Source organism: Panthera tigris, chromosome A3, assembly GCF_018350195.1.
Source record: "Panthera tigris isolate Pti1 chromosome A3, P.tigris_Pti1_mat1.1, whole genome shotgun sequence".
Taxonomy (NCBI): Eukaryota; Metazoa; Chordata; class Mammalia; order Carnivora; family Felidae; genus Panthera; species Panthera tigris.
Window position 1 is genome coordinate 12,348,746 of NC_056662.1, and position 126,922 is coordinate 12,475,667.

Consider the following 126,922-nt stretch of genomic DNA (forward strand, 5'->3'; position numbering starts at 1 on the left):
GAGAGAGAGCAAGAGAATCCCAAGCAGGCTCCACACTGCCAGCGTGGAGCCCGATGAGGGGCTCAAACTCATAAACCATGAGATCATGACCTGAGCTGAAATCTATAGTCGGATGTTTAAGCAACTGAGCCACCCTGGCGTCCCATCTTTCCTTCCTGTAGTCATCACAGTTGCATTTGGAGTTCTTTGACCAGGGTCTGTCTTTCTGACAAATGTTCAGCTCCACAGGCCAGCATTCAGTCCATACTGTTACGGTAGGCCAGGCATTGCAAACTTAAATGTCCACAGGAACAGGAAAATAACATAAATGAGAGACATGGGCAGGGTGGGGACTGCAGTGAGATGAAAAGAATGTGCCCATGTATAGAGTGCAGTTGCCACTCTGCAGGCTGTGTGCAGCCAAATCTGCTTCATTTTTAAAGAGATGATACAAAAAAAAGAAAAAGAAAGAAAGAATAAAGAGACGATACAAACCCATATTATTATGTATTAGAATGATAGCAACTAATTAAAACTAAAAACACAGAAGAAAGAAAAACAACAGGCTGAAGATTTAATACTCATTGGTTTTTTTGGGGGGAGGGGAGGCTGTTTTTGTTTTTCCATCAGGTCAGCAAAGAGCAAGCATGGGGCTAGAGATTGGTCAGATAATACACATGACATGACCCTTTCAGGTTTGGTTGGTCCCCAGCCACCTGACCATAGGAGTGTTCTTAATACTCCTTGTTTTTTGAGAATGACTCTGAACTCATTTTGTGTAATCAAGGAATTTTATTTAACTGAGGCATAGGTTAGCTGTGGGGCTGGCTGGCTTCAGGGGTGGGTCATTTAGATTTGTTTTCTCTCTTTGCACTTGGAGACTGTGAGTCAAATTCTCTTCCAAGGGCCTGCAGACTTCTTGACTCTTGCCAAACAATAAAAGAATTATTTACTTTTCTTTAAGATAACACTGGAAATAAGAAATTGTGACCATTAAGTAAATTACATTAAATTCTGTGTGTTCCTTCCTAGAAGATAAATTATAGGTATTTGTAATAAGGAATGGGAACAGGTAAATCTCATAATTAACTGTGAGAAGTTGATTTTTATTTAAAAATTATACTTTGTGTTATTTATGATCTATCAAAAAATAGAAAAAGAAGGGGTACCTGGGTAGCTCAATTGGTTAAGCACCCAACTCCTGATTTTTGGCTCAGGTTATGATCTCACAGTCATGGGATTGGGCTCCATGCTGATCATGGAGCCTGCTTGACAGTCCTCTCCCTATTCTCCTCTCCTCTTCTCTCTCAAGAAAGAAAGAAAGAAAGAAAGAAAGAAAGAAAGAAAGAAAGAAGGAAAGAGAAAGAAAAGAGGTATCAATCCATGAAAAAAACATAGAGGAAACTTGGCATATTACTAAGTGAAAGAAGCCAATCTGAAAAGGCTACAGAATGCATGATTCCAACTATATGACATTTCTGGAAAAGGCAGAACTATAGGGATAGGACAAAGATAAGTGATTGCAAGGGGTTAAGAGGAGGAAAAGGGAGGCAGTACCCTAAGAACACGTGACCCCCAGAATGACACGTGATCAGTCACTGGCAAGAGCAGATAGTAGCCTAGGCTGCTCAGTGCGGCACACCTAGAATTTCACAACGCTAAAGAGAGTCCTATCATTCTTAAGATGGGAAGATGAGACAGCGTATCAAGCTCTCTACCAATTCTTATGTCCACTGGTTAAGTCAGGAAATTGTTCCTACTTAACTAAGAGGGAAACTGAGGTCCAGCTGTATTACGGTCCAAGTTGTGGAATAAAACCCAAAGTCTGGATTAGAAAAAAAAAATAGCGGGATCTCCCTCTCAATATATGGAAGAAGGGAAATAAACTGAGACTGGAAGTCATTCGCCCATCACTTAGGTCCCCATGGGTGATAGTAAAATGGGTAAGAACATCCTCTTCTACCTTTACATCTTTGAAGAGATTGATTGTGCAGGGACCTCAGCTTTGAGTTCAGAGAAACACTTCTGTGTCTGCTCCTTTATCCAAGTGAGCTATACTTAGGAGACTGCTTAAGGGTTAGAGAAAACAATTCTCCTCTAGCAGAGGACTGGACAAGATCTAAATGTTGCTTATCAATGTTTTGGACCGGCACTATATGGACAGTGAAAGTATTTTGATTGTTTGGTGTCCTGAAATTCAATCTTATTGCATTTTACAAGAAGCAGAATAAGGAGGCCTGGTCCAGAGAAAGGAGTCCTCTGTGGTGAGGGCAAGGTCCCAAAGCCATGTTTGGAGAAGCCCCTTTAGCCAGAGAACCTCATATCATGAATTTATGCAAACTAAACTCTATTGCCTTGGCTAGAAGGATTGAGCAGTAGTTAGATTGAAAGATACTGAGAAGACAGGCAGAGAGAGAAAATAAACTATTTTTAAATAGTGGGGAAGCAGTCCAGAGTGAGGAGAGAGGAGGCCTGGGCATCTGCAGTTCTTTCCCTGTTTCCTGGCCCTCTCACAATGAGTGCATTATTCTTTGCTGAGTGTGATTGTAGATATCCAAAATTTCCCACCATTAACCCTCACCCCCAGCCCCCATATGAGCGTGATGAGAAAAGCCACTTAGTTTATCCAGAGCTGGGTAAAAGAAGTTACAATCTGGCACTCACTACAAGTTACTCATTGTTATTTATTATGTGCTTCACCCTCATAGAACGTAAGCTCCATGAGGGTAGGGATTTTTGTGTGTTCACCTCTATATTCTCAACTCTTGGAGCAGTACCTTGCACAGCAGTAGGCGTTTAATAAACATTTACGGAAGGAGGAACTAAGAGAAGGAGAGAAACAAGGAACGGAGGCTGGCGAAAAAGGACGCAGAGGAAAACGGGAAGAACGAAGCGGGGCGGAGTTAAGTAGGACGGCCCAGCCTCGCTGCGGGTCCAGTGAGCAGCCCTCAATTCCCAGACTACAACTCCCAGCAGGCCCCGGGAGCCAGGGCCGGCCGCCGCGACGCAGGCCCGACCAGGCCTCAGCCCACCAGGCTCCCGAAGTGCCTTGCGATGGCAGGCGCCGGCGCAGCGCCAGCCGGGACTTGTGGTTCGAACTTCGGGGCGGGGGGGGGGGGGGGGGGGCCGGGCATGGAGGCGGGCGGGGGCCGGGGGCGGGCGCAGGCCCCTCCCCCGTCACTTCCTGCCGGGCTGCGGGCGCCGGAGCGGCTCTTCAGCGTTTGCGCCGGCGGCCGCCGCGTCTGGCTCGGCTCCCCCTTTCCTCTGACCCCCGGCCCGGCGGCGCCCGCCTTCTCCGCGGCCACTCCGCCTCTTCCCTCCTGCCGTTCCCTTCCTCCTCTCCCTTCTTCCTTCCTCCTTCCCCTCCTCGCCGCCCCCGTCGCCGCCGCCGCCGCCCAGGACCGCCGGCCGGGGGACGAGCTCGGGGCAGCAGCCAGGTGAGGCGGCCGGGCCTGGCGGGGCCCGCGCGGGCGCCGCGGCTACGGAGGGAGGCGGCGGGTGGGGCCTAGGCCTCGGCGGGCCCGCGCGCTTGGCTTCTTCCCCGGGCCTCTGTCCCGCCCGCGGGGCCTTCCTGGAGGAGGCGGGTCCTCCCGCGCCCCCCGCGTCGGGGCGCCCCGCGGCCTGGACCCAAGGCGCCCCAGCTCCTCCACCCCTTGCTGGGGCCAGAAACAGGTGCCACGCCGCCTTTCCCCATTCTTCCTCGCGCGCGGGGATGCCGAAGTTATTCCTGGGGCGGGGGGTGGTAGGGTCGGGGGGAGCTCCCCGCTTCAAGTCCCTGAGCGTCTAAATCTCCCCAGCCAGATCCGGAGCATAGTGGATACGAGCACAGCCCGGGTGTCCTGACACGGGTACAAATCCCAGCGCTACTGCTTTCAGCAAGTCACTTAAACTCTTTGTGTCTTGGTTGGAAAAGGGGCTAATGCGGTTCCTGCCTCGTAACGCTCGCTGTTAAGGTTCCGTGAAATGGGGCGTGTGAAGCGCTTATCAGAGTGCCAGACCCACAGCGTGTCCCAATAAACCGTCTGCATAATTTATTAGCGTGACATTAAGGTATAACTTAATGGGTAAAGTGGAAATAAGTTGACCTACCTAGGTTTTCCTTGAGGCAGAAAGCTTGAGCGTGCCCACCGCCTGCGCCGGGGCTTTGTTTTGGGTTGTTAACATCTGAAAGGGGCGTACGTTTAATTGGGACACTCTGTAAGCAGGCAGTCTGTAAAAGATGCTGTTATTTCCATCTCCTCCGCTGAGCCAACTACAAGATTTCATCAGTTCCTTCAGTGTGAGCAACCTGTCCATTTTTCCTGCCATCCTCCGGCTTCTTGTTGTCATTTCATTTCTGGGAAAGTTGCTGGCCGAAGCTTTCCTTGAGTTCAGGAACCCTTTCCGGATCATTTGCTCGGTGTCAGGCCCTGGAGGGGGCGGTGTATGAAGCTGGAAAAAAATATGTCTGTCTTTTCTTGCGCTGCATCTCTAACTTGTAACTTTTTTTTCACTGCAGCTTCGCTTTTATTCCCTCCGTCCCTGTTGGCCGACTTTCCTTTTAAGCCCTTGCCCCATCTCCGTGTCGCAGTATTGCTTGTGTGGAAGTTTTCTTCTGTTCCTGCGAAGATATGTGCTTCAGTCTGTTCTGCCTCTGTTCTCTGGCTGTGGGGACGTTTTTAAGGTCACTCTTCCCTTCTGCTTGTAGCTTTAATTGTTCAGAGGGTGGTGGAAAGAGAGTTAATCGGGCTTTTTGATTGATTTTGGCCTTTCAGGAGTCTGTGTGCTTACCAAATATAAATTACATTGCCGCTTGTTGAAGTAAAAACTAAAAATACAGTTGGATTGTAGAGGGAGCATGTCCTTCTGGTGACAGGTGGGATTTTTAAACCAGCAACTTTAAAGATACCGAGTTTGTTTTAATTCTTTATGTAGTTGTAATGTGTACCTTTCATTAAAGGAAATGTAACTCATAGTGGTTCAAATTTACAAAAAAGCAGAGAGTGTGTGTTTGCTCTACTGAATGATCTCCTGTATCATAGGATTGTTTTAGGTAGTAAATTTCCTTACTGAATTCAAAATTGTTTTGATTTACACCTGTCTCTTAATAACATGTGATGCAAAGTGGCCTCTCTGACGTTGACATTTTCCTATAATTTTCTGACAGAGTCATTTCTGGTGTAAAATATTTGTTTGGATGACTCTTTAAAAACACCTAAGAAACAGCTGTACCAGAGTGCCTGGGTGGCTCAGTCAGCTAAGCATCGGACTCTTGATTTCAGCTCAGGTCTTGATCTCAGCGTTGTAAATCCAAGGCCCACGACGGGCTCTGTGCTGGACATGAAGCCTACCTAAAAGAGAGAGAGAGAGAAAGAGAGGGAAAGGAAGGAAGGAAGCAAGAAAAAAAAGAAAAAGAGAAAGAGAGAAATCTGTGCGACAAGCATGCCTCTGCCACATCTGAATTGTAGTTTTGGGAAAATGGTATTTTAATATTGCAGTTGATAACTTTATGTTTATTTTATTTTTGAGAGAGAGAGCCAGAGTTCTGGGGTGGGGGGTGGGGGGGGGCGGAGGAGAGGGAGGGGCAGAGAGGTAGAGAGAGAGGGAGACACAGAATCCAAAGCAGGCTCCAGGGTCCGAGCTGTCAGCACAGAACCCGATGCGGGGCTCCAACTCGTGAACTGTGAGATCATGACCTGAGCTGAAGTCGGACGCTGAACCGACTGAGCCACCCAGGCGCCCCATAACTTTTTTTAAACAACTTTTTATTACGGAAAACATGCAAAAGTTGGATAACTATAGAGAATCCCCATGTATTGGTCACTTAGCTTTGACAATAATTAACTTGTAGCCAAGGTCATATTGTTTCATGTAGTACCTCCTCCCCCAAACTAGGTTATTTTGAAACAAATCCTAAACATCATATAATTTTACCAGATTGCCCCAGACTGTTAATCTGTCACAAAATTTACTTTCAGTGAAATCCTGGTTCTCATTTTGTTTATTGGACTTCTCATCTTTGTTTATACATGATTATCATACAGCAGAAAAAGAATGAGCTGCCACATCAGCTCTTGGTTCAGTGCTTTTCCCACTCAAAGTCATGTCCAAAATGTTGCCTTGCTTCTTTGTGTACAAAAGCAACAGTTCTTGAGCTATTAATGGCTATAATTGAAAAGCCATTTTCGTTTTCGTGGAGACCTATCTGTTAAACCACTTCTAATGGAGAATAACTTTGTGTCATAGTTAAACTATAGTTAATAATTCATAATGAAACTTTCAAAGTTTCTTTACCGTGGTATAAATATGCTGCTGTCACCTCAGGTTAAGAATTAAGCAAAGGGTATTTGCTTTCCAAACTCTGTTGTAGAATTATTTTTAGTAAGTATGAATGAATTTCACAGCATAGATGCTCATGTTTTTTCTTTCCTGTCTGAAAAGAGATTTTTTTCCTAGAATGGAGGTTGACAGGAATATTGCGTAAGTAAGGAATCATTACTTAATTTTCAAGTTTCTGGGGTCATGGACACTTCACAGTTTTTAGACCTGTAACGTAATTTCAATTGTGTATGTTTACTTTTGAGCTTGATCAGGTGTAGTGAAAATGGATGTTAGGTTTTACTTGTTACAGTCTGAGAGATGGAGAGGGATATGAATAGCTCTTAAAATTAACTTAGGAAAAAATAATTTGGTATCTAAGAAAGGGCACAAAACGTACTTTATTTTTAAAAAAATGCTTAGTGCTTCCCAGGAGGCTTAAAGTAAAACTTTTAAGTATTTGGAATTGTTACCATAAATACAGTTCAGACTTAAATTGCTCTCTTTTAAGATTCAGCCAGAAAACCCATTTATATACAGATTATTTTAAGTTTGGAAATGAGCATGACTCATAGAACTCCCCCCCCCCCCCCACCTCTGAAGTCTAACCCATTAACATTATTCTGAGTGTAATCTTCAAACGGTGGCCTATACTGTGCTGCTGTATCCAGTCTCCTCTCAGTAAGACAACGAAGATACTTACTATAGGAGTCCGAGTGGGTCTCCGCTTATTGAGCAACTTTCTCTTGCTCTTAGGGGATGGAGTGAAAGTGAAATTCACCAGCATAAAAATGAAACTTTCGTGAAAAAGACATCTTTTTGTTGGATGTCATAAGTCAGTTCCAGGGACCTTGTTTTTATGGTTCTGCAAACTGGATCATCTTATTTGCTGTTACACTTAGTGACCCAGACTTGTTCGGTTTGTGGAAATGTGAATTCTTCCCCCTCAAACAAGAGCTTTTGGCGTTGCTTTCTTTCTCTCGGAATGGGATTCTGGGGCCTTCAGAAGTGTTTAAAGAAGTTTATGACAGATTTTGTTTCACACTAGACCTTTTGCGTCACACTAAACCTATAAAAGCTTGTTTTAAATTTTCAACTTTTGGTGACCGAGACCTTTGTGGCTAAAATGCTTCTGGTGTAATTTTCTAAATGAGCTTTTCCTTAAATAAAACCTCATTAAAATCAAGGCTTAACATTTATGCTGTTTCAAAAAGTGTAATTTACAAGTTAGAGATTGAACTAGAAGACATGTTATTCACTATCCTTATTTTTCCCCAACATTCTATTATGAACATTTTCAAACATACAACAGCATTTAAAGAATTGCGGCGTCTCTTTGAATTCGTTAATTCATTTTATTTTTCTTTTTTAAAAGTTTTTGTTTTTGAATTTTTTAAAGTTTTATTTGTTTAAGTAATCTCTGCACCCAGCGTGGGGCTCAAACTCATGACCCCGAGAACAAGAGTTACATGCTCTTCTGACTCAGCCAGCCAAGTGCCCCCCATTTTATTTTTCAGTACATTTCTTTTTTTTTTTTTTAATTCATTTTTGAGAGAGAGAGAGAGAGTGAGAGAGTGAGCAGGGGAGGGGCAGAGAGAGAGGGAGAGAGAGAATCCTAAGCAGGCTTCGTGCCGTCAGCAGAGCCTGACATGACATGGGGCTCAGTCTTAAGACCGTGAGATCTTGACCTGAGCTGAAATCCAGAGGGTGGATGCTTTGCTGACTGAGCCAGCCAGGTGCCCCCACCACAGTTAATTTTACATCGAGGCAGCTCTATAAGGTGTTCCTAGGACTTTAAAAGCTTTGTTGATATTTGTTTCCAGTTTTGCTTTGACTCTAGAACTTTTTGCTTTCTTGAAGAAATGTTTAATGAATTTTTGCACCAATGTGTGCTTATCTATAAATCAAGTATTACAAAGTTTGAATAATGTTGGCCAGATCCTTTGTTCTCACCTACTAAAGGGAGAATAGGATTACAAATATATAGCTGTGTTAATTGTAACAAATGCCAATAGATGGATGGCTTGGATATCTGTTGCTCTAAACTAGAAAATCTTACCAAAGGAAATTATTTATTATTAAAAAAAACGGTAAAGTGGGGGAAATAACTGCAAAGAGCTTAATTTTTAAAATATTTACATTCCCATAGTAGTGAATAAGGTTGATGTAAAAGTAATTTATGTCACTGGATAAGAGAAGGTAGAGACAAATTCTCCACAGACTTTATTATAGTTTCTGGAATTACACATGTTCATTTATTTGTCAAAGGAGTATATTCAGGGGGTTCCTCCAAAGTAAGTATATTTACTGAAAGCAAAAGTGGGAAAATCTATCGAAGAAAGTACTTGCTTTCGATTAAAAATTAGTCTTCTAAATATTAAATTTGTAGCCCATCTGCTTCTGTTTAATCTGGAATCTAATTTGGGGAAGAAGTGTGATGATTTTGTGAGTTTATAACAGTAATGGAACCAAACGAGGCTATTTTTTTATAATGTAATACAGAGGTCATAATTGTTCTAGAAGATTTTTGTTATGTCTACCAGACTACAAAGTCTAAAAAAAATTTACTTAAGTGCCCTGGGGTCTTTGCCTTAAATGAAAATGATTGTTCATTAGATTGTCTCTATATTTGATGTAGCTTTAGAACTGGTTGCCCAGTGAGTGGGTTGATTTTAGTCAGCATGTTCTCTGTTCCCATTTAAAATGTTTTTTACAAGTGGTGTGTAGCTATAAGCTTATATTTATAGATGTTTATGTGGCTGAGGACAGGATTAGTAAATTTGCTGGATAATAATACTTGCTACTATTTATTGAGCTCTTAACCATGTGCTAGGTAGGTTAGAATTACAGGATGAGGGTTACTTGATGCAGGAAAGGAATCTGAAGGGTCAGATTGAATTTATCTAATAATATAAAAAGCTGCTGTTCATCAGGCTCTTCCTTTGTGCTAAGAGTTGAAGTAGGCGCTTTATGTTATATTTCTGATACTCGAAAACGTCTTTGCAGACGTAGGTTCATAGTGGCTGAGGATACTGAGGCCTGTCTAGGAGGCCAAGTAACTGTAGTGGGGTCCTGAGCTCTATCCATTGAACCATCCCTCGTCTCTAATTATGCTCAGGTGCTTTTTGTTTAGGGTAATTTTTTCTGTGTGTCACCAGTGCTTTACCATAGGTAGGATGATTTTTGTTTACCAGAATATCAGACCCAATTTGAAAAAAAAGTCTGTATCAGTAATACTCAATTTTTAAAATGAACCCTATTCATCATTCCCTTGAAATAGTTTGAAGACTTACGGTTTCCTGGTTTGCTGTGATGGGTTGATACAGTCAAACTAAATAAAACTTTTAAGGTGATTCAGAGTTTGTGGAGTTGGGGGAACTACTTAGAAGTAAACGGGGAGAAGGAGGTTTCATGAACCTGTAGGAGGCTCTCCCCTAAATTATTGCTATAATCATTCATGAAGTTTGCTAAAAATGATTTATGAACTGTAAATAAGGTTGTTGTTAAGAAAATCAGTTTCATTATTTTTTTTTCATGTTTATTTATTTTGAGAGAGAGAGAGAGAGCAGGGGAGGGGCAGAGAGGGAGAGAGAATCCCATGCAAGCTGTATGGCGTTCCATCTCATAAACTGAACTGTGAGATCATGACCTGAGCCAAAATGAAGAGTTCGGATGCTTAACAGACTGAGCCACTCAGGCACCCTGAACATGATTATCTTTAAAATTACAATATTCTACTTTATTGGATATGAGTTAACTAAACTTCCAATTAACTTTATAGGGCGAGGTGGCTGTTGCCCTTTTTGCCTCCTAGCCATTTCTAACATCCATTTCCTCACTGATGGTATTGGGAATATTTCATGTAACTTTCTGTTTGGTATTGAACTGCCTCCCGAACAGTTTCTTTTTTATTTTCTTTGAATTGCTGATCTCCTTGAATAGGAAGCCTCTTTGGTTCTCCACCCTGGCGGTAGTCCTCTCTTAGGGTTAGTTTTTAAAAGGCTACATCAGTGAAATGAAACCTGTTGTTTGGATTGGGGTTTTTATGAGTTGGTGTGTGAGTTTCCATTGTGTGTTTTAACCTCAACTGAGGTGACCGTGTAGTCTGTAATGACATACGTGTGTCTCATTAATCATGAAAAGGTGTTGGAAATGGGTCTTCTCTGGGGATGAAGTGAGCACATGCTCCTTCTTAAATTATCTATATCGGCTCCCCTCAGGCACAAACTTTTTGATTTAACTAGATCTTGTCTGATTTTCTCACAGTTTTACTTTTTGAAGTCCGTGCTTTCTATAGATTAAAATTAACTGAGGCATGAATTTTCTACTCTTGCAGATTCCACCCTGATACAAACAGGGCCATTGTCTGCTGATGGCATTGTGATTTCGTACAGAATGCTAGGCAGTCCTTTCCTCGGTCAGAAAGAAGATAATTTATATGTAGTGATAAGTCTGATTATGCCTGGAGGCTTATGTTCTTTGTTGCACAATTTAACCAACTTGCTCATTGAAGCTCTGTGACCCTTCACCTAGATGACAAATAGAGTTAGGTAAATAGTTTCCTTTTGGTTTCTAGTATAGTGAACCTTTACAGTCTGGAACATTCAGAGTATGACTACTGGGTACTGATTTTCCTGTTAACAGACTTTACCTGTTTAAGCACCAAACATAAAAAAAGAATAAATTTTTTTTGGAGGGAGGTATAAAGTTCTTTCTAATTTTGCTTTTTTTTTTTCTTAATTTTTTTTCTTTTTTAAAATATTTTTTTAAATGTTTTATTTGGAGAGAGAGTGCATGTGCTAGAGAGAGAGTGGGGGAAGGGCAGAAAAAGAGGGGGATAGGGGACTCGAAGTGGCACAGAGCTGCTGTCAGCACAGAGCCCAGTGTGGGGCTTGATCTCGCAGTTGAGAGGTCATGACCTGAGCCACAGTTGGATGCCTAACCCACTGAGCCACCCAGGTGCCTCAATAATGTGTTTTGACTGTGACTTAACATCATTTTATAATATCAGTTGCAGTGTACCCTAAGAAAGTGATGTTTAACAGCTAACTCTGGCATGGAATATCATACTTTACAAGCATTTCACCTACATTACCAGTTAATCCACCCAAGAAGCACACAGTTATTATTTTACTATCATATGAAATTGGTGGTGGTAACCCCATTTAATATATTAAAAGGTTGAAGCCTCTTGCCCTATTAAATGAAGCATTTATCATCCAACTGAGCACCAGAGTTGGGACCCAAACTCAGATTTCCAGCCAGGAGTTTCCTTCCACCATACCAAACAACACTGTGCTTAGCTGGTTTGCCCTTATCCTAAATCAGCATTTTGCAGCTAAGGGGTCTTTGTGTTCTTATGTATCTTCTTTAGTTATGATGTGATGTGTGATCATAAATGATTTGTTACTACAAGTTAAAATGCCACTGTGAATTCTTAATTTAAGTTTGTATTAGGTTCAAGGTTGTTCCTGTACAAATGTGAATTCCACAAGGACAGGGACTGTATCTTATTTGTGCCTAGGACACTGCCTGCAAATAGGTGTTCAGTAATTGTTGAATGAATAAAGCAATGAATGTAATTCACTGTTTTGCATTCTAGTGTGTGTGCTTGAGTGGGAAAGAAAGAGATTTGGGCTTAACCCCCCAGTCTGTCTTCTCTACCACTGCTTAGAGAGAGTAAGTGCTGTGTAGATACACTGGAAACAATCATGGTGGCTTGGGATTATCATTTGAAAATGGTTGAGGGATTTCAAAAACTGAGTTTGCTCACAGGAGTGTGAATGTGTATGAGTGCCAGCTATCCTTGTATTGTGTAAATATGTCTGAAATCCAAATGGTTGCACGCTGCTATATTTCTCTCCCCTCCTCCTTTTTTCTTTGTTGCAAAGTTGTTGGTGATTGTTTCTTACTGTTGTCATGATGTCTGATTCTAGCAGCTCCCTTTTTCCAGTCTTATTTATTTATTTCATTCTAATTTTTTAAATTTCTGGGTTGGGCTAGAAAACTTAGATACCCAAACCTAACCATAATGGTTCATTCAGCACAGATAGGCTTGAACTAAGGCAAAGGCCCCAGGAGTAAAAGGCATGAGCTCTCCAGGGTGGTCTTAGCTATCTCTTTGGGCTGCTCAGAGGCCTTTTTCAGTTTCCACTAATGCTAGTCTTGTGAATGGGTGAGATTATGGAGCAACAGGATTCTAGATTGTTAAATTGTTAGCATAGTATACTATTTACAGAAGGAACTTTAATTGTTAAAATACTGTAAAACAAAGGAGAATTTATTTTATTTCTGAAATTTTGGACAGTGAACAGCTATTTCTATCCTCTGTTAAGCCCCAATAGCAGTGAGGAATTGAAATGAATGAAATTACTTAATGTTGTAAAAATGCAAAAGGCATCTCAAGGTAAGGAGTTTTCTTTGTTACTGACTGCAACCCGGGTTTGAGCTGTGTATGTCCATTTATATGAGGATTTTTTTGAAAATACAATACAGTATTGTATATGTATTTTCTCTTTATGATTTTATTAATATTTTCTTTTCTGTAGCTTGGTTGGAAGAATACTGTATAGAATACATATAACGTACAAAATATGTGTTACTCAACTGTTTATGTTGTCGGTAAAGCTTCTGGTCAACAGTTAGGCTATTAGTGAGTAAGTCTTCGGGGAGTGAAAAGTTAAAGCCTGAATTTTCCACTCTGTGGGGTGGGGGATTGGCACTCCTAACCCTCTTGTTGTTCAAGGGACACCTGTACTACCCTTTAAAAAGGAAGATACCTGTAGCTAAATCAGACCTGAGAATTTGAGAATTAAACTCTTATGTCTCCTGAAATCCAGTTCTAAAGAACGATTATGGTTTGGATTTACTAGAGGTAATGTGCTTTTTTGTATTGTGCAGTTTAATATAAGAATATTTATGTACAAAGTGCCTTTTTGTAAAGTTTCCCATGCAATTGTATTTGCATCATCAAGCATATGGTAATATTTATGAACAGAATATTTAGCCAGTAGTTTAAAAAAATCCATAAGTTTAAAAATCAGGCTTGTGTGATCAGACAGTATATGATGTCCAGTTTCTTTCTTTAAAATTGGTTTCGAGGTATTCACAGCTCTCTTGTGGTCATGTCTCCACAAAGTACTCTTTACCCGGTTGGCAGTTGTATCTTTCCTGAATTCTGCATTGTGCTGCTTTAAGCCATGACATCATGCTTTCAGACACTTCCCTACTTGTAAATTTTAGGTTTCCCCAAAACTTGAATAGTATATATCTTCATTTTCAGAAATGATCTACTCTAATAAATTATTATTGTTTCTTATTTTCTAGGAGTTTCCTAACCACATAACCTCTCAGAACTGAACCAAAACAACATTATTCCTGGAGCACCTCTTTTTAAGGTACACGTAATTTGGTGCTATAATTTCAGGCCTGTTCATAATCTAATATTTTTTGAACTCTTGAATGACTTGTGTGGAAAATGACTTTTACTTCTGGCTGTAATATTAGAGAAACAGAATAAATTGTATGCAGTTTGAATTTCTTCTCATTCTGGAGATTTAATTAGAAAGTAAATACAGGGAAGGTTGATGACTAGAGTGGAAAGCCCTTTAGCCTGTACTGCCATATACTTTAAATGTTGAGACATGAAAGTTGACCACCAAAACTGTCCTTTTTTTTTCTTTTTTTTGAGATTATTTATTTTGAGAGAGAGAGAGAGAGAGTAAGCACACGCACGCCAGCAGGGAAGGGACAGAGAGAGATGGAGAGAGAGAGAACCCCAAGCAGGGTCTATGCTGTCAGCACAGAGCCCAGTGCAGGGTTAGAACTCACGAACCACGAGATCATGACCTGAGTCAAAGTCAAGAGTCAGATGCTCAATTGACTGAGCCCTCCAGGTGCCCCTGAAGTTGTCATTAAACATAACTTGGTTGGTGAGCATCCTGATTATAGTGGCTTTTGTCGTTTGCCTTTGAATTTTCAGATTGTTAATGTAAAACTTGGTTTTCAAACTTGTGGAACTAATCCAACATTGTTTTCTGTCATGAGACAGGGTTATGAACCAAGTTCCATTTACCACTGGCTGCTTGTGATGATCTGGACCAAAAAGATTTTACAGTTTTATGTCAGGGCACTGTGAAATACACTGCACCTGTCATACTGCCTTTTGTTTTTAGCACTTTACCTCAGAGCTGAAAGCATATCATTATACCGTATCCCCGAGGTAGTGATTAGTGGACAAGTTAAACCCAGCTTTCTTTGGGAATGAGGAAATTGAAGCATAAGGAAATTAGAGGAGTTGTACCAGGCTCAGTGAATGGATTTACACTGCGTTTATTGAATGCTTTTCTTTTCAAAAAACTGAATAACTGTTACAATGCCTCAGGATTTTTCATTGTTTCAGCTCTCAGATTGCGACAGCTGAAGCTTTGTCAGATATCCTACTACAAAGTGTCTGGGGAAACTGAGGCACCAGGCAGTGGATTGCCAAGAATTAGGTGGATAATTGCTATTTTGTTTGGGAGTAGAACTGAAAGCCACAACTCAGAAGTTTGATCTGATTTAACATTGTTGGTTGCTACTTAGCAGCAAGGCTGGTTTCTTAGAAACTGGGTCTTGACTCTGGTCTGTTTTGCATGAAGATGATGGTAAATGCAGTCGTGTTTCTAGGTAGATGGCACATAGTTACAGGGTACAATTTCCCTTTTCTGAAAGGAAAAGCCAGTTAACTTTATATTAAACTAAGCCCCTTCTTATTTAAGAGTAGGTCACACAGTACTACTCTTAAAAATCTCCAGCAAATCATGAATAGTTATTCATTTTGGTTGGTTTAAAACATTTTTGTATGTTTTTATAAGTTTAGATTTTAAAAAACACTTCTGTGTTTACGAGAAATAATGTGTTTGACTTTAGTAATTTTTAAGAATTCCTCCTAGGGAATGGGAGAGAGGAGGTTGATAAGGTTTCAAAGCTAGGAAAAAAGTAAGGTTTGCAGCTTATTGGGCTGTAGAGGTAGTTTTTTTCATCTTAGTATACAGTTTGGTGTGATGGTTTTTATAGGATGAACAACTGAGAATGAATTCTCTTTTAGGAAGTGTTTCTTTAAACGGACCACCCAGTGGTTACATTTGTGTGGAAAGAAAATCCTCTGCTTCCCACTTGGCACTGAGCCACGTGTGAGACAGGGGCCACATTCAGTCACTTGGATGCAAAGATCTTAACAGCCTGAGCTTCCAGGCATTATTTTTGGCTGATTTTATTGTTTTGCAAGTGATTATGCCTCCTTGGGGCTACTTGTCCCGTCTTTCTTTTGAGCACCAAGTACCTAGTGGTCTGTTTTGTTTTTCCCTCTGTCTTAAGTAGTTGGGTCATATTTCTTTTAAAGAACCTTTTAATTATTGGGTAATTTGATATATGGGCCTGCTGTGGGATATTATTTGCTTGATAATGCTGTTATCTTTTTAGAATTGATTATGTAGGAGTACAGTGATTGCTGTGTTTCTGTTTTTGCAGCTGCCCTGCCTACAGGTGTTTGGATGATGTTTGGAGTCAATGAATTGCTATTCTGGGAATCAGAGTGGGGATGGTGGGTGCTGGTAGGGGTGAAGATAGGGAGATAGGGTGAGTTTATTTGTAGAAAACATATGACTGCATTGCAATTTCTAAGGTGTGTCGACAGAGGATCTTGGAAATAACTGTTGAATTTAAAGGAATGATGTGGGCATTTTAGATGTATTTTAAGGCTGTTGTAGTACTCTTGTATTTGTGTACCCATGCCATGTAAGATTTGAGGGAGGACTTGGAAGGAAGAGGTGTTTACTAAAATGTCTGTGGCTGTCGTAAAAGCTTGCCCAGAATTGGGATGACTTTTTCTTTTCCTTTTTTCTTTCACACACCTTGTTTGGAAACATCGCTGATGGCAAAGGGGAGTGATGTGTTGAATACAAAAGTAAAGTCATATATTACGGTAGCTACAAATTGGATATTAAAAACGATGTTCTTCCATAATTGCTGAAGTAGTTGTTTCATATGACAACATTTAACAACCTGGTAGTTGAAAGTAAGACTAAGCACCCTTATAGATACTTCTGTAAACTATTTCTGGAAGGATCAGCCTTCTTTGGTATTAAACAGATCACTCATTGCATTCACTATGGCCTAGACTTGGTAAATCACTGCTGAGTGAGGAATTTGCATTTGTGCCTCATCACTTTTTAACACATTACTTGTAATCTCTTTCTTTCTTTATTTTGAAAGAGAGAGTGAGAGTGTGCGTGTGAGCAGGGGAGGCGCAGAGAGAAAACGAGAAAGAATCTCAAGCAGGATCTGCACGGTCAGCATAGAGCCCCATGTGGGGCTCGATCTCACGGTTGGTGCGATCACGACCTGAGCCAAAATCAAGAGTCAGATGCTCAACCGACTGAGCCACCCAGGCACCCCACGTAGATATAATTTCTTAAAAACGCTTTTGTAGTATTCATGTGCCCATATTCCCCTTCCCTACTACCCATTAAAAAGTATTTGACACTTGTAAAAAGGAAGCTGCCAGCCAAAGTGAGACTCTTTGTTTTTATAAGAAGACTTTTGTATCACCAAGCCAAATTTAGGACTTGGGGGAGTTGGAATTAGGAATCTTTTAAAAAAGATGGTACCCCTAACTCTGCTCTATCACTCCTCTGTGTTATAGTGCTGATTATTTGTGCTAGATAAATATAAGGATTTGAGAATAAGATGAACATATTATCCTGAGTTGGTGTCTAAAGCTCTTCAAATAAGAGAAACCAGGAGATTAAAGGCCCTCATCTGTGCTGGAGGCAGGGAAAGAGCAAAGCAACACAGGCTTAACAGTTAAAGGTGTTTCCAGAGCTGGGGAAAACTGAAGTCTTTGTGTTTTCAATTTTCAACCTAATTTTACTGTGTGTAAAATATTGTTCTTTTATAAGAAGACTAACAAATCATTTTAATCTCTTTTGAGTCCCTAATGTGTCTGGTGGAAAGTAATCCTTAAAGATAGGCTCAAAAGAAAAGACAAGTTTTCATTTAAGGTTTTAATCTTCGGAACAGAGTACTGAACAGCAACAGATTCTACATTTATACAGAAGTAGTATCTCCAGAATTCCATGATTCCACTAAATGCTGCTGTGAACTGTATAATTAGCAGTAGTGAAAAGCTTTATTTGTTCAAATTATGTGGGTAAATAGTATATTTTACCCTATTTGTAAACTACGTTAGCTGCCTGGCTTCTCTTTGGGAGAGGAACATCTGTTTGGGTAAAATATTAGCCTCAAAATTTTTTTTAGAGCCTTTTGAAATGAAAAGGAGATTTTCTTTTCCTAAAAATATAAGCTATTTATTAAATTAGTGATATTTTATTTTGTTGGTTGGTATATGTATACTCAAAATAGCATCCCTGGTCCCTCTATCCACTAGATCCCAGTAGGTCATCCCATCCTCCAGTTGTGACAAACAATATCTCCAGACATTGTAAGATGTCTTTGGGGACGAAAATTGTCACCTCTTTAGAACCACTGCGTTAGCTTCTCTTTTCAGGCTTAAAGACACATAGAAGTGTTCATGTGCTAATGAGTACTGTTTGTTGAATTTTACTATTGGTCATGGTGGAAATTAAAAATTTGTAAAGTACACAGTCTTACTAGGGTTTTAGGAAATTTCTATTTGCAGTTTTGAACTACTTGTTTCAACCAGTTGTTATAAAGATACAATGCCAGGTGAAGATGAGGTTAACATTTTGGGGGCAGTCTTAATTAAAGGCCATTTGTTCCCTTTTTCAACTTCTAGAAAATCTGTGTATTTATGTCTGTGACTGGAGATGCTGGTTGTGGGCCTGCTGTAGACAGCATTAGCCAAAACAGATCCCCTGGGGCCCTACCCTTTCTAAATTTAGTTCATTCATTCAGTCTCCTCCTCTGAGAGCCACCCAGGTCAGGGTTGGGTTGCTGCTTATGGGATGCAGGTAGGCTCTGGAGCAGACGCTTTGCTTTTGACTTATTTTTTGACCTGTAACCAGCGGTTGGTGTTGTGCAGTTGTGAGTGCACTATAGATGATTTGGGGAAGGGGTGGGGGGAAATGCCATTGAGGCAAAGTGTAGAAGGAGTGCAGGTGGGTGGGGGGGCATTGAGAGAAATATTTCTATTTTGACAGCTGAAGGAAATCAGAATAATGACACAGGGTCCTAGCTAATTTCTGGGTGGTTTTGGACTTGTTTCTTGACATTGGCAACGTGTCTGCCAGAACAGTTATCTAGTCTTCAGTGGACCTCGTCTGTCACTTTGTTCTGACTCCAAAAGTAAACAAAGGAATAACTGCAGTATGGGGGATTTTGATGAACAAGGTGGTGCTTAGGTCTGTATATCCAAAGTCATGTTTCAGCTGAGGTATTTGAGTTGTTGTTTTTAGTTTTGCAGTTCTTTTTGCTCTCAGCAAGAGAGAATGTGCCAGAACTTCTCAAGTAACTTAATTGTGGTCCTTCATCTCTTTCTAAGGATCCAGCTTTAATTAAAAATCATCTTGAGACTGTTAAAAAAAATTAAAGTAACACTCTGTAATAGAACTTTTGGTTTGTTTGCTGGTTTCTGTTTTGATTGCCTTTTTCTACTCTTTGTTGCTACTGGTTATTTTTGAGTACTTTTGACTTGCTTAAACATTTTCAGCTTTTTGAAGGATGGCCATGAACGTAAGCAGAACTGCCCTTATTTTTGACTTAGGAGGAAATTTAAATGTAATAGAAGCAATGCGTTTGGAACTTATAAGATGAAGTAAACCATCTCCTCCGCTTCCTGGGTCCCACTGCCCAGCCACACCAATGAAATGGCCAGTCTGAAATCTGTTCCTCTCTTCTTCCTCTTTGCCACTTTTGCTTTTAATAGTACAAAGGCTATAGAATGTTCTTTACTATTCAGATGATTTCTCAGGATCTTGCATATTAATGTAGATGCAGCAGTTTTATTTGTGGTCTGTAACTAAATGAGACCGTCTAGACAAACCTCATAGGAAAAAAAAATGGATCTTTTGTCATCACGAGGAAAAAGCAGCAGCAAAAGTGAGAAACTCTTCTCTTTCTTCGGTGAGCTTAAAGGAAAACTGTAAGGGTACCAGTCAGCACATGGCCCTTCCATGGAAGCAGTGTTTACAAATTCCGCATTAAAGGGTCTTATGAACCCATTTTGCTTTCAGCTTCTTACAATTTTGAGGCCAGAAATCTTTACCATATCCTATATGGTATGGAAAGCCTCTCCGTATTTTTTAATTTGCCATTTTGGATATAAACTATAGTTCATAGTTCTTAATATTCAATAATGAATGTCATTTCACCCTACTGGATTCTCTTTATAGAATGAACACGCAGAGCATATGGGTATTGTAAGTCCTCTAAAAGCACTGTGAGAAAGTCACAAGGCCAGGAACCTCACTGTATACCAAGGAGAGAAACACTTCTAATACATCAACATAGCTACAGGCCTAACGGGACTAATTTCATTCTTGAGTAGGTGACACCAGCTTTGACTGAATATTGGTGATTACATATCTCCTCTATAATTTACCTCTTTATTTTCTTTCCCTTACAACTTTTAGGTAGAACTTTAGACTTCATAGCACTGAATTAACCTGCACTGAAAGCCGTTTACCTGCAGTTGTTCACTTTTGTTGAAAGTGACCATGTCTCAAGTTCAAGTGCAAGTTCAGAACCCATCTGCTGCTCTCTCAGGGAGCCAAATACTGAACAAGAACCAGTCTCTTCTCTCACAGCCTTTGATGAGTATTCCTTCTACTGCTAGCTCTCTGCCCTCTGAAAATGCAGGTAGACCTATTCAAAACTCTGCTTTACCCTCTGCATCTGTCACACCCACCAGTGCAGCTGCAGGTAAGCGTATGAATCCAAGTGTCTTCTTTTTCAAATGTTTTCTTAGCCTGTTTTCTGATCTGATAAATAGACTGCAGATGTAGGGAACTCTCACATTACCTTCAAGAAGCAGAAGAAAGTATTAACATCCATGCTGCTTTTTTCCAGATATAAAACACTGGTTGTGTATTGGGTTGATGGAGGCCTGAGTTGACAGACCACTTCAGAGTGTAAGAAAGAGAATTGAAAAGTAAACTATAAAACCTAGTTGGTTATAAAGTGGTGTCTAGCAGAAAGAATTGAACAGTAAATACCACTCTGGATATTTGTTGTTTTATGGGAAAATTCTGCTTTAAAAACTATTTCCCAGAACTGACCACGAATTCTTGTATGTGTGAGCCTCCATTTTATATGCCTCTGAGATTACATCCCAGGCAAGGGGGCAGCCACATTTACTGGAAAGCCAGAGAGTATTGGCATTTGTTAGTTTTTAGTTTGAACAAGTGAGTTTAAGTTGAGGTTCCAGAGGTAGTTCAGAAATCACAGTGAGGACCCATTAGAAATTGAACACTGAAGCAGAGAGTTTTAGAGAGGGAGTAAGTTCGGAAGCATTTAAATCTGATTATTAAGAAAATAAAAAAGGACTAAATGTGCTTGTTGATGGGGCGCCTGGCCGGCTCAGTCAGTAGAGCATGTGACCCTTGATCTTGGTCATGAGTTCAAGCCCTGCATTGGGTGTAGAGATTACTTAAAAACAAAACTAAAAAAGGAAATAATAGCAAATAAATGTGCTCATCGGTGAGAAAAGACTTGAAACACCTGAAAAATAAACAGACCTGAAAACAAATGTTCTGCTTCCCAACCCTCCCCCAAAGTGGTAAAACCAATTAAATGGGGTGTCAGCATGGGTGTCTCCATTACCAGAGTCACCTTCTAACACATCTCTCAACTCCTTGTGTTTGACAATTTCCCTTGCATTTCCTCTTTCATTTCTCATTTCCTTTACTTTATAAATCTGTTCTTAGAGTGTTGGCTCACCCCACTCTCAGCTGCATGGCATCTGTCACCCTACCTCTAGACTTCCGTGGCTTGGCTCACCGGGTAGCAGTCTTGACTGGTCATAATACCCTAAGAATTCAGTTTTCCCCAAATTTGCCGTCACAGACCATCTTAAAAGGAAATGTTATAGACTGTTTCAGTCCTCTGGGATTTACCGCCTTTTCTTCTAATGTGTTCTTATATCCACATCCTATTACTCCTGCCCACCACGGACATTTTATTTTACTTGTAGAATTCTCTGAAGTAGGTAAGGTCTGAGGATGGCAATGAGACACTAGCTGTGTAGAAGACGACAGTCATTGTTTGAGAGATGGTATTGGCACATTGAGTTTTGCGAAATAACGAACCGGGTACAGCTCACAGCTGTTGTGGGAACCAGTGTGTCTGTGCTCAAAAGACCTCCTTGTTATCCCCTTGGTTGGTTATAATACCAGGGCTGCCTCTGATTTAAATCTTGCTTGCCTGCCACGGTTTAGTTACTCCCCTGCCTTCTGTTCTCTCTTTGGAAGACCTGCCCTCTCCTAGGTTACCTGGCTTCAGCTGGTCCGGAGAAGACCCCAGCTGTGTCTTCAGGCAGGTGCCCCCTTGTGGTTTGCAGTTGTGCGTCACTGCTGCTCTGAATCCTTAAGACCTTCCGTTTTCCCCTCTTTTTTCGTGTCCCTGGGAGAGCAGCAGTCCTGTATACTGCTAGTTGACTTCATTGCTCTTACGTTATTTTTCAGTTCCTTCTAGCATGGCACACCCCAAAGAGAAAACCCCAATGTGTCTTGTGAATGAGTTAGCCCGTTTCAACAAGATTCAGCCTGAGTATAAGCTTTTGCGTGAGCAAGGTCCAGCTCACTGTAAGGTAAATATTGTCCATACTGCTTGTGCATTTATAACCCACCAGGAATGTTTTCTGTTTTTATACTGCTCCACGTGGTGCTGTGGTTCAGAATACATATTTTCAAACCACTGAGGCTGTCTTCAGGAGATGCCAAAGTATAGATTTTTGGCAAGTCGCTTCTCTTGACCCTTGCAGAATGGGTCAAAGAAAAGATATGCTTCTTTTTGGGAACTCCAGTTAGTATGTGGTTGTGTTTAGGATTCTGAGTAGAGACCATTCCCAGGCCCCTGTGAATGATTTCCCGTGAATTTTCCAGGCTCTGGGTCTCCTGGCTGCAGCCTGCCTCTGGCTCCTTTCCCGCTTGTTTTCACGTGTACCTTAGGCTGGGCTGGGAAAGGAGGGGAACAGGAAATCCATTTTCCCACTTGTTAGCCATTCAGGTAAAAGGTTTGAAAATGAGAGGTAGAAATTTGTTTCAAAGTGAGTCAGTCCTTTGGACTGTCTCTGACTTCACTTATCTTTGTCCTTCCCCTTATCTTAGAGAATGGAAGACTGTAACTTAAATTTTTTACTATTTGCCATTTAGGAATTCGGTCTTTGAAGCTTGTTTGATAATGTAAATCTTGGAACTTAAATGTGTGCATATCTGGCTTTATCTTTGCAGCTGCAGTATGAGAGAGGGTGTGGTATGAGAGAAGGAATCCGGCCTCCTATTTCTGATCCTAGCCTTGCAGTAAACATAATTAAGGATGAATTATTGGTCTCTTTATGCCTCATTTTTCTTGACGTGCAAACCTCAGGCCTTGAATGATATCAAGTTTCTCTTTTAATTTGACTAAAAGTAACATCAGCCACAATCCTAAATAGGTACCTTAGTGTGGTGAGGTGAGTCACCTTTGGTGTCAGGCAAATCTGGGTTTAAATCTCAGCTCCTTACTGGCTATGTGACCTTGGGCAAGCTACTGCTGTTTTTTGAACCTCAGTTTCCTCATCTGTAAAATGGGGATAATACCTACCCAAATGGGTCTACTGTGACAATTAAACCAGAGAATATATGTTAAAGTGTGGAGCACAATGCCTGACAGTTAGTAAATGCTTGAGAGATGGTAGCTATTACTATTATGCATTTCAGAAACACAAATTTCTACTCACATGAAGCTAGTTTTCACATTTTTCTAAAGCATAGTGATATTTGAAAGGTTTCTTTACTTTTGGAAGGCAATTAGTGATTTCCTATAACTTCTGTTTCTTCTACAGGACTTTTTTTGCAGACCTTAACTTTGGGATTCCCTATTATTAACTGTTCTTGGTATTTTTTGAAATATGTACTTTCTCACCTAACCTTTAGTGGTGCGTTAGGTAATTTGGCTGTGTGTTCAATCTGTAACTGCACTTTTATTTACAAGTTGTTCAAAGACAAGAAGTTATTCCCTCCTCGGTGACTATTACACTATTTATTTAAAAATCAGTGGTCTGGTGTACTTTTAATTCTATTAAAACCAAGATTCTAACCTTGTTACCAACCCTCTACACAGAAAGGCAGCAGAGTGGCAACAGCGCTGACGGGGAAAAGTCCTGGAGAAAGGCAAAACTGTTAATGGAATTAACTCTTTTTTGTTTTTTAGCTTTTTCCCTTTAAATGTCTTTCCACGAATGGATCATGAAAATGCCCCAGGGATTCCACAGCGTAGACTTCTGCTGTTTGGCTGTTAGGCCAGCCAGGATTTTCAGTCCATGCTAGTGGTGCCTAAATGAGTAACCTTGTGAACTGCAGCAGAAATACAGGGGACCCCTAGTGTTTCCACTGGGGTGAAGGATTCTTTAATTTTCCCGCTTTAGTGGAAGCTGTGTACTGAGGGAATCCTGAAGTTAAGACCTACAAGAAAAATCAGCTGTGAAGGCACATCGCGCCTATCCCTTTAGGCACCAAATTTAAATGATCTGGACATGTTCAGAGGAGCACATTTGACATTAAATTATTCACAGTAAATTATTTGCAAATGAAACAGTGATATCCAGTGATAAAGAAAAGCAGAAAAACAAAAGCTCCAGTTGGTTTTGCTAAATTCCTAAGTAGTGAGTCTCAAACTTTGCAGTGCATCAGAATCACTAGGGGAGCTTTTTAAAGAACACTTGCCTAGGGTCTCCGCTCTTGCTTCTCGGTTGAAGTCCCTGGACATGTATATTTTACTAAGCTTCCTAAGATAAGCACCAAAGTTAAAGAATCACTGTGCTATGATGGGTCATAGTTTTTGACAGAATATTCACTTCTGATAGGATTAACATAACCTAATTTCAAGAACAGAGTGTGTATTTGGGTAACCTTTATACTTAAAAAGGAATAAAGAGGCTTGCCATAGTCAGCGTTTGCTGAGGGCAAAATCAGCTGTTTTGGATGCCTCCTTGAGTTCAGAAACGTTTCTAGATCTTTGCTTGCTACAGATTGGATTTTCTTCCCCAAATGGAGGCAGTGTCTGAATAGTATAGTCTTAGGAAAATAGAAGGCAACTTTTTAGAACCTGGCTCACATTCCCAAATTCATTCACGTTTTTGTCCTGCTAGGGTTGTTTTCAGACAAGAGACCACAAACACAAGAACATCAAAACAAATGTCTTAATTTGCTTGAGATACTACTTTGTGTCTAAATCAAGTTTGCTGAATTTCTTCCCTGAGAAGTAATTGGAAGACAATTTCTGTTTGGCTGACTTCCAAATCAGCATCTAATATTTTAATATAGGGGAAAACATTTTTTTTTAATCTCTGTACTTACCTCCATTTTTCAAAGCATAGTTTTGTCATAGAGTGTTGTTCAATGCCAGTCAACGAGACATGTATCTTTTTGTGTTTATAAAAATAACAAAAAATGGGAGTGAGGGAGTAATTTGCCAAGGTAATGACCAGGCCTTTTAAACCATGACCATAAACAATGTTCCAGGTCCAAGCGACATATTACAGTCAACCTCAGGTATCGTGAATTGAGAGCTCACAATTTTCATTTGTAGGTGTTTACAGTACAGCTAACACTTGGAGATCAGCACTGGGAAGCTGAAGGAACTAGTGTTAAAAAAGCCCAGCACACAGCTGCTGCCAAAGCTTTGGAAGGAACAAAATTTCCTAAACCCATAGTCCGCCCTTTTCGTAGCGAAGGAAGGAATCCAGGTATTATGCGTGGGCCAAGACAGGTTCCTTTCAGAAGTGTGTCTAGAGGTACCCATTTAGTATGTATATGCATTCTTTCATAACTAACTTACTGACTTTGCAAGCACGGTTTCTACACTACCAGTGGCAAACGCTTACCTTTTTAGAATCCTTAACCATACTCCAAAGCATTGGTTCCCAGTCTCTGGTCCCTTGACTCTTGAGGATCTGGAAAGAAGGTCCTGAGAGGTAGTGGTGTCACCAAACAATTGTTAAGATTGCAGAGAAGCCTAGTGAAAAAATTGCCAAGAATGTAGGCCTTAGCTGGAATCACTTCAACCCAGTGTGGAAATACCAATTATAACATGTTGATCAGAAACGCAGATTGTCATTTACACGTCTCCTGATCATCAAAAAGAATGAGAAAATGACTTAAACATGTATTACTTAAATACTATTAGTAGATAACACCTCTTCAAACAAGGGACCGAAGGAGAGAGAAGACTAATAAAGAAGAGCTTCTGGTAAAAGCTTGGGGACCATTGACCTGTTGCTGTGGATGGAAGTGGCTGAGCCACGTTACCATCAGGCATACGAAGCCATCCCAGTCCCTTTGTACGTAGGAAGGAATCCGGGAGATTTCAGCCACACCTTCCTTGTTGCTTTTGATTTCTTTGTGGTATTTCAGATTCATTCTCCACTGCAGGTAAATTTTATGGGTCAGAACTGTTCTTGAGATGATTCAGGTTATGCTTAGTAAGAACCTGTATGAATCCTATAAAAAATATAATTCTGAAAGTAAGAAGAGAGAGGCTGGTTACTTCTGTGACCTTTTGATTTTGCAAATCCAAAAATATTCTTATAAATTTGATTCATGCACTAAATTTAGTTGAACCAGTTCCTAGTACAGAATCAAGTCTTTTTTGTTGCTGTTGTTTTCTTCTACATACCTCCTAAAGAGGCATTTTAAAGTGGCTTTTTGTGTGCATTTAAGTTGAACTTTGCCATTGCTAGTGTTGTTCTGTGTTTGATGTGAAAGTGTTGTTCTTAGATGTGATTGTGCGCTCACACTACTCTTTCCAGCCTGGTTTTTCTTTTAAATGTTTTTAAAAGTTTATGAATTGGATGAACTGAGAGAAAAAAAAAAATTGGGAAACGAACAGTGTGTGTTTTCTACAGTTGATGATTGTGAGATAACCCCAATTATACTTGCTCTTATTTATATGGAAACAGAACTCCTTTTCCTAACAAGTATTCTCACAGGTCAAATCCCATCGTAAATACTGAGATTGGAAATATCTGAATGTTTTGTGACCCTCATCTGACTTCTCCAGATAGAATTTACTTGCCTCCTCCTTCTTAATTCCACACCTTTCCTTATAGCACACCTCCTGTTGGTCCTCTGGGGGTAAGAATTGTGTCCCTTAGCACAGTGCTTTCCATCCAGTTACTGCTTAGTAAGTGCATTGTTCGATGAAGTAGTGTGCAATAAACATACTTCTAAGTGTAAGCCAATAACCCAGCAAGTCAGTACAACCAGAGTTCTATCGGCTAAGGATTCCCAAACAGTAAAATGACTTGGACAGTCACATGGGATTTTTGTTTAATCGTGGAATTCGATGTGTATTGGAACTGATATCTAATAACTGGAATGAGTGACTTTCTCTGGTAATGTCTTATGCTAGTTGCTGCCCCTCTAATAGCTCTTACACTGTATTTTGTGCTGTTGACTGTGTATTAATATCTAGAAATCACAGCAGATTCTTGGATTTCCTGACCTGATGCCTAGCAGTGAAGTACTTAGATACTTTCCTGAAATGCATTATGAATCCAGTTAGTAGAAAGCATGCTGTTCTTTCTGATTTTAGTAACTGCCATTCTCATGTCAGAAAATAACCAGTTCTCTGTGTTGATTCTGTGTTGCAGAAAGCATAACCCCTACTGTAGAGCTAAATGCACTGTGCATGAAACTTGGAAAAAAACCAATGTATAAGCCTGTCGACCCTTACTCTCGGATGCAGTCCACCTATAACTACAACATGAGAGGAGGTGCTTATCCCCCAAGGTATGTGCCTATTTTACTTATTTATAGGGCAAGAGAGAACGGAGGAGGGGCAGAGAGAGGAGGAGAGAATCCCAAGCAGGCTCCACACCTGGCACGGAGCCCAACGTGGGGCTGCGTCTCACAACCGTGAGACCGTGACATGAGCCGAACCCAAGAGTTGGACGCTCAACCGACTGAGCCACCCAGGTGCCGCTGTTTGTTTTAAGTACAGGTGAAGATGTATCTCATTCCTGACATGGAAGAAGAAAATCTGTAGATTGTGGAGCGCACAACGATTCGGTCATCTTTGGGCTTGCCAAATGCTGAAGTCCTCTTAATCGTGGTGCCTTTGGAACTGTGTCTTGATGCTTGCTCCTTTACCTTCTGTCACTGGCAAGAGCCTGAGTGTGCTCCTCACTAGCAGTATGGCTGTGCCCTGAAACCATCTGGTTAAAGATCACCTTTGTAACTGCTTCTTGTAACTGAGTCATATTTGAGTGTGATTCCCACAAACACCAAGATTCTCAGCATTCATAGATTTGTTGAGTATTGTTTACTGGGTACTTTTTGGCTTCGAATTTATGTGGTTTGTAACAGCTTTGGAGTACAGGTCCAGCAAAATACTAATCGAAACCCGAAACTGTGTAAAAAGCCTCCTGTTGGGCAATCATAAGACGTTAGCGGATAGGTTGATGATGGGAATGGAAGTCTTCCTTTCCCTGCCTGACTTGAATGGAGGCAAAGCCACTTAAAAAATGTAAGCTCTGGGGGCGCCTGGGTGGCTCATTCAGTTAAGCAGCCGACTCTTGATTCCAGCTCAGGTCGTGATCTCACAATCTGTGAGTTTCGAGCCCTGCATTGGGCTCTGCGCTGTCAGATTCTTGGGATTCTTCTCTCCCCCCCCTCCCTCCACCCCTCCCCTGTTCGTTTTCTCTCCGTCTCTCTAAATAAACTTCAAAAAATGTAAGCTCTGACATGTAGAGGCCAGGTTCTGCCAGGCTGTAGGCTGTTGGGATTTCTAGAAATGAGGGTCCTTCCAAAAAAATTTCTGTTAAAAAATTCCCAGGGGTACCTGGGTGGCTCATTCAGTTAGGCATTAGACTCTTGATTCCGGCTCAGCTCATAATCTCGTGGTTTGTGGGTTTGAGCCCCACACCGGGGTCTGCGCTGTGTGGAGCCTCCTTAGGAGTGTCTCTCTCTCTTTCCCTCTCTCTCAAAATAAATACGTAAAGCATTAAAAAAAAATTCCCAGGCTTTTCTGGAGACAGGCAAGGGTGTCTCTCAGATAGGAGAAAATAGAGCAAGTTTTCTACCTTAAGCCAAAGTCTAATTTTGTAAATTTGGGTTACATTATAAATTGAACTCATGTAGTCTATAAGGTGTTTTTGTGGAACATAAGTTTGCTTGCTAGACAGTATTTGCCTATTCTGTGTGCCAGTTCTAATCCAGTGTAAGCTTGTGAAGTCTCTGGATATACCGATGAGGAGTCATTATTGGCAAGCAGGTCCTGATGTGATTAGGACCCGTGATGAAGGAAAGACCTGGGATTTGCCAGGGAGCGTATGGGTGACTTACTGATCTGAGATTGTAATTCTGCTAAAACCCCCTTTTTACTTTCAGGTACTTTTACCCATTTCCAGTACCGCCTTTACTTTATCAAGTTGAGCTTTCTGTGGGAGGACAGCAGTTCAGTGGGAAAGGAAAGACAAGACAGGCTGCAAAACACGATGCTGCTGCGAAAGCCTTGCGGACCCTGCAAAGCGAGCCCCCACCGGAGAGGCTGGAGGTGAGGCGGGCGGGCGAGCAGGTGAGTGGTAAAGGTGTCCTCTCCAGTGGCTTTTTCTGAGAAGCACTGAGAGCTGTCCGGAATTTTTGTGATTTGGCAGCTTGCATGATTTTGTACTCCATGGCCTTTTGGCCTTTCTTCCCCACCCCCCCTTAAAAAAATGTCTTAGCAAGAAAGTCAGATGCCTTCTTTTTCACTCTATGGCATAGTTTTGAGTGAACATGGTAGAAAGATTGTGACTCAATTGAATTGTGAAGCACACGCGTGGAGGAATTCTTTGGTGGTAAAGGTTACTCTTGTCAGAACCTACTGCGGTTTGTGGCACCAGCTTAGAGAGTTTTCTGAAGCCATTTTTGACCAGCTACTCTGACATATCAGAGTGCCGGTTATCTGTTGCTGCGTAATAAGCCATTACAAACTTTAGTGGCTTAACCACCTGTAGGCATTTATTTTGCTCACAAATCTGCCATTTAGGCAGGGCTTGGCACCCAGCTGGTCTCTCCTCTACACAGCTCTGGCTAAGGTGGCTCCACAGGGGCCAGAGGATCACTTCCAAGATGGCTCCCTCACAAGGCTGGTAAGTTGATGCTGGCTGTCTGCTGAGACTGAAGCAGGGGCTGTGGTCCTGAGAGGACCTCAGTTCCTCTCTTAACTACCCTGTGCAGAGACTGCTGACCCACGGGATGGGATGGTGCCGGGTTCCAAGTATCCTAGAAGACAGGAAATGGAAGCAGCTTCCAGTTTTTAAGGCCTGGGCCCAGAAATCCCCCACAGCATTGCTTCTGCTGTATTCTATAGGTCAAGCAGGCACAGAGCCCAGATTCAAAAGGGGGAGATACAGAAACTCACTTTTTATAATAAAGCAAAATTCACATAACATAAATTCACAGTTTTAACCAGTTTAAGCGTACGGCTCAGTCGCTTTTATTTGGTACATTGACAATGTTAAGAACCTCACTTCTGGATGAGAAGAGTGTCAGAGAATTTGGGGGCCAGGTTTTAAAAATCCCACAGTAAGAATAGGTTTTTAACTCCTTGTGGCTAAATGGGAATCGAGGTCTTAGGAAATCAATGACTGTTTTTCGTTATGGTGTGTTTGCCTTTTCCAGTGTAATCACACATTTTACAATAGAGATAATCTGTTTCCAGGGTCCACTGAGGACCAAATAGAAGAGACTGTCACTTAGAAGAGGGGATTTCATGAAGTTAAAGGGATAAGCTTCTCACTGGTGAGATTTGTCAGAAGCAGTAGGTAGTGTAATTTGAGTCATCTTGGAGGCTTTTCGTTTTTTGACTTCGCCGCGGTGCTGATCTAATTGGAGTCAGATGGGCTGGTTGTTTCTCAGCTGCTTCTCGCCAGCGGTTGTTAAACGATCGCTGAGCCCTGGCATGTGGGTTGTCTGCTTCACAACCACTTGAGAAGTTTAAAAAAAAATTCCTTGGTCCAACCCACACGATTTCTAATAGGAGTCTGTCTTTTGCCTTTTTTTTTTTTTTTTTTAAATGTGCTCTTGCAGTAGCTCTAAAGCTTGGTCACGGTTTGGGAACCATAGGTCCTAAGTATTATCGGTGCTTCCCCCTCAGGCAGCCACCCCACTTTGAATGCTGCCTGGAAGTACCCACCCTTTTGCTGAAAAGGGAAGGTACCTGATTGGTGTCCCCGGTCTGACCCCGTTACCCTGGAGCAGCGAGGTTGGCTCTGGCCTGAGGGCAGAGGCTGGCGCAGATGCACACTCTCCTGGGCTGGGTTCCACTGGCTCCTCTGCCGTCTGTATGGAGCTTTGCTGAGAGTAATGTTAAACCTCCTTGTGCCCCTGTTCTCGTTCTGTATGGTTTGAAGGAGAGACATTGCCCTTCAGAAACGGCTCAAAGACTGGGCTCACCCAGTGCTTCAGAAACAAGAGTCATTGAGTCAGATGAGACTTGCTTTGAGATAATAAAGGAAACACTTGGCCTCCCACCTCAACCAGGCCTCCTGATAGCTGGGTGGTAGGGCGTAAAGAGACATTTTTAGAAGGGATCTTTAATTTTTTTCTTACAATGAATGCATGTAAACTATAAAAATTTTTAAATTAAAAAACAAAAATCGGGGGCGCCTGGGTGGCACAGTCGGTTAAGCGTCCGACTTCAGCCAGGTCACGATCTCGCGGTCCGTGAGTTCGAGCCCCGCGTCAGGCTCTGGGCTGATGGCTCGGAGCCTGGAGCCTGTTTCCGATTCTGTGTCTCCCTCTCTCTCTGCCCCTCCCCCGTTCATGCTCTGTCTCTCTCTGTCCCAAAAATAAATAAAAAAACGTTGAAAAAAAAAAAACAAAAATCGTTTATAGATTTGCTGCTTAATGGATGGATGATCACTATTAACATTTTGGTGGGTGTCAGTGCATACGTAAGTAAATACGTGTACCTGTCTAATGACAAAAGTGGGATGATATTGTATGGTAACCACTTTTTTTCACGGAACTGCTTATCATGAATCTGTTGTCATGCCATTTACTTCGAATTCCTTGGAGGACTCAAATTCAACTTGCATCTAAACACTTTTTAATAGCTACAGTGTGTTTCATTGTGTAAACGTACCAGTTTATGTTTTCAACAGAGGCTTGGTTATTTAGATTGTTTGCAGTGTTCCCTTTTAGAAAATAGGTAGTGAGGAACGTTGTTGTAGTAAATCTTTGTGCATGTCTATGACATTTTTATGAGCCCAGACACGGAAGTAAATAGCCACTTGCATGGCAGTAAATATGACCAAGTTCTCAGAAGCATGGTGCCGCTAAGAAGTCTGCCACCAGGGTGAGAGCAGCCTTTCTGCCTGTGGTCTGCCAGTATTGGAAATTGCGATTGTTTTTAGAGTTTCTTTATCTTGAGAGAGAGGGAGAGAGAGGATCCTAAGCAGGCTCTGCACTGCTGACATGGGGCTCAGACTCATGAACTGTAAGATCATGACCTGAGCCAAAACCAATAGTCGGACGCTTAACCAACTGAAACACACAGGCACCCCAGAAATTACAATTTTAAACAAATTGTTGATTTTGCTTTTGAAAGTATGTAGAGCATGTGATTGTGTGATAGATCAAGTTGTCTTCTCTAGAACATGGCCAATAAAAAGCCAGCAATTTATATCTATAAAGCAGGGGTTGTCTGGTTCCTTGACAACAGGCATCATGCTAGGCTTTGAGGAAAAATCTGCCCCTTCCATGTTGGGGCTTCATGGAACAGAGCTGACAGATGTTAACATTAGAATCATCAAAGAGTGCGGCGAGTACTAAGGTAGAAAGTAGCAAGTATTAGAAGGGCATCAGATGTCTCATTTAGATTGGAGTAACAGCGATGCATTCAAGGAAGTTCTTTCTGAGGAAGCATCATTGAAGCAGAGACTAAAGATAAGCAGAAGAACAGCAGGAGCAGCTTGTGCAAAGGTCCTGCATTGGAAAAATGCCTTTCTTTGGGGTGCCCGGGTGGCTCAGTAGGTTGGGCTTCCGACTTTGGCTCGGGTCATGATCTCATGGTTCACCAGTTCGGGCACCGACCGCATCGGGCTCTGTGCTGACGGTTCAGAGCCCGCAGCCTGCTTCAAATTCCGTGTCTCCCTCTTTCTCTCTGCCCCTCCACCACCTGTTCTCTCTCTCTCAAAAATAAATAAGACATTTAAAAAATTAAAAAAAAAAAATGCCTTTTTTTTTTTTCCTTTCCTTTCCTTTCCTTTCCTTTCTTTTTTTTTTTTTTTTTTTTTTTAAATCCAAGGCTGTGGTAATAAACAATGACTTACTCAGTGTCTGAGCTGTTAGGAGCAAGATGGCCAATAGCTACAGTATATGTAATAGACAAAACAGAGCTGACCTAATGTCCACTAGTAGGGAAGTGGTTAAATAAACAGATACATTAGTCAGAGGGAGTCCCGAGTGTGGTACGTCTGTACACATAGGCTTGAAAGGAGGCCCCTAATGTACTGAGAAGGACGAGTCAAGAACCAGAGCTGTAATTTTGTAGATAGTGTGATCCTGTTTGTGTTTAATTAAAGTGCCAGCTACGTGTGTGTGTGTAGGTATGTGTATATCTGTGTGTGGTTGTGCGGTTTCTGTCTTGAAGATTGTATCAAGCTTTAAAAGTTTTCTCTTGGTGGTAGTGGTAGAAGGCCGACTTGAGAAAAAACATTATACTCTTTGAGGGCCTTTCTGGTACTACTTTTGTGAAAATAAATTAGCTCTTCTGGTCTTGTTGTTTTCACTTGGGCCAGGGACGTATTTAGCTGGGGCTTAAACTGAAATTGATTTTCATTATTCTGTCAGGATCCATGGGACCCAGTTTTCATGTCTGAGCTTCTTTTTCAAGCCTTGTAAGGATTGATATTGCAGGACTCGTATTCTGTTCTGGGGATCTTACAAAGAACAAAGGGAAAACGATTTTTTTTTTTTAATATTTTCTTTAAAATTTTTTTTTTAACGTTTATTTTTGAGACAGAGAGAGACAAAGCATGAACGGGGGAGAGTCAGGGAGTGGGAGACACAGAATCTGAAACAGGCTCCAGGCTCTGAGCTGTCAGCACAGAGCCCGACGCGGGGCTCGAACTCACAGACTGCGAGATCATGACCTGAGCCGAAGTCAGCTGCTTAGCTGAATGAGCCACCCAGGCGCCCCAAGATTTATTTTTTAAGATAGAATAAAACTCCTTCTGTCTGGCAGTGATCATGTAGGTCCTTTGGACCCTTTTGTAAATCTTCACATTATGGAATCTAAATTTTCCTTTGTCTTGAAACATTTTGCTGTTTGTCATCCATTCCTAAATACACTAAGCAAGACTGAAATAAAAGGAGATGGAATTATGGTGACTCCCCAGGTGGATCATACAGTCGTGAAATAACTCACTACTGCCCCAGCCTTTGCTGTGCTTAATGCATCGCCTGGCACGCCGCCTCCTTCTTTCAGGAAGATGCAGAAGACAGGGGACACCGTCTTTTCCCTCTGCTGTTAGCTTTCTTTGAACTCAGGTGAGAATTTAGAACTTTTCTTTGTGTGCCTCTAATGGCCAAAAGAAGACTGTTGGCAGAGGAAGACCTGCCCACTCTTAGATGAGTGAGAAGGTGAACATGGAGGGACAAGCAGGGCCCGGGACTCGGCGATGGCTGTGGGATTGAGAGTTTCGGCGAATCTCAGCCTGCCCGTCTTCACGTGGGATCGATGGTAGGTTAGCTTCCCCAGACTCGGGAATCGGCGAGTGAACAGTATGTTTCTCTGGGGTCTGAAAAGGAAATGTGTACACTCTTCTGGCCATTCTACAGGAAGGGCTTCATCACACAGGGTTTTATGACAAGAACCTGGAACATCCTGTTTTGATGTTTTAAAAAAGTATATGTGACAACATTTCTTTCATTTTTGTTGTGTGTGATGTTTGGTCACCAGAATTTATTTTTTACCACCTACTGTTCACAAAATAAGTGGGCAAATGCAGAAGGAGGTATGTGTGCAAAGGTGATTGGGAGGATACAGATGATAAAACAATGAAAAAAACTCATTAGATCCTTTTTTGGGGGGGTTTATAAATCTAAAAATGAAAGCATGTTGGTAGTTATGGAGCAAAGAAGATGGCTGTTCTCCAATAAAATTGTGTCAGTTTCACAAGTAGTGTGTTTTGATGAAACCAGTCCAAGAAGAATCAGAAGTCATGATAAGCTGGAATCCACTGGAGATGGGTTTGAAAAATGACATTGTTACAAGTGGGCTATGCTCTGGGTTCAGACGTAGCCAGCTGATGGGCGGCATTTAAAGGACCATGCCCAGGGGCGCCTGGGTGGCTCAGTCGGTTAAGCGTCCGACTTCAGCTCAGGTCACGATCTCGCGGTCAGTGAGTTTGAGCCCCGCGTCGGGCTCTGGGCTGATGGCTCAGAGCCTGGAGCCTGCTTCCGGTTCTGTGTCTCCCTCTCTCTCTGCCCCTCCCCCGTCCATGCTCTGTCTCTCTCTGTCTCAAAAATAAATAAGCGTTAAAAAAAATAAAAAAATAAAGGACCATGCCCATTTTGGGTACATAAATGCCTTCCAGACTACAAACCTGAAATAAAAACTTGGATTTGCTATTTTAAATTCTAATTAAAATCTCTAATGAAAAGATTCTTAGTTGTCCTTTTAATCTGTATATTATTTGTAAAATGACTTTAAATATAGAAAAATAAAGAGTGTGTTGAAGCCAGATAGTAAGTAAAGGGTTAGGTGAATTTTTTTTTCTGACATACTGAGGGTTAAGCTTGGTTCAGAGTGTTTTTTTCATAATGTTGACTAGATTTTATTGATAAACCATACATTCTGGAATTGATATAAACAGTAATTCCCACTTCGTGAAGATAAGATTAAAGCCCCACTATACTTTTCCCATCTTACTGAGAATGGTATTTGTGGATTGGTTTTGACTCATTTTGCTGCTTTCCAATCCAATCCAACATTTTGTCCAATCCAGATAATATCAAAATTATTTATGTAAGAGAGCAACATAATGTGACTTCTAAGTACACATGTATCTTTGTTTCCTGTTTTGCATTTTTATTTTATTGGCCGCTCTGTCCCTATTGAAATCCCTTTAGAAACAATGGCATAAAGCAGTGAATCTCCACGATGCTAGTAAAATCAACTGGGGTCTTAAAAAAAATAAGTACCTATAAATAAAATGGTATCTAAGCCCTACCTGAAAAAACTTGAAGTTAATTTGTCTGGAGTGGGAAGCCAGCATCTGTCCTTGCAAAGCTCCCAAGTGATCCTGCTGCTGCTGTGTTTAAGAAACACTGGCTTACGGTTTAGATTTTTGCAATAGATTGTTATTTTCTGTCAGACTTATGTGGAACCTCAATATAGAGTAGCATTTGATTAGTATAAACTTACAAGTTTGAATTGTATAATATTTATGAATATAATCAGTGAAAATGATTTGTGTGAATTTTCAAAACACAAAATTATACCATGTATTGTTTTTCGTCCATTACAAAAAACATGGTTGGGAAAGATACATGATTAAGGCTGCCCTGGGAAGGGGAGTGAAAAGGGCTTTATTGTTTCCCTTAAAAAATAAAAATTTGATGTCAGTAGTTCTTAATGTTGACCTTTGTTAAATCCAGCACAATTGCCTGTTACATTGTTTATCTGTACTTTTCTGAATGTTTGAAATTAAAACTAATTGGGCTGGTAAAATGAACAACAGATTTGAAAATCGGAGTGCATGCATGGTGGTTGAAGTCTCATTTTAGCCTCAGCACCCAGTTTATTTCTAAATTTTGTTCTGCTTGCATTAACACAGTTACTTAGTATGAGAGTGAACTCTTTGTTTTTAACAGCTCATATACTTAAAAAAAAAAAAAAACCTCTGAGGCTGCCTGGGTGGCTCAGTCGGTTAAGTATCCAGCTCTTGATTTCAGCTCAGGTCATGATCTCATGGTTCACGAGTTCAAGTCCTTTATCGGGCTCTGTGCTGACAGCATGGAGCCTGCTTGGGATTCTCTCTCTGCCCCTACCTGCTTGTGCTTGCCCTCCCCCTCCCTCCCTCCCTCCCTCCCTCCCTCCCTTCTCTCTCTCTCTCAAAATAAATAAACTTAAAAAAAAAAAAAAACAACCTAGATATCCTTCAAATAAATAGCTGTCAAGAATTTTTTTTGTGCACAAAAATGAGTACCTATTAGTGCAAGTTAATAGCAAGTTAATATGTTGACGATCTCTAGTGTGTTACTATTTGGTATAAAACATACTTTTCTTGGTTCCTTTTTAAAGATAACCAGGGGCACCTGGCTGGCTCAGTCAGTAGTGTGTGTGTGACCCTTGGTCTCAGAGTTGTAAGTTTGAGCCCCATGTTGGGTGTAGAGGTTACTTAAAAATAAAATCTTGTTAAAAATTTTAAAAAAATGAAATCTTAAACATAAAAGTTACCATCTCAACCATTTCTAAGCGTACAGTCCCGTGGCATCAAACACATCCTCAGTGTCGTGCAACTGTCACTACTGTCCATTTTCAGAACTTTATTATCCCACATTGAAACTCTGTACACATTGAAAGTAACTTCCCCTTTGCCACCTCCCCCTGCCCCTGCCTCTCTCCTGGTAACCTCTGTTCTACTTCTGTCTGTATGCATTTGCCCGTTCTGGCTGCCTAATATCTTTCGTGGGTATTCATCTTTCGTGTCTAGCGTATTTCATTTATCATAATGTTTCAAGGTTCATCCATGTTGTAGCCAATGTCAGAATTTCATTCCTTTTTAAGGCCGAAGAATATTCCATTGTATGACTATTCCACATTTTGTCCATTCATCAACACGTTGGTGGATGTTTGGGTTGTTTTCACCTTTTGGCCACTGAATAAAGCTCCTGTGAGCATAGGTGGCAGAGTATCTGTTTGAGTCCCAACTTTTAGTTCTTTCAAGTATAGATATCTAAAAGTGTAATTCTGGATCATACTGTAAATCTGTTTAACTTTTTGAGGAACCGCCCAACTGTTTCGCACAAAGGCTGGGCTATTTTACACTCCGTCCAGGAAGGCCTGAGGTTTCCTCCACGACCTCGCTAATAACTTGTTATTTTCTGTGGCCATTCTTAGGGTGTGAAGGGTGTCTCACTGTGGTTTTGACTTGCATTTCCCCAGTGATGAGTGATGCTGAGCACTGTTGCATGTAGTCCTTGGCCATTTTTCTGTCTTTTTCAGAGAAATGTCTATTCAGGTCCTTTTCCCATCTTTAAATTGAATTGTTTATACGTTTTGGGTATTAATTTTTTATCAGATATGTGGTCTGCACATGTTTTCTCCCATCTGTGGGTTGTCTTTACTTTTGATGCACGGAAGTGTTCGGTTTCAGTGCAGTCCAGTTTATCTGCTTTTTCTTTTGTTGCCTGTGCTTTCCGTCTCATCCAAAAAGTCACTGCCACATCCAGTGTCCAGATACTTTCTTCCAAGAATTTTACGATTTTAGCTCTTACATTTAGGTCTTAGATCCATTTCGAGTTAATTTTTTGTGTTTTTTTTTTTTTTTTTAAATGTGGAAATCTGTTTTCTTTTTTTTTTTATTAAAAATTTTTTTAAATGTTTTTACTTATTTTTGAGAGACAGAAACAGAGCACAAGCCAGGGAGAGGCAGAGAGAGAGAGGGAGACACAGAATCTGAAGCAGGCTCCAGGCTCTGAGCTGTGAGCACAGAGTCTGACACGGGGCTCATACTCAAAGACCACGAGATCATGACCTGAGCCGAAGTCAGAAGCCCAACCACCTGAGCCACCCAGGTGCCCCCAGGAGATCTGTTTTCCTAAGCACCATTTGTTGAGCATACTTCTAAAAATACAGGGTGGGGCTTTAAGTTTAAAACCTATTTAAAAGACAAAATTCAGCGGCGCCTGGGTGGCTCAGTTGGTTAAGCGTCCGATTCTTGGTCTCGGCTCAGGTCATGATCTCACTGTCATGAGATCCAGTCCCACGTTGGCTTCAGGGTCTGTGCTGGGTGTGGAGCCTGCTTAAGATTCTCTTTCTCCCTCCCCCTTCCCCTCCCAAGCTTGCGCGCGCTCTCGAGAATGAACGAACGAACGAACGAATGAATGGGTGACTTTATTTCAAACCAAACTTCTGTGGAGCTCTAGCCTTCCAAGGCGTCTTGCTTGAAGATTTCTGGCTGTAAGGATTCACTCATAAAAAGTCAGGCCCTCTTTCTGCTTAGGATTTGAGCAAGAAGAAAAGTATTTTTAGGTAAAAAAGCCACCAGAAATGCTGTGCAAATAGTTTTGAGTAGGCAGAGAGTGAAGTGGGAAGAGAAAGAATTGGAGTGTCAGGATTATATTCTTGATTGTATTAATGTTTTTTAACTTAGGGTTTCATTTCTTTTAGTTGTAGTTTGAAATCCTGATCCAGTGTAGGTATAAGATCTATGTGATAAACATAGGGAAATGCACAACAGATACAATCCTGGATAGTCCTACGTTTTGCCTCTTCAGCAGTTTCAGCCACAAGTTCTTGTCCGAAAGTTCTAATCTTGGAAATAGGAAGAGTCTCAGTAACACGAAGGAAAATTCAGCTCTCTAGCCATGCCTTGGCGGGGGAGGGGGTGTTGCTATTACTGAGCTTATCTGGGTTCTCACGATCACTACCGCACGTCTAGAATCTTGTCGTCACCGTGCACAGAGAAGATCTCTGCCCTGTCTCATCCCAGCTCTGGCCGGGGGACTGTACGTGAACCTTGTTGGAAAGATAGTCTCAGCCTTTGTTCAGCAGACTTCATTAGTTTGCACCTGCGTTTTTGCTGGCAGCAGGAAGTGCGAGATTTTGTATGCAGTTTTGTAATTTGTTGCACCGCATCCTTGTTTTTAAAAAAGTGGATTTCCAGGGACTTTGTGTCCAAATAAGAAGCCTGCATACTTAAGTGGAGAGACTTCTAATTTGGACTTGCCATGTCCCTCACAGATCTGTCTGTATTCTGACGTTTTCCAAAAGGTAGCTTGCCAGTCCTCAAGGAAAGCTTTGGAAGTCCGTCCCTCTTCCTGAGCAGCTGTGGTGTGGCTGTGCCAGAGTCTATTAGGTGTGGATTGTTTATGGTGGATTTACGAGGTACAGGCTGACCCAGATTGTTTGTGTTTTGTTTTTTTTTTTTTTTAAACCTTTTAAATTCACTGACACATGGCACACAAGCGGCCTTGCTCACCGGGTTAGTGCTCACTCCATACAGCTAAGGTTCAGTGCTTTTAAGGTTTATTAGAGCTGGGGTGTTGATGTTTTTTCATAAGAGTTCACTACTAAACGATTTTTCTTCCTTTAGGTGAATGGAAGAGAATCAGAAGAAGAAAATCTCAATAAATCTGAAATAAGTCAAGTGTTTGAGATTGCACTTAAACGGAACTTGCCTGTGAATTTTGAGGTGAGCTTGTTTTACATGTAGGACTCTGTTGGAAAGCACTGTTGGCATTCATCATTGGAATTTTTTTTTCCCCTAAAAAACATTGGAATAATCATCACATACATGTGAACCTTCAGATTTAAGATTCAGACTTTATATTTAGCCAAAAAGCAATATCGATTCTCTTCTTTTAGGGGTCATTAATTTAGGGGCAGCCATGTCCCTCCACACAGTCCTTGGAAGGTCTCGGTAGGTCGGTCAAGCTCCTGGAACGGTTCTGAAGAATATTGTGTTTATGTTCTCATGTGTATTCCGGAGAGAGGATCCATTGTTTTCAGAAGACTCTATTACTCCCAAAATGTTAACCTCCCTAAGAGTCCCTAGAAATTGTACAGTGTAGTTGTTAAAAAGGACATCAGTTTTGGGGCACCTGGGTGGCTCAGTCCGTTACTTGGCCAACTTTTTGTTTCGGCTCAGGTCATGATAGCATGGCTTGTGAAATCGAGCCCCACATTAGGTTCTGTGCTGATGCTTGAGATTCTCTCTCTCTGCTCCTCCCCAGCTTGCACACACTCTCTCTCTCAAAATAAATATTTAAAAAAGAAAAAGACATCAGTTTCATCCTTGTGTAGCGTTTGCCCTCTAATTCACCACTCTAATAACTTCATTTGTTGTTAGAAGTCTTAGACTTTATGGTCTAAAAATAATTAATAGGTTGTTAGTTCAAAATGGAAAATGAGATACATTTAGTATATGTTTCCTTCAAAGACCCAGTGAGTCCAGATAGACTAGGCAGGTAAGGGAGGTTAAGTTTCCATTAATGGTCTGACATGGTGAATTCTTTGCAATTCCTTGTGATTTCCATGCTTGGTTATGCAAGGTTGTGTTTTACTATACAATGCAAAGTTCTTTGTCAATGCTTTGGTCTTTTAGAGTTACAAAGACTATATTTAGTTTTTCAAAATGCTTTATACTTGTACATTGTTTCTCTAAGCAAATGTAATGTGAGGTGGGGCATTTGCTTAAAACAATTCTAAGTGGTTCATAAATTTCTTTTGTCCTATTCTTAAAACCTCCTGGAAGTTTATTATCCTGTAAAATAATTATGTAGCATTTTTGCAGTTACAAGTGATCCCCAAATTCATGCCTGGCCTTTATAACATATATACCTTCTCTTATTTATTTATTTTTTTTTTAATTTTTTTTTTTTTTAACGTTTATTTATTTTTGAGACAGAGAGAGACAGAGCATGAACGGGGGAGGGTCACAGAGAGAGGGAGACACAGAATCCGAAACAGGCTCCAAGCTCTGAGCTGTCAGCACAGAGCCTGACACGGGGCTCGAACCCACGGACCGTGAGATCATGACCTGAGCCGAAGTCGGACGCTTAACCGACCGAGCCACCCAGGCGCCCCTACCTTCTCTTATTAATGTGCTAGTGCCCTACACTGGCTCCTGAATTCAGTCCTTAATCTGTCAGCTGCATGATGATGATTTCTGACTTTTACCTAGCAGTGCTTCCCGGCCTGCCATGGGACACACGTGGGATGGGAAGTTCCACTTGGATCATGGGGCCATCCTGCATCCCCTTACACCCATCCCTGCCTCACCCTGGCAGGCAGGACCGGGTTTATACTGTCCGCCTCCCTGAGCAGAGCCCCAGATGGATCTAGGGCTGTATCTTCTCACCTGGCTCTATACCCCTTCTAGCCCTTCCTCATCTGTTGGGAGTGGGGCTGGGGAGAAATGAGATACACAGAATAACAGGGCTGGTTGTTGAGTGGGAACTAGGTGGGAGCTTCGTTCCAAAAAGCCACAAGGTCTCCCTGGGTACCTGTTGCAGGAAAGGGAAGAAATACTCCTTTTTTCTTCCTGGTGAAGGATTAGTGAAGCATGAGAATGGATTTTTAGAGATTGTAGAAGGGGTGTCAAGATTGTTGGGGCAGGGGATGCCTAGCTTCGCAGGTCACCTCAGGATTACAGAGGTGACTTCTAGTGCCAGGACCCTGGTTCCCTGTGAAGCTTGCCACCTTTTCATGCTAGTCATTGCCTTGAGAGTCACAGAGCTTTCTGGATCCTTAGTGAAGGAATGCCACATCTGTGGGAATTGGAGACCAGATTGCTTCTGCCCCACTTCCACTCTGTTTAGATTTCAGACTTCTGTTCAGGAATATGTAACCTATACCCAGGAACAGTCAAGGAGTCACAGAAAAGAAATGGGAGTGCCCTCTGGTGGGTAAATATCTTACAAGGTAATTTAAGACCTTAACAGTGTGTGTTGGTGGCATGGAGTTTGTTAATGTGAGTACTTCTGTTAAATAACTCCTATATCAAAGGTTCATATTGCTTCCATTGTTAGGTTGAGTAAGGGCTTTCATTTTTTCTTTCCCACAGTTCTGTCTCTTGCACTTGGAAGATTGCCTGGCACATAACGGGTGCTCGGGAAATATTTATTGAATGAATGAATGAATGAACAGTTACTTATTTTTTTTTTTTTATAATTTTCAAAAAAATTTTGGAGAGAGTGAGCGTGTGCATACCCGAGGGGGAGAGGAAAGGGGGAGGGGGAGAGGAAAAGGGGAGGGGGAGAGAGAGAATGAATGAATGAATGAATGAGAATCTTAAGCTGGCTCCACACTCAGCATAGAACCCAATGTGGGACTCAATCCCATGACCTGGGATCAGCCGAAATCAAGAGTTGGGCACTCAACCGACTGAGCCACCCAGGTGCCCCAGAACAGTTGTTATTATTATTATTTTTCTTTTTACTAAGTTTTTAATAGTCAAACCTGTCAAGTAGAAAACTGGGTTAGAAGTATTTAATAGGAGAAAAGAGGAGCTGTTCCTACAGTTCTTTAGGAAAAATGTATATAGCTTGACTTTTGATAAAATACATAGTTTTAGTTACAAAATGTGATGGTGTTGATTGATAAAATCACTGGGAGGCAGTTGTGACCTCATCACACTAAATCCATTGGAGGTGAAGCTCCATGTTTAGATTGGTGGCATCATGATGTGATATGAGTAGCCGATGAAAATGGTTGCCCGAAGGGCCAGGGTGGGGCTGTGCCTCTGAAGCATTCATTTGAAGCTGGTGTGTTTGAAGCGAGATCCAGGCGGTGGGAGGTGGTGAGTGGGGGCGACTGGGAGCTCTGTCAAGTCCATCTGCTGGTACAGGTGTCAGCTGGTCCCTCTCAGCAGACCCCTTCCTTTGGGGGGCAGTGAAGGCCATTCTCTGAGGGGCTGCTTGTCCTCACCTTGGGAGCACAGCACCGCTGTTTCTTGGGCTTAACTTGGTTTTCCTAGCCACTTTTTGAATATTTTATTTTGAAAGACTTCAAACCTGTAGAAAAGTTGGAAGGACAGTGAATTTAGCCTTCACTTAGATTTTTTTAGTGATTAACAGTTTACGTTTGTTTTTTCTTTCTGTGAATATACATATTTTATTTTCTACCTGTTCTTGCTCTTGCTGCATCATTTGAGACCAAGTGGCAGATAGCATGATTCATAATATTTCGGCAAGTATCTTTTAGGGACAAGGACATTATCTTAAATAACCACAATCTAATCATCAAATATAGGAACTTGAGCATTGCTGTAGTTCTTACGTAACGTATGTCCTATATTCACATTTTGCCACCTGGCCCTGTCGTGTCCTTTACGGAAAGTATTTTCTTCTTGTGGTACCCAGTGCGGGATCACACCCTGAGTCTAGTAGAGGCATCTCTTGGTTTCCCTTTCATCTGGAACAGTTCCTCAGCTCCCCGCCCCCCCCCCCCCCGCTTTTGTTTTTTTTTTTTTTTGACAGTTTTAAAAGTTACTTTGTAGAATGCCCCTCAATTTGGTCTGATTGTTTCCTCATGATTAGTTTCAGGTTATGCATTTTTTTGGGCAGGAAACCCACAGAAATGAGCATCACATGAAGGCATTTTACTGTGTTAGTGACACTTGTTTCCTTGGTTTACATCAGATGCTTCACCTTAGGAGACTTTCTCTTTGTAATTCATAATCTTCGAGGAGCCTCTTGAAGGTTGTTCCCTAAGAGACCTCCCCAATGAATCTAGTCATTGATCATTCTTCCTGGCATCAGGGACTACTATGGTGCATTTTCTGCATTTGCAGGCTGACATTCCACATGAAGAACCTTCCACGACATTAATTTATATTAGCAGAGGTCCGCTGCTGCTTTTTTATTCAAGATGTTCATTATTGTCGTCAGTCATTAGGGGGTGTCCGGCTGGCTTAGTCGGTGGAGCGTGTGACTCTTGATCCTTGGAGCTTACATTTTAAAAAAAAGAAGGGGTGCCTGGGTGGCTCAGTTGGTTGAGCATCCGGCTCGATCTCGGCTCAGGTCATGATCTCAAGGTTCGTGAGGTCAAGCCCACGTGGGGCTCTGCTCTGACAGTACAGAGCCTGCTTGGGATTCTCTGTCTCTTCCTCTCTCTCTCTGCCCTTCCCTCACTTGTGTGCACGCGCGCTCTCTCTCTCTCACAAAAAATAAACATTTTTAAAAAGAAAAAAGAAAAGAAAGAAAACCATAGATTGCTGTTATCACCGTTCGTGTTGATACTCACATTGCCATTCAGCTGGCTCCTGTGTCCTTTGACGTTCTCCTATGGGATGTTATTGGAAGTGAGGGGTTAGCTTTTTTGAGGTGTAATTTTTATACAGTAGAATTCTCCCTACTCCGGCGTATGCTTTGATGTGTTTTGATGAATGTATATAGTTGTGTAAACAGCGCTGCAGTCACCACCTGAGACTTCTCTCACCGCAGAGCTGCCCTGACTCCCTTTGCAGCCCGTCCCTCTCCTCCGTCCTCGGCCTCAGACAACCGCTGGCCTCTTTCTGTCCCCACGGTTCTGCTCTTGTCACAACGTGACACAAATGGAATTACAAAATGGAATCGCTGCCTTTTGTCTGGCTGCTTTACCTTAACACAGGTCTTGAGTGTCCCTGTTGCACAGATCAGTAGTTTCTGTTTATTGCTCGAGGAGTTCCCAGTTGTGCGGACGCACCGCCCTGTTGAAGAACATTTGGGTTGCTTCTGGTTGTTGGTGACAATGAGTAGAGCTACCGTAAACACGCATACACGTCTGTAGAGACGTGTTTTCGTGTCTCTCGAGTAAAAACTTGGGATTGAATTTGCTGGGTTGCACGATAAATCTGTGTCTTTAACTTTATAAGATGTCGTCAGACTGTTTCCGGAGAGGGGGTATCGTCGTCCTGCCCCACGGCCGTGGGGGCGTGTCGTCGTCGTTCTGCGTCCCCTCCGACACTTGGTGTTGTCCGTTTACAAAGACTCGGTCCTTCTGTGCGGTGGCAACCGGTGGCGGTGCAGCTGGGGCTCCGTGCGGCCCGGTGATGCCGAGCGTCTTTGCCATCTGCGCGTCTCCCTTGGGGGAGCGTCTGTTCACACCTTCTGTCAGTTTTATTACTGAGTTTTTTACTTTTGAGTTTTGGGGGTTATCTACATATTCTGAATACAACCCTTTTATCGGATAGGTATTTTCCAATTACTTTTTCTCAGCACGTGACTTGTCTTCGTATTTTTTAAACAGTACCTTCCAAACAGCAAAGAGATTTTAGCAAGGTCGCCTTTGCCTAATTTTTCTTTTACGTTTTGTCGTGGTTTTGTGCAACCTTAGCTACCTTTGCCTCACCCAAGGTCATACTCCTGTGTTTTCTTCTAGAAGTTTCGTCGTTTCAGCTCTTAAATTGAGGTTCATGATTCATTTTGAGTTACAGTTTTTCTGTGTGCTGTGAGGTGTTTTCTTCCTCTCCTGTTTGTGGGCCTCATCATCCCTGCACGCGTGCTCCTCACCACCCCTCTTCAGAGTCTGAGTGAACGTACTACCTTCTGGTGCAACAAAACGTTTTAGCTTTGAACTTGCCCCGCTCAAGCTTTGGTGCCAGTGGAAATGGAAATTCAAACAGAAATGGCCCCAGCTGTTCCTGCGAGGAGCCCTGGGTCCCTTCCACAGAGAGTGGCACGTGGGGACCAGCAAGGGGTGCCAGGCGTGCTGGTTGCTGCCGGAAGGAGAGTCCTCGCTTCGAGGCCTTGTGGGCAGGTAACTCTGGAAGATCCCTGTATGTACCTTCACTTCAGTCCGGCATCATAGGCTCTTCCTCTCCATTCCGCATTTCATACTTAGATCTCCTGCCATCGGTCTGGTGAAACAAGCTTCCTCTGCAGGCAGGCACGCATGCCTTCTGTGCACAGCCCGTTCGATTTTACCTCTGTATGAGCCCGAGACTCACCGCCTGGGTCCAGATCTGGAGGGCTCCCGTAACCTCCAGCCGTCCCTGTGCCCTTTTCACATTACCCACCCAGAAGAAGCTCTTTCTGATATAACTATAGCTTCATTTTCTTTGTTCTTGGACCTCACGTAAATAGAATGATAGGATATGGATAGTTTGATGTTGAGTCTCATCTGCGTGTGTCAGTAGTTTTTTTCTATGTGGCATTTCACGGTGTGAATGTAAAATTGTGTTTATCCATTGTCCTGTTGGTGGACATGTGACTTGTTTCCACTTTAGGAACCATTGTGTATAAAATATAAAACTAAGTCTTCTTGTGTACATGTGCACCCAGAATTGCCAAGGCCCAGGGCAGGTGTTCAATAAAAATTGTCAAGCTGTTTCCCAAAGTGGTCGTACAGTATATGCTCCCACAGCTGTTCTGTATCCTTGTGAACACTCGATACTCTCAGTTGCCTTGATTTTAGCCATTTGGGGGGTGTGGATATTATAGTATTGCATTGTGCTTTCAGTTTGCATTTCCTTGATGACAAACGGTGATCACTTTTTCACATGCTTATTGGCCACTTGGAGATCTTGTTTTGTAACGTGTGTGGTCAGGTGTTCTTTAATTGGGTAGTTGGTCTTTTTATTGTTTACTTGAGGCGTTCTTTCAGTATTCTGGATATAAATCCTCTGTAGGGTACACATGTTGCAAATACTCTCTCCCCTTCTATGGGTTCCCTGTATTTTTTACACGTCATGTGTTGATGAGCAGTTTTGTTTTTGTTTTTGTTTTTGTTTTTGTTTTTGTTTTTGTTTTTTGAGAGAGACAGAATACAAGCGGGGGAGGGCAGAGAGCGAGGGAGACACAGAGTGAAGCAGGCTCCGGGCCCCAAGCTGTCAGCACAGAACCTGACGCGGGGCTCAGACTCACGAACGTGAGATCATGACCTGAGCCGAAGTCGGACACTCAACCGACTGAGCCACTCAGGCACCCCGTGACGAGCAGTTTTTAATTTCGAAGACCTTCAGTTTTGTTTTCCTTATGGCTGGTACCTTGTGCTTTCAAGAGCTCTTTGCTACTCTCATGGTCGTGACTTGTTCTCCTGTTCACTTTGGAGAGCTCTGTAGTTGGAGCTTTCGCATTTAGGTCTGTGTTCCGGCTCCAGTTACCTGTTTGTGGTGGAGTTTGAGACTGTGCTTCTCCCATGAGGATATCTAGTTGCTTTTTTTATTTAAAAGACTTTTGATGCGCTGTGGTGTGTTTGCCAGAAATCACGAGACCATATGTGTGCAGGTCTGTTTCTGCATTCTGTTCTATTTTATTGATCTCTTTCTTTGCCCGTAAACAATACCGTGAGGGCACGGTTGCTGTAACTTAATGGGAAGTCTTGAAATCTGGTAGTGTGAGTCCTCTAACTTAGCTGTTCTTTTCAAGACCATCTGAGCTAATGTAAGCTGGAGTCAGTTTTTCTTTTCCCTCTGTGTGTTCCTGGAATAACTTTATACTTAGGTTTCTGTTCATATTCAATTTTAATGTTTCTCTCCCATCGTTGTGGACTTATTTTTTATATTTTAATATGTAAAACCAAAAGTCAAAACTATGCGCAAAGATACATTCAGCAGTATCACGCTGTCCCCTTTCTACCCCAATCCCTCCCACTTGCTGTAGGGAACTAATTCTGTTGGTTTCTGCTTTATCCATCCTGTGTTTCTTTTTGCAAAAATAAGTATATAAACACACGTGTGTGTCTGTTTACATATAAGTGTGTATATACAAATCTTTTCTTTAACACAAAAGTTAGGGTACTATATAAACTCCTTTGCAGTTTCTGCTTTTCTTACTGTGTACTGGAAATCCCTGCCAGTGCTTAGAAGTTTCTCGTTCTTTTCTGTGGCTGGATGCATAGCAGCCAGTATTTAATAAGCTCAGTCTTGGCTTGAGGCTCAGAGCAAATATTAAACTTGAACTCTTTATGTCGCAGTTATTTCTGGGCTTTGCTGGGACGGCTGCCTTCCTGCCATTTGCAGTGGGTCTCCCCAAACTCAGAGCAGTCTGTGACCTGGGGACGCAGATGGGAGCCGTTGTGCTAGGAGGACGGGAGCAGAACTTGCTTCCCATTTCTTTGATGCTAACTGGGACTGATCAGACCCACGAATGTTCAGAAGTCTGGAAAATAACGAACAAGGGGAGAAGAGCATTCGGGGTTATCACTGTTTCCTTTTGCTGACGCGTGTGCTCCCTTCATTTCACGGGTCTTACCGAAACTCCCCTTGGCCGGCGTTTCCCGGGAGGTAGTGCGCTAAGCAGCGTGCCCTGCTGCTTGCAGGAGGTGTCTGTCGCGCTTTCACTCAGTCTTTCCCTCTAAACCAGGTTGCCCGGGAGAGTGGCCCCCCCCACATGAAGAGCTTCGTGACCAAGGTGTCAGTTGGGGAGTTTGTGGGAGAAGGTGAAGGGAAGAGCAAGAAGATTTCGAAGAAAAATGCTGCCATAGCTGTTCTTGAGGAGCTGAAGAAGTTGCCACCCCTGCCCACAGTCGAGCGAGTGAAGCCCAGAATCAAAAAGAAAACAAAATCCATAGTCAGGGTAAGAACCTTCCGGAACAAAGAGGGTATTTCCGTTGCCCACAGACGGCTGGGGGCTTCAGAAGGCTCACTAGGTGGCGGATCCTAGCGACAGCAGGTGGCCGCTGACGTGCCACCTGCCAGGCCGGGCGCCGGGGCCTCCTCGTGCAGCTCTCCCGGGAGCACTCCCTGTCAGGCAGACGCGACCCCGAGCCGGGGTGGGGTCGGCGGGGCCCCCGCAGGTGTGCGCACACATCTGCGGATGAGGGTGTGACTACAGGAGTGCCCGTCTGCAGACAGGACGGCGAAGTCGTCCTCGCTCCACCTCACCGCTCCTGGCACTGGTGTGAGTGTGGAGGAAAGACGTCTGGGGACAGGCGGACGAGTGAGACGTTTCACCAAACACCACCTGATTCTTTGGGATTTTTTTAAGCCGTGTCAGTGGACCCGTCAGAAATTATACCCGCCCCCTCCTCCCCACCCAGAGAAGGGGCAGGAGTCCATTCGGGCATATTTAGGGATACTAGGGTCTGCTCTGTCACGACTGTCAATACGACTTGACCCTTGAACAGCACAGGGGTTAGGGTTGCCGACCGCCCCCCGCCCCCCCCCCCCCCCCCCCGACACACACACGCGCGCGCGCGCGCACACACACACACACACACACACACACACACACACACATAGCGGGAGACCAGGGTTTAACTTTTTGACTCCCTAGGAGCATAACCACTAATAGCCTGTTGACCAGAAGTCTTACCAATAACATAAATGGTCGATTAACACATTTTATGTGTTGTATATTGTTATATACATATGTGTGTTCTATGCTGTGTTTGCACAATAAAGTAAGCGGGAGAGAAGAACATTATTAAGGAAGTCGTGAGGAAGAGAAAATACATTGAGTATACTATACTATAGTGTATTTATCAAAAAGAAAGAAAAAGAAAAACCCGCTTGTGCGTGGACCTGGCGGTTCAGACCCTTGCTGCTCAAGGGTCAGCTCTAGTTTGATGCTGTGTCAGGACCAGGACACAAAAGCGAGCACTCTGCTCCCTGCTGCACTTTCCTTTCTGCTCTTCAGATCCGCGTGAGTCTGTGGGTGAGGGTTCTGTGGCGCCGAAGGTGGCCACTGGGAAGGAACGGTGGGGTTCTTGGGTGTCAGCTTGGGGTTTTTTTTAATAGTTTTTGGATGTTGAGTCATTGTTAAGAAAGCTGGGGACCCATCTTTATAACAGACTTTCAGGGGAGTTTTAGGAATAGTGTTCTGTATTTCTTTTCTCCATTGTGAAGTTGTAATTTATTGTCAAAAAGCAGACATTACGATAGTTGTCTACTTGTAGTGAAATACTGATGTTGGTTTGCCAGGAAGACTTTTAAAAAAGTCAACCTCAGTGCAATCCTAGAAAGTCACTGAGCATCTTTTAACTTTAAAAAAGTTTTAAAAAGGTCTGATTAATTCGGGCCCTTAGATCAACATAAAAGTAATCTCTTGTCACGTCCCGATCTCTAAGTTGGCAAAGTCCTTTCTGCGACTAACGTGGCACGTGGATTTTACATTAATTGTTCCTCAGCTACAGAGCAGCGCAGACTATGGCCAGGGGATGAACCCGATCAGCAGGCTGGCCCAGATCCAGCAGGCGAAAAAGGAGAAGGAGCCGGAGTACATGCTCCTGACGGAGCGAGGCCTCCCACGCCGCAGAGAGTTTGTGATGCAGGTAGGTCGGCGTGGGTTATGGGCGGGCTTCCTCTGACCACATCCCATCTCGGCTGGGCCAGGTCCAGCGGCTGGATGCTTCCCTGAGGAGGCTGGATGAGGAGCTCTGGTCCAGTGGGCCCTGCTCCCTGCCATCAGGCGTTATCAGTAGTAAGACCGTGGTGCTTGCAGTAATCTGATGCCTTAAAACATACTTGTGTGCGCACCACACGTGCTGCCGTATCAGCAGGTGGGAGCTTGGACATACCGCTGGAGTGTGTGAGTGCTAGGACCGTGGGATTGTGGGTGAACGCTTCTCTTCATTACATCTCCTTGAAGGTTTATATTATTCTTTTCAGAAGATAAATTTTACAAGTTATATCAGAGGATCTGTTCCTGTTCCCCTAATCCTTCTGTCGAATCTGGAGTCTAGGGTTGTTGGATCTTCCTTAGATTGGGATTACACTTCATTCAGATGGGTGCAGAGTGTTTCTCCTTATGCTCATGAAACAGTTATTCATATGGGCAGCTCACTTTGATCGCGATTTGAATTTAAGAGTGTTTTCTGGTGAAAAACCCAGTACTTAACTCTCGTGTAGCAGTTTACAACTGTGGAAGCACCGTCACTTAGCCTGCCCAGTCAGAAGGCCAGAAAAGTAATGGTCCTTCTGTGCTACCAAAGAAGAGTGCAGCGTGCCAGGACAATCAGTCATCTGACCAAGATCAGTGCTGGTAGACGGCAGGGCCAGGATCCAACCCCCGAGCCCTTGTCGCTGGCCAGAGAAGGTTTCCTTGATTTCAGTTCTGTGATGTGGGGCTTTTGGTTCTGGTCTGTGCTCAAGACCAGCATGGAAGGGGATTGTAAGCAGCGGTATATGCTGGAATGTGTGTAACAATCAGCTGTCTTAGGGGTGGGTGGCACAGTGGGAAGGGGGCCGGGCGCGTGTGCGTTTATGGACGTGCGTGTGTGTGTTACAGGTTTCACTGACAAAGGATGCGTAGCATACAGTTTACAAATAATACATAAAATGCATGTTCTCTTGACTGTCAATTTTATCCATCTGTAACTTAAGTGTAACTGTCGTCTTGAGCAGTATAAAGTCAGACTGCACACGAATGCTTCATAACTACTGTCCAGTTCAAGCAAAGAAGTTGCTCGTGCCGCTGACAAAGGACTGTAGTCTTAGCGTGGGTATTGATTGTTTTGTTTACATAAACAAGATGAAAGTGAAACAACAAAGAAATGTTGGAACTTCACTCGTTTTTAAACAATGAGTGACTTTATTGAATTGAATAATTTTCAAAGATTGGACAGACGTCCCCAGTTTTCTGTGCTAGTTACAGTGCCACGGCTGCGGCCTTGACACGCTTTTAAGCTTAATTTGCATTATTAACCTTTTCTCCGCCTTGTAAGTCTGGAGTAGACAGCAAAACAACCGAGCGCTTGCCGCGTTGTATTCGCAGATCTTTGGTGTAAATACTCCCACCGTGGCACCTGGATCCCGGGGCTGGGAAGGGGAGCGTGCGGGAGCGCACCCCGGTGATATTTCCACCGAGCAGATGCCACGGATGCAGAGGACCTCAGAAGCACAGATATTTGTGAGATGTAGTCCCGTTAGGAAGTGACGACTTTCCAGTGTTCTCTAGCTCTGTTGGCCACAGTCGTTATAAGCTGCCGTGGTCTAGTGTGTCGGAGGGGCTGCCTTCACCGCGCGTCGCAGGCCGCCGCAGGCCCGCTCCGGGGCACCGCTGTTAAGCGTCTAGCTTCTGACCGTTGCCGGGTTCTTTTGCCAGCACACCGATGCCTGACCAGTCTTTACTCTGAAGGCGTAAGCACTGGTCTGAGCCCTGACTTCGTCCTCATGCAGGTGAAGGTGGGAAACCATACCGCGGAAGGAACAGGCACCAATAAGAAGGTGGCCAAACGCAACGCAGCCGAGAACATGCTGGAGATCCTTGGTTTCAAAGTCCCACAGGCTCAGCCCACCAAACCAGCCCTCAAATCAGAGGAGAAGGTGACTGCTCGGGGCTGTGTCCTTGCTCTCTAATTGCAAGATGACCTCCTCGCCTCATCCTAGGGGACTCTGGCACCTCCAGGGCCAAGCTTCAGGGCAAGGCTTCCTCCTCCTGGCAGTAAAACAGCCCTGCCGAGCAGCGTCTTATCCATTTGGACCATTATAATGTGGTCAGAAGGGGAGTTGCATGTCCATGGCTCCAAGCGTGGCTCTGGGTTAAGTCGTTCTTGTTTCCGTATCTTTGTGGTCGGGACGCTTTGCTGGAGGGCAGCTTGCTCTTTCCATTTGTAGGATGCTAGGCGACTGGGCTCGAAGTTAACACGTCTAGTTCTGTCGTCGTGCTCTCATAGTGAGGCCTGCAGGAACGAGTTATCAACCTTAGGCTTCTGCTAGTTGGGGAGCAGCAGGCTTTGGGTTTTCTGGGACACCGGCACAGTGTGATTTATGGAACTAAATCCACAGTTTAGATTCGGGATTTCTTTTTCTTTATGAATCTAACACTAGATAAAAATCTTCAAGATTGGTAAGCGGTACCTTCAAGCAAGTTCTTGACTGAGCTTGTTTCCACGGAGAGGTCCCAGGACGGATTCACTCCCTGTGCCTGCCGTGTCCCCAGTGGGACACGGCATCTGCTCTGGCTGCAGACACTCGTCAGAGAATCTGCATAGATCCTGGACTTGGTGTTTGGGTGTTTCGTTCCAAAATCTGGTAGAGCATTCACAGCACCCTTAACCTTCTCAAAAAGGAGACCCGTGTTTGAGAAAATTTTCATCTCGTAACATTTGCCCTCCCCCCCCCCCCCCCCCCCCCCCCATCGTTGGAAATACCCCTTCTCTTTTAACTGGATGTTAGTTACACAGAGAGTCTAAGAGCTGCTTCCCCACCGTGGGCTCTGCCAGTGTAGCGTCCCCGGCTCCCTCCGGTTAAACGCTCCCCTGTCTTCCTGTGAGTGCAGAGTTCAGTACCTGGTTCCGTGTGCCTGTTGGCATCTCTTCAAGGACAGGCTGTGTGGGCCGGAGTGTCGCTGGGTGAGGGCAGGAGGCTGCCAGGGCGGCGGCGCGGGGGTAAGGCTTTCTGCCGATCACCTCTTCATATTGCAAAATGTTACAAACTACAGGTCAATGCTGGTTGGAGCTTGTTTAATTTTAGACAGTAGGAACTAATTTTGCAAGAGTTTGATTTATGCTCATGGCCTTTTTTGTTTTTTTGTTTTTTTGTTTTTTTTTTTTTTTTAAGACACCAGTAAAAAAACCAGGGGATGGAAGAAAAGTAACCTTTTTTGAACCTGGCTCTGGGGATGAAAATGGGACTAGTAAGTGTGTTGTTAATATTGTCCTGATCTGAACTTGATTCTGGGATTTGTGTAGCTCCCGGAATGACGAGCAGTGTTGAGCTTTGTGTCATCCCCGTGCCGCTGTGTGCACCGAGGGAGGGCCAGCGGGTTGGAAAGTGTTTTCCCGGCGGCGTGTGTGGCCTTGTGTGTTGACCCGTCTGCATGTCCCTCCCTAGGCAATAAAGAGGATGAGTTTAGGATGCCTTATCTTAGCCATCAGCAGCTGCCCGCTGGGATTCTTCCCATGGTGCCCGAGGTTGCCCAGGCCGTAGGAGTCAGTCAAGGACACCACACCAAAGATTTCACCAGGGCAGCTCCGAATCCTGCCAAGGCCACGGTAACTGCCATGATAGCCCGTGAATTGTTATATGGGGGCACCTCGCCCACAGCCGAGACCATTTTAAAGAATAACATCTCTTCAGGCCACGTACCCCACGGACCTCTCACAAGACCCTCTGAGCAGTTGGACTATCTTTCCAGAGTCCAGGGATTCCAGGTAACTGTTAGACCTGAGCTGTGTGGTCTAGACATCAGTGTCGTCCTCTTTTTTGGGGGGTTTCTCTCAGGAGATGAGCCTCGTACCTTGTTTATTATTATTAAATCAAGGTCTTTATATAGGGGAAGGGGTGGTGGAGGGCACATGGTACCTGGGTGGTCCTGAGAAGGTCGGGGAGGTAAGGAAAGTCCCACAGGCCTGTACGGTGTAGAGTAACCTTGTCCTTTGGTAATAAAATTGTAAAAAATCCAAGCCAACCATAACAAAGCTGCTAATCTTCGTGGTGGTTCTAGCAAGCACGGATTCATTGTGCTGGCCCTTTCTGCCTAGTAGAAAAGGGCACGGCTTCTTTCAGACTGGGGTCTCTGGGCAGACATCTGGGTTCCTGGAAGATTTCGGAAGCTGGGGCCCTGGTGCTTGCGGCCCTTGGTGCCCCCAGCAGCAGGCCCCCCGACGGCCTCTTGCCGACTGAGTGGGAGTTGGTGGAGCCTCGTCAGGTTGAGGGCAGGAAGAAAGAGGTGTCCCACGCCTGTTTGCTGGGCCCCGTTTGTATTTGCCGCCTCCCTACCCGGCCTCAGTTTTCTTCTCCCCTCAGGTGGAATACAAAGACTTCCCCAAAAACAACAAGAACGAATTTGTATCTCTTATCAATTGCTCCTCTCAGCCACCTCTGATCAGCCACGGGATTGGAAAGGATGTGGAATCCTGCCATGACATGGTATGTTACCCAGTGGTCCTGGCTCCTGCCTGTTGCCGGCCTGGGGAAGATAGGAAAAGGGCTCTCCCATAGCCTTTGGTGGTTTTATAGATTTCGTCTTTTGAAGCCCTCTTCCTTAGTTTATTGGATTGATTGCTCATCGTGTTTATCAGAATTCATCAGGTTTAGATACCCCTTCCCCTTCCCTTGCCTGTGCTGACCTGGGGGGTGGACTTGGATCCTGGAACGCCTGCCTCCACATGCTGTATCCGTTCGTCTCCTTCCAGAACACAGAACCCCAGCCAGGCCCAAGTTCGGGCAGCTGTAGAAAGCCCCTTATTGTGGTCTGCTGTTCAGGTGAAACTCCTGTTCCGAGAAATACTAAAACTGAGAAATGGCATTGATTAATCGGAGTAAACTGTGGTATATCCACCTGATGGAGTGTAAGGCATCGGTCAGATTAATGTCAAAGAAGGAAACGTGATAGGTTTTTGTTTTAAAGCAGGACACAGAATTTGTAGTCTGGTTACCACAAGGTTAAAAACACTGAAAGAAAATCTAATAAAATTAACAGAGGTTGTGATTCAATGAGGTAAACATGGATCATTTATTTTTTAATTTGTATTTTAAGTTAAAAATTCAAATGTTAAGGGAAAGTGTGATTTGGTGGGGGGCTCCCTGTTTGGACCCTCACGGGCAGTGGCCGCACCTTGACTCTCCCTTTCGTCCCTGCCAGGCCGCACTGAACATTTTAAAGTTGCTGTCTGAGTTGGACCAACAAAGTACAGAGATGCCAAGAACAGGAAATGGCCCAGTGTCTGTGTGAGTGAGCCCATTTACAGAAAGGCAGCTCTTTTCGTCATTTGCATTCAATTCAGACCGTCAGCTCAACTCAGTAGTGAAACTCACCTCAGTCCCTTTTCTGTCCCTTTCTTTCTCCCGAGGGGTTTCTAAGTAGTGGGCAGAGCGTGCAGTTTTTTTAAATTTTGAATAGGTAATACATTCACGTGGTTCAAAAATCAAAATTATTTTCAAAGGTGCACAGTGATCAGTCTTGCCCTCCTCGCAGTCCCCACCCACCTCATCCTCCCTCCCCTCCCACCCAGAGATCTTTTTTTTTCTTCCAAGGTTTTATTATATATAACATACAGTGTGATATTCCTTTCAGGAGTAGAATTCAGTGATTCATCACTTACATACAACACCCAGTGCTCATCAGAACAAGCACCCTCCTTAATGCCCGTCACCCATCTAGCCCATCCCCCATCCACCTCCCCTCCAGCAGCCTCCCATTTGTTCTCTCGTTAAGAGCCAGAGGTCACATTTTTATTAGTTTATGTATCTTTCATATGTGTTTCTTTATGCAAATATCATCCTGTGCTGCTTCATTATTTCTTCTGTCCCAGAGCTACTGTACTACACATGCATTCTCCTTAGTGTATTTTCACTTGGTGGTAACATCCTGACAAAACTTGAACCCCATTATCATAAACTGGGGCCTGTGCTATTGGACTTCAGTGTCGGCTAATTTCTTTTCATTTGTAACATGGGCTTCTTAATTCCCTTAAATTTCAAAACTGGCATCATTTTTTCATTTTTCTTTTTCCTTGAAGGTGTGGAAGGTGCTGAACCTTTTCTGGCCACGAACCGTTGTAAAACCCCAACATATATACTGAAAATACTGAAACTGCTTTGAGAATTTGGAATTTCTGATACCTCCAGTGGGCTGAGACACGTGCTGGGTAAAGAAGCAGAGGCGGCAGTGGTGACGAAGGCGGGGACGCAAGGAGGCAGTGTGGCTGCGGGTGCGCGGTGTTTTGTGCCACACGCAGGCAGCTGCTTGCTGAGGGGTGCTGCGAGGCCTGCCAAGCGGCCCTGGCTTGACCGGGAAACCAGCAGGCCCCGGCCCCTGGCACCTCGGTGCTCGGCTGTCGTCACCCTTTGGGCCGTGTTAAGGACACAGGAGAGAGCGCGCGCAACCTTTCTCAGACTGGCTCACGCAGACGCTTGGGACAAACCCTGGACACCCACGCCGGGGACAGGGGCCTTAGACCAGCCCCAGAGCCGAAAGCACCAGAGAAAATCAAATGCTTCCTACTCCGCGCCAACCATTCTAGTGTGCTACGGCCCCACCTCCGTGGTGCCCACACCGTCCCCACTGCTTTCTCTTCCAACAGATACGTACTCTTAAGTTTTCTTATTTTCTTTTGATTGAAATGACACTATATAAATTTTCATTTGAGAGTTTCTCAGTTGTATCTAGTTACATAGCACAGTTTAGAAACTTGTCCGAGACTGACCCTACTGGAAATCTAATCAGCAGAGATCATATCCGTGTGTATGTGGTTCCACATTCTTACTTTGTCAGACTGAGCCAGGACCGTTGCAGCGATGCGGACGGTGTGCCCTCTGGTTCAGCTGCAACGGTCCTGGACTTGTCAGCATCCTGGATGAAGTCTCCCATGGTTGTATAAATTGGACAGTTTAGGTGTTTTAAACTTTAATGATCATTTGGTTCCTTTTCTATTTTATTTTTGTTAATGCAACAGGACTTAAATGAATTTTGGTCTTTGTTTTAAAGATTATTAAAAAAAAATTGTGTGTCTATACATATGGCTCTTGAGGACACGTGGCTTTCACACTACAGGATATGGTCTCCGTGTAGTACGTCTAAACCCGCAGATGGATTTTCCTGGAGTGCTTTGTACCGCCGTTACATCTCCATGTAGGGCGGCAGAGAGTGGCCTGTGTTGAGCTCCGAAACTGTTGCTTTTGATGTTGTGTTACTGCGCACAGAAGCGTGTGCGGTAAGGTCCTGCATATGGTCCAGATGAAAAGCACCGTAGTCTTGCGAGTTAAGTACTGCTTTTGTTCGATTCATTGTTTACGCTGGAATTTTATCTCCCCATGGAATGTAAGTAAAACATAGTGTTTGTCACCAATAAATGGTAATACTAAATTTTTTTTGTTAATTTATTCTCAGATGCCACTACTGCTAGGTAGGTCCCCTCCCAACCTACCTCCTACCCTTTTTTTTTTAAGGAAAAAACAAAACAAAACTTTGTAATGCTTGTGATTCTGTTTGGGCAAAATTCTGAAGATCTGAAATGACTTTATATCAAACCATTGATCAATAAACAGCTACTAATGAATTTTTGGTCCTTTCGAGCAGTATCTAAAGAAGTGAGGGAAGATGTGAGGGTGTGGAAGCGAGGCGTGTGGGCAGCCAGGTGAGGGGACGGGCCTCTCCTCTCCGACCTGACACGGTCACCCGAAGAAACGAGCCAGAAGAGGAGACTTCTCGACACTGTGAGTCTCACTTCCTGCCGGTGCACTCACACTCGGAGGACGGTGAGGCACTCGCTGCGTTCAAGCCTGGCTGAGGAGCGGGCCGGCAGCTTTCTGTTTAATTTTAGAAGATGCTCATGGAGGTGGTTCGCTGTAAAAACCAGCCCGTGGGTGGGACCGCCAGGATGAGAGTGGTCAGAAGGTTCTAGAAGAGTGCTCAGACACAGAAAGGGATTTGACGTCGCAGGGAGAAAGCAGGGAGAGTTTCTCAATTGTATCTAGTTACATAGCACAGTTTAGAAATTTGTCCGAGACTGAGCCTGTTGGAAATCTGATCAGCAGAGATCATATCCGTGTGTATGTGGTTCTACGTTCTTACTTTGTCAGACTGAGCCAGGACCGTTGCAGCGATGCGGACGGTGTGCCCTGTGGTTCAGCTGCAACGGTCCTTTCCCTGGTCCCCTGGTCCTGCAATTTTCCTTTCCTTAGTCCTGGAGTCAGCCATTTCTCCAAGGAGCTCTGGTCCCTTTTAGTGATGACCACATCTGAAAAAATAAGGTCGGGGGCGGGGGGGCGCTTGGCTGGCTCAGTCAGTAGAGCACGAAACTCTTCATCTAGGGGTTGTGAATTTGAGCCCCCCACCCCGCTGGGTGTAGAGATTAAAAAACATGGAAAGAAGCCACCGAGGTCTGGGTGTGCTTGGAGCGCTCACTGCTACTAGGATGTTTCCTAGGCCTTCCGAGCAGACCTCTAGGGAACAGACCCATGTATGTGCGTGCATGTGTGTGTGTCTAGTGTAAACACGCTCATCTTTTCTTATTTTTTAAATGTTGGCTTTTGAGAGAGAGCGCGCGCGCACGAGTGTGAGCAGGGGAGGGGCAGAGAGTGAGGGAGACAGAATCCGAAGCAGGCTCCAGGCTCCGAGCTGTCAGCACAGAGTCCAACATGGGGCTCGAACTCACGAACTGCGAGATCATGACCTGAGCCGAAGTCGGATGCTTAACCTGACTGAGCCATGCAGGTGCCCCCCCCCACTCCTATTTTTGTCTGTGATGTATTTAGAAGTCTTGATTTATACTGATAGCACCCGGGGGTTCTTCATAGCTCCCTTCTGTCTTTAGTACCTTCTCCAATATTGAAATTGTAGCCGGTCTCCCGGCCTTGCCAGCCTCTTCTGCCCAGTGTTCCTGTGTGTCTGTTGGGGGTGTGTGGCCTCTGCCCAGCACCCCTCTCCCCCCTGCCTGACAGTATGCCCACTGGCGACCTCCGGCTGCAAAACGAAGATGGGAGGAGCAGGATGGTACAACCTTCGAAGAAATTCACAACTTCCAGTTGGCTGTGTGAGTGGCCCTCACTCCCAAAACTCCAGGAAGGGGAAGTTTCCCCTTTATATCGGGGATGTTGTAAGGATTTGCAGGTTTCTTTGACAGGAGGTTTTTCAAAGGTGATACATCTCTGGCTGTTTTAGAAGGAGGTCCTTGAATGTTCTTCAATAGTGAGCTCTCTGGGAAGGCCCTGTAGCTGTCCTCTGCTACAGAGGACCCCCTGCAGCACCTCTACCCGTGTCAGCAGGCTCTGAGAGCGCCACCTGGGAATGGAGTATGTGCTGTGTTTCACGCCGATATGATCTCTAAGAGTTACAAGGTTAGAGCCAAACGAGGTGCTTCTGCCCTCGGGACAACACATGCACTCTGTTTCCAGACTGCAGGCACGAAAGGGGATTGGAATGCTCCTGAGAGGTCCGAAATCCTCAAAGGTGCTGTGGGTCAGTCACGAGAAGACCGAGGGTCTTAGGATTTGTGGGGCATTGGTCCTCAGAGGGGAGTGGCTTTTGTGGTCCTTGGGACAGACACACTTGGGTCTTGGTCACCCACAGTGGGTACACAGATGTCCTGTCAGGACTTTGGAAAGTTCCTCTTATTACAGGGAGATTGTAATGAGTAAAGAGGATTTCCACAGAGCTGGTGGTTTTGTTACTGGTTTTCAAAGGCCTTCTTGAGCCACAGGAATGGGACGTATGGCTCTTAGAAAAACATGTCACTTGAGTCTAGATTTCCTTCCCCTGCTCCCCAAGCTCACGTGTGAAGCTTTGCAGGGCGAACACCCAGTGACAGCTTCCTTGGCCCAGATCCCAAGGTTATTAGAGATGGGACCTGTGACTGATGCGGCCCATGGGAAGGGAATCCGCATTCCCTAGAAGCAGCAGGCTGCTTGCCTTACAGGAGCTATGAGCTCAGTAGAACAGGACCAGGAAATAAACCTGAGGACAGAGATGTAGAGCTTTGTTTGCTTGCATGGGATTTAACGTTAGAAACTTCCACCACTGCTTATCTCTGCTTTTCGTGCTTAAATGTCTGTGTGCCCTTAAAAACAGACCAATATTTGAAATCTCCAAATCCGTAAATAATGGATTTGTCAAGCACTTAAGCACTGCTGGATTGGCAGGGAGGGGTTAGCCAGTTTTCTTCAATCTGTCTTTTAAAAAATGCGGATTCTTAGAAGAGGCAATGGCCATTTTCTTGGAACCTCAAAGTGTTTATTGAAGTAATCGCTACACCCAGTGTGGGGCTTGAACTCACGACCCCAAGACCAAGAGTCCCATATCTTCCAACGGAGCCACCCAGGCGCCTCTCAAGTTTGATTTTTGAAAAATATTTCTGGGGCGCCTGGGTGGCTCAATCAGTTAAGCATCTGACTCTTGATTTCAGATCATGATTTCATGGTTCGTGAGACGGATGGAGCCCCAACAATCCTGTCGGGCTCTCTGCCCTGACAGCGCAGAGCCTGCTTGGGATTCTTTCTCTCTCGGTCCCTCCCCAACTTGCACTCTCAAAATAAATACTTAAAAAATATATAAAAATATTGCCTTTGGGGACACCTGGCAGGCTCCGTGTGTGACTCTCGATCTCCAGGCCATGAGTTCGAGCCCCATGTTGGGTATAAAGATTACTGCCTAAAAATACAGTCTTTTGAGGTGCCTGGGTGGCTCAGTCAGTTAAGTGTCCAACTTTGGATCAGGTCACGATTTTGCGACCTGAGTTTGAGTCCCACGTCGGGCTCTGTGCTGACAGCTCAGAGCCTGGAGCCTGCTCCACATTCTGTGTTTCTCCTCTCTCTCTGTTCCTTTGTAGATTGTTCCACAAATATTCATCAAAACCTATTTCGACAGACCTACCCACTAGGCTTGCAAGGACAACTGAAAAATTTGGAAGCTATCTCCAAATCCTTCATGTTACCATTTTTTCCATCCCTTTTTGCATGTGGTTCTTTTCACGATCAGACATGCAGAGCACACAAAATGGTGCTGTTACAAAGCTGAGCAGGGCCAGAGCCGGCAGGCTCCGATAGGCCATCCACCCGCCCCACGGGAACCTGCGGGCTCTGGGTCAGCCTCAGCTCATCACGGTCACCCCAGCTTCCTTTGGCCGCAGAAGCAGCGGTCTCCCTGACCTTTGACATTACTGAGTGGGGATAGATGGAGGCGCACTCGGTCCCACTCTGGAGTGACCCAAATCCTTACTGTCATTATTCAGACTCTGCCTTTTACTCGTTGATTTTTGTAAAAGATTTTTTAAAGTTTATGTATTCTGAGAGACAGAATGAGCAGGGGAGGGGCAGAGAAAGAATCCCCAGCAGGCTCTGCACTGTCAGCACAGAGCTTGGCGTGGGGTTTGAACCCACGAACTGTGAGATCATGACATGAGCCTGAACCAAGAGGCAGATGCTTTACTGACTGAGCCACCCAGGCACCTCTGTATCTTGCTTTTTAAATTGTGTATTTTCTCTGGTTGCCAAAAAGGCCTCCCCAAGAACTGGCAGGAGTTTCTCTAGGATTCGGAAGCCCCTTGGGCTTTTGTCGTTCAGTCCAAATACCCGCTGGGGGTCCGTGGCCGGTGTTCATCGGGCAGATGGTCAGATGGGGGAGACCTGTGCGGACGGTGTGGAAGGGCAGGCCTGGAAGCTCTCCTCTGGGCCGATGTTACGCTCCCGTCTGGTTGGCTCTTTCATGGACAAAAGCGATGCAAACGTGCAAGGGGGAGTCAGACTCCTCCACCTAAGGAACCAGAAATGTGCAGGCCTTCCCTAGCCTGGGGGAGGGGGACAAGTTGGTTTCTGGCCGTGAGGGAAGGCGGCTGTGCTCGTCACTCTACCACCAGTGCCGGCATTTTGGGCCACGTTGAACGGCTAAGTTTGGGGAGTCTGGGCCTGGAGGATTTGTTGGCAAGTCTGTTCTCTGAAAGCCCTAAGGTCTGAGTGGCCCCAGACGTGGCCCAACCTTTGTCACTGCTCTCCTTGGCCGTGTAACATTTTCCAGAGGGCCTGCGTGAGGGAGCAGCACGGTAGAGGGTAGACTCCCACGTGGACGAGGCTTCTGCGCTGTGAAGAGATCACCTCCTGAAGGACCAAGGTGCTATAACGTAGGTGGACGAATACCTAACGTTTGGCAGAGGAGCTGGTTGGAGGCCTTCTTGGAGGGGGAGACAGTGTGCTGACCTAGACGGCAGTGTGAGCTGCTACCAAGCACAGGTACTGGCCAGCGGGTCAATCCCAACTCATCCCCTCTTTGCTGAGACCTCAATTTATTTCACCTCTCTGTGCCTCAGTTTCTCTCTCTAAATTAGAAAACGTCTTCTCTTGTGCACTTAAGACAATACACGTAAGTAGCTTCTCAGAGCGCCTGGTGCCGGAAGTACTTTGTAAATACCCTTCTGTTGTTCTTACGGCCCAGAGGAAGCCGTTGCTCCTGGTGGGTCTTCATGGTCCCACCACTCAGGGCAGTGGGTGGAGAGGAATTTGCCCACTTCCTTGCTGGAAATGCTGAGTCTTACTCTTGTTCATTCTGTCCTGTCCAGCTCTCACGGTCGTCCCGCTGGGATGCAGGCCCTCGTCCACTGCAAGTCTCTCAAGAAAAAGTACAGTGACACACTCCACAGGAGCGAGAATTTATGTCTGTCTCCTCTGTAACCGTAGGGAGTGGGTGACTGGTTGGAAGAGGTCCGCTAACGGGGCCTACTTCCCTCTGCCTGCCTTTGCTCCAAACTAAAGGTGTTCGTTAATTGCACATCTTTAAATACGATCCCTTCTTACTTTTCAGGCCCTGGAGCTCCAGACAGCATGCACAGCTTTTACCATGTCTTGTGTGTCTTCTTGATGGATTCACTTGTACTTGGCTTTATCCTGAATCAGTGTTCACCAACTTAGTTTCTGGTGCAGGAGGTCTAGGACTCAACATTTATTTCTAATAAGGTCCTAGGTGATGCTGTGGTACTGTGAGAAGCACCGTCCTAAGCAATAATATTCCTAGTGATTTGCTCCTAATATAGCACGTATAACCGTAAGTCACAGATGTTCCTTTTGACTGCACCACGACCCCTTCTACTCACGTGGAGAAATGATGCCTTTGAGTTAAAGGGAGGACACCTTTGGCCACACGATTTCAGACGTATCTCCCCTGGCTCTGGAGACTGCTGTTGAAGTTCAGAGCCAGTCTGTCCTTGGGACTAAAGGGAGTTTCCTTCAGGACACTGGCAAGGACTGGATCGGTGGCTCGTGGCAGGAGGGTCAGAGCCAATCGTCACGTGGTCACATGGTGTGGGGTTTGGAATGCGTCACCTGTGGCAGTTGGCTCAAGTTTGTTGTCCCTGCCCTGCTTCTCCCTGTGAGGGTTTTGTAGCTTCCCTGACGGACCAAGATGCTCAGCAGGCCCATGACTGCGGCTTCTTCCCTCTTTCTGCCCAACAGAAGAGCCTGTCCAGCTTTCGTAGGACACTTAAGCCTGCTCTGTGAGTGGGAGGCCCCGACAGGTGCCAGGCTCTACTTCCTGTTGTCCTGTAGACTTTCTTGGGAGACAGATCGGGACATCTGCTTAGCTGAGGTTTGCTACAGGAACCCAGGCACCTGGGAGCAGTAATCATTTTCTCCTCTAGACTCAAGGGGGCTGCTCTAATTCCCTGCAAGGAGATGGGACCCTGTTCCGATGCAGTAAGCTGCTTTTCTCCTAACGTTTCCCACCTAGCTTTGTGACACATCTGAGAAACTTTTCCCTGACCTGCCTTTTGTGGCTTACTCTTCACCTGGACAGTGCTTTCACGATGCCACGTTTTCTGTTTATATCCTCTTAATAGAGAAGGGAGGAAACCCAGAAATAGGTAAATGACTTCATATAGCTCCTGACTGCCTTCTCCACATATCACGCAGCAACCCCAGTCCAGAAGGGTAGGTGGATAAGGGGAGTTGCCCACCCATGGGCAGGTGTTCCTGTGTATCTGTAGCCAGACCTTCTTAGCTCTTTTAGAGAATCCACTAGAAACTACCTGGAGTTATTTCCAACTGATCCATGAAGCTCCTTTGCCCTACAAAAGAGCAGTCCTAAGAATACCCCAGGGTGGACCCAAGGGTAAGTCCTGCCTTGTGGTCATACATCAGGGCTACCACGTCTCTCCCAACGGGAACAAAAGGGCACATCCAATAACCAAAAACAATCCTAGTATTTATACTTTTAAGGGGTATCTGGGTGGCTCAGTCGGTTAAGCGTCCAACTTCAGCTCAGGTCATGATTTCAGGGCTTGTGAGGTCGGGCTCTATCTACACTGACAGCTTGGAGCCTGCTTCGCATACTGTGTCTCCCTCCCTCTCTGCCTGCCCCTCCCCTGCTCATGTTCTCTCAAAAATAAACAAAAAAACATATATCCTTAAGAAGTTATCAGCAGAGTACCTCATTAACCGATTCCCTATTTCTGACTTCTGCCAAGCCCTATGCTGCCTGGGTGTAACTCCCGGTCCCATTCCCATCCAGCTGTGTGACCTGGTACCTTCCTCCACCTCTCAGGAAGAAGGATCACAGACCCCTCAGATTTTCAACCAAAGACTCACATCCAGTTCTCAAAAGTTTCCATGGAACACTGGTAGTGGGAGGCTTAACGGGAAGCCGTAGTGATCTGGAGAGCCGCGACAGCCCGTGAGCTGCAAAAAGAGCACCTTGGGGAAGAGTTAAAGAGATGCCATGTGACACACAGAAGGAGAAAAAAGCCAGGATCCAAATATAATACAAGCTAACATGGGACTTGGCTTTCAGCAAGTGACGGGAGTATGACAGAAAAAAAGCAGTCCATTTGACCTTGATTCTAAGAATGTTCTCTTGTAAAGAATGCAAAAGTCAAGACCCTGGGCCCAGGGAAGAGGAAATGCAGCCTTGACACGCTGCCAGGCCTGGGACTCAGCTCTCTCTCTGCCAACAAGTACTGTTCATCACTTTCTCCCTTTCAAAAGAGACCTACAGATACTGCACAGAATGAAGCGCCCCTCCTGTGACAGCATGAAAGTGAAGGGACAGCAGACACACGAGACACACCTTTCGTCGATGCTGAGGTGTCAAGAGACACTAGCCAAAGTTTTGAAGATAAAAAGAATCAAAGAATGGCGTCACTAAAAACACCCAAAAAGACCCCAGGAGGGTAGAAGAGGGGTCAGCTGGAGTCTTACTTTCCACAGCAGGGAGGTAACAGATGCTGAAGGCTGATGTGGCAGGAGGAGGAGGAACTAGGAGCTACAGGCAGCACAGGCCGAAAGCGGTTGCCTCCAGGAGTGGGACGTGGAGACTTGTCCTCAGTTAACCTCACATGCACGTCAGTTTCATTAAAGCCAAACTGGTTATGCTGCACAAGTGGAAAAATGAGATCGCATTCTCACCCATCAAAATAGCAGTGTGAGTTGGGGGTGCGCTCAAAAATTGGCCCCGTTCGCACTGTCAGGAAACAGAGATATAAAGACTGATGTATAAGGAACATTCAGTTCAAGAGTCGATCATTTCCAATGATAGTTGGAAATGTTTTTCAGTAGTTTTTCAGTTTTTCAAAAAGCATATAAAATTATAAACTATCTCAACTTTGTTTGGGGGGTGGGAGGGGGGGGACCAGAATATTTAAAGGCAGGAATATGAAGGATCTTTATATACATTTATAATCAGAAATGTTATTTTTAAAAATCAGGTTGTTAAACGGGAAGATGTGCATAAAGGAACCCATGGGCCCAGCAGGAGACTCTCATGAGGAACTCTGCAATTTAGCTACATTTCCCCCATGTCTCAGACTACCCTGGTCAGAGTGCACGCCTTACCTAGGCCAGGACCTTTCTGGAAAGTCTTCCCACACCCCAGAGCTCCTAAAGTACTGGTAAGATAGGGCAGTGTTCTGCACTGCTCAGTAACAAACACTTCCTCCCAGCTAGGCCCCCTGCTTGTCCTCGACCCCACCATGAACAATGAAGTAGCAGCTTCTATTTATTAGTACTTACTCTATGTTCTCCTCTTTAAGTACGTCGTTATGTCTCTGCACCATCCTGAAAGTGTTTATTACTGTTTTTCAGAAGACTGAGTAATTTGCTCAAAGTCACACAAGTCCGTGGCAGAGTAATTCAAACCAGATTGGCCCTATTTCAAAGTACGAACCCAACTCTTTAAAACCACAAAGAATATGCTTCACCACTGAGGAAGTCACTAAGACCTGTCAGAAACTCATGACAAATCATTTCAAAAATCTTTAAAAGCTAAATAAACCCTCAGATGATGGAATAAGAAACCTCAACAGAATTAACAACTCATGCGAGACTAAAAGAAAGTAAGTACCAGTCTTCCTGTTCAGAAATGATCTTAAAAGGAAACAGTTCACAACCTGATCAGTCCTCCAAGTTTAAGATGCTGTAGTGAGCCCTGGCCGCAGCAGTATGTACTATTCCACGACAGACTCACCAAAAAGAGCCAAAAAGGCGCTCTTGGAGCTTACGTAAGCAGCAAACATAACCATCACCACCGACTGTTTTCCACTCCAGACTGTGTAGTTTAAAAGTAGATCCCAATACTATCTCAATCTCCTTCCGCCGATGACCACTTACATAGTAATATAATTTAATGCTCTGTCACTGTCAAGACAAAAGTGATTAGATTGGGACAAGAACACTTCAATTAAGCTGGACAATTTCTCAAGCAACACGACAAAAACAACGTGAAGAAAAAGGATTCAAGTCAGGTACCTGAATTTTAAAAGAAATCAGTGATCTGTGAAGAATGAGATTCTAGTTTAATCTGCACTCCATGGACAACAATTCCAGCATAAATAAACTGTGCCTCTCAGATGAGATAGTCTGCTTACCTCCAAAAAACGAACGGTCACGGAACTTGCCCAGGCAGCCTTGTTTGCTAGCATATACCCATTCCTGTGACTCCCCTAGACCTCAGGTTCTAAGATGCTGTGGTTTGAAAAGTTCTAAGTAACCTCCGATCTGCAAAGAAGACGTGCTTTGAGTAAGAGCAGACTCCCACACTGTCTAGAGTATGGGACAGCCTCGTGAAGCCAGGCAAAGCATTTCTCTCCCATCCAGAGGAAACCATCTGCCTAGAGTTCATGCTGCCGCCTGGGAACAGGTCCAGAAAAGTTCTAATAGATCAGCTCCAAATTTTATTAATGTTCCCTTTTCCCAGGTAAGGAAAAACTAATCTGAGTTTGAATTTGAGTTAAATTCTTCGTTACTAAGTTATCAGCACCAAAAACCTGTCCTTAAGATGTTCTTGGATACATATTTGAGGGGGCTTTTTTTTATTGCTGATTACAGATTTCAAACTTGAAATGTGCATTTCTTGGCAAGTTACACCAGTGATTCTTCACTTACATTTCCAATAAAAGCTTAAGGAAACAGACAAAAATACAAAGGATGAGAGAAACACAAACAGTGATGCCTCAAAACAAAAGGATTTAGTAACAGAAAGAAGTCTCCACGCTCAGTGTCCGTCACAATTTTAAAGTTCTCCCAACAATGCAGATGCTCATCATGATCATGTACTGAACTTATTAATACCTGTCCCTTGAAGCTGCAAACTGGAAAAGTCAGCCACTTACATTTAGGATCATACAAACCACCTAATTTGCTCAGGGTTCAGCTTAAAGCAACATTTAATATTCATTACAAGATGGAATTTGTGACAAGTTCAAAAGGAAAACTTGCTTAAGTGCAGCTGTACTCTGACGTCTACGAAACGTTCCCGGGCTTAGCCAATTTGGAAAATGCAGTTCAAAGCAGTGTCACACTGGCCGCCTGAAGGTATCCTTGGAGATACTGGAGCGCTTCTGCATTGAGGCTGGTGCTCACCATTGACGGAACCTACCAGAGATGGAAAACACACATGCTAGTCGTTGGAGAGCCTAACAAACCAACACAAGCCCTGTCTTCTATGGGAGAACCACCACAGGTTGGGAAAGGCAGTCCGTCACCAAGGGCTCTTACTGGGATTTCTAAGGAGATCAACTGCTTTATGCCTTCAAAGTTGGACAGGTCTCGGGACGCCTGGGTGGCTCAGTCGGTTAAGCGTCTGACTTTGGCTCAGGTCATGATTTCATGTTTTGTGTGTTTGAGCCTGGTGTCTGCTTCGAATTGTGTGTCTCTCTCTGCCCCCGCCTCCCCCCAGCTCATTCTCTCCCTCCCTCTCTCAAAAAAACCCAAAAAAACTGGGGCGCCTGGGTGGCGCAGTCGGTTAAGCGTCCGACTTCAGCCAGGTCACGATCTCGCGGTCTGTGAGTTCGAGCCCCGCGTCAGGCTCTGGGCTGATGGCTCGGAGCCTGGAGCCTGTTTCCGATTCTGTGTCTCCCTCTCTCTCTGCCCCTCCCCCGTTCATGCTCTGTCTCTCTCTGTCCCAAAAATAAATAAAAAACGTTGAGGAAAAAAAAAAAAAAATTAAAAAAAACCCAAAAAAACAAAAACTGGACAGGTCTCAAAAGCAGATCCACAAGGAATTGCTGCTGTTCAGTGTGGTAGAGGTACTGTGATATTAAAAACTATATATGCATCACGGACCAACAAGGACTTTTTTTTTAACGTTTATTTTTGAGACAGAGACAGAGCATGAATGGGGGAGGGTCAGAGAGAGGGAGACACAGAATCTGAAACAGGCTCCAGGCTCTGAGCTGTCAGCACAGAGCCCGACGCGGGGCTCAAACCCCCAGACCGCGAGATCATGACCTGAGCCGAAGTCGGACGCTTAACCGACTGAGCCACGCAGGCACCCCCAACAAGGACTTTTTTTAAAAGTACATGTGGGTTAAATGACATGTTGCCCAAAGAGAAACAAATGCAACATGATTGGCAGGATGCTGATCATTTCTAAAGGTCAGCACATGATGGTTTGTTATGCTGTTTGTTATTTGTTATTCTGTGTGTGTGAAGTTTTCCATAATAACACAATGGAAAACAAAAATTTTATCAGATAATCCAGAAGATTTGGTAAAAGGTGCTAGCTAATGCAACTCTACAGCCATTATTAGGTTTACTCCATGATCCATTCTTTAATTTTTGAGTATGTTGTAGCTAAAAACCAAAAAACCATTTATATATACATATACGTGTGTGTGTGTGTATATATGCCTGCAATAAAAGATTATTTGAATCTGGGAAATACACATTTTTCTATCCAAAGAGTTTTAGGGCACCTGGCTGGCTCAGTCAAAAGAACATGTGGCCCTTGACCTCGGGGTCTTGAGTTGAAGCTCAGGTCAGATAAAGAGATTAAGAAATAATTATTCGCATAAAATCTGTTTCTAGCACATCATTTTACTAAAGAAAATTAAGGCCTAACTATAATTCAGTGGGATGTTTGATCACGCTGACCAGTGAAGACATGTGCCAGAGTAACTGCTACCTTCTTGGCTTCCCAGAAAAGTCTCCACGACTTAGAGTTCTGTGACAGCAGTCACTTACCCTTCCTGGACAGGCGGTAGACAACTTGTGAAGTGACTGTGCCAGGTGAATTTTGGGGTTATTGACCATTTGACCTACAGGATCGTGCTCTTTTTTCCCGGCAAATGCCAGTTGTGAGAAGGCGGTCTGATACCCTGGTGTATCTTCTATGTCAATAAAATGCTCTTCATCAGGAATGGTATCATCTTCAGGTAACTCAAAAAGGCCAATCAGAGACTGTAATAAAGGAGTCCTGAATTTGAAGAAAGCAAACATGAAAAATTATTGTTTACATCTTCAGAAGTATTTGCTTAAACAGCAATTCTTCAGAGATGCAAAATTAGACCCACAGTCTAAAGAAAAGAACAGTAAGGTAGCTTTGAAATGGAAGAAGAAAAAAAAAAAAAAGCCCCAAATCATCAGATCCCTTTCTGGAAGAGGCAGCCGAAGTGAGCCCCAAATGCAGAAAGGAGATGCAAGAGGTCAAGAAAAGCCAGGAATACCAGACACCAACAAGCACAAGCATGCGATGTCTTCTCGTAGCCTATTCAATTTCTCCTTAAAAAGAAAATTTTTTTCAATGTTTATTTTTGAGAGGGAGAGAGACAGAGTGTAAGCAAGGGAAAGGCAGAAAGAGAGGGAAACAGAATCTAAAGCAGGCTCCAGGCTCCAGCTAATAGCACACAGCCTGATGCAGGGCTCGAACCCACCAACTGCAAGATCATGACCTGAGCCGAAGTCGGTTGCTTAACTGACTGAGCCACCCACGTGCTCCAATATCTCCTTTTAAAGATTTAAGCCAGTTTGGTTGGGGGTCATGAACAGTCCTAGATATCATGCAGACCAGGGACTTTCACCAGATTCTCAAAGGGACACATGAACCTTCCTCCAGTAAAGTTAAGGAAGCAGGAACAAGAGGTTTCTAGGCCCAGGGGTGCCTAGGTGGCTGTCAGTTGAGCGTCTGGTTCTTGATCTCGCCTCAGGTCATGATCTCATGGTTTGTGGGATTGAGACCCATGTCAGGCTCTGTACTGGCAGTGCGGAGCCTACTGGCGGGGGGAGGGCCGGGGGGGTCTCTCTCCCCCACTGTCTCTACCCCTTCCCCTGCTTGCTTGCCCTCTCTCTCGTTCCCAAACATTTAAAAAAAAAAATTCAAAGTTCCTTCTAGGCCCAGAAGTACCCACATGTCCTGTCTTGGATCTGATGGTTGCTAGTGCAGAACCCGAGATCAGAATCCAATTCTCAGCCCTCAAGAAAATAAGCTTATTTGACTTTGTAGTCATAGGAAAGGAAGCTGTAATTTCTAACAACTTTACTTACCATAGCTTGGTATACTCTGTGTCCATCATTGGGGGACATTCTGTTAGTAATTTGGTTATGCCAACTGCACAAATCTTTTTCTCAACATTTCCAGAGACTTTCTGAATTTCAGGAATAATGATTTTTTCCAAAACCATTCCAAACATTCTATTAAAACAAATTTTACATTAGACTATCACTATAATTATACTGTGAAATTCTTAATGTTATTTACACTGACTCCTTAGGAATATAAGAGAATCCAAAATAACAAGTTGGTCAACTGAATGGCAGAGTCCTTGAGATGACAAAACAACAACAAAACCTCAGGCCTCGACTCTGTGGCCAAGTGCCGCCAACAACTTCTGTGAAATACTAACGACAACTGTGCTCAAGGAGAATCTTCATGGCCACTTTTGTCTCATATGCTTTAAAAAAAAAAATTAAGAAATTCTGAAAAATTAGAAAACAGAAAAGCAAAGGAAGGAAGAAAATGAATTACCCATCACCCCGCTATCCGGCAGTAACTACTTTTAACATTTCTGGATTATAAACTTCCCAACCTTCTATGTTTACACACCTGTAATCATGTGAAAGTTGACAGATACATTAAAACAATGATTTGGCCAACAATTCTAATATGTTCTTGCAGACATCTGAAAGTAAAGTTTTTCATGATACTAAATGATGCAAAATCCTCAGTGTATACTCTACCACAAGTATCTGAAGTGGAAATAGTGGGTTATCAAGGATACTGGAAATTTTAGCTCTAGATAAAATAAAAGTGTGCATAGGTTTTCCTCTATAGCAAGATCATACCAGTGTAGGCACCCACTAGCAGTTCATGAAACGGATTTCCTCACAAACCTCTACTGCTGGAAAGCATATTTTCGGGTATGACATCCAAAATAAACTTTAAAGAAATTTTAATTGTAATAAATTGTAATAAATAATAAAAACAAACTTACTTTGGTTGTATACCATCAAATATTTCTTGCAGTGCCAACGCGCCATACTTTATGCAGTACAAATTAATAAAGACTAAGAAGCCTGTTGAAAAGAGATACAGAGTATCAGTACAGAGGCCTCACTGTGCTGAACAAGCAATTCACCCCTGAAGTCCTCCAAGTGAAATATTCATAATCATCAAAACCAATGGCTAACTGTGGCATCAGTACTTGCCTTTATGATACAATTTAACATACAGTACAGACGAAAAATGTTTTGATACCTAACTTTAGAAACTAACCTTTGGAACACAATATATTTGAAAGTGATTTAGTGTTTGGAGAATACAAACATCTTAAAATACTGTATATAGACAGCTTATAACTTGATAAAACATTTATATGTAACCAGAAAGTCTAGGAGTTTTAGCTACTTTCCTTCATTATTTGTGTAGGAATAGCCAAATGATTTTACTTACTCTTGATAAATTTTGTTGTTTTGGAATTCTGAAGTCTTTGGAACAGTAGAATGAAGATCTGCTTCCTATACTGATCAACCGACTCACTAAAGAATTGAATAAAAGAAACAATGTATCAATTCAGCATCTTCTCAGCACCTAACAGTCCTTGAATAATCCTACAGTGATGTTTTATGCTCATACTCACGGAGGCATGTGCTCTATTATACTGTTTAGAAGATAAAAACCTTGGTGGTCATTGGCTTTGGATGCAATTAGCTTCTGGAACACACCTAATAACCCAGGCTACAACAAATTAAATCAAATAATCAGTTAAAGAGACAAGGATTAATTGTTCCAAAAGATACATGTTAAATAGGTGATGTCTTGGAAAAGGGTGCACGCTAGAATAATCAGTGTTTTTGCTTCCGTTCTTACTTCTGAATATCCCATCGCAATAAGCCCTTAAAGTTAAGTACTTGAAATTAACCTACTGGACTCTTTTTATTTTCCAGCATGGAGATAGTTAAAGGATACCTTATTACAATAATAAATCTACATTAATATTTTCTACTACTCCTTTCCTCACTGTTGTATTTATTTTAAATCAAGAAGTAAAAAAAAAAAACCTACCATCCTCAGTTTCTCTCAGCTACCTCAGAAACTTACATCAAAATAAATTCACTCACAATTTTGTCAGCCGCAGCACTTGCTATGGTGTTGGAACCGCGTTCTAAGAATGCTTGGAGAAGCCTCACTAGAGCAGGAATGTTTCCTGTTCTTTCCCAAAGCACCGGCTGAAGGAGATGAGGAAATAAGGCCATATAGGAAGATGGGATGTCATTTTTGTGTGTTTCCAGAAGCAAAGACATCACTTGAAAGACGTATGGAATAAATTCTGTTGAAGAAAGTAAACACAGAGCTGTCAGATTCGAAAGTAATAGCTCCCATACAAAAGGCGCACACCTCTTGGCAGGCTGCATTCTATTAACCCCTTTAATAGCTGTATTCAGGGGCGCCTGGGTGGTTCAGTCAGGTGAGCATCCGACTTCAGCTCAAGTCATGATCTCATGGTTTGTGGGTTCAAGCCCTCCATTGGGCTCTGCTGACAGCTCAGAGCCTGGAGCCTGCTTTGAATTTTGTGTCTCCCTATGTCTCTGCCCACTCTACCCCCACCGATTGCGCTTTCAAAAATAAACATTAAAAATCTTTTTAAAAAAATAGTTGTATTCGGTAATGAAGAAAGTAACTTCCTTTAACTTACCTTGAACATCATTTTGTAAAATTTCAGTAAACACGAGAAACAAAGCTTCCTCAAAATTTACAACAGCAGCAGGGTTAGCTTTGCAAGTTATTCTTATGGATAAACATATTGCTTCAAACATGTAGTGATTGAAGTGAGGTTTGCTTGGGTTCTGAAATTAAAAACGAAAGATTCCTGACTATATTAAATATCTAAAATAAAACACACCTACCCTTTCTAGAACATGGTAAAAGGCCATCTTTTTAAAAAAATCAGTATTAAAGCATTGATTACACTTGCCTGCATATATGCTGAAGTTTTATAATAACTTTAAAATTCAGAAAATATTGCCTTTTTCCTCGGAATTAAAAAAAAACTTACTGTTTTTTATTTGAGACACAGAGGGAGAGAGACCGAGCACAGGAGGGGCAGAGAGAGAGAGGGAGACACAGAATCCGAAGAAAGCTCCAGGCTCTGAGCTGTCAGCACACAGCCTGACGAGGAGCTCGAACTTGCAAACCGCGAGGTCATGACCCGAGCTGAAGTTGGACGCTCAGCCGGCTGAGCCACCCAAGCACCCCACTTCAACTTTTTTTTGTAATGGGCAAAATCCACCACGAAAAATACCTCTGAGTCACAGAGAGATTACTACACAAGCATCAGCTCCCAGGGCTGTAAGGAACTTGTCTAAAACCCATGTGCTCTAGAGCCGTCACTAGAGCCGTCACTATAAACAGTGGTGGAAGAAGCAAGCAGGGACATGTTAAGTCCTGGCTATGCCACTAGCCTTGTGTGGGACGCCTTAGGCAAACCTTAACTTCTATGGGCCTCAATGTCTATGTCTATACAGAGTGACAATCCTTTTTAATTTTTTTTTGATGCTTATTTTTGAGAGAGAGTGAGCGAGCGAGGGTGGGGCAGAGAGAGAGGGAGACACAGAATCCAAAGCAGGCTCCAGGCTCTGAGCTGTCAGCACAGAGCCTGACGTGGGGCTTGAACTCATGACTGCAAGATCATGACCTGAGCTGAAGTCGGACACTTAACCGATTGAGCAACTAGGCACCCCTGAGTGACAATCCTTTCTATCAGTGGTTTTCAATGTTTTTTAAAGGAACATAACCCTGTTTTCCTTCAAACGAAATCCTTCTTGAAAGGCTACCACAGAAAGTAGATGAACGCAGGAGATGGTTGCCGGAGGCCCCAATATGTCTTCTATCTTAATCCTCCAAGGCCCAAAGCAGTCCAACACCCTTACCCAGAACCCAGTGAGAAAATGATCCTTCTCCAAAGTCCTTGTAACAGTTCCAAGAATTTATCTCCTTTCTATAGAGTAATTAGGAACAGGCATCTCAAAAGGAGTTTTGGCAGCCTTAAAAGGACTTTTATTTTCTAAAACTTAGTGTCAACAAATAGGAATCAAATTATCTATAAAATTTTTAATCAAAGGAATGAAATTTACTTGGAGGAAATAAGAATAAAGAGGACCAGGGGTGCCGGGGTGGCTTAGTTGATTAAGTGCCAGACTTTAGCTCAGGTCACGATCTCGCAGTCTGTGAGTTCGAGCCCCATGTGGGGCTCTGTGCTGACAGCTCAGAGCCTGGAGCCTGCTTCAGATTCTGTGTCTCCATCTCTCTCTGCCCCTCCCCTGCTCATGCTCGGTCTCTCTCAAAAATAAACATTTTTTAAAAATTAAAAAAAAAAAAAAAAAAAAAAAAGAATAAAGACCAGACACAAAGGTCTGCACCGTTTTACAGAAGTCTAAGTAAGTAGCCTTTGTGTCCACTTGGCACAAAGTCTGCTTTCCTCCATCTAAGATCAGTCATCTTACTTTTTCAATTTTATTTAATAAAACGTTACTTTTTTAATTTTTTTTTTAATGTTTATTTTTGAGAGAGAGACAGAATGCGAGTGGGTCAGGGGCAGAGAGAGAGAGAGGGAGACACAGAATCCGGAGCAGGCTCCAGGCTCTGAGCTGTAAGCACAGAGCCCAACACGGGGCTCAAACTCACGAGCTGTGAGATCATGACCTGAACCGAAGTTGGACGCTCAACCGACTGAGCCACCCAGGTGCCCCAATGAAACGTTACTTTTAAAGTGAGAATAAATCAAATGAAACATTTTCAAGTTACTGGGCCTGCACTTAAAGGCGAGTGCTGCTAGGTCTCCAATCTAGTGACTCTCCACACTTCTCATATGTGTATTAATTGTTGGTCAGGAAGAATTCAGGGAACTTTTCCTATGCCCAGTCTATTGCCAGGGAATTCTGAGGCTCAAATAGTTTGAAGCGTAAGTTAAAAAGCAACTGCACTTTTAAAACTGATCTTGTTACCTTACTAACAGCTAATAGCTTCTGTGTAAGCTGAGTGATGAGGGTGGGGATGTAGGGGATTATGGCTTCTTGTAGGAGGGAAAAACTTCTCATGATAGCTGTAAAATATAAAAACAGCAAAAGTAAATAGTTAAACTTCAGAATAAAATCGTGATTAAGGAAAAAAAGTCCACTGATTCATCACCAAAACTTTAAGACCCTTAAGTAACCCCCAGATAGCTCTCTATATTTCAAAATAATCTAACTTTCCTTTCATCTTAAAATTAGGCCAGGGATTGACAACAAAATCTAGCGTGCTAGGAAATATTACTTTCAGAAGGCCTAAGGCTTAAAAGAATTAAAAAAGGGACAAGAAAAAGTAGTACGTGACTGAAGAGGCAGACACAGAGCAGGAAAAAGGGTAGAATGACTGGGGGAGGGGGCGGGGAGGAACGACAGTAGCTGGAAGGGAGTGCAGTTTCCAGTGTCTTTCACTTAGAAATCAGTGGCAGGAAATGTTTAGCCCTAGCCTAATGGACACATCACAGCCCACCAAAAACTGAGAGAAGGCCATCTGCCCATCTCCCCACAAAAAGAGAGATTAGGAGCCTAAAAAAAATCTAAAAATACATGTAAAGCTATGGAGGTTCCATACTGCAAGAATACAGCCCACTAATAAATGCCTAAAAACATTTTGCACAGATTACTAAGCTTAAAATATAAATAACTGTTTCTGCATGAGTAAAATAGATGTTTACTAAGTACAGCCACTACTACATGCCAAGCAAGAGAGCACAAAAAGTCATCATCTCATCTCCTCAACTTTGTGGATGCTTCTCCTACCTGAAGCAGACTCACCTCCAGCTAGCTAACCACTGCTTATCCCTCACTTCCTAGAGAAAGCTTTTCCTGAGCTCAGTTTAAGGGGCTTAGAGGATGGATCGGTTCCCCTCCTCTGGGCTGGCAGAGTCCATTCACTCATTCATCCAACAATATTCATTGAGAAGGTATTACATACAGGTGCTCCTTGTATAGTCCAGGAACACAGTAATGGGACCACATGCCAGTTAACCTCACAGAAATGGACGTTAAACAACAGTAATCACACATCACTGTTGGGAAAAGAACGATAGTGAAAACACACACGGATACACACCTATCCACGTACATAAACACACGTGTACACACCAACACACAACACGTGCCAGGGGCCCTGATTGGCCACGAGGGACGGTTTGTTTGAAAAACATCTATGAGTCAGACACAGCTAGGCTCTTGGAACATGACAGTGAATAAGACTGAAATTGCCCCTCAAGTCAGAGCTGTCCGCACGACACTCTCCTAATGTAGCACCGGGCAGATGGTTTATAGCTGCCTGTGTCCTCGGCAGTAGCTCTATGAAGGCGGATCTGTGTGGAGTCTCTCAAGGGCATCCAGGTTGCACAGCAAAGATGTAACCTAGCATGCCACCAAGAAATGTCTGATCTGAGCTCTGCCCCCAAATTCAATCTAGGTAAAGAAGAAGGGAGTTTGCTACTTTTTAACAAGAGGAGTATCCACATCAAACTAGGGTAGACTTTTTTTCTGAAAACACTTGTTTTAATATAATAGTAAACCAAACATTTTCCACGTAAAGATATCTAAACCTACCGACGTCATAGCCAACGGTATCTGGTTCATGGACTATGAAACCTGAAGTACAACTCAGTATTTACCCCTGTAATCGGAGACGGGATTCTTATAGTCTGTACACCAGGGGAACGGCCTACCTTTCATAATATATTCATTTTCTGAAGAGCCAGGAAGTGTGAGAGCTTTGAAAAGGTTTGTTAGCAGAATCTCAACAAACGGTGCGATTTCTGCGGCTGTAAAGCTATAGATGAAAAAACAGCTTTCAGTCACTGCCAACTCTTGAGCTTGTCACTCTGGAATACCCTTGGCAACCACTAAATCACACTTCTTGGCATAAGAGTAAGCCATCTCCCACCACTGATAATCATCTGACAGCTTAGGAAAGTAACTATTTACATGTGTTCATGTTAAGTTCCTAAAAAGGGCACATCTGTGATCAAACACAAACCAAAAGCCAGGCAAACCCGACATCATCTAAAGCCATTCAGGTCGTCCTTGGTTCCTATCCATCACTGTCGAGAACAGTACTCAGACTCTCAGGGTCTCAGTCATTTGTTTTTCCCGGAGGTGGAACAGATTCATAACTTCTGCATGAATTCCGGGCCTGAAGACAGGTACTGGTCTGACTCACCTCAGAGGATGTCCTTTCAACCCTTAATTGGTCACTGAGAAGATCTGTACTTCAAGCTCTTGATGAAGAAAAGAACCTAGAATTGTTTTCCACCTCTCAGCCAAAGCTCAGTTTCAAGAAATAACACTGGTGGATAATGGCCTGAAAGATCTGCAGACCGTCCATCCCTCTACATTTATCCTCGATCAGGCCAGAAGAGCTACCACCTAGGTAGCTTTCACTCAGCTATGTCGAATCTCCGCAATGAGTAATAATACAAAAACACCAGGTAAAAACAACACTGTCGCATGACGGTGCTAAGACCACTCCCTTAATGAAGGCCCATTTCTGAGATGCCTTCTGAGGAACTGTTTTAAATTTAATCTCAAGGACACCGAAAATTTTAACTGACCAAGTTCCTCTCTTTGCCTTGGTTTGCCAGAAGACAGCACATAAATTTCAGGAGCTTCCTTAATTCCTGTATAGGATCCTCTGACACCTATTTCTTTTTTAGTAACCTTACCCCGTTATTTCCCTTTGCTCCGATTTCCTGTTTAACTTTTTGCCATTATGTATCTTCGTAGCATACTGCTTCATCCTTCTAGACTGACACACAGTATAAATAAATGAAGAAAAAGTACACATTTATTTTTCAAACTACTAATGAAATTATGAATATAGTCAAAGAGATCTCTGAAAGCACAGAACAGTTCCCACCCCAAGCTGAAAAAATAAAAATTGCTTAGAATCAAATACTTACAGAGTGGCGTTGTTAGGTCCTCTCATAGTAAACAGCCTCTCAAGTGCATGTGCCGCGTAAGTATGGACAACAATGCTTTCAGCCTGAAGGTGATTAATCAAGAGAGGAATAGAGACTAAAAGATGCTCTTTCGGTACCTGAAAAACACAGTAACGTGCAAGCTTTAACTCAATGGTGCTACCTTAGAGTAAAAGACAACTGGAATAGAAGGGCTTGACGATTCTAGAAAGTGTTTTTTCAGCTGTTACAATGGGAGATGATACGGTTGAGAAATTAAAACTTCTATCTCCACGTAATGATTCAATTCATGTTAACTTTTCTTATTCTCCTTCTCTGAGCATTAAACTACGGTTGGAGTAAAATCTACGGTTGGATAAAAAAAGCAGCACACCATAAAATAATATGGATGAGCACACTAATTTCATTACTACTAAGAATTATACTTTTCACTAGCAGGTAATTCTTGGAAAAGTTATTCAAGCTCTTTGTGCTTCATTTTTTCTTCTAAAAAAAGAGGTGGGGGCAAAGATAAGAATACTAATTTTCATTAGAAGCCTCTAAAAATTTAGAATACCCATTCATTACTATTTAAAATAGAACAGCTTCACAAGGTTGCATGTAACCCTGGTAACTACCTGCCAAAGACATAAAAATTATAAATCAGGAAATTAAAGAATCATCCATAGGAAATAAACTGTGGCATATTCTTATGATGGGATACTACACAACTATTAAAAAATGAACTACGTCTACTAAAATGAGTAACTCTCAAAAACAATGTTAAGCACACACAAAAAAAACAAGATGTGTAGACCAAACCTACAGCATATCATTTATACAAATAAAATTTTAAGCCTATAAAATACTACAGAGTTTTTGTGGAAACAAGTTATGTAGTAAAACCATAAACACACGAGAATGCAATTGGCCAAAAATACAATGTGAGAAACTCCACAAGACAAATGACTGGTTTCTCCAAGAACTAATAGTCACAAGAAAGGGGAAGGAGGACCTCTCTGTTGTAAAATAAGAGACAATCAACCATAAGCAATGTGTGTACCTTGTTTGGATCCCAATTTTTATTAAAATCACTATATAATGATATTTTTGAGACAAAGGAGAAAAATAAGCATGGTGTGGATCCTAAGTTCTTAAGAAGTTATTGTTAATTCTGTTAGATGTGGATGTCAAGTATGACTGCACGGCAGGGAGAGAAGCTGGTATACAATAAAACTCTTAAGAGATTAACTGGTATAAAACATATAATTCAAAAGCTACTTACTTGATTCCTAAAAATCATTATGTATTTGATACCATCAGCTTTAAGGACAGGAAATTCATTCACTATTAAAAAAATAAAGCCATAGTTATTTAAGTGCTAAAGACCACTACTCCCAAATTGGTGACATTGGATCTTTGAAACAGTTTGGTAACCAAAATGTCAAGTAATTGAAACTTAGTTAATTACATAAAGATCTACTATGTAGTTATTAGTAAGATTATGAGTAATTTTATTTTTTCCCCTTGTTAAGTTTCATTACAAATGAACATGTACTACTTACATAACTGAAGGACCACAAACTAATGACCATGTATCAACTTCTTCCTAGAAAGGAAGCTATTCTGAATCAAGAGTATGTGTCTCTGGATAGAATTTGCTTTAATATTTGTGCTACCGAAGTGAGCAATGGCTGGGATTTGCTCTAAACTACTCTAATTATGGGAAAATAAATTTGTAAAAAAGATAGAATATTGGTCAATTATTAAAAATTCTTGAATCTATCCAGATTCAAGGTACATTAAAATATTCTCCCTTTTAGTGTATTTAAAAATCCATACAAAAAATTTTTTCTTTCTTTATTTTTAATATTTATTTTAAGAGAGAGAGAGAAAGAGAGAGAGAATTCCAAGGAGGCTCCATGCTGTCAACACAGAGTCCAATGCTGGCCTTGATTCCACAAGACTTGAGCTGAAATCAACAGACACTTAATCGACTGAGCCACCCAGGTACCCCCAAGAGTTTTTTAAAAAGGGATTAAAAAAAAGGGGGGTGGGAAATACATAAGGTATCTTAATCAACATACTTTCATAAACATAGAAAATTATCCTTAAGACTTACCCAGTTTCAAGTACTTTAAATTTGCTTCAATTTTTAAGATTTCAGTTTTTATTTTTTTCTGCCATTAAATATAAAAATATTTTTAAAAATTTTAAAATTCATTGTCAGTTGGCTAACATACAGTGTAAAGTGTGTTCTTGGTTTTTGAAGTAGATTCCCGTGCTTCATCACTTATACACAACACCCAGTGCTCATCCCAACAAGTGCCCTCCTCAATGCTCAACACCCATTTTCCCCTCTCCTGCCCGCCCTCCCCTCCCCCATCCACCCTCAGTTTGTTCTCTGTATTTAAGAGTCTCTTCTGGTTTGCCTCCCTCCCTCTCTGTAACTATTTTTTTTTCCCCTTCCCTTGGGGAAGACGATGGGGGCATGGTCTTCTATTAAGTTTCTCAAGGTCAACATATGAGTAGGATTTCGGTTTTTAAATAAGAAGGAAAAGAAAACTAAAGTATAATTCCTATAGGAATTTGTAGCTGAGCTACAAATTTAGTTTTAGTTGTTCCCATTTTCCTTCTACACAAGCAACATCTTCTTTAGACTGTTCATTTCAACTGGGCAAGATCTGGGGAAACCATTTGAGATTTTATTCAGTAAAAGAAGTAACTGCAACAAGGATAGGAGCCATTTTTTTGAGTGTCATGGTGATGCAGAATCCGTTATGACTTTTGCCATAATGTTAGTTATTTTGCAGTATAAAATAACAAGCAGGGGTGCCTGGCCTGGCTCAGTTGGTAAGAGCACGTGAATCTTGATCTCAGGGGATCATGAGTTCAACTCCCACATTGGGTGTAGAGATTACTTTACATACATACATACATACATATATACATACCACTGCAAGTAAAAAGTGTTGTAAGCTGTATAAAAAACATTTTTAACAGGGGAGCCTAGGTGGCTCAGTCAGTTAAGGGTCCCAAATCTTGATTTCAGCTCTGGTCTGGACTCCATGGGGTTCATGGGATTGAGTCCTACATTGGGCTCTGCACTAATAGCGTGGACCCTGCTTGGGATTCTCTCTCTCCCTCTCTCTCAAAATATATTAACCGCCCCCCCCCCCCCAACTCACCGTTAGCTGATTTTAAATCGGGGAGAATGTGATTCACAAAGAACTCAGTCAGGTTTACAAGTTCATTTGCTTGTGTAATTCCATGCTGAAAAACAAATTTTTAATATGGTAAAATAAAATGAAATACTTCTATCTAACACATAGAAAATTTAGGCAACTTTTAAAAAACAGGTTAAAAATGGAGATGAACACTTCAAATCACAACTGCTTAAATATATTTAAAAAAACACAAGACTTTTTTAATAAACAAGAAAGAAGCGTCCCTAAATTAAAGAACAGCTAAATTTAAATTTAGCACATTTTATACACCAAGTCTCAGTGAAGGGAATCCATCAGTTTTTGTCCAGGAGAAAATGAAGTGCTTCATACATCAATGTCAACTCATCGTTGGAGACTATATGATTCTCATCAGAACAACAGGTTACCTAGCAGAGTAGGCTGCATCATTAGAAATCTATTACTTCTTTCTGATTTCTGTGGTTATCACCAAGACTATTTAAAAAAAATTTTTTAACGTTTATTCATTTTTGAGAGACAGAGTGCGAGCAGGAGAGGAGCAGAGACAAAGAAAAAGAGAGCGAGAGACAGAGGGGGAGGGGGAGAGGGAGAGAGAGAGACAGAGACAGAGAGAGAATCCGAAGTAGGCTCCAGGCTCAGAGCTGTCAGCACAGAGCCTGACGCAGGGCTCGAACTCACTGACCTGATCATGACCTAAGCTGAAGTCGGATGCTTAACCAACTGACCCACCCAGGCGCCCCACCAGCAAGTCTATTTTAGAAACAAAACTACATTGAAGATTCACCTTCTGTGTTTGGGCTTTTGATGCCAACGATGTCACGAGGTAAATGGCTGCATCTTTGTGTTTCCAGTTGACAGATGGATTTTTTGCATATTCCTGCAGCATGGAATTAACATAACCAGAGAAGATTCCTGTCACGGGTCCCTCAAAAAACTTGCACAATCCTCGTACTAGATCACAAGCAGCCCTGCGTCTAGTATCAATATCTATAAAATCAAAGGGAAATATATCACAGGATAAAGAAACCACCAACTGATCAAGATTATAAGGCAAAAAATTGCCATTTGATAGCTACCAACAACATAAATAATGAAAAAGACCATTATTTTATTCACAAGACACACAAAAATGGGAATGAAACTAAAAAGATTATCGTAGTAGTTACACACTAATAAGTATGTAAGAGACAGAGGACTTTCAATGCTGAACACTTGGATAGAACTCAGACGAGAGCTGCTCTTAAAGGTGTACAAATTAAAGGAGGAAAGGCAGTTGAGACAACACACTTACTCTGACTCCTCCTCCTCCCCATGGTGACAAGAACTACTTTAAAAGTGCCTTGCTATCAGACTAACAGTTAAAAACCAAAATACATACCAGATCCTTCCAAATCTCTCCTTATGTACTCCTCAGAATTATCTTCAAAGGCTTCTTCATCGGCAGCTACAAAGAGAGATGGCATTTCAAATAACCCCTCAAAAGACATGACAAGCCACTGTACTTTCATAAATGAGTACACAGAAGAGTATGTAGACGTGCCATGTTTTATAGCAAAGTGTTCCTAACAAATGACAACTTCGTGTATTCTTTTTTAAAAAATGCTTATTCATTTTGAGAGAGTGAGAGCAAGAGCAAGACAGAGCATGGGCGTGTGAGCTGGGGAGGGACAGAGAGAATCCCAAGCAGGATCCACACTGTCAGCGCAAGGCCCAACACGGGACTTGATCTCACAACCGTGAGATCATAACCTGAACTGAAATCAAGAGCTGGAAGCTAAACTGAGCCACCCAAGCTTATATATATTTCATTTAATCATTACTTAGAGCACAAATGCCACCCTGAGAGGGTAAGTATAGGTAATTCACACAGCTCACCTGTTCTAATGTGATAGTGTCCCCAGAACGGGACTTTAACCACCAACATCAAAAAGATGACTGCTGGGGCCCAAGCTAGGGATGCCAACTTTTTATTCTGCTAAATAAGGACATTAAAAAACCAAACAGCCTAACAAATATAACCACCATTATTTCATAGAAGTCATTTCCACACCAAAAAAAGTAGGATGGACAATATCAGAATAAAGATCTGTCCTTTATAGTTTCATGAAAAAAAACACAAAAGGAAATAAAGCCTTACGTGATATTGTCCTTTATTCCTTTTAGTTCCTGATAATTTGAGAACCACTGATCTAATGAATACTTTAACATAAAACACAATTCCTTCCGTATTTACTACCTGTCCTTCTCAGCTCTAAGAAGGAGAGACAATTTGTACACTAATACTCTTAAGACTCTCTTAACCTTAATTACAAACTGGGTGGGCTTCAGCTCTGTATTTACAGGTTATCAATCACTTCCGCTCTCAACTACACTGTATGAAAACTGCTATCTGCCTTGGTGAAACACTAACTCAAACAACACCATCCTGGATGGTTTACTTTCTTATCCATGGAATAGGAATTTTTTTAGTCTTATTCAAGATTTCTGTGAAAAACCCTCCACAGTGTAAAACAAACCTCACCACAGTGATACAAATGTCTTTTATTTTTAATATTTACTTTTTAATGTTTTATTCTTTTTGACACACACACACACACACACACACACACACACACACACACACACACACAGTGTGAGCGGGGGAGAGGCAGAGAGAGAGGGAGACACAGAATCAGAAGCAGCCTCTAGGCTCTGAGCTGTCAGCACGGCGCCCCACACAGGGCTCAAACCCACGAACTGTGAGATCACAACCTGAACCAAAGTCGGATACTTAACCGACTGAGCCACCCAGGACCCCCCCATCACAAATGTCTTTTAAACTACACTTTGTCTTAGTGTAAAAAATAGGCAGTAAGTGGGGGAACCCCAGTGGCTCAGTCGGTTAAGCATCTGACTCTTGGTTTCAGCTCATGTGATGATCTCACGAGATCAAAACCTGGCATCGGTCTCCTCGCTGACAGTGTGAAGCCAGCTTGGGATTCTCTCAAAATACATAAACATTTTTTTCAGAAATAGGCAGTTAAGTGACCTGTAGAAGTTTTAATTAGCAATAAAAAAAGAATCAGACTGGCTTCCTGGGTGGCTCAGTTGATTCAGCGTCCAATTCTTGTTCAGCTCAGGATTCTCTCTCTCCTTCTCCTGCCCCTCCCCTGCTAGTGTGGCATGTGAGCTCTCTCTAAAAATAAGTAAGTTAAACTTAAAAAAACTAAGGCGTCTGAGTGGCTCAGTTGGCTAAGTGTCTGACTTTGGCTTAGGTCATAATCTTGTGGTTCATGGGTTCGAGCCCCCACATCAGGCTCTCTGGTGTCAGAGCAAAGCCAGCTTTAGATCCTTTGTCTTCCTCTACCCCTCCCCCACCTGCACGTGTGTATACTCTCACTCTCGCAAAAATAAACATTTAAAAAAAAATTAGACTCAACGTATTATATAAAAAGCAGCAGGGAACAGACTTACTAAACTTATACTAACATACCCTTTAAAAAAACAAGCTTTTAATCTTCTGAAAAGGCTTCAGACTTTGCCATAATTACCTCTAAATTCCATGTTAGGCACGATAACCTTTTCACAGATACTTGTCAGCGTGTTCTGGTCCTCAAACAGATTCTTATAGTGAGGTCTCTCACAAACTGAAGCCAGAAACTGAATTGCATTACTTACTAACTGGGAAAAAACAAAAACAAAAACACAAAAACAGGCATATTTTTAAGAGCAAAACTAAATCATTTACTTCTTGGGGGAGGTAGGGAGGGAATGTCTTAATTATCTGTCTCTCCACCATCATCTTACCAAGTCATATTTAACCTCTTGACCTGTTGTAACCAGTAAATTCCAGATGGCTGTGACAAAGCGAGGCAGGTACCGCTGAAATTCCTCATCATACTTTTGTGCATAGAGCGCAGCATTATCACAGATCTGGGATTTTAAGAGCTCCAACAAGCCGGCTTCCTCTTCATCCTCATATAAGAGAAAACAGAAAACTCAAACATACACGTATAATGTTATCATACATAGAGAATAGCTGTAATTCCTGAAACAAACTCCTTAAAAATGGAATCCAAAGCCTAGTGTTACAAATGGCATTGATGCCACTATCAATTTCTTCATTTAGTCTTTCAAATACAGAACAAATGAAATACTTCTCATTTATTAATCAGTGAGAGTAATTTCAAGTTTTCAAGTTAAAAAGACTTTTCTTCAGGTTGTTGAATTATAAAATATTTACATGTTAAAGTGAAAATAATGTATTCCTACAGAAATCTAAATGATAAAGGCCATATCACACTTTCCTTTGCAACATGGTCAGGTGTCTTGCTATCTCCTCCCAAAAGGCTGTCACTTCAAATATGTAAGATAATGCTGTAAGATTCTCACCAACAATACTCTGGTTATAAAGTATTAAACAGCAAACTAATTCAGAGGTCAAACTACGGTCTGCAGGCCTGCTGCCTATTTTTGTAAGTAAAGTTCTACTGAAATACAGCCTTGCTCATTCCTTCTTTACATTTATATAATTTATAGTATTGCCTATGGCTGCTTTCAACTCCAAATGGAGGGCTGAGTAGTTGGGACAGAGACTGTACAGCCCACAAAGCCAAAAATATTTACTACCTGAACCTTTACAGGAAAAGTTTGCCAACCCCAATCTAAACCATGACAGTCATTTATATGATGCTCTCTACTGTAACAGCAATCCATAAACACCTTTTAAACTGTACCATATGACAAAGAATTCAAATTTAGAAGAGATAAAAAGAACTCCCTAACAGGTGGCTCCTCAAGGCATAAACATAAGGAATGTTACATAGTAAGAGGACATAAGGTATAACTGGTTAAACGGGCTAAGAGCTCCATGTAAGAATCCTAGGTGAAAATCTTCCTTTAAAGTGTGAAGACGAGCTTTGTTTTTCTGAAGGCATTGTTTTTATTTCACTGGACTGAAAGAATTATGTCATAGGAGCCATAGCTTTTTTTGTTGCTTTAGTCGGTAAATCTCAGAGAAAATTTGCTATACACCCACTGAAACAATTCTCTCTGCACCCCACTGCCCAAAATTGATTTGAATCACCTATTCTAATTTTATCTGAAATTGAAGCATTCTCAGTATTTTACTTTTTATGTTTTTTATTTCTTGGGAAAGAGGTAGATCACGAATCTATTAATAAACAAACAAATGAGCAACACGAAGTAAGTGCCCTATGTTGGAAAGTATGCATTATTACAAACCCCAGACCAGAAACTGTAATGCATTACAAACCTTCATAATGTCCCCATTTTCCCATGCTGCGGATGCTTTTTAAAAAGAGGCTATTGTTGCAAAGGTTTATGTTTTCTTAGTATCTTCAGTGACGGTTTTCTATTTCATAAAATGGTCATAGTGTGAATACTCTGAGGCTTTCCTTTTAATAATGTAATGATATAGCCTTCTCTATAAATCGTGGACCTACCTACACCAGGCCCACAAGAAGAGTAATTCTGTATGTTACAAATAACCAAACATAGAACATCCCACATAATTAAATATTACTTGCATTCTTGAGTTCTACCTATCAACAGTGCAAGAGTAAAAAAAATTTTAGGATCCAGAATTTAAATGTTCAGTAAAACAGGAGACTTTTGATCTCTGGGTCTTGAGTTCGAGCCCTATGTTGGGCACAATTTACTTAAAAAATAAAGTAAATGTGGGGCGCCTGGGTGGCTCAGTTGGTTAAGCGGCCGACTTCGGCTCAGGTCATGATCTCGTGGTCCGTGAGTTTAAGCCCCGCGTCGGGCTCTATGCTGACCGCTCAGAGCCTGGAGCCTGTTTCAGATTCTGTGTCTCCCTCTCTCTAACCCTCCCCCATTCATGCTCTGTCTCTCTCTGTCTCAAAAACAAATAAACGTTAAAAAAAAAAATTAATTAAAAAATAATAATAAAGTAAATGTTCTCAAATAACTTTCATTTTTTGAAGTCTAATTATATTCCAAAGGTTTCAGAGGGCATTTTTTTTTTTACATATTTAAAAACTGAGATATAATCAAAATCTAATATTTCAAACAATTCTTCATTTAAAAAAAGGCTACTTGGGAAACATTTTAAAACAATACTTACATCAGTTTGTAGAAGCTTGTTATCTAATGTCAAGAGGGTATGAAAATTGTTCATCCAAGTTTCCATATTATCTTCAAAAAACTCAGGGAGATCCTAGAATAAACACTGACTTGAGACTTTTGATTAAAATAAATGTTATTTTAGTAAGTTTTGCCCCATGCCAAACATTTCCCACATACCTACTGCCTCAAGTCCACACTTTTCAGCCTGAGCCAACCATTAACTATTTAGACAAGACTTCTCTATTCCAGCTGGGTCTGGCAGCTGAATAAACCATTGTGTCTTATGTTTATACACTTTCAACCACAAAATGAGGCCACCTCTATTTCCTGTCCCAATCTAAATTTACTTTCTCTCGGAAGGTCTAAGACTGTATGAAACCTTTCCTTACAAAAACTCAGTGCTTACCAATATCTTCCTTTTCCTTTCTGAACTATCGCACTTATTGTAAGATGACCACCCATTCAAACTCATCATCTTAACACAGTTACTGATTTCCTGTGCCATAGTACTGCCTTTTTAATGAGGGATAAGCCCCCCAAGGTAAAGATTATATTTCCTCTTTTGGTTTCCTTAACTATGTCTAACAAGTTATTAAGAGCCTCAATTCTACCTGATTTCTAAAAATAGAATTCAAAAGAAGGTATAAGCAAAAACAGTGATATCCTTTAAGTAAAAATTTCTCAAACTGGTGTCCAGCAGAACACAGATGCGCATATGCCATTTTGGGATGTTCATCTCCTATTTCACCCATTCCTTTTAGAGAATGCTTTTCCTACCACTGTGAGTGTAGTCATGTTATGAGGATGACGTTCAGGTACTTGGCCCTGGCTATGAGCAATGAAAAAGCCAAATACCTTCCTCCTGTATATTTGACATCAAAGAATCAAAAGCAAGAAATACAACAAAACTGGGGCACCTGGGTGGCTCAGTCGGTTGAGCAACCAACTCTTGGTTTCGGCTCAGGTCATCATAGTTCGTGGGATGGAGCTAATAGCTATATGTGCTATTGTATGTGCTATATATTAGCTATCTGTGCTAACAGCATGGAGTCTGCTTGGGATTCATTCTCTCTCTCTCAAAATAAGTAAATAAACTTAAAAAAATTAAAAAAAAAAAGAAATGTAACAAAACTCACCTGAAAGTTTAAACTGTAGAACAATTTTGAGATAAGGATCAGGGAAGAAAAAAGGATCCTTAGGGCAGAGGCATCATTTGCATGGGTACTGCAGAGTTCAATAGTGGCCTTGGAAAGGAAATTAGGAACACAGTTTTAATGTTACTATAAACTTTAGTCAAATAAGGTGAGACTACTTATATCTTCTCCAAAATTTACCTTTTAAATAGTATACGGTCATATAAGAGATTCTGAAAAAATATATTACAACAGTATATATTTTTACATTGTCCATAATAGCACTACTAAAAAGTCCAATGTTGATATTTCAACTAGATCCTTCTACTCTCCTTTGTGCATATAAATATATTACAAAATTGTCTTTATCTGCTCTCATTAAATAATTCCCCTGCCACCTGGCATTTAATTTGTTTCCAATTATTTATTATTCTAACTATAATAAACAGGCTTATCTAAAACTATGCATACCTCTAATTTTTGCAGTATGAAATTCTACAAGTGTATTACCAAAGCAGAGCACTATACTATGAGCACAGGTTTTGCAAGCCAGATAAAACTGGATATAATCCAGACTCTTGTTCATCATGAGCATTACTTTGAGCAATTATTTTACTGAGCCCCAATCTCCTCATCTGTAATCTGAAAATAATGCCCACCTCAGAGAATGAGAATGAAGAAATACACATAAAATATCCTAGTACTTCGTGGAATATGTAAAAGACACTCAACAAATCTTACTTCCTATATCCTGGAGTTAAGAAATATGAATATAAAGGTTTTCTTAATGAAATGTCAAACTCCAGACACTACCATTTATAATCCAATGGACAGGACATCAGACTTCATTTCACTGCACTCTAACACTTTTAACATTAGTAAAACGAAATAAAAATCTGTGCCAACCCAATAGGTGGAAAATCTTGATTACGTTTTATCCAATTTTATTTTCTTAGATAAAAATGTACAGTCGGCGGGGAGCCTGGTGGCTCAGTCGGTTGAGTGTCTGACTTTGGCTCAGGTCACGATCTCACAGTTCTGGGGTTGGAGCCCCTTGCTCTTGCTGTCAGCACACAGTTCACTTCAGATCCCCTCCCCACCCCGCTCTCTCAAAAATAAATAAACATTAAGAAAAAATGTACAATCAGTAAGACATCCTAACCATGAAAAATTTCTGTGCACACTTTACATCTTAGAAGTTGTGAGTATCATACAACTTTCCTTTTTTGAAAACAGGAAAGGAGTAGCTTTTCCAGAGTTATTAGCAAAACTAGGTTAAGGCTTGGCTCCCTTTTTTATTAGCTGGGGGATACTGAATCCTCTCTCCTTATCTGAAAAAAGGTTAAAAATATATCTCTTTTGGGGTGCCTGGCTAGCTCGGTCAGAAGAGCATGTGACTCTTAATCTTGGCATCTTGAGTCCAAGCCCCTTGTTGGGTATAGGGATTACTTAAAAAAACTTAAGAGGAAAAAAAAAAACGGGGGCACCTGGCTGGCTGTTGGTGGAGCACGTGACTCTTGATCCCATTGGGGTTTTAAGTTCAATCCCCACATTGCACATGGAGATTGCTTAAAAATAATTAAAAAAAAAATTTTTTTTTAATCTTTCAATCTTATAGGAATCTTAGAGATAAAGAACATGTTTAGGAAAGCAGCCTGTGCACCATAAGATGTACAAATATATAAATTAATTAGCTGAACTATATGTAAAAGTCAAATCAAAATGGGGAGCGATTCCTTTAGAAACACACATTCAGGCAAACCATAAGAGACTCTTAAGGACTGAAAACAAACTGAGGGTTGATGGGGGGTGGGGGAGAGGGGAAAGTGGGTGATGGGCATGAAGGAGGGCACCTGTTGGGATGAGCACTGGGTGTTGTATGGAAGCCAATTTGACAATAAATTATATTTTAAAAAATAACAAACATTCAAATACTTGAGTGAAATATGATGTCTTGGATTTGCTTTTAAGTATTCCTACAAAGGAGAGGAAGGGAGGGGGAAAAAGTAATACTGTTAACCTTGTGTAACAGTAACAGATACATGGGAGTTAATGAGATCATCTTCTCTATTTCTGTACAGGTTTGGAATTTTTCAAAAGAAATGCTGCTCTAAGTATTACCTATCAAATAGACTTAAAGCATTCTCTTAAATAAAATCCACACAAATAATTAAGCAGTTTAAAATATTAAGTAATTTTACAGTATCACAAAGATAGTATTCCATTACCTTAAATAGATTAGTCAAAGGTAAAGCAAAGGCATCCAGAACAAGTTTAATTTCAGTCCATAACTCATTAGACTTAAATTCATGGCGATATCTAAAAAATTAAGGTAAAGTAGGTAAATTTACAAGCTTTATGTTTATTGACTTTAGGCCTTCAAAGATAGATTAGACTACTTAAGAAACAAACATAATAATGAACTGAGAAGCTTATCTCTTATTCTAAGATTACCAAGTTCAAAGGAATGACAACAGTCACAAAAATACAACTATTTACACAAACAAAAGCATTTGAAAAAAAGTATTTAAAAAATATGAATTGGGCCTCCTGGGTGACTCAGTTTAGCTTCCAACTCCTGATTGCAGCTCAGGTCATGATCTCACAGTTGGGGAGTTTGAGCCCTCTGTGTTGACAGCAGGAAGCCTGCTTGGGATTCTGTGTCTCTTCCCTCTGCCCCTCTCTCTCTTAATAAATAAAATTAATATTTTATAAATATATGAATTTATCGGGGCGCCTAGCTGGCTCAGTTGGAAGAGCATGAGACTCTTGATCTGGGGATTGTGAGTTTGAGCCCCAAGTTGGGGGTACTGATTACTTACAAATCTTAAAAAAAAAAAAAAAAAAAAAAAGAATTTATCAATACCTTTTAAATAAAGAATGCGCTGTACGAAGGACTCCATTAATAACATGGAAATCTCCACTCTGAAAACGATTCACCATTTCTGTCAACAAGTCAGGCCATTTCTGAGGGAAATCTTCTCTGCCAATAATGCTAATAGCATCACTTAACTGGAGCGGGAAGGGAAAAGATTAATTAGATCAAAGCTTTGCAAACAAGCATCCTTAAATAGTAGGGCCTTACATTACCTGCTTCTGAATTTGCTCTGGGCTGCTAAGCATCAAGTGCACTATGTTGGCTTTAATAGCTACACGGTCAGCTTCGCAAATTTTGTTCGGTTCATCTTCAACCTTAAAAGCAAAACATCAATACCAAGTAACATGAAGTCCATATCCATGACCATATGGGTTTACAGATAAAAATGTATATTCTATCCCAAATGCAAATATTTTACATACAAATCAATGAGCTTCACTGGCTCCCTGATGCCAATGAAAAATCTGAGTTCTATATGTCAACCATTCTCAGAACACATGGTTAAAGTCTTTATGGACATGCACGGCACAGGCCACATCCATCTCCAGAACCTTCAATCTGACCCTTGCCTTAAGTCAGAGGTCTTTTCAATGAAAACTTCTTGATCATTACCAGTTGGAAAACATCCAGGACTACATCACTCAAAGAGGTTCTGGAAGTCTCACCACTTTTACAAATCAAGATAGAAGAAGAGGGCTAGCGTGTCTGCAAGCAGAGGGATGGATTTTTAAACATCCTACGTTTCACTAGTTGTTTCTTCACTATGTGTGGTAACACCTAACTGCACAAGCTTAAAAACACTATTTACTACATATACTACCTCATAAACTCTTTCACGAAATGAAGACAAAAGAATTCTAAATAAATATTTAGGGCATATTTATAGTTGACTTTTTAGAAAAACTGACCTTTTTTGTCAACCTTAATACTTTCTAAATATCATCACTGCTATCACTTCTAAACAATTCTTTTTTTTTTTCTTTACCCTAAGTCAGGGTTTCCTCAATCGCAACATTACTGGCATTCTGAGTCAGATAAATCTTTGGTATGGGAATCTTTTTTGTACGCTGTAGGGCAGTTACCAGCATCCCTGGTTTCTACCCACTAGACCATAGTAACACCCTGGCCCCCCAGCTATGACAACCAAAATGTCTCCAAAGATTTGCAGGCAAAATTACCCCCCATTGAGAACCACTGTCATAAGGAAGGGAAAATACCTTAATTTCTAATTTTGCAATTAAACTTGCAATATAATAGGATTCACCTTAAAATTAGAATCTATTTCCACATACCCCTTATTAAAAACTCCAAATCTAAATTATTTCATTCTACAAATTTTTAATATATGTAACATGGTTTTACAACTGTGTTTAATTTTTTCCAGTCCATAAGAGACACTGCTTCAATTATTCAGTAAGATCTGTGTCTTCCCACAGAATCTCTCTCCAGTTGACAATGAGCTGATGTTCAAATTCAACCATAATGGAGCCTGGGTGGCTCAGTCAATTCTTGATCTTGGCGCAGGTCATGATCTCGCAGTCTGTGGGATGGAGGCCCATACCAGGCCCTGTACTGGCGGCATGGAGGCTGCTTGGGATTCTCTCTCTCCTCTCTCACCGCCGTCCATGTCCCCCCCCCCCCCCACCAAATAAATAAGCTTAAAAAAATTTTTTTTTTCAACCATAATGGAGGCAAAAACCAAGTCTCACACTCTACCAACCTGGGTTAGCAAGTTCAAGTTATCTATATGAACTCAAATGAAACAATAGGAACTTTGGAGAAGCATCCTGTCTAGCTTTTGTTAAGTCTTTCAGAATCTCTATATAGACAAATCATGTCATCTGTGAACAAAGCTTTATGTTTTCCTTCCCTATCAGTATACCTTTTCCTTCCTCTTATTCCATTAGCAACGACTTCCAATACAATGTTGAAAAGGAGTGATGAGAGGGGACGTCCTTGCTTTGTATCTCATCTTAGTGAAAAAGTTTCAAGTTTCTCACCATTAAGTAGAATATTAGCTCTAGGCTTTTTGTAGTTAGTCTTTATAAAGTCAAGAAAGTTCTCTTCCATTCCTAGTTTACTGACAGTTTTACCATGGATGGGGGTAGGATCTTGTTAAATGCTTTTTATTCATCTACTGATATGATGCATTAACTGATTTTTCAATGTTGAACCAGCCTTGCATACCTAGGATAAATCCCACTTGGTCATAGTTTGTAATTCTTTTTACACCTTCTTGGATTTGATCTGCTAATATTTTGTTGAAGAGGGTTCTATTTAATTTTATCTTTAATCTGTGTCTGAATCTTTCAGGAGCGCTGCATATATAAATCTTAAACATACAGGTTATGAGACTGTGTGTTCACAAAATACTTACAATTCTCCAATTTCTTTTAATATAGTTCTTGAATGTTACTGAGGCACACACTTTGATAACATTATCCTGGGACTTTTCCAGCAAAGTTAAAAGCAACAGTGGGTAATTCTGATTTCCTTCTACAGATTCAAGAAACTTCTCAGCTGTAAAAGAATTTTCATGTTAGAAGATTTGTTACTTTAACCAAATCTTTCCATTTTATATACAGGTGAGCTATGTAGATCTGATTAAAAGCATCAAAAAAGTAGGGGCACCTGGGTGGCTAAGTTGGTTAAGTGTCCAACTCTTGATTTCAGCTCAGGTCATGATCCCAGGGTTGTGGGACTGAGCCCGCATCAGATTCCACACTGAGTGTGGAGCCTGCTCAGGATTTTTTCCCTCTCTCCTCTCTCTCTGCCCCTTCCCTTCTTGCACTGTCTCCCTCTCTCTAAATAAACAGTTTCAAATCACTTTACCATCCATTAAAACTCACTTGAGGGCACCTAGGTGGCTCTGTCAGTTAAGTGTCAGACTCAGGCTCAGGTCATGATCTCAAGGTTTGTAAATTTGAGTCCCATGTTGGGCCCTGTGCTGAAAGTTCAGAGCCTGGAGCAGGCTTCAGATTCTGTGCCTCCCTCTCTCTCTGCCCCTCCCCTGCTCACATTCTGTCAAAAATAAATTCTGTCAAATTCTCTGAAAAATAAATAAACATTAAAAATTTATTTATTTATTTATTTATTTATTTTTTAGTTAAAAAAAAAACACAAAAAACACCTCACTTGACTCTGGCAAACCTGTAACATGGCCTGACTGACTGATCACCCCTGCAGAAGGAGAATCTGCTTCTCAGATTAAGTGACTCTCTGGCAAATTCATAATGAGACCTTCTTCAACTTAGGATGGGACTATGTCCCGATAAAAGCATGCTAAGTTCAAAATGTCAGAAGTCAAAACTGCATTCATTATACCTAATGTACTCATTAGCCCAGCCTACCTGAAAGTGCTCAGAACACTTAGATTAGCCTACAGTTGGGCAAAACCATCTATTGCAAAGCCTATTTTATAACAAAGTGTTTCTATCTCATGTAATTTGCTGAGTACTATACTGAGAGTGAAATCAGAAAAGTTATATGGGTACAGAATGGTTGTCAGTGTGCTGGTTGTTTACCTTTGTGACAACATGACTGAATGGGAGCGTGGCTTGCTGTCACTGCCCAGCACCGTGAAACAGTACTGTACTGCCGCCTATCACTGGCCCAGGGAGAAGTTCAAAATTCACAATCTGAAGTATGGTTTCTACTAAATATGTGTTGCTTTTGCACCAACCTATCATCAAAAATTCACTGAGGGATGGATGGGGCACCTGGGTGGCTCAGTCAGTTGAGCGTCCAGCTTCAGAGCAGGTCATGATCTCACGGTTTATGGGTTTGAGCCCCGCGTCGGGCTCTGTGCTGGCAGCTCAGAACCTGGACCCTGCTTCGGATTCTGTGTCTCCCTCTCTCTCTGCCCCTACCCCACTCGCGCTCTGTCTCTCAAAAATGAAGGAAAAAAAATTATAAAGAATTACAGTAAAAAAAAAAAAAAAAAATCACCAAGGGGCACCTGGGTGGTTCAGTCAGTTGAGCGTCCAACTTCAGCTCAGGTCATGATCTCACGGTTTGTGGCTTCGAGACCCACACTGGGCTCTCAGCTGTCAGTGTAGAGCCTGCTTCAGATCCTGTCTCCCTCTCTCTCTCTGTCTCTCCCCTACTCATTCTCTCTCTTTCAAAAATAAATAAAAACACTAAAAAAATTTTCACTGAGTGGAACCATCAAGTTGAAGACTGGTCTGGTTTATTCCAGAAGGATTATTATTAGTACTATTAGTAATGGCAGTAAAAAAAATTTTATACTACTGTGATGAAAATCAAGTGAATTAATGCATGCTAATGTATATTTTTATTAATCATATGGGTCTGGTGCTTTACTCACATCTTGCATCTATTATTTCCTTAATTGTCACTACTACCCATAGGTATATTATCCTTATTTTAAAAACAAGACCCCTGAAAAAAATAAATAAATAAATAAAAAATAAAAACAAGACCCCTGGAGTTAGGTAGTCTTAAGATCACACAGCTAGATTTCATCACTGATAAAGTTTTAGTGCAGTCCTTATTCTACCATACTGGCCCTCAATGTTCTTCTCAAACTAAACATTGTTAATACCAGCAAAAAATACTCAAAGATTTTACCCACATATTTTCAACTCCTACACTTAAGGGATAATCAGTCTTCTGAGTTTACTGATCACAGTGAGGGTTTACAACATTTCCTCTTCACAAGCTTCATAAGGCAACACCTACCCTAAGGTCCCGATATGTATTGAGAAGGTCTCCTTTTAGCATCTATTAGTTTCTACAATTTAGTATTTTCTACAATCTACACCTCTCTTCTTTCTGAACTGGGTCCCAAGAGTTTGACGTCCATCCTCAAATCTTCCCTACTTTGTGCTCATCATGTCTTTTTTAAAAGATGAGGAATATGGGGCACCTGGGTGGCTCAGTCAGTTAAGCATCCAACTTCAGCTCAGGTCATGATCTTATGGTTCATGGGTTTGAGCCCCACATCGGGCTCTGTGCTGACAGCTCAGAGCCTGGAGCCTGCTTCAGATTCTGTGTCTCCCTCTCTCTCCGCCCCTCCCCTGCTCACATTCTGTCTCTCAAAACTGAATAAAACCGTTAAAAACATTTTTTTTTTAATAAAAAACAAAAGATGAGGAATGCTAGGGGGCGCCTGGGTGGCTCAGTAAGCTGAGAGTCAACTCAGGTCATGATCTCACAGTCAGTGGTAAGACTGAACACTGCATCAGGCTCAGCACTGGACATAGAGCCTGCTTAAGATTCTCTCTCCCCTTCTACCCCGCTCCTACTCATGCGTGCACGCTCTCTCTTCTCTCTCATTCCCTCTCTCTCTCTCAAAAAAAAAAAAAAAAAAAAAGATGAGGAATGGTAAACTGGAAAATGTTGGGGCGCCTGGGTGACTCAGTCAGTTAAATGTCTGACTTCGGCTCAGGTCATGGCCTCACAGTTCGTGAGTTTGAGCCCCATGTTGGGTTCTGTGCTGACAGCTCATAGCCTGGAGCCTGCTTTGGATTCTGTGTCTCCCTCTCTTTGCCCCTCCCAAGCTCACACTCTCTCTCTCTCTCAAAAATAAAAACATTAATAAATAAAATGAACTGGAAAATGATTTTCAAGAGGGACACACTATGGTTTTGTAGGAGTCTGGAAGGCTTTGGCTGTTTCCTCTCAGTGGTTAGCACTGCCCACAGGGCAACACACTGTATCCATGCTCTGGGGAAAAGCCCATATAAATTGCCAGATCTCTTTCTTAAATTGAAATCAATACCCTGAAAGAAATCTCATGAGTTTAAGTCAAATTATTTCTGTGCTCATTTCCTTCAACTTGCTCACAAAATATTTACAACGACATGTTTCTACACACTCAAAGAGCCTCAAAGTGTCTTCCAGTTCATCCATACCAGTCTCATCTCAAGAACCAAAGGAGCACAGTGCTATCTATAAGCTGAGATCCGCTACACACTTCAACCTCCAGATCATTTTCTAAAGATGTTGAGTCGGTCTAGTACAACCTGAGAAATGCTATGTTCATAACTCTTTCCAGAAACATCAATTTATTCCTACACTCTGTCCCTGGAATCGTAAAACAGTAACCACCTCACCTTACAAACACACAATTATTAAAAATCATTTTCAACACAGGGTTTGCAGAGGCTTTCTGGGAAAGTCTAAGAAGATTACAGCCATTAATTTTCCTTCCTCCAAGAACACATTACTTCTTTAAGCACTAATGGGGAAAACCACAATTTTCCCTCTCAGAAATCACAAGGCTATCCTAGAAGAGAATGGATGTATTAACATGTTTACAATTCTACTTATTTTACAGAACATAAATCTTCAACACACACACATACACACACGCACTCACTCATTTCTTTGTGAGGCCATGCTAAAAGCCTCTTTCTGAGCATGCACATTAGTATGTTCTGCAGAAGCGGGATGAGCATACCTGGTTTTAATAAGGCTTACATTGAGAACCATCAATTTACTACCCCTCCCACAAGAGACATCTGGCTCTCAGAAGTAGTTTGCTTTTTCTGCACAGTATTTCAATTTTTTGAAGTCAGATGTTATCATTTAAAAATGACGACATTGCACACTTCACAGAAACGTCTTTTATTTTTGAAGCAAAGCTGGAAATCTGATCCAGCAAAACTGGTTTGAATCCCCCAAAGTTAGCTCATCCCAAAAGCCCTTAACCAAGGTATGTAAGTCACATATTACCAGTCCCCACTTGGCCTGCCTCCAACATTTACCTTCACATCTGACTCCTGTGGGCATCTGAGTTTACAATTCCAAGCTTAGGGGCACTTGGGTGGCTTACAGGGTTAAGCATCCAACTCTTGATCTCTCTTGTCTGACTTTGGGTCAGGTCATGATCTCCCGCGGTTCAGGAGTTCAAGCCCTGCATTGGTCCAGCACTCAGTGCAGAGCCTGCTTGGGATTCTCTCTCTCTGCCTCCCCTGCACTTGACAGGCACACGCTCTCTCTCTCTCTCTCTCTCAAAATAAATAAACTTAAAAGGAAATCTAAGCTTATACTAAATTTCTAACAGAAACTGGTCAAATACAGAAGAGAGGAACCTTGGTCTTAAAATGTATTAATTAAATCAAACTCAACATGGGGATTATGAGACTGTTTCATTACCTGATTTAATTAATCACTTTTTAGGCAATTAACTTTCATCTCTGTGCCCTAATTATTATCTCTCTAAAACTGGCAAATGTGGGGATTTTCAGAAAGGTGAAGGGACAAGGTATTCTAGACACAGTGCTTTTTAATCCAAGACACCAAATAAAAGAGATTTTACTCAAAAAACAAAACCAAACCAAAAACACCCATCACCATACATTACAGCAGCTATAAGCAGCCAACCATCTACTTTATAGCTGGAGAATGAAAAAGAAACTATGCCTGAAAATCAAAGTGTAAATCTTTTTTAACTTACAAATACAGGTAGATTATGCAAAGGTTTTCCTCACCTGTTCTTAAAGAATAGATCAAACCACAAAACATCTATTCTCTTTACCTGGACGTCTGATGGCAGGATCCGGATCAAGAGTTTTCTTTAAATATTCTGTTAGCGTTTGCAAATTTGCATCGCTGAGCTCCATTGCCATAGAACCTAAAACAAAAAATGAGGTTTGGTAAATTGGTCACATTGGGACATAGTGATTTACATAAAAGAGTACTTTTGTATTATGGGTCTTCCCCTCTCTGAAGGTCATCCATTTGTTACATTTTAAGGTATGGGCTATATAAGCCTGACTCAGCTCAGACAAGGTTCCAGAAGTTAATGGGCTTTTTTGAAAATGGTTAGCTAATTTTGAGATGAAGAATATACATACCACAAAGTAAAAAAAGAAGGTGTAGAAAAACAAAGCTGAATAATTGATCAAAGTCACATAACATTTATTAGATTTAATGCTACAAAAAAGGGCAGACAAGAGTTTAAAAAAAGACTCAGTAGGAACTTTTTTTAAAAAGGCCCACCATAGGGGTGCCTGGGTGGCTCAGTCGGTTAAGTGTCCGACTTTGGCTCAGGTCATGATCTCACAGTTCGTGGGATGGAGACCCATGTCAGGTCTGTGCTTTCAACTGGAGCCTGGAGCCTGCTTCAGATTCTGTGTCTCTCTCCCTGCCCCTCCCCTGCTAGCACCTGTCTCTCTCCCTCTCAAAAATAAACATTAAAAAAAATAAATAAAAGGGGCCACCAAAAGAAATTACAATTTTAAGAAGTAAGGATCCCATAAAGAGTTCTGAGATTAAAGAAACCAGAATAAATTTCTTTGTGCACAACATGCAATCACAAGCACTGACAACAAACCAGATGCTAAGAATCTGTACCTGGGGAGAGAATGCTGGGGTTCAGAGGATGACAGCTATTATTATGATTAAAAAGGAACCTTCTACACTAAAAGCAAAGATAAGCAAGTGGGACTACATCAAACTAAAAAGCTTCTGCACAGCAAAGGAAACCATCAAAATAGAAAAGGCAGCCTACCAAATGGGAGCAATTATTTGCAAATCATATATCTGATAAGAGGTTAATATCCAAAATATATTTTTAAAAACCCACACAACTCAGGGTGCCTGGGTGGCTCAGTCAGTTAAGCCGTCGATTTCGGCTCAGGTCGTGATCTCACAGTCTGTGAGTTCGAGCCCCGCATCAGGCTCTGTGCTGGCAGCTCAGAGCCTGGAGCCTGCTTCTGATTCTGTGTCTCCCTGTCTCTCTGCCCCTCCCCTGCTTGCTGTCTTTGTCTCTGTCTCTCTCTCTCTCTCAAAAATAATAAACATTAAAAAAAAAAAAAAAAAAACCCACACAACTCAAAAGCAAAAAAAAAAAGAAAAAAAAAATCTGAGTAAAAAATGAGCGGAAAATCTGAACATTTTTCCAAGGCACAGAGATGGCCAACGGTTACATGAAAAGGTTCTCAACTTCACTAATCATCAGTAAAATGCAAATCAAAACCACAATGAGACATTACCTCACACCTGTTAGAATAGCAATCATCAAAAAGACAAGAGATAACAAGTGTTGATGAGGATGTGGAGAAAAGGGAAGCTTTGTGCACGGCTGGTGGGAATGTAAACTGGTGCAACCACTGTGGAAAATAGTATGGAGATTCCTCAAAAAATTAAAAATAGAACTATCACAGATCATGTGATCCAGAAATTCCACTTCTGGGTATTTCTCAAAGGAAGTGAAAACATTAATTCAAAAAGATATCTGCACCTCTATGTTCACGGCAGCATTTTTTTTTTTTTTTTTTTTACAGCAGCCAAGACAGGGAAATAACCTAAGTGTTCATCACTGGATAAATGGATACAGAAAATGTGATAATGTGTATACAATGGAATATTATTCAGCCGTAAAAAGGGTAACCCTGCCACTTGTGACAAAACGGATAGTTTTTTTTTTTTTTTAATTAGGCTGTATGCCCAACGTAGAGGTTGAACTCATGACCCCAAGATCAAGAGTTGCATGCCCTAACTGAGCCAGCCATGTGCCCCCTGGACGGACCTTGAGGGCATTATGCTAAGTGAAATAAGTCAGAGAAAGATAAATACCGTATGATTACTTTAATGTGGAATTTAAAATTTAAACAAACAAAACACACCAGAGCTCATACATATAGAGAACCAAATGGTGGTTACCAGAGGTGGGGCTTAGGGGTGTATGAAATGGGTGAAGAGGGTCAAAATGTACAAAATTCCAGTTATAAGTAAGTCATGAGGATATAATGTATAGCATGGTGACTATAATTAATAATATAGGGGGCACCTGACCAGCTCAGTTGCGGGGGAACATGGAACTCTTGATCTTGGGCTTGTGTGTTCAAGCACCACATTGAGTGCAGAAATTACTAAAATAAATAAACAAACAAACAATACTATATTGTGGGGCAGCTGGCTGGCTCAGTCGGTAGAGCATGGGACTCTTTATCTTGGGGTCATAAGTTCCAAGCCCCATGTTGGGCACAGAGCCTATGTAAGAAAAACAAAGTTCTAATGACAAAAAAAAAAAAAAAAATCTGTAAGGGTGCCTGAGTGGCTCAGTCAGTTAAGCATCTGACTTCAGCTCAGATCATGATCTCACAGCTGGTGAGTTCAAGCCCCACATCCAGCTCTGTGCTGACAGCTCAGAGTCTGGAGCCTGCTACAGATTCTGTGTCTCCCTCTCTCTCTGCCCCTCCCCTGCTCTTGCTCTGTCTCTCTCTCTCCTCTTCAAAAATAAATAAACATTAAAAAAAACTTTTTTTTTTAATCTGTAATTATGTTTACTGATGGATGTTAACTAGATGTGCTGTGGTCATTTCACAATATACACATATATTACTCATTGTATTATACACCCGAACCTAATGGTAATATGTCAATTACAGCTCAATTAAAAAAAGGTAACAACTTAAAAAGGGGGGGAGGATGGAAGGTCTCCATGGCTCAACTGGTTAAGGTTAAACGTCTGACTCTTGATTTCAGCTCAGGTCACGATCTCACGGAGTGAGTTCAAGAAGCCCCCTATCAGACTCCTCACTGACAGTGCAGAGCCTGCTTGGGATTCTCTCTCCCTCTCTCTCTCAAAATAAGTAAACTTAAAAAAGTAACAATTTTATTAAGTAAATATTCAAATCTTAAACAACACCAAATATAAATCACAGAACACACTGCCACTGACCAAAAAAAATTCACATCTAATACATTCTAATAATAGAATTCCAATAATTCTAAACTAAATCTATGGCTTATACTCACATGACTGATGACATAAAGAAATACAGACAGAAAAAACAGCACATATATACAGATTATAAGAGTGAGTGCGTGCACACATCATTCTCCATAAACAAAAAGCTTGAGAATGCTATAAGAGGACTCTGTGGTCTCCAGGTTGTTGCTGAGTAGGTAAAATTAAGTGCAAAATGACAGAACTTTCTGGGGTGATAAAAAATGTTCTAAAACCGTGCTGATGAGATGGTGGTGACAGATGCACAACTGTATACAATTATTAATGACACTCACCAAAAAGTACACTTCACATGAACTCACAGTAAGTTATACTTCAATAGTTATTTTTTAAAACTGCACTTCTGCGTAGATCCCAGGACACAGCTTTAGGGAAAAAGTCACACTAGCTCCCAGGAACTTAGGAAATGTCGCCTTTTCAAGGCAACCATGCACCCAACTAAATTTGGAGCTTCTAGAACAAAGAAGAAAAAAATTAAGTATGTAATAATTTTTGTAAAATGTAATTAAGCTAAGTGGAAAAAAAGTCAAATACACCACAATTCAAACTATGTAAAAAAAAAAATTTAGGGGTGGCTGGCTGGCTCAGTTGATAGAGTGTGCAACTTTTGATCTCAGGGTGCAGGGTTTTAAGTTCGAGCCTCACACTGGGTACAGAGATTACTTAAAATCTTTAAAAAATGTATACATACCCCCATCTATAGAAAAATACACTCCAAAATGTAAACAGTGATAAATGTCTATGTGATGAACACCGGACATTTTTGTTCTCTTCATATTCCTTTTAGATTTTCCTGATATCCTACAGAACTACCTATATGTATTACACTTACAATCAGAAAGTTATTAAAATCTTACGGCATTTTTAAGGGGACCTAGGGGGCTCAATCAGTTAAGCATCCGACTTTGGCTCAGGTCATGATCTCAGTTTGTGAGTTTTAGCTCTGCACAGGGCTCTCTGCTATCAGCATAGAGCTCCCTTCAGATCCTGTCCCCTTTTCTCTCTCCTCCCCTGCTTGCGCTCTCTAATAGTAAATAAACATTAAAAAGTAAGTAAATAAAATTTTGTTGTCTTTTTAAAATGACCTTGTCACAGGTAATTAAATTTAGGCTCTCAATGGAGCTTACATATTAGTTGGAAGACAAGACACAACTGTGATTCCAGCTACAAACTAATCCCTTTCCTGCAGTTTTGAAATCCAAAAATCTATAAACTGAAAGGTTTTTTTTGTTGTTGTTTTTTAAGTTTGTGGCAAACTCATTTAGCAGCAAAACCTGGCCCAAACTGCCTGAGGCTATAAATAAAGTATCTTACTTTGTATAAAAATGTCTTACTTAAGAAATACTAACGTGTTTGCAGAGTGCTACCCCGCATCCCATAGAGAAAGTTGCATAATCCACAGTATGTGCATCCAAAAAGAGCCTGAAACACATTTGTCCCCTGGAGTAGAGGTGCCAAATCAGTCACACAAAAACTTAACTGTTAGGAGGTTGTTAACAAGAGAGTCACTTGGCCTACATTTCCATGTGGGCCAAGATTTCCAAGAGGCTGAGTCTTGAGTTGAATTTGAAGGATACATGTAACTGGAAAGGCAAAATAGAATGAAGACCCATCCAACACAAGAACTAGTGTGAGCAAAGTAACAAATAGGAAGCTACATAGCTCCTTTGGGGAACAGTGGAATTGGAGGCTGAGATCAGATCATATTATTAGATCCTTAAGACTTAGCTGAAGAGTTACATGATTTAATGTACAATAGGAAGCCACTACGGTTTTTTTGAAATGGGTCAAAACTTAATGAAAGTGGAGTATATGAACTTTGGGCTGGTAATGGTTTCCGGAATGGAGCTGAAGGGAACAAGTGAAGATCTGTTAGGACACTTTTTTTTTTTTTTAAACGGGACAATCTATGAATCAGGCACATCTATGAACCAGGCACAATGCTATGAACCACAATCTATGAACCAGGCACAATGCTAAATGTTTTTGTATGCTTAATATCATTTCATATAAGCATTTTACATACAAGAAGACTCAGAGAGATTAACTTGCCCCAAGTCACACACAGTTAATAAAAATCAGATTCAGGAACGCCTGGGTGGCTTGGTTGGTTACGCGATCGGCTCTTGGTTTCGGATCAGGTCATGATCCTGCGGTTCATGAGTTTGAGCCCTGTGTCAGGGTCTGTGCTGACAGCGCAAACCTGCTTGGGATTCTCTCTCTCCCTCTCTCTCTCTGCACCTCCCCTGTTCGCTCCTGCTCTGTCTCAAAATAAATAAACTTAAAAAAAAAATCAAATTCAAATCAGTCTGACTCTATAGGTCTACTCTCTTCCTACCAAGGCTATCTTGTCTCTCAGGTGGAAGAAATAATGACAGAAGCCTGACCTAGAATGGAAGCACTGGGAATGGCAATAGAAAGGACATGTTGAGGAAGGGAGAAAGGGAGAAAGGAAGAAAGAAGGAGGAAGGGAGGAAGGGAGGAAGGGAGGAAGGGAGGAAGGGAGGAAGGGAGGAAGGAAGGGAGGGAGGGAGGGAGGGAGGAAAGGAGACAGATAGACAGACAAAGGGCTATAGTTAATGCTGTGCCTGTGCAGCTTATACCTCCACAGCCAGAAACCACAACCTTCTAAGGAGAATGATTTGTTTGAAACTATCTGTATTCTCCTTATTAGAAACTGGAAACATTTTTATCATAAGGGAAGCCAATATTCTGACTGTTCTAGTAGATTCGCCCACCAATCTATTCACTTCTTTTGACCCAGGACAAAACACTCCATGGCATGAATATTAAGTCCTACTCAACCATACACACAATTTGAGAGGCCACCCTTTCTGGGTTTTATATCAAAAGTTTGGAAAAGGTAGGGGTGCCTGGCTGGCTCACAGTCAGTGGAGCATGTGACTCTTGATCTAAGGGCTGTGAGGTCAAGAGATCCTTAAAAATAAAATCTTACAAAAAAATAGTTTGGCAAATGCTATACATCATAATCCCCTTTTGGAGATTCACCTTAAAGTCTTCAGGAACTGAAGCAGTAAGTTATCAGGTTAATGTTGTTTAACCCAGAGTTCCCCCTCATTACTTGGCCACAGAACTACTTCATTATATAAAACTTTGCAACATGTGATTTAATCAATTTATTTCCCATTCTTTTTTTGTGTTGAAATGCTCGATCTGTTATGAAATCATGAAAGTTGGCTGTTGCCAAGCAAAATTATTTACATCAGTATACACGAGCTTAAAAAATACGAAACAAAACTCATCTTGCTCTATCACACAAATTTGTCCTACCTTTTTGAGATTTACGCAAGGCAGCATGTTAGAAACTGTGTGTGTGCGTTGGGAGGATTAGAGATTAATTGGATCTATTCTGTTGAGTTTAATACACTCCTCAATAATTTTGCATTTCACTAACTTTCTTCATTATGTTCCTATAGCACTGTACGTATCACAACCAAAATCTCTTAGATTCCTCATAATTTATCTGAATTAAAAATCCAAACTCTTTACCATGGCAAAGTCTTATGCAATCTGACACCTGTCAACCTCACCTACCTTCCTTTTGGCTCTGTGCTCAAGCCACAAAGCCTTCCCTCTGTTGCTTGAACCAGCCAAGACAGTTCTCCATGCCTGTAATAATGCTCTTCCTTCTAATCTGATACTGGGCATCATTCAGCTGTCAGCCCACCATCAACTTCTTAAAAAGGCCTTCCATCACTATCATCTACACTATTAACAGCAGTAACATCATCTGAAATAGCTTTTTTGCTTTTTTTAAGTATCTTTAATGTAACTGCTATCCTTATTTGTAAGCTCCTTAGGGCAGGGACTTTGTATGTCTTGTCTCTGTAAGCCCAGGACTTTTACCACTGCCTGGCACATAGAAGATATTCAGTAAGCATTTGTTGCATGAACTAAAGGATGAGTCAATGTCAATCAACTAGCTAAAACAGGAGTTCCCGGTATGGATTAGAGACTATTCTTCAAGGATCAGTTATAAGGAACCCCAACAACATAGGAATTCAGTTACATGACCAACTTACCCACCATAATTCATTTCTGTTCACTTAAAAGTGTTTCAAGGAAGAAGTGAATCCGACAGACTTCAAGCTGTATTACAAAGCTGTAATCATCAAGACAGTATGGTACTGGCACAAAAACAGACACTCACATCAATGGAACAGAATAGAGAACCCAGAAATGGACCCACAAACGTACAGCCAACTAATCTTTGACAAAGAAAGAATATCCAAGGGAATAAAGAATGTCTCTTCAGCAAGTGGTGCTGGGAAAACTGGACAGCGACATGCAGAAAAATGGACCTGAACCACTTTCTGACACCATACACAAAAATAAACTCAAAATGGATGAAGACCTAAATGTTAAGACAAGAAGCCATCAAAATCCTTGAGGAGAAAGCAGACAAAAACCTCTTTGACTTTGGCCATGACAACTTCTTACTCAACGCATCTCTGAGACAAGGAAAACAAAAGCAAAAACGAACTATTGGGACCTCATCAAAATAAAAAGCTTCTGCACAGCAAAGGAAACAATCGGCAAAACTAAAAGGCAACTGATGGAATGGGAGGAGATACTTGAAAACGACATATCAGATAAAGGGTTACTATCCAAAATCTATAAAAAACTTATCAAACTCAACACCCAAAAAACAAATAATCCAGTGAAGAAATGGGCAAAAAACATAGACACTTCTCCAAAGAAGACATCCAGATGGCCAATCGACACATGAAAAAATGCTCAATACCACTCATCATCAGGGAAATACAAATCAAAACCACTATGAGATACCACCTCACACCTGTCAGAATGGCTCATTAACAACTGAGGCAACAACAGATGCTGGTGAGGATGTGGAGAAAGAGGATCTCTTTTGCACTGTTGGTGGGAATGCAAACTGGTGCAGCCACTCTGGAAAACAGTATGGAGGTTCCTCAAAAAATTAAAAATAGAACTACCTTACAACAAGCAATTGCACTACTAGGTATTTATCCAAGGGATACAGGTATGCTGTTTCGAAGGGACACATGCACCCCCATGTTTATGGCAGCACTATCAACAATAGTCCAAGTATGAAAAGAGCCCAAATATCCATTGATAGATGAATGGATAAAGAAGATGTGGTGTGTGTGTATACATACAATGGAGCATTAGTCGGCAATCAAAAAGAAGGAAATCTTGCCATCTGCAACTACGAAGATGGAACTAGAGGGTATTGTGCTAAGCGAAATTAGAGAAAGACAAATATCATATGATTTCACTCATATGAGGACTTTAAAACACAGAAAAGATGAACATAAGGGAAGGAAAGCAAAAATAATATAAAAACAGAGGGGGACAAAACATAAGAGACTCTTAAATACAGAGAACAGAAGGTTAGTGGAGGGGCTGTGGGTGGGGGGATGGGCTAAACGGGTAAGGGGCACTAAGGAATCTACTCCTGAAATCACTGTTGCACTATACGCTAACTAACTTGAATGTAAATTAAAAAAATAAATTAATGGGGTTCCTGGGTGGCTCAGTTGGTTAAGTGTCCGACTTACGGCTCAGGTCATGATCTCATGGTTAGTGAGTTCGAGCCCCACATTGAGCTTTGCGTTGACAGTGCAGAGCCTGTGTCATCCTTTGTGTGTGTGTCTCTCTCTCTCAAAAATAAACAAACATTAAAAATAATTTAAAAAAAGAAAAGAAATAAATTCTTTAAAAAAGTGAATTTGAGATCTATCCTATATTACTGTTCATATTATGTCAGTGTTCATACTTTTGTTTCAGGATTCTGCACTTGCCCTCCTCCCTGCCTGAACAGCTCTGCCTCTGGAGAGCTGCATGGCTCACTGCCCACTTCACTCAGGTCTTTTTCCAAAGTTGTCTCTTTTCAGAGATAAGTTCCTGGACCATCCTATCTAAAAGAGCACCCACATCAGTCACTCTCCATTCCCTTATTCTATTTTTCCAAGCTCCAAATTCCCAAATATTATTGGCCATATTACTTTGCTTTCTTGTTCACTGTGCTTCTCTCTTCCCTAGACTCTAGGTTCCATGAGAGTAGGGGCTTTGTGTTTTGTTCATTTCAATCTCCCTAGAGCTTTACAATAGTGATAAATACCTAATATATATTTCTTATACTATTTTCAAAAGCTACATTCCCTTGATTTTTCCATCAAAAGCATTATCATTTCACACGTTTGTTCTGGTCAATTGACTGAAAAATAAGAGGTGGGGAAAACTGATTCTAAGACCACATGATAGAATGATCCTAAAATGACAAAGTTGAGGTACTAAAATACGACTATTTGTAAGTTAAAAAAAAAGTGTGGGGGGGGGCACCTGCGTGGTTCAATTGGCAGAGCAACCAACTCTTGATTTGGGCTCAGAACTGACAGCACAGAGCCTGCTTGGGATTCTCTCTCTGTGCCCCTCCCCAATGCACTCTCTCTCTCAAAATAAAATAAACTTTAAAAAAGTGTGCATTGGGGACAGGGGAGATATACAAACATACATGCAACAATCCCTGAAAGTCAAAATACTACACAGACTCTACAATTTAGTATTAGTTAAGGAACTAAATATTTATCAACAAACCCTTTTTGTATCTCCTTAATGATAATGTCTATAAAACCAAATTATAAGCTTAGCCCTGATTTGGGAAAGCATGACAAATAAGGTAATTTTAGAGAATACTCCATAGGTATTCACCATACATGGGTAAAATCAAGGTCTAATTAAGCTACCTAATTTGGCCACGGGTGAAAGTTCTTTGACTTTTTAAAATATCAGCAATATGTAAACATAGAAAGTGTTACTGATTTTAAAATAAAGATTCAAACTAAAAATGGGAAATATATTCTTTTGCCTTTAAAAAAGGGGCGGCACTTTAGTTTTTCCACAGAACTATCTTTGGAAATCCCTACCAATTCAGTTAAAAAATAAAACACATGTGCCACAGTAACTCAATTATGAGAAACTTATCTAAATTCCAAGTCCTTCTTGTTGAATGAATGGCTGGACCTAAGTCTAGCCTCTTCCCACAGGCCCTCAGTTATGGATGAAGACTTGGAATAAAAGCTTTCCAAGGCCATCTCACAGACGTCTGTGACATAAGCTGATCCAAGATCTGTGCCTTTTCCTTAGATATTTCCTCCACATTAGAGAACCATTCCTGAGTCCTTACATCTGGGGAAAGGGAAAGAGTTCCAATGAATGAAAACTATCTGGCACATACACATCAAGAACATACCAAGGCACTTTGACCCACCCTCTGCTTTCTAATCACAGGAACATACCATTTAGAATCAAATCCGAACTCTATAATTGTCTACAAAGCCCTACCTGATCTGGCCCCTGGACACCTCTCCTTTCTTCATACACTACTGTAGCATGCTGGATTTTCCTCCAATATTCTAAGTCTATTCCTATCCTCGAGCCTTTGTACTTTCTAGATCCTCTGCCTAGAATCCTCTGTCCCCTCACCTTTCCATGGCTGGTCTCAGCTCATATGCCACCTTCTTCACCTGTCACTTATCAGTATCTGAAACTATCTAATTCATTTATTTGTATTCTTGTTTCTTTCTCCCACTAGGATATAAGGTCTCCACGGGAAAGGACCCTGTCCATGTTTATTTCTTCACTGTTTTTCCAGAGATTAAGTGGATGCTCTATAGTTATTAAATGAATAAAAGAACAAATTAATTCCAAAGCTAGAGCAGTGCTCTCAAACCCATCCAATCCTGTATCGGAAACCTCTGCGCCCACCGCTTCTCAGCCTTTTGGCTAAGATCAAATGTAGGAAACCTCTGTCCCAGCCCCCAAATAGCAGAAATCAAAGTAACCAGATGGGAAGAGAAAATTCCCTTGCATTGATGGAAAGAAGGGGAAGAGTCTTGGGGCGGGCGGGGTGGCGAGAACAGGGTGAACTAAGAGTCCCGGGAATTATGCAAAAACTGGAGAAACATGGGGCGCCTGGGTGGCGCAGTCGGTTAAGCGTCCGACTTCAGCCAGGTCACGATCTCGCGGTCCGTGAGTTCGAGCCCCGCGTCAGGCTCTGGGTTGATGGCTCGGAGCCTGGAGCCTGTTTCCGATTCTGTGTCTCCCTCTCTCTCTGCCCCTCCCCCGTTCATGCTCTGTCTCTCTCTGTCCCAAAAATAAATATAAAACGTTGAAAAAAAAAATAAAAAAAATAAAAAAAAACTGGAGAAACACACACAAGTAAAAACTTCGGATGGGGGTGGGGGGCGAGGGGATGAGAAAAGAACGCTGGTGGGATCCAAGAGTAAAAGTCCCCTTCTGTGCTTCCAAGGAATAATACCACGTGGCAAGCACTCATCACCAGAACACAACAACAAAGACAGGCAAGGTCCTTGCTCTTGAAGTTCACAGCCCAGCAGCCGAGAGACCGTGAACAACTCTAAGTAGTTCTAGATAATGACAAATGCTCTTAAGAGGTGAAAGAAAGAAGCCCTCAGAGAAGTTGGTCAAAGAAGGTGTTAAGAGGCGTGAAACAGGGAGCCAGTCTTGCAAACCTAAGAGGTCGGTAATTTTCAAGCAAACGAAAAGGCAGGTCCACACGCTTTACGGTGGGCACGAGCTTGGGACATTTAAGAAAACAGAAGTCAGCAGTACAGCTACAGCGGCTAAGAGCAGACGGGTGGAAGAGGCGGACAACGGTCACTTTAGGTGGGACTATGTAAACCACGGTAATGACTGAGTGGATTCTCGCAACCACTTTACCAAGCAGATTGTTTTCAAACCCACTTTGCGCATAACGAAATGGGAGACACCGAGGGATGAAGTGACTAGCCCTGCATTGCACTCCTAGCGAGAGGCCAAATCTGGAGCGAACCCAGGCCTTCCAATTCCAAAGCTCAGGCTCCGAACTACCGTATTATCGCGTTTCCCCCCCAAGAGCAGGACTCTACGTTACTGGGCAGGTGCAGGGACTAGGACATACTCCTTAACTCAGCAAAGTGAGATCACGATGCTCAGTTACGGTCGGGGAGACTGAAGCACAGGGAAGTTAAAGTTCCCCCCCTCTCAAATCAGAAAGTGAGTCGGGGCAAGAGGAGGTCTGGGCGGCGGCCGGCCCTCACCCAGCAGCCCGGCCGGACAGGCCTCGCCGCGGCACTCAGCTCACGTTGCGGGTGGCCGGGAGCGACGAGAACGGACGCGCAGGCGCGACCAATGAGAGGCGGCCTTCCCGAGCGGCCCGGCGGCGGCGCGACCAATCGGTGCGGCGCTGGAGGGGAAGGGGCGGACGCTCGGGCAGCTCGCGTTAGGCCGCGCCTCGGGGGCCCTCGCCCCTCACAGGCCCTGGGGCCGCCGGGCGTGGGCCCGAGCCTCGGGACGCCGCGAGGTGAGGTGAAGAGAGACCCGCCGGTGCAGGCAAAGACCTCGCCCGAGGGCGCCTCCCGAAGCCCGGGCCCGCATTCCGCTCTCGCCCAGAGGCGCGGTCCTTGCTTCCCAGCGCTCGGAAGTGTCAGGAGCGCCGCATCCCTCCCCTAGCTGGGTCCCAAGAAGCCACCCTGCCAGGCCGTGCACGCCCCGCGCCTCACCTCCTGGGGATACGGGAACGGAGAAGGGAATCTCAGCCGCGAACTGTGGCCGGCACTACCCACCCCTGCCGCTCCGCCTCACATTCAAACCCCGGCAAAATGGCGCGGCGGCGAGGCTGCGGCCCGGGCGCATGCGTGAGAGGGGCAGAGGCGGGGGGGCGGGGCCAGGAGCGCTCGGGCCCCACCCAAACTCGAAAGACCAATGGAGACGCGCTCCGTGTTTGCGCTGACGTCACAAGCGACAATGCCCTTTGGCTTAGATCACCGCCGCGGGCATCGCAATCCTCATCCTTCCCCCCCCCCCCCCCCCCCACCATGGACGCTGGTTCGGCCAGGGGCAGCTGGAGTGCGACCTCGTCTGACGTAGGGCTTCAGTGAGGCACGTAGTAGGTCTCATATAACTGTTGAACGAACTGCTCAAAGTCCTGTCCATAGCCTTAGACGGAGAACTTTCTGCCCCCTCGCAGAGCGCCTGTTTTAGAGCGAGAGAAGGAATAAACAAAATAATTTCAGATCTTGATAAGCGCTATGAGAAGAAAATTTAAAACAGGGTGATATGACAGGCAGTGACTTGGAAGGTCATTGGATGGTCAGAGAAGGCCTCTGAACAAGTGACATTTGGCCTGAGTTTCAACAAGGAGACAGCTGTGTGAAGATCAGGCGTGAACTAGGCTGGGGCTTAATGAAGCGCGGAGGAACAGGAGGCGGAAGGTAGAGAAGCCAGCAGGGGCCAGATGATGTAGGGCTCATAAGCCTTTTTAGACTGTGCCTTATGTGCATCCACTACAGGATGGCCACCAAATCTATATTTTATTTTATTTTATTTTATTTTATTTTATTTTATTTTATTTTATTTTATTTTATTTTATTTATTTTATTTATTTTATTTTATTTTATTTTATTTTATTTATTTTATTTTATTTTATTTATTTTAAAGTTTGTTTAAGCATGAACGGGGGGAGGGGCAGAGAGAGAAGGAGACAAAGAATCGGAAGCAGGCTCCAGGCTCTGAGCTGTCAGCACAGAGCCCGACGCGGGGCTCGAACTCACGGACCGCGAGATCATGACCTGAGCTGAAGTCGGACGCTTAACCGACTGAGCCACCCAGGCGCCCCCCAAATCTATATTTTAAAAGGCCCACCAGTTGCTGTGTGGAAATGGACTGTATGGGGGGAAGAGCTTGAAGCAGGGGAGACTGGAGGCCTCCAGGAGAGAGATGAGATGCCCAGACTCAGGTGAGTAATGGTGCATATGGAAACAAGTGGACAGCTTCAGGAGATACTGTAGAGGTAGGGCCTGCAGGATCTTATGATCCATTGAGTGTGACAATGACAGGAAGCAATGAGGACTTATGGAAATCCCAGCCCTCAGTTTTGGCTGCCAGCGGGCCCAGCTCTTTCAGAGCCCATCCCTTGCAATTGCTAGTTTGCTCCTCCAGGGACTGAAAGGCACATATTTGGTTATCATTCAAGGAAACAAATATAAGAACACAGAATTACATAGGCACTGAGAATTGCAGAACTCTCACCACGTAATGACTCTGTCCAAACCTCTGCGGCAAGAAATGACCGAACTTGAACTTGGCTTCTAGCAGCATATAGCCATGACCTTAGTATGACCCCAGTGTCTCCCTCTTCCCCCCCCCCCCCCCACCCCATAACTGCTTGAGAAAACTCAATGCTGCCAGGAGAATTTACTGTTTGTGTTTGTTCTAGCCCAACACCTAAGGATAGGCCCTCACTTTCTTAGAACATTTACTTTTTTTTTTTTAAGTTTATTAATTTTGAGAGAGAGAGAAAGCGTGAGCAGTGGAGGGGCAGAGAAGGAGGGAGACAGAATCCCAAGCAGGCTTCGGGCTGCCAGTGCAGAGCCCAACACGGGGCTCAGTCTCATGAACCATGAGACCATGACCAGAGCAGAAATCCAGAGTTGATCGCTTAAACGACTGAATCACCCAGGCTCCCCATCTTAGAGCATTTACTAAGAAGGGCTTACAATTGTGAATTCTTCTTCAGTCTCTTTGAGATATATATGTATCTGTTGCAATTAGGAGTGTCTTTCTCAATGACCTGAAAACCGTTCCTTTGAAATATAATCATCAGGAAGGTAAGGCCTTGGTCTCTTGGTCTCTGTGGGAGGCTGCAACCTTGATAATTGCCAGCTAGCAGACATAGCTAACCTGATCACATTTACACCGACCAACCCTTTGTAAGTTTTTACCTGTGCCCTCACTCTCTCCCGCACTCCCTCATTCTCCTTTAAAACGCCCAATCACCTCTGCACAGTCGGAATCCGCTCTTTCCCCTACTGTCAGTAGTTACTGAATAAAATCTGTTTTTACTGTTTTAACAATGTCCAGCTTTGTTTATCTTTGATAGCACCCTGCCTATGAACATGTAAAAGCAATTCCTGAGATAAAATGTAAAAAAAAAAAAAATGCTCTGTTTGAGTGAATGATGTAAGTTTTTGTGAAATTGCTCAACATCTCTTATCACAGCCCACAAACGCTGCAAGATCTGGCCCCTGCCAACCTGCCTGACCTCATCACCTTCCTTCCTCCTCCTCTCCACCCTCACTCAATGTAGCCACCTCACCTTCCTTTTTGTTCTTCCAAGATCCAAGCTTTCTCCCACCTCAGAGTGTTTGTAGCTGCTCTTCCCTCTGCCTGGAATGCTCTTCTAGACCCCTGAAAAACTGACTCATCTCTGTACATTCAGATTCCAACTCAAATGTCACCATCCTGTCTGAAATTGCCCACTGTCCACACCCAGTAACTCGACATTTAGGTTTGCCAGATTTAGCAAGCAAAATACAGGACACCCAGTTCAATGTGAATCTCAGAAAAGCAGTGCATGATTTTTTTAGTGTAAATATTGCATGGGACGTACTTATACTAAAAGATTATACATTGTTTATCTGAAATTCACATCGACTCAGGTGCCCTGAATTTTATCTGGCAACCCTAGCCTCATATCTTTCTGTTTTCTTCATAGCATTTATCACTCTTTGTGCTTGTCTCTTTGTTTATTGTTCCCCTCATCATTAGCTTAAGGATTCTATTAAAAAAAGTACCTTGGGGCACCTGGATGTCTCAGTCAGTTAGGTGTCAGACTCTTTTTTTTTTTTTTTTTAAGGTTATTTATTTTATTTTGAGAGAGAAAGTGCAAGTCAGGGAGGGGCAGAGACAGAGAGGGAGAGAGAGAGAATTGCAAGCAGGCTCTGCACTGTCAGTGCAGATCCCGACACAGGGCTTGAACCCACAAACCGTGAGATCATGACCTGAACCCAAGTTGGACGCTTAACCGACTGAGCCACCCAGGCACCCCAAGTGTCTGATTTTTGATCTTGGTTCAGATCATGATCTCACGGTTTGTGAGATCAAGCCCTGGATCGGACTTTGTGCTGACAGCTTGGAGCCCACTTGGGGCTCTCTCTCTCCCTGTCTCTAAAATAAAGAAATAAGCTTTAAAACAAAGGACGTCATTTATCTTATTTACAGCTGTACCCCCGAGCACCTAGCACACAACACCTGCTAAATAAGCATTTGTTGAATGCTGAATGAAATACCCTATATAAATAAAGTCCACTGAGAAAGATGTAAGTTACTGGGACATTGGTGGAAAAGATGTATTTTTACCATTACAGCAACAGGACAAGCAATCAATCATACGTATCTGCTTTCCTGGACAAACATTGTCTTCCAGTCCTGGTGAGGAGAATCCTGATGATTTAACAGCTGGCTGGAGTCCTGTGTCGTCCAGCATCTCTGCCAGTTTCTGCAGAAAGCCCTGAAGCGTGCCAAGGTTCCCGTGTCTGTGGATACAACTCTAGTGGTGCCCACTCCCTTTGCTCCTTGCAGCCGCGAGAAGAACCGTGCAGGTGAGGGGCACAGTAAAAGGTTGGTGTGTCCTCCAGCCTCCATGGGTGATACCTGAAGACTCCCCTGGGAATCTGCATTGTGTTCTCTGTCCTTACTTTTTAAAAAAAATTTTTTTTAACGTTTATTTATTTTTGAGACAGAGAGAGACAGAGCATGAACGGGGGAAGGGCAGAGAGAGAGGGAGACACAGAATCGGAAGCAGGCTCCAGGCTCTGAGCCATCAGCCCAGAGCCCGATGCGGGGCTTGAACTCGCGGACCACGAAATCGTGACCTGAGCTGAAGTCGGACGCTTAACCGACTGAGCCACCCAGGCGCCCTTCTATGTCCTTACTTTTAATTTTGCTTTATCAGATGTTCTCTGAGAGGCTCATTTATTGGTCTCCCACCGTGATTCTGGCATCGTCATTGTTAAAGTGTATTCACTGGTCTTTTGTTGTATGTTGTAAAGCTGTTAGGCAGATAAGGTTCCTGCCATTTCTTCCAGATGTTGAAGTCTATCGACCATCTCACAATGCGCAATATTCCTCTTTGGCCTGTTCAGACCTTTCCTCTTCCAATTCTATCTTGTCTGACATCAATATTATTAGACTTGCTTTCTTTTGGTTAACAATTTCCTGGCGTATCTTTTCATCCCCCCGGCTTCATTGAGATAGAATTAACATGTCTTGACACATCTTTTACCAGCCCTTTACTGTCACTCTTCTTTGATCTTGTGTCACACTAGTTACGAGCATGGACTTGACTACCCATGGACTTGACTTAATGCCATCTGCATGACAGCGGGCACGTTACTTGTAATTGAGCTGTCTAGTCTCTACAGTAGTGATAGTAATAGGAACTGGCCTCACAGGGTAGGCAGGAGGATGAAAGAGACAGGATAGGTGAGGCCCGTGGAGAAGCACCTGAAAAACAGCAACCGTCCAAACAGTGTTAGGTCTTATGCCCATCCTGTGACCGGGCGGCAATGTATGTTTGATGTCCTCCCGTTGTCCCCAGTCCTGCCTTTCCCAGATGGTACCGCTTGAGACCTGGACAGGCCTTTGGATGCTTGCCTTGGCCCCTGTGCTTTAAAAGGTGCCATTCTGGTCCTGCCCCAGCTCCCACAGGTGAGGAGGGGGCCCTGCTCCAAGTGGGTGTGCTCACCCGGAACCCGTACCACCTCCTTTCAGACCTCGTTCCAGTGACACAGGACCCTGGAATTCTCCACCGACAGGCCCCAAGCCCTCTTCCAGGGTCTGTGGAAACCTCTTGCCTGGGTGGCTCCTGAGAGCTGAGACACAGCAGCTGTGAGCATCCCTAAACTGGCAGTGGGACTTGTGGACGGATGTGTTTGCAGGGGGTTTGGACAGAGCTGCGTATCCTCGCACACACATTCAAAGCCTCGTGGTACAGGTTGAAGCCTGGGGTGGGAAGAGAAAGGGTGCAGGACGAGGGCTGATTCTCCCCATGTTGCTGTGTTCTGACATGGAAGCCTGAGCCGGAGAAGTCCATCTTTTTTTTTTTTTTTTTTGTAGAATTCCATCTTTGAACCTGGGCTTCCAGGTTCTGCAAAGGTGTTGCTTGTCAAGGAAGGAAGATGGAATGTGTGTTTTTGAACACTTACTATCTTGACATATAACTTTTAAATATTTTTTAGTTTAGTTTAGTTTAGTTTTAATGTTTATTTATTTTTGAGGGGGGTGGCGGACAGAGGATGTGAAGTGGGCTCTGTGCTGACAGCAGAAAGCCGGACGTGGGGCTTGAACTCACAAGCCATGAGATCGTGACCTCATGATCAAGCCGAAGCTGGAAGCTTAACCCACTGAGCCACCCAGGCACCCCAACTTTTAAATATTTACACTTACCGGATGCAAGGCCACATCTGTATGTCTGCCCCAGAGCCACAGATGTCAGCAGTGTGCTGTGCTTTCTGCCGAAGGGGGCCAGTGCCCTACATCACCTACTTCTGAATGTCTGCTATACCCTGTACATCAACACAGTCCTCCCTGTGTGAGATCCGTCCTTGGAGACAGACCGAAGACAGCATCAAGGATGCAGTGCCTGGAGGGATGGGGCCAGGAGCTCATGGCTCTCCAGCACCAAGAGGTGGTGTGGGACAGCGTTTAAGAGGCAGGCTCTAGAGCCAGACTGCAGGGCTTTGAATCTAGCTGTGTTGCCTTAGATGAGTTCTTTGACCTCTCTGAGCCCCAGGTACCCTTGTATAAAAAGCAGAGCGTGATGATGGTAACGACACCTACCTTAGGCAGTGGTTGTGACAGTCTAAGGAGATGACGTGTGCAGGGCAAATGCCTGGCACGCTCAGAATCCAATAAATGATCATTATTACTGTTATTAATCTGCTGCTAGGTGCTATCTCAATAATGAAAACAACAATAGGTGACATGGAAAGAGCATATAAAATGATCGGTGGGGAAACCTGACAGGAGGAGTGAAGTTCTCTTTCTCTTATCCTTTGGTGGAGGGGGAAGAGTCCAGGGAATACGGAGCTTCAAACCAGAGCCCTTTGGGTACCTGTGGCCTTTGGAGTTGAGGACTGAGCACCTTCCAGAACTCTCTCAGAGGGAAGCAGTGCCTAGAGCTGATTTCCATCATAGCAGGTATGGAGAGGAAATGGGCCTTTGGGTGGGCCAGCTTCCTCTTCAAGCTGAGGAAGGAAAATGGAGAGTGGAATGCCAGCAACCCAGGAAAGCCAAGGAAATGACCCAATTCTCTTGAGTTTGTGAAGTGTCCTGTGAGAATTCTAGAATTTCCATGAAAAAAATTCCTTGGGGTGCCTGGATGGCTCAGTCAGTTGAGCATCTGGCTCAGGTCATGATCTCTTGGTTCATCAGTTTGAGCCCCCGCATCCAGCCCTGCTTGGGATTGTCTCTCCTTCTCACTACCCCTCCCTGCTTGTGCGCTCTCTCTCTCTCTCTCTCTCAAAATAAATTAACTTCAAAAAAAATCCTGCACTTTCACCAACACTTTAGCGAGTGCCTGCTTTGCATCTGTTACTATGTTCTAGCAAGTGAGATTGTCATAAAACAGCCAGGGTTCCTGTCCTCACACTCTTACATTCCAGTGGAGGAGACAGATTTCAAACACATCATTGCAGATGGCAGTGGGTTCTGAAGACATGGTGGAGGTAACCGAGGAGTTAGCAACTGGGTTGAACCCCGGGAGGAGGAGGAACCAGGCATGGAGTAATCTACAGAAAAAGCCTTCTAGGCAGAGGTGACAGCAAGGGCAAAGGCACTGAGGAAAGAGCAAGTTGTGAAAATCTAAACAAGTCACTAATTGTCACAGACTTTGAGGTGTGTAATATTAAATGGAGAAATGAAGGCAGCTTCTGAGACAATATCCATGGTGGGCATGAAAGGGTCCAAGGTACAGCCCCCAAAAGGCTAGTCTTTTCTTTAATTGTTTAACTTTATTACTGTTGCACCATTTATACAATTACATATAACTTCAATGCATCCATTGTATTTTTTTTTTTTTTTTACCATTTTCCAATGAGTGGTGGGTTGGTGTCTGTGACACAGAATGGAAGAGAAACCAGAACTTCAATAATGCAGACTTTTTTTTTTTTTTCATTTCCACTGACCATTAAACAGAACCACAGGTGCACCCAGCCACGGACACACATTAACAGGTCATGAGAAATCTAGGGAGGCTAAGTAGGATGACAGAATGTTTGTTACTCCCCAAAATACCTGGGGACGAAGAATGGAGTCTTGGCATCAAGATACGTGTGGACAGGCTAAGTGGGCTGTCTGAAAGTTGGCGTTCATCCACAACATTACAAAAATGTCAAGAAAAGCTGTAAATTAAAAGGAAAACACAGAACATACTACTTTCAGAAAGACCTGCTTGCCTTGGCATAAGCCCTGTGGGTAGAACGTATCATTCCCCAAACCCTTTGTGAAAGACAAGATACTCGGGTTTTAGTGGCAGAGTGCACGTAACGGCAGTTCAGGTACAAAACTTGCACTGCGCTTTCAGACATTGATTACGAAGGCTAGTCTAAGAGATCTGGTAAAGATTTTTTTTTTTTTTTTAAGTTTTATTTGTTTTTGAGAGAGAGAGTGAGTGAGTGAGCAGGGAGGGATGGAGAGAGAGAATTTCAAGCAGGTTTCTGTGCTATCAGCGCAGAGCCAAACTCAGGGACTGAACTCACAAACCGCAAGATCATGACCTGAGCCGAAATCAACAGTCGGAGGCTCAACCCACTGGGCCACCCAGGTGCCCCCGGTAAACATTGTTTCTAACTCAGGTGTTTGCAATATCCAACCAGATGAATTTACAAACAGGGGCTTTGGAACATAAGCTCTTCAGAGACCAGGACTGTGTTCTGCTGGATACCCTGCTTGGTTGCCCCGCCCCTTCCCTCAGATTAACCAGTGACAGCAAGAGGCAGTGTGGTTGGCATATAAGTGTGTGCTCTGTCCCAATTGGGCTGCTTCCCAACCGTGTGATCCAGGTACACAGCCTCAGCGGGCCTCTCTGGGCCTTAGTATCCACATCTAAAAAATGGGTGAGGGGGGGCGCCTGGGTGGCTCAGTCGGTTGAGCGTCCGACTTCGGCTCAGGTCACAATCTCGCGGTCCGTGAGTTCGAGCCCTGCGTCAGGCTCTGGGCTGATGGCTCAGAGCCTGGAGCCTGCTTCCGATTCTGTGTCTCCCTGTCTCTCTGCCCCTCCCCCGTTCATGCTCTGTCTCTGTCTCAAAAATAAATAAATGTTAAAAAAAAAAAAGTTAAAAAAAAAAAATGGGTGAGGGGTGCCTGTCTGGCTCAGCTGGTGGAGCATGTGACTAGATCCCGGGGTTGTAGGTTCGAGCCCTGTGTTGGGTGTGGAGATGACTGAAAATAAATATATAAATAAAGAAACTTAAAAAAACAAAAGGGAGGTCTAATACTGCTATGTCATACAGTTGTGCGATATTAAAAGGACTTCTTGTATGCAAAGCACTTGTATCTGGAGTGCAGGAAACCATGAGTAAATGTTAAGAAGTGACATTGATAGTCTGCTTTTTGCTGACGCCCTAAAAGGGGCACAAAGTTAGCACAAATCCTACCGTACAAAGAGTTCTTCCTTCCAGCTTCCATGATCTGTCCACTGGCCTCTCCCATAGAATGGTGCTTGGTTTTTGCCTGCTTCTCAGAAAACCATAGCACCCTGGACAAGAGAATCAATATGCCATTATTTAAGCTCAAATTCACTCAAGGTAAGAAGTTTACCAGAATGCATGGTATTTCTTGAACATAAATCAAGATGAATGTTAGGTCAACGAAGAAGCAGCTACAGAAGCTTTATGCAGGGATTGGGAATCTCTGGAAAAGATGAAAATTGACATATAAAATTATCTGCAGAGGCTCAATCTTCAGTTGATTACCAGAGACGGTTGGCTTGCATCTAGAAACGGACATTTCAAAAAAATACTAAAATCATTTTTGCCAGAATCCTTGGGGAATCCCCACCCCTTCTTTTGCTGTGAGCATGTAGTTGCCTTCACTAAGCTGGATACTCCTAAGATGTGACACAAATAACTAACTCAAGGACGATTTCGCAGATTTCTTTAACTGGACAACAGGCATGTTACACAGCTTTGCAAAAATTCCAGGGAACTGGGGTGCCTGGGTGGCTCCGTCAGGTCAGCGTCTTTTTTTTTTTTAATGTTTATTTTTTGAGAGAGAGAGATAGAGACAGAGTGTGAGCAGGGGAGGGGCAGAGAGAGGGAGAGAGAGAGAGAGAGAGAGACAGAGAGAGAGAGAAGACACAGAATCTGAAGCAGGCTCCAGGCTCTGAGCTGTCAGCACAGAGCCCGACTATGTGGGGAGTTCGAACTCACCAACTGTGAGATCATGACCTGAGCTGAAGTCGGACACTTAACTGACTGAGCCACCCAGGTGCCCCGAGCATCCAGCTCTTGATTTCGGCTCGGGTCATGATCTCACGGTTCATTAGACCAAGCCCCGCATTGGGATTCCCTCTCTCTCTCTAAATAAATAAATAAGTAAACATGAAAACAAAAACAAAAACAAAACCTCTAGGGAACCACTCTGGTCCTTTGAAAAAGAAAACGTACTTTTGCCTCAAACATGTTCCAGTCTGTTGGCACGGTTACAAATGCAACATAATGCTGAAATTACCTTTCAAAATGCTTAAATAAGTAGCACTTTAAATAAATAAAGTGGAGTTGGCCCTTCCTCGACCAGTGACCTCAGCATGCCCTCCTTTCTAAACTGGGTAAGCAGAAGTGACTTTTTTAAATAAGGCCAAAGAAAGCTGAAAGGGTCTGCCACAGATGGGACTTTCAGGTTTACACCACCATGCTGAGGAAACCCTGTTAGACTGAGTCGATTTAGTTCAGGGTTTTTCAACCTTAGCACCAGCTAGACCTTGAGGCTGGTATTTATTTAAAGATTATTTGAGAGAGAGAGAGCCCTTGGGGATGGTAATTCCTTGCGGTGGGGGTTGGTTAGCAGCATCCTACCCACCTCTCTCCTGCTGCGACAACCCAAAATGTCTCCGGCCATTGCCAAGTGTCTCGAGTGCCTCTTGGGGACAGAACTGAAAACTAGTGATTGGCAGCAGGTTGAAAACGACTGCTCTAGATAAAACCCAGGCACCCTCTGCTGTGGAGAGATAATGACGCTTTGGAAACCTTTTCCTTTTGTTCTTTACTGGAAGCACCTGAAATGTAGGACCACAGAGAGTCGCAGTTTTACTCCAATCAATTAATAAAGATGCAGAAGTATCAGTCGATTTCAGGGGAATATTTTAAGTACAATAGTCATTTACAGTTTTGGAATATTTTAGAAAGAATATTCTGAATTCAGAAGCACTAAAGCCAAGCCATGTCCTCCTATGTTGGCAACCTCTGTGAACCTTAGCATTGTATCCCACTCAGTGCCCAAGTTGGCTACCCTGTGAGTCTTCCTTTGTAATCCTGCCCCTCAACGGCAGCAAGAGGAGACTTCTGTCTTCTCTTGGGAACCCACTGTTCAAACTAATGAGTTAAAGCGAATTCAAGAGATAAATAAGAATTTTCTCATGACTGGATTTTCCCCTCTTTCATGGGGAGGGAAGGAGTAAGAAGAGAACCTTACTTAAAATAATTAAAACCCACTGTTAATATTCTCCATTAAAAATTATTTTCGTTAGTTACTGAGGCCAAATTTTACCACCAATTGAGAACTACATGCTTACAGCTGCCATAATTACAAATGACCCCAAAACTATAGCTTGATATATATAAACACATATATTTATATAAATTGATATATTTCTATAAATTACTATAATAAAAACAGCTCTATTTTTTAAAACTTTATTGATTTATCACCTGATTAAAGCATGGGATTTTGACAGTATTATACATAATATTTTTACATAGAAAACTTTACATAGCATTTCATATTATATAATTCGGCTTATTCTTTCAAAAATGTATACATCCATTGGGCAAGGAATGCTTTTCATTAAATTACCAATATTAAATGCACTTAATCATCATGTATAGATTAAACAAAAGTAGCTATTAACTAACTTTTTAGGCAATTTAAGGAGGTAAAACACATTTTTGCACATAAAGAAATATTTGATGCAAATATGAAGATAAAATTTTTTAAAAATTAGAACACTGAGAAAAACTACACCTTTGATGAGTGTCTTTGAGAGCAAGGATTTCCAGATATAATCATTCTTTTAAATATTCAGCTTTGGTTTCTTTGTTTCTCAAACTACAAAGCTGCTGATAGCAAAACTCCAGGATTTCACAGGAGTTCATGCTATTTCTACTTTAACAGAAATGGTAAAACAGAACTCAGAAAACGTGGTACTAAGGATCTAGCTTCTGTCTCAGCCAATATCCGTTTGCATCGTAACAGCAGACATCTGAATGGGGTGCTCATACTTGTATCTGTCAGCAGGTTCCTTCAAGAACTGTGACGGCTACGAAATGTATAGCCATAATGACAAAAGAACAACAAAAAGGTTTAGGGTTTTTTTTTTTGTTTTTTTTTGCATGTTGTACAAAAGTCATCTGTCAGAGGAAAAGGTTGTGTTTCCAGATATTATCATACAATTTCCATAATGTAGTTCTTTGGTTGTACGTGACGAGTAACAGGGAAAAGGTGTATTTGACTCTCAAGATGCAGATTAGGAATCAAATTTCCCATCCACCGTTTGTTGTTACGATGCCAGAGCTGGTGATTGCCCTAAAGGACAATGAAGAGAAAACAAAATTGCTCAAAGTAGCAGTATTATAACAAACAAAACTTCTCTAGAGACCCAGCACATATAATCAATACTTAAAGCATTCTGAGAAAGAAATAAGGCCTTGGAAATGCTCCATCTTGTCTAACTTTGTGAACGGCGTCCTGGCCCGGTGCTGCAGAGTTATACGCACTCTTTTCACTAGTGTTTGAGTGGCACAAGCCACGTTTACCATGAGATAGAACAGACTGATTCACAAAATAGAATTTAGGCTGAATGGCTTATTAGTAGAGGTAAGGAATTCCTCTGTATGTCACGGGCCCCCTACGAGAAAGCTACCCCAAATGGTTTTACATCCCTGTTTTCAAAAGGTCCGTGCTGGTACAATTCAAATGCCTTATTCAGAGAATCCAATCTTTTAAAAGACAAAGTTTAAAAAAACTCCAAGGCTGAGTGTTTCAGCATGTAACAAAATGCGCTCAAACATTTCCTGCTCTGCAAAAGGAGGCAAAAATGAAAGAGAGGCAGGAAGACACTGGTGATGCAGTCAGAGATGATGAAGACAACGTCACACGGGAACCCCAGAAGGAAAGGAAAAGTCTCCAGTCGGGAACGCGGCGATATGGTACAGAAAACAGAAGTACGAAGGGACACACGCGTTCCTGTGTGTACTTTTAGTACAAAGGCGGATGGACGGCACGGACTTGGGGAGGCTGTGACGGGCTACAGTACCAGGGATGGGTCTACAACACAGGTTCCGTGCTGCGGCGTAAAGATGTCATGGATTTCAGGACAGGCAAGTCAAAGGTGCTAATATTTTCCATTCACCATAAGATACTCTCCCACGGTCCCTTCCTCCTAAATTATACAGCTCCTCTTCTCTAATGTATGTGAATAACATAAAAACCTAAACCTGCTCTTTTTTTCTTTGGTAGAGAAATTAAAATACTTTGGGGGAAAGGAAAAAAAAAAAAGTACTGCTGGCCCAAACCAGACATTTCTCAAGGCTGTTACAAACAAAAAACGTTGAAGAAACCGGTCTCTTAGTAAACAAAAGCACCAGAAATCCTTCTCTATAAAGAAAACATAGCTGATCTTAGATAGTTTCCCAACTTGCTAACTTCTAAGGCACCAGAGTTGACATCAATACAACCCAATTTACAGGACGAGAGGGCATAGGTAGAAGTCTGAATGTTTTAATGACTCTGTGTAACGCTTTTTCTAATGCTGAGTGCGGCTTGTGGTGAGCACTGGATGAGGGGGCAGAGTGAAGCATGTGTCCTCTTTCTCGCTGACTCAGAATAAATTCAGCTTCCAAACAGACTGCTTGCAGGCGTCAGGCCCTGCCTGTGTACTGCAAACCTTTACAGAAGCTGCCGCGTCAGGACTCCGTTCTAACTGCGGTGAGGGGTACTGCGACTTCACCAACACAGGGAGGACCCCCAGAGTCCACCCTTCCCAAAGAACGCAGCCCCTGAGCTCAAGTTGACGGAAGCACTTGGGCACGGGCCATCTCCTGCCGCGGTCACGGTTCAGCTGTGCTGGCCCCACAACAGCACAGGCCTACTCCGGGTCAACGACTCAAGGTTCACAGACAACCCCTGTCACGCACAGCCACCGTCCCTCTCGAGGGCCCTTTAACGGGGACTGTGCACAGCAGGGACGCTAACAATTGGTACACGCGCTGTTCTGAGGTAAAAATAAAAGGTTTACTCAAATATAAATTAACTCTGTTAAATTACTACTTCATTTTTGTTACTACTTCATAGATTAGGTTTCAATGTGTGAGATGGACAATGCATTCTGGAAATTTTAATACCCATCCACAAATACTTATTTCAAAGGAAGGCTAATCATCTTCATTACATTTTTTACTTTTTCCTACAGACGTTTTCTCCCCAAGTTACTCAAAAAGGGAGAGCCAGGAGGCACTACCTGTTTTTGTTTTTTAACCTTGCAAGCTCTTACTTCTAACTTAATTACTAAACTCTGCTGTCAATGAAATTTTCAATAATATCTTTTCATAAAGTAATTTAAAAATCACTCAGACGTTAACAAAACAGAAAAAGAAAAAAAAAAAAAGCAACAACCCTTTTCCCCACTTTCTCCAAACTAATTTAA

The 126,922-nt window shown here is 42.5% G+C and overlaps 2 protein-coding genes and 1 long non-coding RNA gene across 12 annotated transcripts; 2 read left to right on the forward strand and 1 right to left on the reverse strand.

The window, feature by feature from the left end:
* The first annotated feature begins 3,173 nt into the window (after positions 1-3,173).
* STAU1 (staufen double-stranded RNA binding protein 1) lies at positions 3,174-58,017 on the forward strand. 8 transcript variants are annotated; one of them, XM_042980195.1, is made up of 16 exons: positions 3,174-3,416; positions 13,603-13,673; positions 19,869-20,157; positions 21,918-22,042; positions 25,024-25,180; positions 27,086-27,224; positions 28,824-28,989; positions 39,746-39,844; positions 48,438-48,650; positions 50,203-50,346; positions 52,193-52,339; positions 53,576-53,651; positions 53,849-54,168; positions 54,764-54,886; positions 55,602-55,687; positions 56,479-58,017. In XM_042980195.1, the coding sequence occupies exons 3-16, from the start codon at positions 19,953-19,955 to the stop codon at positions 56,492-56,494; spliced, it is 2,016 nt and encodes a 671-aa protein (XP_042836129.1). In that variant the 5' UTR covers positions 3,174-3,416; positions 13,603-13,673; positions 19,869-19,952; the 3' UTR covers positions 56,495-58,017. The 8 variants fall into 8 exon arrangements, with proteins under 8 accessions (XP_042836129.1, XP_042836128.1, XP_042836131.1 ...); XM_042980194.1 differs by having other exon boundaries at positions 3,175-3,416; positions 28,824-29,010; XM_042980197.1 differs by lacking the exon at positions 56,479-58,017 and having other exon boundaries at positions 3,175-3,416; positions 28,824-29,010; positions 53,849-54,009; positions 54,095-54,168.
* Positions 58,018-67,624: 9,607 nt separating this feature from the next.
* CSE1L (chromosome segregation 1 like) lies at positions 67,625-112,844 on the reverse strand. Of its 3 annotated transcripts, none has more exons than XM_042980202.1 (25): positions 112,725-112,844; positions 99,940-100,035; positions 94,813-94,955; positions 92,648-92,749; positions 92,424-92,569; positions 91,786-91,876; positions 89,561-89,668; positions 88,423-88,515; positions 86,121-86,288; positions 85,865-85,994; positions 83,713-83,778; positions 83,119-83,321; positions 82,317-82,401; positions 80,414-80,475; positions 79,132-79,268; positions 77,899-78,002; positions 76,151-76,248; positions 73,843-73,993; positions 73,268-73,476; positions 72,787-72,884; positions 72,600-72,685; positions 72,142-72,223; positions 71,195-71,341; positions 69,896-70,127; positions 67,625-68,305 (listed from the first exon to the last, which is right to left on the reverse strand). In XM_042980202.1, the coding sequence occupies exons 2-25, from the start codon at positions 100,028-100,030 to the stop codon at positions 68,216-68,218; spliced, it is 2,922 nt and encodes a 973-aa protein (XP_042836136.1). In that variant the 5' UTR covers positions 100,031-100,035; positions 112,725-112,844; the 3' UTR covers positions 67,625-68,215. The 3 variants fall into 3 exon arrangements, with proteins under 3 accessions (XP_042836136.1, XP_042836137.1, XP_042836138.1); XM_042980203.1 differs by lacking the exon at positions 112,725-112,844 and adding an exon at positions 112,263-112,284; XM_042980204.1 differs by lacking the exon at positions 112,725-112,844 and adding an exon at positions 103,434-103,456.
* Positions 112,845-113,798: 954 nt separating this feature from the next.
* On the forward strand, positions 113,799-119,149 carry LOC122237168. Its single transcript, XR_006215386.1, has 3 exons — positions 113,799-113,959; positions 116,370-116,603; positions 119,067-119,149. It is a non-coding gene; the product is annotated as an uncharacterized LOC122237168 (long non-coding RNA).
* The last annotated feature ends 7,773 nt before the right edge of the window (positions 119,150-126,922 follow it).

Coding starts and splice junctions, on each gene's coding strand:
- CSE1L (XM_042980202.1), bottom strand. CDS start 100,030: ATGGCAATGGAGCTCAGCGATGCAAATTTGCAAACGCTAACAGAATAT. Junction 92,570..92,647: donor CAGAGCAAATTCAGAAGCAG/GTAATGTAAGGC, acceptor TTCCCGCTCCAG/TTAAGTGATGCTATTAGCAT. Junction 88,516..89,560: donor TCTACAGTTTAAACTTTCAG/GTGAGTTTTGTT, acceptor TGTTTATTCTAG/GATCTCCCTGAGTTTTTTGA.
- STAU1 (XM_042980194.1), top strand. CDS start 19,953: ATGTCTCAAGTTCAAGTGCAAGTTCAGAACCCATCTGCTGCTCTCTCA. Junction 48,651..50,202: donor AAACAAAATCCATAGTCAGG/GTAAGAACCTTC, acceptor ATTGTTCCTCAG/CTACAGAGCAGCGCAGACTA. Junction 52,340..53,575: donor CCCTCAAATCAGAGGAGAAG/GTGACTGCTCGG, acceptor TTTTTTTTTAAG/ACACCAGTAAAAAAACCAGG.